Source organism: Girardinichthys multiradiatus, chromosome 14, assembly GCF_021462225.1.
Source record: "Girardinichthys multiradiatus isolate DD_20200921_A chromosome 14, DD_fGirMul_XY1, whole genome shotgun sequence".
Taxonomy (NCBI): Eukaryota; Metazoa; Chordata; class Actinopteri; order Cyprinodontiformes; family Goodeidae; genus Girardinichthys; species Girardinichthys multiradiatus.
In genome coordinates this window covers 16032104-16176282 of record NC_061807.1, presented here as the reverse complement: position 1 = coordinate 16176282, position 144179 = coordinate 16032104, and the positions used below count along the sequence as shown (strand labels likewise).

The 144179-nt window shown below is 41.2% G+C and overlaps 4 protein-coding genes and 2 long non-coding RNA genes across 10 annotated transcripts; 4 read left to right on the top strand and 2 right to left on the bottom strand.

Annotated features, from left to right (window-relative positions):
- Positions 1–25431: 25431 nt before the first annotated feature.
- On the top strand, positions 25432–35260 carry LOC124880206 (N-acylneuraminate cytidylyltransferase-like). Its single transcript, XM_047385163.1, has 8 exons — positions 25432–25753; positions 28949–29091; positions 29200–29355; positions 29546–29682; positions 31580–31674; positions 31867–32026; positions 32109–32274; positions 34858–35260. Exons 1-8 carry the CDS (start codon positions 25509–25511, stop codon positions 35070–35072), a joined length of 1317 nt encoding a protein of 438 aa, XP_047241119.1. The 5' UTR covers positions 25432–25508; the 3' UTR covers positions 35073–35260.
- Positions 35261–56166: 20906 nt separating this feature from the next.
- LOC124880383 (N-acylneuraminate cytidylyltransferase-like) lies at positions 56167–83954 on the bottom strand. 2 transcript variants are annotated; one of them, XM_047385452.1, is made up of 10 exons: positions 83813–83954; positions 83340–83509; positions 72852–73045; positions 60839–60981; positions 60576–60731; positions 60249–60385; positions 58636–58730; positions 58281–58440; positions 58032–58197; positions 56167–56671 (listed from the first exon to the last, which is right to left on the bottom strand). In XM_047385452.1, the coding sequence occupies exons 2-10, from the start codon at positions 83352–83354 to the stop codon at positions 56457–56459; spliced, it is 1281 nt and encodes a 426-aa protein (XP_047241408.1). In that variant the 5' UTR covers positions 83355–83509; positions 83813–83954; the 3' UTR covers positions 56167–56456. The 2 variants fall into 2 exon arrangements, with proteins under 2 accessions (XP_047241408.1, XP_047241409.1); XM_047385453.1 differs by lacking the exon at positions 83813–83954 and adding an exon at positions 83687–83800.
- Positions 83955–83972: 18 nt separating this feature from the next.
- On the top strand, positions 83973–86172 carry LOC124880386 (N-acylneuraminate cytidylyltransferase-like). 2 transcript variants are annotated; one of them, XM_047385458.1, is made up of 2 exons: positions 83973–84185; positions 85592–86172. In XM_047385458.1, the coding sequence occupies exons 1-2, from the start codon at positions 83973–83975 to the stop codon at positions 85619–85621; spliced, it is 243 nt and encodes an 80-aa protein (XP_047241414.1). In that variant the 3' UTR covers positions 85622–86172. The 2 variants fall into 2 exon arrangements, with proteins under 2 accessions (XP_047241414.1, XP_047241415.1); XM_047385459.1 differs by having other exon boundaries at positions 84091–84228.
- Positions 86173–93571: 7399 nt separating this feature from the next.
- On the bottom strand, positions 93572–95963 carry LOC124880387. Of its 2 annotated transcripts, none has more exons than XR_007041314.1 (3): positions 95263–95963; positions 94695–94820; positions 93572–94225 (listed from the first exon to the last, which is right to left on the bottom strand). It is a non-coding gene; the product is annotated as an uncharacterized LOC124880387 (long non-coding RNA). The 2 variants fall into 2 exon arrangements; XR_007041315.1 differs by having other exon boundaries at positions 94699–94820.
- A 289-nt stretch (positions 95964–96252) lies between these two features.
- LOC124880382 (N-acylneuraminate cytidylyltransferase-like) lies at positions 96253–124079 on the top strand. Of its 2 annotated transcripts, none has more exons than XM_047385451.1 (9): positions 96253–96440; positions 115424–115566; positions 115674–115826; positions 116017–116153; positions 118113–118207; positions 118403–118562; positions 118645–118810; positions 121388–121626; positions 123868–124079. In XM_047385451.1, the coding sequence occupies exons 1-8, from the start codon at positions 96268–96270 to the stop codon at positions 121600–121602; spliced, it is 1242 nt and encodes a 413-aa protein (XP_047241407.1). In that variant the 5' UTR covers positions 96253–96267; the 3' UTR covers positions 121603–121626; positions 123868–124079. The 2 variants fall into 2 exon arrangements, with proteins under 2 accessions (XP_047241407.1, XP_047241406.1); XM_047385450.1 differs by lacking the exon at positions 96253–96440 and adding an exon at positions 100578–100967.
- Positions 102079–103814, top strand: LOC124880388. The gene is made up of 3 exons (XR_007041316.1): positions 102079–102475; positions 102637–102770; positions 103249–103814. It is a non-coding gene; the product is annotated as an uncharacterized LOC124880388 (long non-coding RNA).
- Positions 124080–144179: the final 20100 nt, after the last annotated feature.

The following is a 144179-nucleotide window of genomic DNA, read 5'->3' as shown; positions in this document are numbered from 1 at the left end:
AATGATGAAGAAACACTATGAACAAAAGAATCAATTTGTGAAGGGGCAGAAACAGAATTATTGCCCTTCATTGTGCTTTTCAGTGATAATGAGGAAATTAAAAGTGGAACAGATTCTTTAAAGGTTGTTAGAGCATTGCCTGATAATGATCTACTATAATGAAATTTTCTTTCAGGTGTGGAGTACTCGGTTAAATTAAACTCAAAGGTTATTAAGAAATGGTCAGACAGGACAGGGTTATGAGAGAATATTGTTATGTCTCAATGCCATATGTCAGCACAAGGTCCAGAGAATGAAGACAAAGGTGGGTAGGTTTGTTAATGTTTTTGATCAAAGCCAATTGAGTCTAAGATAGCATTAAACGCTATATTTAGGCTATCACTTTCAGCGTCAACATGAATGTTAAAATCCCCCACTATAATAACCTTATCTGTATTTAACACTAAATCAGATAAAAGGTCTGAAAACTGATCTAAAAATTGAGAGTAAGGGCCTGGTGGACAGTAAAAAACAGAAATGGTTTTAGTGCTATGCAATTTGAATGAGGAAAACTAAGGATTAAATATTCAAAAGAGTTGTAGCTATTGATTGGTCTGGGGCTAATCAATAAATCCGACTGAAATATGGTTGCTACTCCTCCTCCTCACCCAGTTTTTCGAGGAATGTGAAAATTTAAATAATTAGTAGGAGTTGACTCATTTATAGTAACATAATCCTCTTGCTGCAGCCAGGTTTCTGTGAGGCAAAATAAATCAATGTGATTGTCACAGATCAGGTCACTAACTAGCAATGTCTTTGAAGAAAGAGATCTTATGTTCAGTAAGCCGAATTTAATTGCTTTATTTTTCTTTTCGGTCTGAGTTGTGTGTATTTTTATGAGATTTTCCTGATTTCCTCCTTTTAGATTATTTTTTAACCTATTCAAGTTTGGCCGTGGGCGAGACACTGTCTTAATAGGGTAATGGGTGGGTAGCAGTACAGAAGCTGCAGAGAGGAGTATTAAACTATGACCCTGCTTCCTGGTCTGAACCCTGGGTTGTCAGAGGTTTGGAGAACTAATAAATTCGGCCAGATTCCTAGAAAGAAGAGCTGCTCCATCCAAAGTGGGATGGATGCCATCTCTCCGGATCAGACCAGGTTTTCCCCAAAATGTTCGCCAGTTATCAATGTAGCCCACATCGTTTTCTGGACACCACCTAGACAGCCAGCGGTTGAATGACAGCATGCGGCTAAACATGTTGTCACTGGTTAAATCGGGGAGGGGACCAGAGAAAATTACGGAGTCCGACATTGTTTTGGCAAACTTACACACCAAAGCAACACTAACTTTGGTGACCTCCGATTGACGAAACCGGGTGTCATTACCGCCAGCGTAAATAACGATCTTACTGTATTTATGCTTATGGTCGCTGGTGTCTCTAGTGCCACGTTTCTGACTATGGAGCTGCCAATTACCAGAGTTGGCTTCTCAGCGGGTGTGTCGCTGAGCGGGGAAAATCTGTTAGAAACGCAGACGGGTTGGTGGTGACCTGTGGGCTGGGATCTAGGACTATGCTTTCTACGTACCGTCACCCAGCCGGCCTGAGGCCCCGGCTGCGCGAGCTCTGCTGGAGGACTGCTACGGGGAGCTACCCTCGGTGGCTCCGTGCTGGCTAAGGGGCCTCGGCTATCTGCTGGTTTTTCAACAGCGCGGAGCCAACACCCTTGCCTCCAAAGCTACAAAAATGCTACATTTATTACACGTACTATTATCACTGAAGGAGGCAGAGGAGTAACTGAACATCTGACACAGAGAGCAGGAGAGAGGAGAAGACTCAGAGAGAGAAATATTAACATCCCACAACTGCCGCAAAAGACTTAAGGTCATCACAAAGAATGTAGAATTGATTTTAAAAGCAGGAGGATTTGAGCTGAAGCCATGGGTCTTCTCTGGCCAAAATAAGGAAGATAAACTAGAGACATCATCACAGATGATTGTCCTGCCGAATCAACTGAGGGAGGAAATCAATAAGGCACTTGGCCTCGGTTACATTGAAAATGAAGACAAGTTGCACGTCATGGTGAGAATCAACTTCTCCAAGCGAAAGAAAAAAATTAGGCTTGGCCAAGATTTACTGCTAGAAGAGGTGCGGATAAAGACACCACACCCATTGACACGGTGTGAGCTGTTGAGTCAAGTAGCTGGTTTATATGACCCAATTGGCCTGACAACACCAGCAAAGCAAAAAGGGGCCATTTTGGTCCGAAGAGCATTCCAGGAGGCAAAACCAAAGTGTAACATTGTTAAAGACAGGGGTCCTTGCCTTATCTGATGAGCTCCACAGGGATGCGGTTGATCTATTTGAGGAGTATGTACAGCTAAGTAAAATTGCATTTCCAAGAGCCCTTACTCCTCCAGATGTCACTACTGAACCCATTGCAATTACCTTTTCAGATGGCAGTGAAAGCTCATATGGTGCTGTTCTCTACCTACGGTGGAACTGCTGCAAACAAATAACAGTTCGACTAGTGGAGTCAAAAGCAAAGTTGACACCTCCAGACCAGAAAGGAGATGCAGTCAAAGCAGAGCTTTGTGGTGCAGTCTTTGCAAGTCATCTTAAAAAACTACTTTGAGCAGCATGCCCAGATCAAGATCAACCAATGGTACCATTTATTGGACAGTCAAACAATTCTTGGAGCCATTCAGCGAGAGAGTTATGGATTTTGAACTTTCTTCGCTAATAGAATAGGAGAAATTCAAAGCAGTACATGGCTACAAGACTGGTGGTGGATCCCCGGACAGCTTAACATAGCCGACATTGTTACTCGAGGAGCTGGGCCAAAAGAACTTGATGTTAAGTCAGAGTGGCAAGAAGGACCAAAGTTCCTACACCTCCCCGAGTGTGAGTGGCCCATTATGTCTGCAAAAGAGGTGTCTACTGCAGCTCGAGAAAACATTAATAATATGCAAAAGAGGTCATTTGCAGCAGCATTCACCAGAGCCCAAACAAAGAAAGATCAAAGCTCTGGGCAAAGTTCTAAGCGGAGACCTCCTGCTGGGGCAGCTGTAAAAAACTCGGTGGATGAAAGGTGCTTCAGTAGCCTAATGTGTCTGGTCAAGACTGTTTCTTTCATATGGAGAGCTGTCAGAAAATTTATATCTGGAAACAAGTCCATAAAGACGCCAAAGTGGGAGGCGGTGCCAACAAGTGGGGTCATTACTGATTACGAACGTCAGGATGCCTTTAGAAACATCTGTCTTGCTGCTCAAGAGGGGGTGACCTTTCCAGCTACCACTACAGACCGCTTAGTGGTGTACAAAAAGGTAGAGACTGGATTACTAGTCTGTGGTGGGAGAATCCATGGTTTCAGAGAAGATGGCATGGCAGTCCCCCTTCTACCATCCTATGCGTGGGTCTCTAATTTGTTGGCTCAAGAGCCACACAATGAGGGTCATGAAGGTGTGGCTGCAACTCTGCTGAAAATGAGAAGAAAAGGCTATTACCCAGCCTTTTCTTCTCATTTTCAGCTGTTTTCCACATTGCTCTTTAATCAGCAAAGAGTGAAAACCCTCTACTTCCTTAAACACATCATGAAGTACCACAGAAAATAATAGAAAATAACAGGCTTACTATGAATCCCTGCGGTGTCCTATTATGTATAGGTGGTTGTCATGTGGTCCACGCCCTTTACCAGTTATGGCAGGCCGTTTTAACATTTATTCAAAGCGCACACCTCTCTGTTGTTCCATTTGTAGATCACTAAAATAGGATTCTTCCTAGTCAAAATTACATTCCTACTAGTCAGAACTGTAATTATAGATGTCCTCAATTACATTTTTTGCAAGCAGAAACTTAATTTCAGGATATCAAAAAATGAAATTGTACTAGTAAGAATTAAGTTTCTGATACCTATAAATCTTTACAATTTCTAAGTGGTCGTTTTGACATTTATTAGCTTGACTGAATATGTATTTTAGATATCTTAAATAAAATTCATCTTAGTCAAAATGAACATTCCAGATATTTTGAATATAATTCTTACTAGTACAAATGACTTCACTTTCCCCATTCATGTGTATTGAACTTTTACTTCCTATTATCTAAAATAAACATTCCAGATATCATAAAAATAATTCTTACTAGGATTAACTCTAATTTCAGATCTCCATAATCCACTTAATACTAATCATAATCACCATTTCAGATATCAAAAATGAAGAAAACATTCCAGATATCTACAATGTAATTTCTAACATCAAAAATATATTTTTACTAGTAAAAATGTCATTACAGATGTCTGCTCTGCAGTTTTTACTAGGAACAATTTAGTTGTGGATATCCATTAATCTTATATTATTCCTATCTATAACTCTGTTTTTCGAGGCACGTGACGTCGCCCGGTACGGCGGAGCCGGGGTCCCACCCTGGAGCCAGGCCTGGGGTCGGGACTCGTCGGAGAGCGCCTGGTGGCCGGGTTGCTCCTCGCGGGACCCGGCCGGGCCAAGCCCGAATGAGAGACGCGAGGCCATCCTCCAGTGGGCCCACCACCTGCAGGGGGAACCGTGAGGGACCGGTGCAAAGAGGATTGGGTGGCGGACGAAGGTGGAGACCTCAACGGCCCGATCCCTGGATGCTTAGGCTGGCTCTAGGGACGTGGAATGTCACCTCGCTGGGGGGGAAGGAGTCTGAGCTTGTGCGGGAGGTCGAGAGATATCGACTAGAAATAGTCGGGCTCGCCTCCACGCACAGCGTGGGCTCTGGAACCCATCTCCTTGAGAGGGGTTGGACTCTCTTCTACTCTGGAGTGGCCCACGGGGAGAGGCGGCGGGCTGGTGTGGGTTTGCTTGTTGCCCCCCAGCTCAGCCGTCTCGTGTTGGGGTTTACCCCAGTGGATGAGAGGGTTGTATCCCTGCGCCTTCGGGTTGGGGAGAGGTCTCTGACTATCATTTCAGCTTACGGGCCGAGTGGTAGTGCAGAGTACCCTGCCTTCTTGGCGTCCCTGTCGGGGGTGCTGGATAGTGCCCCTCCCGGGGACTCCATTATTCTGCTGGGGGACTTCAACGCCCACGTGGGGAACGACAGTGACACCTGGAGAGGCGTGATCGGGAGGAATGGCCTCCCCGATCTGAATCCGAGTGGTGTTTTGTTATTGGACTTCTGTGCTAGCCACGGATTGTCCATAACGAACACCATGTTCAAACATAAGGGTGTCCATCAGTGCACTTGCATCAGTGCACTTGGCACCAGGACACCCTAGGCAGGAGGTCGATGATCGACTTTGTTGTCGTATCATCAGACCTTCGGCCGCATGTTTTGGACACTCGGGTGAAGAGAGGGGCTGAGCTGTCCACTGATCATCACCTGGTGGTGAGTTGGATCCGCTGGAGGAGGAGAAAGCCGGACAGACTCGGCAGGCCCAAGCGCATAGTGAGGGTCTGCTGGGAACGCCTGGCGGAGCCCTCGGCCAGGGATGTATTCAACTCCCACCTCCGGGAGAGCTTCGACCAGATCCCGGGGGATGTTGGAGACATAGAGTCAGAGTGGACCATGTTCTCTGCATCTATTGTCGATGCTGCTGCCCATAGCTGCGGCTGTAAGGTCTGCGGTGCCTGTCGTGGCGGCAATCCCAGAACCCGGTGGTGGACACCGGCAGTAAGGGATGCTGTTAAGCTGAAGAAGGAGTCCTATCGGCTGTGGTTGGCTTGTGGGACTCCTGAGGCGGCTGACGGGTACCGTGAGGCCAAGCGTGCTGCGGCCCGGGCTGTGGCAGAGGCAAAAACTCGGGCCTGGGAAGAGTTCGGTGAGGCCATGGAGAAGGACTACCGGTTGGCCTCGAAGCGATTCTGGCAAACCGTCCGACGCCTCAGGAGGGGGAAGCAGTGCTTTGCCAACACTGTTTATAGTGGGGGCGGGAGACTGCTGACCTCGACTGAGGACATTATCGGGCGGTGGAAGGAGTACTTCGAGGATCTCCTCAATCCTGCCATCACGCATTCCGTGGTGGAAACAGAGGCTGGGGACTCGGGGTTGGACTCTTTCATCACCCAGGCTGAAGTCACCGAGGTGGTTAAAAAGCTCCGCGGTGGCAAGGCTTCGGGGGTGGATGAGATCCGCCCTGAGTACCTCAAGTCTCTGGATGTTGTAGGGCTGTCATGGTTGACACGCCTCTTCAACATTGCGTTGCGGTCGGGGACAGTGCCTCTGGACTGGCAGACTGAGGTGGTGGTCCCCCTTTATAAGAAGGGGGACCGGAGGGTGTGTTCCAACTACAGGAGGATCACACTCCTCAGCCTCCCTGGTAAGGCCTACGCCAGGGTATTGGAGAGGAGAGTCCGACCGATAGTCGAACCTCGGCTTCAGGAGGAACAGTGTGGTTTTCGTCCCAGTCGTGGAACACTGGACCAGCTCTATACCCTCTACAGGGTGCTCGAGGGTTCATGGGAGTTTGCCCAACCGGTTCACATGTGTTTTGTGGACCTGGAGAAGGCATTCGACTGTGTCCCTCGTGATGCCCTGTGGGGGGTGCTCCAGGAGTATGGAATCGGGGGCCCTTTATTAGGGGCCATCCGGTCCCTGTACGAGCAGAGCAGGAGTTTGGTCCGCATTGCCGGCACTAAGTCGGACCTGTTCCCAGTGCATGTTGGACTCCGGCAGGGCTGCCCTTTGTCGCCGGTCCTGTTCATAACTTTTATGGACAGGATTTCTAGACGCAGCCAAGGGCCGGAGGGGGTCTGGTTTGGGGACCAGTGGATTTCGTCTCTTCTTTTTGCGGATGACGTGGTCCTGCTGGCCCCCTCTAGCCAAGACCTACAGCATGCGCTGTGGCGGTTCGCAGCCGAGTGTGAAGCGGCTGGGATGAGGATCAGCTCCTCCAAGTCCAAGGCCATGGTACTCGACCGGAAAAGGGTGGCTTGTCCTCTTCAGGTTGGAGGGGAGTTCCTGCCTCAAGTGGAGGAGTTTAAGTATCTCAGGGTCTTGTTCACGAGTGAGGGAAGAATGGAGCGGGAGATCGACAGACGGATCGGTGCAGCTGCCACAGTAATGGGGGCGCTGTGCCGGTCCATTGTGGTGAAGAGAGAGCTGAGCCGAAAAGCAAAGCTCTCAAATTACTGGTCGGTCTACGTTCCTACCCTCACCTATGGCCATGAACTTTGGGTCATGACCGAAAGAACGAGATCACGGATACAAGCGGCTGAAATGAGCTTCCTCCGTAGGGTGGCCGGGCACTCCCTTAGAGATAGGGTGAGGAGCTCGGCCATCCTGGAGGGGCTCGGAGTAGAGCCGCTGCTCCTCCACATCGAGAGGAGCCAGTTGAGGTGGCTCGGGCATCTATACCGGATGCCTCCTGGACGCCTTCCTCGGGAGGTGTTCCAGGCACGTCCCACCGGGAGGAGGCCCAGGGGACGGCCCAGGACACGCTAGAGGGACTATGTCTCTCGGCTGGCATGGGAACACCTTGGGCTTCCACCGGAGGAACTGGAGGAGGTGTCTGGAGAGAGGGACGTCTGGGCGTCTCTGCTGAGTCTGCTGCCCCCGCGACCCGGTCCTGGATAAGCGGAAGACGACGAACGAACGAACGAACTCTGTTTTTACGTATATCAAATTAAATGACTATTTTTCCCTCTGGACTTGCTAAAATGGAAACAGACATGAACGGAACTTCTGCTTTTGACAGACTTTTCACACAACTGTCTATTGATCGACGCTCTATGTCGCCACAAATTGCCTGGCTGAGGGCTCGCCGTCCATTACTGCTCGCGGACAGGAAGCGAACTTTCTTCTTCTTGTGTTTTATGGCGGCTAGCAAACCAAGTATTAGGTGCATTCCCGCCACCTACTGGACTGGAGTGTGGACGGAAGTGAAATTTACGAAATGAAAAATGAGTTCCTAAAACGTAGCACAGGTTTCACAAAGCTATTAGGCTTTACACTTTCAATACAATACTGGGGCACATATTGATCAGAGCACAACACACTGTCATAATTTTGACCAGTAAAACCGTGTCATGGCAGCACCATGCTCAATGGGATGTTACTCCGCAGTAAGGTGTATTATAGCTCTGACCATTGTGTTTATTCCACGCTGGAAAACGGGATAAACGCTCTCCATTTGGGATCCGGTTTTTTTCTCCGGTCATGAGACCAATTGTAGAAGTTAACTAGAAAATTTTGGAAGAAATTTAGACGGGGCCCGCCTCTTGATGCGTGCTTCTGGCACCAGAGCCAAACTGTGGCCGAGTTAAGCTTATGTCTCCGTGCATTGCCATGGCAAGCCCTATAAATATATCCAGTTTAGATGTGGATAATAATACGTGACTCTTTGCAATATCACTGGGAGCAGTGAAGCAAGCCCATTCACTCCTATCCCTCTACTGCTATGGCAAGCCCCAACTAAGGAATGTTGAGGCTTATCTTTTGAAAGGATAAAGTAGACCAATTTCCATCACTGAGTCCCAGCAGTAGTGTTAAGACCAATGCTGCAATTATCGCTGTATGAAATACAAATACTTTTATTTTTTAAACTATGTCTAGGTGTTATTTTGAATGTCCTGCATGGTTGTCCTTTCAGGTCTGGGTTAGTTCGATTAGTTGTATAGAACCTGCTTGCTATTTTAAAATCATTGTCTATGCTATTGTCAGTTTAAAAAATTAGTAGTAACTCTGGAAGACTGAGGCTTTTATTTTGAAATTTTCAGTAAGCCTTATTTTAAGAGGCCAACACTGAGTGAGCTCCAACATTAGTGTGAAGTCCAGTCCTGAAATGATCTATTGTTTAAAATGCAAAGGCTTTTATTTTGTAGAGCATGTTTTGTCTTATTTTGAAAGTCCAGCATGGTTGTACTTTCAGGTCTGGGTTAGTTGCATTGGTTAAATAGAACCCGCTTGCTATTTAAAAATCATTTTCTATGAACTTGTCAGCTCACAAAATCCATAGTAACTATGGAAGGTGTGGGCTTTTATTTTGGAATTTTCAGTAAGCCTGTTTCAAAGGACCAGCATAGTCCCATTCCCATCACTGGGGGAGCTCCAGCAGTAGTGTGAAGCCCACTCCTGCAATCATCTATTGTTTAAAGGCTTTTATTTTGTAGAGCAGGTTTTGTCTTATTTTGAAAATCAAGCATGGTTATCCTTTCAGGTCTGGGTTATTTCTATTAGTTATATAGAACCTGCTTGCTATTCTAAAACCATTGTGTATGTTATTATAAGCTTTAAATAATCATTAGTAAGCATGGAGGGCTGATGAAAGAAATTGACCTTTAGGGTCAATCACTGTTGTCTGGGTGTTGGAACAGCAGTACATGGTGTTTAAGTTCCCCACACAACATGGCCGCCATGTACTTGCCTCCTATGAAGCTGGTCAAAGGGTTAGGGGTCAGGTCAGGTTTAAGCCATAGAAATGAATGAAAATCAATGAAAGTCAATGCAAAGTCCTCAGAAAGATAGTAATCCATGCATGTGTGTGTGTGTGTGTGTGTGTGTGTGTGTGTGTGTGTGTGTGTGTGTGTGTGTGTGTGTGTGTGTGTGTGTGTGTGTGGGTGTGTGGGTGTGTGTCCCAGTGTGAGACACAGAGAGGCAGAAAGAAAGACAGAATCACATCCAGACATATACAGTAGGAGATACACAGAGCTATAAATAGAACAGTGAGGAATGAATCAGCCAATCAGCAAAGAGCGTCAGTGTAACGTGACACCTGCTGTTTCTCACTCATGCAGCACCTCACACTCTGTCTCCCCTGGTCTAGGCTTTATAACATGGAGGCGCATGCTCCCGAACAACTGGCCATAACTCGGAAACCGTAGGGGCGATCGATGTCATTCTTGGACCGTTTTTATCAGAACGGACAGGGGAACATTAATATTCATCCTTTATTTTTGAAAATATAATAATAAAGGCACAAAACACTGAATGAAAAGAGAGGGACATGTCTCATCAGACATGAAGTTCAGTGATTTCTTTATTTCTTCCAGCTCCTCCTCTAATCCAGGGTTGTTTCTAGGTGGCATTTTGCAATCTTATAAAGAGTTTAACAGTAGCAATATCACAATGCCTCACCAGTTCCTCAGCAGTAATATTAATAATAATAGCAGCAGCAAAAGCAGCAGAGTGCCTCACCTGCTCATCAGCATCAGTAGCAGCTCCTGGGGTTGATGATTGTTGCTGCGATGCCTGTTTGCTGTAACTCTTTCTCTTAACTTCAGCTTTGCTCGTCAACGTTTTCTGCAACGTCTAGTTTACAACAATTAACAGAAGTTAACAGAAGTCCTCAGTTGATAGGTGCATAGTGCAGGAAAATATATCTGTGTCCAGTGTAAAACATAAAGGTTTGAAGCTATTTTAATACCAGCAGAAACCCCATTTAAAGAATTGCACTCTGGTAATAAAAATGGCGACTAAAGAAGATGGATCTATTTAACTTAAAATCCTTCTAAAAGACTTAAACATGCAGAGCAGTGTGGCCCCAGGACCAGGATTGTTTCAAAGCTGTTAATTAAAGAAAATGGAGGATGAGACACTTCTCCTTTTTTCTCATTATTTAGCCTCCAAGCAGCTTGTTTTTCATGTGTTCTTGAGCAACGTTTCTCCAGGCTTTCTGAAAGGGTTTAATAATTGTTCTTTGGACTGTTTTTGATGACTTTTAGTTCATTTCTTTTTCGCAAAAACATCTACCTTGGTTTGCATAGTGGGCATCATGTCTCCTTTAATTTGAGGAGGCACCTGCAAAACATTTAATATAGACTTTATTGATCTCACAATAAAGAAATTGTCCTCTATATTTTACCCATACACATTTTACCCATCCATGCCCACCCAGTGGGCTGCCATTGTGTGGCGCCCGGGGAGCAATCTGGGGCTAAGGGTCTTGCTCAGGGACCCAGAGTGGCAGGCTGTGATTTGAACCAGGGTACTTGTGGCCTCTATGGAACCACTAACCAGTAGGTCACCACTGCCCCACAGCAATGTTACTCACCGAATAATGATTAAACAATTACATACAGTATTTGGAAATCTACTCTATCTATTCATCTGTGCAGTGAATATGCATAGGCCTATACTTTATAGACTAACAGCGGAACATAAGAAATCTGAGTGTCACACCGTTTCCTAATGGTATACGTTCAGGACAAAGTTTATCAATATTTTCATTCTAGCTTATGTGTACAATCAAAAGATGTAAAGGGAAACTGTATAGCAAACATCTCCCCACATGGATCAATAGTATACAGTAGCCATGCATTTTGAGGTAATTACCATATCAGGGTCAGATAACACTTGAGGAGAGGTGGGTGGAGAAACTGGTGGCTCTACAGATGGTGTGGGTGTTGGCCAGGTGGATGCAGGAGTTGATATCTGAACGGTGATTCTTTCGATCACATCTTTCAGTTGTGTCACTACTACTGGAAGCTCTGTAAAAGAAATGAAAACAAGGGGCAAAACAGGGGAACAAAAGCTTTATGTCATCACTCTTTTGAGACCAATTAAAATTACATGAGTTATTTTTGCTTTGAAGAGTGCAGGTGAATGCTGGAGGTGGAGATGATTTAAGAGGAACAGGAAGGTGGAGTAAACTGAATCTGCTATTAGGGACAAATAAAAGATTAAAGTCAGGTGAAGGCGTCTTTCCACACTTGGCTTTAAAAAGTGGTGTTTTATAATTTGCTTTACTTGAATTAATTATTAGAAAATACCTCTCATGGCATGTAGTATCTCTTTCACATGTTCTTTCAGGGTCTTGATTTCGGTCTGAAGCTTTTTAAGTTTCTGCTGTGCCGCACACCAGTTTCTGGGCAGCTGCTCCTCATCTGATGACGCCTCATTTGACTTACGTAACTACACGGAAACACGTCAAAGAATGAGCCTTCTACATGGCAGCAAAATTTATGCCATAATTATTATCAACTCAATGTACAACAATGTACCATATAGGCTTGCCATTGCAAAGTTGTGTGGAAATCTAAGCACCTGCTTCTGGTCTTACAACCCTTTCTTGGTTGACGGAGTTCTGTATCACAGTCAAAACTATGACAGACTAAAAAAGAGATACAACAGTGCTGTATGCTTAAAAGATGGAACATTTTGTTTAATTAATGACTTGGTTATTTTAAAAAAAACATGTTCGCATCAACTTTCTGCTTTTTGTTTATGTGCCAAACTATGTTGTGTTTTAGTTGAGGTACTTGCTAAATCAGACAGGCCTGTGTGTAAAGATTCACAGATCAGTGTACAAAGTACTTTCATATATGAGGTTAAACACACTGAAACTGTTAATGCTGTCTGGCCTGACATGATTAAAACAAAATGTGTTCTTGTTGAAACGGATGATGCTATGTACATAACACCATTGCCAAACCCTTATGAGAGGGACTAGAACTTGATCAATAAAGTCAAGTCTTTGTCCCTGTTTCTGTGTATGTTTTTAAGGCACAAAATGTTAATGCAATTGAGCACGTACAGGGGTTGGACAATGAAACTGAAACACCTGGTTTTAGACCATAATAATTTATTAGTATGGTGTAGGGCCTCCTTTTGTGGCCAATACAGCATCAATTTGTCTTGGGAATGACACATACAGGTCCTTCTCAAAATATTAGCATATTGTGATAAAGTTCATTATTTTCCATAATGTCATGATGAAAATTTAACATTCATATATTTTAGATTCATTGCACACTAACTGAAATATTTCAAGTCTTTTATTGTCTTAATACGGATGATTTTGGCATACAGCTCATAAAAACCCAAAATTCCTATCTCACAAAATTAGCATATCATTAAAAGGGTCTCTAAACGAGCTATGAACCTAATCATCTGAATCAACGAGTTAACTCTAAACACCTGCAAAATATTCCTGAGGCCTTTAAAACTCCCAGCCTGGTTCATCACTCAAAACCCCAATCATGGGTAAGACTGCCGACCTGACTGCTGTCCAGAAGGCCACTATTGACACCCTCAAGCAAGAGGGTAAGACACAGAAAGAAATTTCTGAACGAATAGGCTGTTCCCAGAGTGCTGTATCAAGGCACCTCAGTGGGAAGTTTGTGGGAAGGAAAAAGTGTACGCTGCACATCAAGAAGAGGCGACCGGACCCTGAGGAAGATTGTGGAGAAGGGCCGATTCCAGACCTTGGGGGACCTGCGGAAGCAGTGGACTGAGTCTGGAGTAGAAACATCCAGAGCTACCGTGCACAGGCGTGTGCAGGAAATGGGCTACAGGTGCCGCATTCCCCAAGTCAAGCCACTTTTGAACCAGAAACAGCAGCAGAAGCGCCTGACCTGGGCTACAGAGAAGCAGCACTGGACTGTTGCTCAGTGGTCCAAAGTACTTTTTTCGGATGAAAGCAAATTCTGCATGTCATTCGGAAATCAAGGTGCCAGAGTCTGGAGGAAGACTGGGGAGAAGGAAATGCCAAAATGCCAGAAGTCCAGTGTCAAGTACCCACAGTCAGCTGCTGGTGTTGGTCCACTGTGTTTTATCAAGGGCAGGGTCAATGCAGCTAGCTATCAGGAGATTTTGGAGCACTTCATGCTTCCATCTGCTGAAAAGCTTTATGGAGATGAAGATTTCATTTTTCAGCACGACCTGGCACCTGCTCACAGTGCCAAAACCACTGGTAAATGGTTTACTGACCATGGTATCACTGTGCTCAATTGGCCTGCCAACTCTCCTGACCTGAACCCCATAGAGAATCTGTGGGATATTGTGAAGAGAACGTTGAGAGACTCAAGACCCAACACTCTGGATGAGCTAAAGGCCGCTATCGAAGCATCCTGGGCCTCCATAAGACCTCAGCAGTGCCACAGGCTGATTGCCTCCATGCCACGCCGCATTGAAGCAGTCATTTCTGCCAAAGGATTCCCGACCAAGTATTGAATGCATAACTGTACATGATTATTTGAAGGTTGACGTTTTTTGTATTAAAAACACTTTTCTTTTATTGGTCGGAAGAAATATGCTAATTTTGTGAGATAGGAATTTTGGGTTTTCATGAGCTGTATGCCAAAATCATCCGTATTAAGACAATAAAAGACCTGAAATATTTCAGTTAGTGTGCAATAAATCTAAAATATATGAATGTTAAATTTTCATCATTACATTATGGAAAATAATGAACGTTATCACAATATGCTAATATTTTGAGAAGGACCTGTATAAGTCCTGCACAGTGGTCAGAGGGATTTTAAGCCATTCTTCTTGCAGGATAGTGGCCGGGTCACTACGTGATACTGGTGGAGGAAAACGTTTCCTGACTCGCTCCTCCAAAACACCCCAAAGTGGCTCAATAAAATATAGATCTGGTGACTGTGCAGGCCATGGGAGATGTTCAACTTCACTTTCATGTTCATCAAACCAATCTTTCACCAGTCTTGCTGTGTGTATTGGTGCATTGTCATCCTGATACACGCCACCGCCTTCAGGATACAATGTTTGAACCATTGGATGCACATGGTCCTCAAGAATGGTTCGGTAGTCCTTGGCAGTGACGCGCCCATCTAGCACAAGTATTGGGCCAAGGGAATGCCATGATATGGCAGCCCAAACCATCACTGATCCACCCCCATGCTTCACTCTGTGCATGCAACAGTCTGGGTGGTACGCTTCTTTGGGGCTTCTCCACACCGTAACTCTCCTGGATGTGGGGAAAACAGTAAAGGTGGACTCATCAGAGAACAATACATGTTTCACATTGTCCACAGCCCAAGATTTGCGCTCCTTGCACCATTGAAACCGACGTTTGGCATTGGCATGAGTGACCAAAGGTTTGACTATAGCAGCCCGGCCGTGTATATTGACCCTGTGGAGCTCTCGACGGACAGTTCTGGTGGAAACAGGAGAGTTGAGGTGCACATTTAATTCTGCCGTGATTTGGGCAGCCGTGGTTTTATGTTTTTTGGATACAATCCGGGTTAGCACCCGAACATCCCTTTCAGACAGCTTCCTCTTGCGTCCACAGTTAATCCTGTTGGATGTGGTTCGTCCTTCTTGGTGGTATGCTGACATTACCCTGGATACCGTGGCTCTTGATACATCACAAAGACTTGCTGTCTTGGTCACAGATGCGCCAGCAAGACGTGCACCAACAATTTGTCCTCTTTTGAACTCTGGTATGTCACCCATAATGTTGTGTGCATTTCAATGTTTTGAGCAAAACTGTGCTCTTACCCTGCTAATTGAACCTTCACACTCTGCTGTTACTGGTGCAATGTGCAATCAATGAAGACTGGCTACCAGGCTGGTCCAATTTAGCCATGAAACCTCCCACACTAAAATGACAGGTGTTTCAGTTTCATTGGCCAACCCCTGTATATGGGTTAAATATTTTGTAATCATTGTTTGGTAGTTATGGGGCGTAGATTGTCAATTATTTTTGGATCCTTTCCAGGTTTGTGAATCAGAGATATGACTCCTTGAATGATGACCCCCTGGGTTTGGTGCTTCCTGGTCGTTTGGCTCCAAGTCATTGCACGACATCGATGGGGTCACGGGGGATACAAAATCTGTCGGGGATAACTACCTTAGCGCGACACCTGTCAGAAGCCACGGCTGCTTCCGCTGTTTTTGTGGAAACCAATGCTGATTATCGGCAAACGGGATGTCATTATAGTTAATATTGGCTGTTACTTTGATGATGTCTTTATTGGTTTTTATTTAATACATTATTTAATATTATGCATTTATTTAATACAAATTTTGTCGGGATAACTACCTTTATTGCGAAACCGAAAGTACGTCCTGGAATCGTCATGAAGTTCCAAAGGACGTAATAAGCAATAACATCATCGTTTCAAAACAAAAATTTACTAATAGGCAATAAAGCGTTTGCCGAAAACCGGCTTTTGCATCCCCCAAAACAGCGGCAGTAGACGATCTGGCACCCTAGGGTGCTGTGGCAGCTGCCACCGGAGTGCCATTATGGAATAAACCGGAAATCGGAAGTACGTCCTGGAATTGTCATGACGTTCCAAAGGACTGACACGTTTAGTCTGCATGGCTGCCCGGAAATGACGTGCCTCCCACGGCAATGAGTTCCTGGAAAGAACCAGCAGCTCCAAGAGGCTGTGTCCGGGTGGCAGCTATGGAGGACCGATCCTGACAAAATTAAAAATAAAAGCAGAAATATATGTATTTGGTTTTTCCTTTTCCTTACACATGCCTTTTTTATTTGGACATTTCCTCCTCTCTCTTTTTCCTTTACCGTATGCATTTCTGCTTCATTATGCAAATGAGGAGGGCTGCCTTCTTCTCTCCAGCTCCTCTCCTATTGGTCAATATACAGGAAGAAGGAGGATCCATGTGCAGGCCGAGGGTGTGTCCCAATTCAGGGGCTGGATTCTTCCAAGTGCGTACTTGTGGGCTGATTACATCACAGCGCGGTAAGGTCTGTCAGATGCTGCCGACAAATGTGTCCTTCTTTTGCTCGATTTGAAGGATGCGTTGTGAGTATCCTTCGCGGTCCATCTTTTCCCATAATTCATTGCGGGTCGAAGCGGTTTGGTCAAACAGGGGCAGCCATGTCCAGTTTATTAAGCTCAGGGGTGAGAATGACCACCTTTTTACTGGAGCTAAAAACTCAGCCACCGCTTGGAGGTACAATAACAACATTCTTTGCAGTCAGTTTCTGTCCAGTTTAAAAAACTCCTATCTTTCTAACTTTCATAAATATCCATCCAGTGATTAACATACTTTTGGTTTTCCCTCTTTCATTTTGTTTGTTTAGGGCAATTCTGGAGAAGATGGTCCAACAGGGGAAGGTCAACCCCATGCAGGCCAAACAAAAGTGGGACAATATGAAAAATAAATATAAAGTTTGTTCAGAAGTTCTCATGTCACACACAAATAAAACATATTTCTAAAAGTCTTATTGGTTTCTCTGTTTAGTCAACTCTTTTCTTCCTTCTAACTTTAGGATTGTAAGTATCCAGGGTCAGGAGAGGGAGTCAGTGAAAAGCCCACTGCTGCTACTTGGCCCTGGTTTGTCTTTATGGATGAGGTGTTGGGTCAGAGGCCTTCCACAACACCTCCTGTCCTGATTGCCTCCATCCCTGAGGACACTCCAGGGCCAAGCGGAGCGGTGGGCAACCAGATGGAGAAGGAAGACAGTGAGCCAGCAGGAAGGGGTCAGAAAAGAAAGAGGGACAGAGATGATGGAGTTGATCAGGGAGGACATGAGGGCACAGAGAATGGACAGACTGTTTTCCATCTTAGAAAGAATGGTACTGAAATAAGGTGCTATATAAGAAATAATATTAAGTTTTGTTCAGATTGTTTCTTAAAGTTTGAAGCTGTTCTAATAAATTTCAATATTGTTTTTGTCACCAATGTATTTTATTTCCATTTGACCTAACAATACATCAACTTCATTTAAATTTCTAAACACAGTTTATTTTGAAAATTACAAATAGCATTTTAAACAGAATGTGGAAAAAAACAGCATTCAAACAAATCAAGATTACAAGACAAAAGGCATAAAATAAAACTATGTACAAGTATTTACCATGGCAACAGCAGGATCAACCTGAGTGACCGGTTCCTGGAAAAACCTCTTCAACAGAACAAAGAGGCAGATGTCTTTCTGAACAGAAAGTCTCTGGCGGTGTGGCTAAATCTCTCGCAAGGTCAGAGACATGGATGGGATGCTGCAACTGAGACCTGTGGTTAGTCTTTCTGGATGGTGAGCGAAGCATCACACAGGTGTTCTGCAGATGTTTGTGATTCCTCTTTCCACGGTCCATGTCATCAGGTTTAAAGGGCTGGCTGGACCACATCACTAATCAGGAATGTAATATATATATGTATGTATATATACACACTGCTCAAAAAAATAAAGGGAACACTTAAACAACACAATATAAGTCCAAGTAAATCAAACTTCTGTGAAATCAAGTTGTCCACTTAGGAAGCAACACTGATTGACAATCAATTTCACATGTTTTTGTACAAATGAAAAACACAACAGGGGGAAATCTTTGGCGATTAGCAAGAAACACTCAATAAAGGAGTGGTTCTGCAGGTGGGGACCACAGACCACTTCTTAGTACCTATGCTTTCTGGCTGATGTTTTGGTCACTTTTGAATGTTGGTGTTGCTTTCACACTTGTGGTAGCATGAGACGGACTCTACAACCCACACAAGTGGCTCAGGTAGTGCAGCTCATCCAGGATGGCACATCAATGCGAGCTGTGGCAAGAAGGTGTGCTGTGTCTGTCAGCGTAGTGTCCAGAGCCTGGAGGTGCTGCTAGGAGACAGACCAGTACACCAGGAGACATGGAGGAGGCCATAGGAGGGTAACAACCCAGCACCAGTACCGCTACCTCCGCCTTTGTGCAAGGCGGAACAGGAGGAGCACTGCCAGATCCCTGCAAAATGACCTCCAGCAGGCCACAAATGTGCATCTGCACAAACAGTTAGAAACCGACTCCATGAGGATGGTATGAGGTCCCGACGTCCACAAATAGGGGTTGTGCTCACAGCCCAACACCGTGCAGGACGCTTGGCATTTGCCAGAGAACACCAGGATTGGCAAATTCGCCACTGGCGCCCTGTGGTCTTCACAGATGAAAGCAGGTTCACACTGAGCACATGTGACAGATGTGACAGAGTCTGGAGACACCGTGGAGAGCGATCTGCTGCCTGCAACATCCTTCAGCATGACTGGTTTGGAGGTGGGTCAGTAATGGTGTGGGGTGGCTTTTCTTTGGAGGGCAGCATGACCCTCCATGTGCTCGCCAGAGGTAGCCTGACTGCCATTTGGTACCGAGATGAGATCCTCAGAGCCCTTGTGAGACCGTATGCTGGTGTGGTTGGCCCTGGGTTCCTCCTAATGCAGGACAATGCTAGACCTCATGTGGCTGGAGTGTGTCAGCAGTTCCTGCAAGATGAAGACATTGAAGCTATGGACTGGCCCGCCCATTCCTCAGACCTGAATCTGATTGAGCACATCTGGGACATCTTGTCTCGCTCCATCCACCAACGTCACGTTGCACCACAGACTGTCCAGGAGTTGGTGGATGCTTTAGTCCAGATCTGGAAGGAGATCCCTCAGGAGACCATCCACCGTCTCATCAGGAGCATGACCAGGCGTTGTAGGGTGGTCATACAGACACGTGGAGGCCACACACAATACTGAGCCTCATTCTGACTTGTTTTAAGGACATTATATCAAAGTTGGATCAGCCTGTAGTGTGTTTTTCCACTTTCATTTTGTGTGTGACTCCAAATCCAGGCCTCCATTGGTTAATAAATTTGATTTCCATTGATGATTTTTGTCTGATTTTGTTGTCAGCACATTCAACTTTGTACAGAACAAAGTATTCAATGAGAATATTTCATTCATTCAGATCTAGGATGTGTTATTTGAGTGTTCCCTTTATTTTTTTGAGCAGTGTATAAATATATACATATATATATATATATATATATGTATAGAGAGAGAGAGAGAGAGAGAGAGAGAGAGGAAAATAAGTATTTGAACACCCAGCAACTTTGCAAGTTCTCCTACTTAGAAATCATGGAGGGGTCTGAAACTTTCATCTTAGGTGCACTGGAAAAATCATTGGGTTTTTTTAGATTATGTGTCTCACAGTGGACAAAAACAATGATTTTTAAAATAATTTATTTGTGTGTTACTGCTGCAAATAAGTACTTGAACACCTGCCAATCAGCAAAAATTCTGGCCCTCAAAGACCTGTTAGTCCACCTCAAAAAAGTCCACCTCCACTCCACTTATTATTCTAAATTAGAAGCACCTGTTTGAGGTCATTAGCTGCATAAAGACACCTGTCCACCCCACACAATCAGTAAGACTCTAACTACTAAAATGGCTAAGACCAAAGAGCTGTCCAAAGACACCAGAGACAAAATTGTAGACCTGCTCAAGGCTGGAAAGGGCTACGGAGCAATTACCAAGCAGCTTGGAGAAAAAAGATCAACTGTTGGAGTAATTATTAGAAAATGGAAGAAGCTGAACATGACAGTCGGTCTCCCTCGGACTGGGGCTCCATGCAAGATCTCACCTCGTGGCGTATCAATGATCCTAAGAACGGTGAGGAATCCGCCCAGAACTACATGGGAGGAGCTGGTCAACGATCTGAAGAGAGCTGGCACCACTGTTTCTAAGGTTACTGTGGGTAATACATTAAGACGTCATAGTTTAAAGTCACGCATGGCATGGAAGGTTCCCCTGCTTAAATCAGCACACGTCCAGCCCCGTCTCAAGTTTGCTGATGACCATTTGGATGATCCAGAGGAGTCATGTGAGAAAGTTCTGTGGTCAGATGAGACCAAAATAGAACTTCAAACACTCGCCGTGTTTGGAGGACGAAGAATGATGAGGACCATCCCAAAAACACCATGCCTACTGTGAAGCATGGGGGTGGAAGCATTATGCTTTGGGAGTGTTTTTCTGCACATGGGACAGGGTGACTGCACTGTATTAAATAAGTAGCATATCAAGGTTCTGGAGTGGCCTAGTCAGTCTCCAGACCTAAACCCTTTAGAAAATCTTTGGAGGGAGCTCAAACTCAGTTTCTCTCAGCGACAGCCCAGAAACCTGGTTGATCTGGAGAAGATCTGTGTGGAGGAATGGGCCAAAATCCCTGCTGCAGTTTGTGCAAACCTGGTGAAAAACTACAGGGAACGTTTGACCTCTGTAATTGCAAACAAAGGCTACTGTGCCAAATATTAACATTGATTTTCAGAGGTGTTCAAATAGTTATTAGCAGCATTAACACGCAAATAAATTATTATTAATAATAATTATTGTGATTTCCGGATTTTTTTATTTATATTATTTCTCTCACAGTGGACGTGCACCTAAGATGAAAATTTCAGACCCCTACATTTCTAAGTGGGAGAACTTGCAAAGTTGCAGGGTGTTCAAAAACTTATTTTCCTCACTGTATGTATATATATATAAATACATATATATATATATATATATATATATATATATAGTCATTTTCAGTCAGTCATTTTCTACCGCTTATTCCATAGTGGGTTGCGGGGGAGCTGGTGCCTATCTCCAGCAGTCTATGGGCGAGAGGCGGGGTACACCCTGGACAAGTCGCCAGTCCATTGCAGGGCAACACACAAACAACCATGCACACACTCATTCATACACCTAAGGGCAATTTATAGTGACCAATTAACCTAACAGGCATGTCTTTGGACTGTGGGAGGAAGCCGGAGTACCCGGTGAGAACCCACGCATGCACGGGGAGAACATGCAAACTCCATACAGAAAGACCCCAGGCTGGGAATCGAACCCAGGACCTTCTTGCTGCATGGCAACAGTGCTATATATATATATATAAATATATATATATATATATATATACACACCACCAGAACATGACTACTGTATGCAGGCAGGTATATTATAGATGTGATTAATGTTTGAGGGGTATAACCAATTGTCATATTTTGTGAGCACCATCTTCTAATTCTGCATATTCCTGATTACATTCCTGATTAGTGATGTGGTCCAGCCAGCCCTTTAAACCTGATGACATGGACCGTGGAAAGAGGAATCACAAACATCTGCAGAACACCTGTGTGATGCTTCGCTCACCATCCAGAAAGACTAACCACAGGTCTCAGTTGCAGCATCCCATCCAAGTCTCTGACCTTGCGAGAGATTTAGCCACACCGCCAGAGACTTTCTGTTCAGAAAGACATCTGCCTCTTTGTTCTGTTGAAGAGGTTTTTCCAGGAACCGGTCACTCAGGTTGATCCTGCTGTCGCCATTATAAATACTTGTACATAGTTTTATTTTATGCCTTTTGTCTTGTAATCTTGATCTGTTTGAATGTTGTTTTTTTCCACATTCTGTTTAAAATGCTATTTGTATTTTTCAAAATAAACTGTGTTTAGAAATTTAAATGAAGTTGATGTATTGTTAGGTCAAATGGAAATAAAATACATTGGTGACAAAAACAATATTGAAATTTATTAGAACAGCTTCAAACTTTAAGAAACAATCTGAACAAAACTTAATATTATTTCTTATATAGAACCTTATTTCAGTACCATTCTTTCTAAGATGGAAAACAGTCTGTCCATTCTCTGTGCCCTCATGTCCTCCCTGATCAACTCCATCATCTCTGTCCCTCTTTCTTTTCTGACCCCTTCCTGCTGGCTCACTGTCTTCCTTCTCCATCTGGTTGCCCACCGCTCCGCTTGGCCCTGGAGTGTCCTCAGGGATGGAGGCAATCAGGACAGGAGGTGTTGTGGAAGACCTCTGTCCCAACACCTCATCCATAAGGACAAACCAGGGCCAAGTAGCAGCAGTGGGCTTTTCACTGACTCCCTCTCCTGACCCTGGATACTTACAATCCTAAAGTTAGAAGGAAGAAAAGAGTTGACTAAACAGAGAAACCAATAAGACTTTTAGAAATATTTTTTATTTGTGTGTGACATGAGAACTTCTGAACAAACTTTATATTTCTTTTTCATATTGTCCCACTTTTTTTTGGCCTGCATGGGGTTGACCTTCCCCTGTTGGCCCGTCTTCTCCAGAATTGTCCTAAACAAGCAAAAGGAAAGAGGGAAAACCAAAAGTATGTTAATCACTGGATGGATATTTATGAAAGTTAGAAAGATAGGAGTTTTTGAAACTGCAAAGAATGTTGTTATTGTACCTCCAAGCGGTGGCTGAGTTTTTAGCTCCAGTAAAAAGGTGGTCATTCTCACCCCTGAGCTTAATAAACTGCCCCGTCTGCTCCTTTGTCCCTAAACAACAAAAACAAAACAAAAAACCATCTTGCTTAATATCAGTGTAAAACAAGTATTTTTTTTATTTTACATTTGTCTTAATTTGCAGAACATATTAAAATATTTCTATGCAAATGCCTAAAACAAGCTCTTTCAAACTTTTCACTTCTTTACTGAGATTTGCTTGCATTTGAAAGTGTATTTCTCTTCAGCTGTACCTGGAATCATGAATTATAATTCTAGCTGAATTATAAATATACTTTTAAAAACACATATAGCACATTTCTTCATCAAAAATGAATATTTAAAAGCGTATTTATTCTCAATCACACTCTCCAGCGATACGGTAAGATTACATAAAATCGTCCATTTATTCAGGTTAACTTTAATATCACCTGTAATGTCAAATCGACTTACATGAACAAATGACACAATACATTAAAATAATACTAACATAAACTGTTAGAAATCACTAGTGTTTAACGTTCACTGTGATGACTGGCAGCAGGAGCTCAGTGCCGATAGTCTGGTCAGATCTCTACCGGGTCTAGCTCGCCTCACCGCCGGTAGGTCTGGCGAGGCAAACTGGCAGTTAACACGGTGGGAGCGGAAATCTCCGAACACGTTGGAGCACGTTTGAAATTAAGCGATGTCTTGATAAATCAAGCAGATTTTTCACGTCTACACAGTTATATTCCCGCACTAAAAACATTGTAAAAGTTAATTTGTGTCACAGAAAGTTTAATTTTTCACAGTTTACTCACAGCTTTTGCCAGTGTGGTCCGCCATGGCTGCCCCTCTTTGACCAAACCGCTTAGACCCGCAATGAATCATGGGAAAAGATGGACCGCGAAGGATACTCACAACGCATCCTTCAAATCAGGCAAAAGAAGGACACATTTGTCGGCAGCATCTGACAGACCTTACGCATCTGACAGACCTTCCGCGCCGCGCTGTGATGTAATCAGCCCACAAGTACGCACTTGGAAGGATCCAGCCCCTGAATTGGGACACACCCTCGGCCTCCTCCTTCCTGTATATTGACCAATAGGAGAGGAGCTGGAGAGAAGAAGGCAGCCCTCCTCATTTGCATAATGAAGCAGAAATGCATACGGTAAAGGAAAAAGAGAGACAAGGAAATGTCAAAAGAAAAAAGGCATGTGTAAGGAAAATGAAAAAGAAAATATTTACATTTCTTGATGAAAACGCATGTCTAAGGAAAAGGAAAAACGAAAAACAAAACATTTACATTTCTTGATGAAAACGCATGTCTAATGAAAATGAAAACGAAAAAGAAAACATTTACATTTCTTGATGAAAACGCATGTGTAAGGAAAAGGAAAAACAAAACATTTACATTTCTTGATGAAAACGCATGTCTAATGAAAACAAAAAAGAAAACATTTACATTTCTTGATGAAAACGCATGTCTAATGAAAATGAAAACAAAAAAGAAAACATTTACATTTCTTGATGAAAACGCATGTGTAAGGAAAAGGAAAAACAAAACATTTACATTTCTTGATGAAAACGCATGTCTAATGAAAACGAAAAACAAAACATTTACATTTCTTGATGAAAACGCATGTCTAATGAAAATGAAAACGAAAAAAAAAACATTTACATTTCTTGATGAAAACGCATGTCTAATGAAAACAAAAAAGAAAACATTTACATTTCTTGATGAAAACGCATGTCTAATGAAAATGAAAACAAAAAAGAAAACATTTACATTTCTTGATGAAAACGCATGTGTAAGGAAAAGGAAAAACAAAACATTTACATTTCTTGATGAAAACGCATGTCTAATGAAAACGAAAAACAAAACATTTACATTTCTTGATGAAAACGCATGTCTAATGAAAATGAAAACAAAAAAGAAAACATTTACATTTCTTGATGAAAACGCATGTGTAAGGAAAAGGAAAAACAAAACATTTACATTTCTTGATGAAAACGCATGTCTAATGAAAATGAAAACGAAAAAAAAAACATTTACATTTCTTGATGAAAACGCATGTCTAATGAAAACAAAAAAGAAAACATTTACATTTCTTGATGAAAACGCATGTCTAATGAAAACAAAAAAGAAAACATTTACATTTCTTGATGAAAATGCATGTCTAATGAAAACAAAAAAGAAAACATTTACATTTCTTGATGAAAACGCATGTCTAATGAAAACAAAAAAGAAAACATTTACATTTCTTGATGAAAACGCATGTCTAATGAAAACAAAAAAGAAAACATTTACATTTCTTGATGAAAACGCATGTGTAAGGAAAACAAAAAAGAAAACATTTACATTTCTTGATGAAAACGCATGTCTAATGAAAACGAAAAAGAAAACATTTACATTTCTTGATGAAAACGCATGTCTAATGAAAACGAAAAACAAAACATTTACATTTCTTGATGAAAATGCATGTCTAATGAAAACAAAAAAGAAAACATTTACATTTCTTGATGAAAACGCATGTCTAATGAAAACGAAAAAGAAAACATTTACATTTCTTGATGAAAACGCATGTGTAAGGAAAATGAAAAACAAAACATTTACATTTCTTGATGAAAAACGCATGTGTAAGGAAAAAGAAAAACAAAATATATATATTTCTGCTTTTATTTTTAATTTTGTCAGGATCGGTCCTCCACAGACAGCTGCAACGAATTCCCTGCTGCAATTAAACAGGTGCTAATCCTGCGCACAGAGGCTATAATTATCATTACGTTCCAGTTATCAATAACCAGCTTTAGCTCCAACAAAAAATTATGTAAAACGGCCAAGGACTGGAGTTTGACACGTCTACTAGAGTCTAAATGGCTGTCCCAAAACGTCTTGTCTTCGACGACAGTGAGTTCCTGGATGGAGCCAGCAGCTTCAAGAAGTCGTGTCCGGGTGGCAGCAGAACCAGCAGCTCCAAGAATCCTGGACACGTAGCTGCTCTGATTCTGGCCCGAGGTGGAAGCAAAGGGATCCCGCTGAAGAACATCAAGACTCTGGCTGGGGTCCCCCTCATCGGCTGGGTGCTGAGAGCGGCTATTGACTGTAGGAAGTTCGACAGGTGGGTTCTTGTATAATTATGTCAGTAACTCTTGAATGTTGTTCCAGATCATCATTTTTTTTTGTCGTTTTCTTTGACCATGTTCTCTAGTTTACTCACTTTTTCCATTAAATTCAACAGTTTTTCTTGTTGCGTTGCTGCTTTAGTGATCTCACCAGACATGACGTTCAGTGATTTCTTTATTTCTTCCAGCTCCTCCTCTAATCCAGGGTTGTTTTTAAGTGGCATTTTGCAATCTTATAAAGAGTTTAACAGTAGCAATATCACAATGCCTCACCAGTTCCTCAGCAGCAATATTAATAATAGCAGCAGAGTGCCTCACCTGCTCATCAGCATCATTAGCAGCTCCTGGGGTTGATGATTGTTGCTGCGATGCCTGTTTGCTGTAACTTTCTCTTAACTTCAGCTTTGCTCGTCAACGTTTTATGCAACATCTAGTTTACAACAATTAACAGAAGTTAACAGAAGTCCTCAGTTGATAGGTGCATAGTGCAGGAAAATATATCTGTGTCCAGTGTAAAACAATAAAACACAAAGGTTTGAAGCTATTTTAATACCAGCAGAAATCCCATTTAAAGAATTGCACTCTGGTAATAAAAATGGCGACTAAAGAAGATGGATCTATTTAACTTAAAATCCTTCTAAAAGACTTAAACATGCAGAGCAGTGTGGCCCCAGGACCAGGATTGTCTCAAAGCTGTTAATGCCATAAATTAAAGAAAATGGAGGATGAGACACTTCTCCTTTTTTCTCATTATTTAGCCTCCAAGCAGCTTGTTTTTCATGTGTTCTTGATCAACGTCTCTCCAGGCTTTCTGAAAGGGTTTAATAGTTGTTCTTTGGACTTTTGCTGTTTTTTTTTTAATACTGACTTTTAGTTCAGTTCTTTATTGCTAAGACATCTACCTTGGTTTGCATAGTGGGCATCATGTCTCCTTTAATTTGTCACATAGGTTTTATTTTCTCCTGGAGATTCAAGAAATCTTTGACAAATGGAGGATTTTTCAGGGATATTGACTGGAACATGACATTAAAATCTGTTTTTTCTTGTTTCCTTTGTTACATTTAATAAGAAAAGATCTGATATTTCAGTCTTTGACCTGCTGATGAGCAACCAGAGCCAATCAAGTGGAAATTGTCTGATTCTGATCTTTGGCCAGTCAGTTGGTTCCTTTCTTTTTTCTAAGTATAATTTTAAGTCACAAACATTGATTCATGGCTTGAGTTTAGGAGCCTTTTATGCCCGAGTAATTCATAGTTCAGTATTAAGATGCTTATTGTTTGGTGGAAAAGGTCAGGAACTGCCAGGATTTAAAATCTATAGAAAAAAGCAGCAAAAGTATAAAGAAAAATCACCAGAACCCTGAAGACCTCTTGATCATGACCCACTTAAATGGTTGCTAGAACTTTGCCTGGTTCTGAGGGATCTAAACGGAAATGAGGGACAGTCTGACCCTTACTTATTGGCATTAATGAGGGTTGTCCTTCTTTTAATTTTATAAAACATGAATGAAACTAGCTGTAAGATCATTTCTTTCTACCCCAGCTCTCTAACCTTGCAGATGCCCCACGCTCCAAACTAGTGGATCAGTTTCTTATCTTACGTCCATCAGGAAAAGTTTTAATCTATTTTATTTATAATAATGTAAGAGGAACAAGAAGAAAATCTGCATGAGAGAAAGACTCAAAGCTTTTATTCAGTCCTTGTTTTGAAAGATTTAACTTCGGTCTCTCTTTATATCAGTTTAAGGTGGTTCACCGAGGTGACCTGTAATCCCAGTTAGCTCAGATCTACCTGGGTTTGGGTCCTCGCTTTGACTGGTGGCAGCGGTGAGACATTAATCCAAATGTTGGACATGTCCTGCTGAAGAAACATTTTAGAAGCAGAGCTTTTACTCCCTAAATAAGGCCTCTGGCCTGATATTGACCCTTAACCCTCTGGGTGAGGACGATGCATGTAAAGCCTTGGCTGCTGTCCAGGTGTCCTGCATTAGTGAGATAAAGACACGTCCACCCATATTCGCCGGCTTTGAGACCTGCTGTCTCTGTGTTGAAAGGATTTACTGTTCTATTCAGAGTCAGAGTGACAAGTTTGACAGGATCTCTGGTCTCCTCCCTCCCTCTCTCTCCCTCTTTTTTATATATTTCCAAAATCTATTAATAAACACATTTTTAATTAAACATGGAAATACAGAGATGGTAATTTTCTGACACATTTCATATCTATTAAATAAACTTTATAGTTTCATCACTAGAAAAGACGTTGTTTCTTTGCCAAGTTGTCCTTTATGTGTCAACAAAATGCTGCTTAAGTTTCCTTATGTCTGAATGACTCATAGGCCAGAGTTAAGAGGCCTAACCAAACAAAATCTGGTTACTGCACTAAAGCTGAGGGAGAAAACCTGCAGAAATCCTGGAGAACTCTTGGTCCAGACTACTTTAAAATAAAGAACAAGGTCTGGCTGCTTGATGTCAAATGATGAAGCAATAATTAGTGCCTCATGTACACTGTATGCAGCTCACAGCAGGTCAGAAGAACAAAAAAGAGCCACCATCTTCAATTACTGTTTTCTGCAACAATCCCCAGCTCAGGTGGCAGAATCTGTCGACTGTAGAGCGATAGAGGCACGGACTCCACAAGAATAGTGGCAAGAAGAAAGAAGTTCTATTTGTTGTCTGTCACAAACCATGTAGAGACACGACAAAAATGGATGAACATCAGAGCAAAACTGAACCTTCTAGCCGACACTGAAGTTTGTCTGTGAAAATATGAACCCTCCTCATCTCTCTGAATTCACTATCAGGAGATTAGATCCTCGGAAATAAGTCTGATTGCAAATCTGGCAAAACTTGAAATCAGTGTTTGCAGATCTTCTTGATCCAACCTGACTGAGTTTGTTGTATTTAGTTTAGACGTTTTGGTAAATTTCAGTCTCTGAATTTGCAAAGCTGGTAAATAAATACCACAAATCTCACATTTTTATTTATAATAATATTACAAACTATGTATCCATTTCTTTCAATTTCACAGTTATGCATGACCTAAAATCCCAAACAAGTTGCAATATGAGTAAATGTGAAAAGGTTCAAGGTGTACGAATGCTTTTGTAAGAGATTATATATTATTGAATTATTCTGGACTGAAAAGAAACGTGAATTAAATTGACTTTATGATATTTTTTGTCTTGTTTTGAGTGTCTGGGTGTCAACAGACCACGATGAGATTGAAAAAGTTGCCAAATCCTGGGGGGCTGAAGTCCACCGCAGGAGCCAGGAAGTCTCCAGGGACTGCTCCACTTCTCTGGAGACCATACAGGAGTTTCTCGAGAAACACCCAGGTATGAGAAGCTCACCTGGACACAAGATGTCTGTCACTGAATTTATCCCCGGTGTGACCCAAAGGTTCAGGTTGGAAAATCACAGATTAGTGTTTTTTCTTTTCACAGACGTGACGGTGGTCTGTAACATCCAGGCTACATCTCCGTGTCTCCACCCGTCGCACTTACAGGAGGCCCTGAAGAAGATCACTGAGGATGGATTTGACTCCGTCTTCTCTGTGGTCCGGAGACACCAGTTCCGCTGGAAGGAGGTCAAGGAGGGAAGTGAGTCAAACAAACTCCTGACCTTCAGGATGAACTTCATCCTCCCCAGTTTGACTCATTCAGGTTTCGGTTCTGCTGTAGGTTTTAAAGAACCTACAACAGAACATGTTCTCCATCTGAGGTTCTCTGTGTGAATGCTTCTGCTGTTGCCTTTTCTTCAACCTAAGACGTTTCTCCTCCTTCTTTCCAGGTGACCAATGCACTCAGCCGGAGAATCTGAACCCTAAGAATCGTCCGCGGCGTCAGGACTGGGATGGAGAGCTCTATGAGAACGGCTCGTTTTACTTCGCCACCAGAGACCTCATCATGAAGGAGGGATGCTTGCAGGTTAACTCTCAGCCCCTGACATTTTAATCTTGAAGCCTTTTTCTGGCATTGACTCAGCTTTTCATCAGTCCACACATTTCTGGTCTGGTTTTGGTAGCAATCATTCTCCAATCCTAATCGAGTCTCCTTCATTGATTCCAAGTCCTGCCCTGATGTGTGTTTGTAATCATTGCCCGTTGTTTCTAAGTTTCAACCGTCCAGTGGTTAGTGAGTTGAAGTTTGGTCTTCCTCCTTCATCATATCATCCACTTTAAGCTATACATCAGAACCATGGTACTGCCACCTCCATGCTAATCAGGTGGTGCAGCTTTTTGGGCTCTTAAGGCCTCAATGTGACTCCTCCAAACATACATCTTCTTAATGTGGCAAAATAGCTCAGTCTTCGTCTCTTCCGACCATGAAACTTTTCTCTGGAGGACATATTCACTTGTGTTTGAGCCGAGGTCTTTATTGTAGTGAGCGCCTTCTCAGTCTATGACGTAAAATTATCTTATGTTGCAGCATCTTCAGGTTCATGGAAGGCTTGATCTTTGGTGGCTCCTGATAAAGCCAACCAGTTTCCTTACACCTAAGTTGGGGTCAGTTGGTTGAAATTTGGACACATGTGGATGTTCCAGCAGGACAATGAGCCCAAACACTCGGATATTTATATGTATTTTAAATTTATAGACTATGCCTAAAAGCCACGTCTGTGCCAGAAACCAACCAATTTAAATGAACTCTGCCAAAAAGTGGACACACGTTGATCCAGAATTCAAGGTTCAATTGTGCTTATAATTAATGCTGCGTGGAGTAACAAATGTTACGCTGAAACCTTGTTTTTAATCCCCTGTAGACTATTGTTGCAAATTCGCATCAAACCACAACACAGCCAGGGTGGTGTTTATTTACCACTAATACCTCTTAATAGATATTCTACACATGCCAAGGATCTATTGTAAACACTTTGCCGCCATCTAGTGGTCAGAGTTATACCCAGTTATGTCTGATTCACCAATTCTTACACTGAAAACCTAAATTTGTGTGTTACGGTTAAATCAACAATCTCTCGTACTCGTCGTCTTCCGCTTTATCCGGGACCGGGTCGCGGGGGCAGAAGACTCAGCAGAGACGCCCAGACGTCCCTGTCCCCGACACCTCCTCCAGCTCCTTCAGGGGAAGCCCAAGGCGTTCCCAGACCAGCCAAGAGACATAGTCCCTCCAGCGTGTCCTGGGCCATCCCCTGGGCCTCCTCCTGGTAAGACGTGCCTGGAACACCTCCCGTGGAAGGCGTCCAGGAGGCATTCGGTATAGATGCCTCCTAGGACCCGGCCGGGAGACGCAAGACCATCCCACAGTGGGCCCACCACCTGCAGGGGGAACCGTGAGGGACCGGTGCAAAGAAGATTGGGCGGCAGACGAAGCCAGTAATGGGGGCACTGTGACGGTCCGTTGTGGTGAAGAGAGAGCTGAACCGAAAAGCGAAGCTCTCGATTTACCGGTCGGTCGACGTTCCTACCCTCACCTATGGCCATGAACTTTGGGTCATGACAGAAAGAACGAGATCCCGGATACAAGCGGCTGAAATGAGCTTCCTCCATAGCCGGGCACTCCCTTAGAGATAGGGTGAAGAGCTCGGCCATCCAGGAGGGGCTCAGAGTAGAGCCGCTGCTCCTCCATATCGAGAGGAGCCAGTTGAGGTGGCTCAACAATCTTTATTTAACTTAAAATCTGTTTGACAGCAAAAAAGCAAAGTTCAGGCAGTAAGGTGTTGAAATTCCCTGATAATAATGGTTCAATAAAATTATGTTCAACATGAATGGCAATCACTTCCGTGACGACTGGATGTTTCACCAGAACTGTGTTGATCAGTTATAAACGTTCAGCTGCTCTAATGTTGGTGTCGTACTCTCTTCAGGGCGGTAAGGTCGCCTACTTTGAGATGGAGCTGCAGCACAGCGTGGACATCGACGTAGACATCGACTGGCCTGTGGCAGAGCAGAGGGTCCTCAGGTGAATTGAGACCTGTATTTAATGGTTCGACTTCTTTAACCCCTAAAATAAATTATTATTTCAGATTCTTCAGCTTATACCTTCAGACCTTCTGATTTAGATTCTCCATTTTATATTTCAGTAATTTTTCTGTCAGGAGGTCCTGCTGTACTTTTTTCTACTATTTATTTTTGGGATCTGTGCTTCCAACAGGTACGGTTACTTCGGCCGGGGAGTGTCCATGATGTTCTGTAAGGTCTCTGGATGTTTGACCGATGGAAAGGTCTTTCTGTCCGTGTCTGAAGAGGACGCGGTCTCTATCCACACCACAGACACAGCAGGGTTCAGGATGCTGCAGAAAGACGATGTGAAGGTCGGCTCTGTCGTCTTCATCAACGGCGTAATGAAGCTTTAACCTGTGTCCCATAATGCATCACATCTTCTCTGTTCTCCAGGCGGTGCTGCTGATCTCAAAGGAGGACCTTCTGATGAAATCGCTGATTACAAAACTGAGGTTAATGACTGGCTGTGAGGTCATGACTGTCGGAAAGGATCCACTGAAGGATGTCCAATCAGTAGTGGAAAAAAAGAAGCTGGACTGGAAGGATGTGGCCTACATGGGTAAAAACCTGGACTTTTAAAGTATTTCTGATTTGGTCAAGTTGATGCTTAAAAAAAACAATTTTGGGATATTTTGAAGGAAATGAATGTTTGAACTGTCAAACTAAATATGTATTTATAGTCTTTTATCAAACAAGCTGCTGGGGCTAAAATTAAAGAAATGTGCTTAATAGACGGAAAACTTGCATTAATAAATATATAAAAGTATCTTTGCTGAATGTGGCCTGTGGGCCTTGTGGCTGACATGTTGGATTTTAACCAATCCCTTGTAGCTCTGGCTGTATGTCTAGGATCCTTGTTGCTGTTATTTAAACTTTATTTAAACCAGTTAAAACATTTTCTTCAGTAAAAACATGATCATTATTTTGATATTTTCTCACTCAAACACATTTTAAAGTCAGCATGATTTAAGGCAGAGCTATGCTCCCAGACGGGTACAGATCTGCCGCCCCTCGGTCTCCCAGCAACCAGCACAACTGAGCCTCAGCACACTTTGTTATTGGACCATCCTTTTCCCAGAGAGCAGAGCATATTGCTTCCAAAGGTCAAAATGTCATGTTGTTGGTTTTTCAGCATTAAGGTGGAATACTTTATTTCTTCTAATACTCTTGGATTATTTTATGTTCAGCAAAATGTAAACGCAACAAACTATAAACCGACAACAACGTAACTAAATCTGACGACAAGGCAGAGAATATACACTGCTCAAAAAAATAAAGGGAACACTCTAACACATCCTAGATCTGAATGAATGAAATATTCTCATTGAATACTTTGTTCTGTACAAAGTTGAATGTGTTGACAACAAAATCAGACAAATCATCGATGGAAATCAAATGTATTAACCAATGGAGGCCTGGATTTGTGTGTGTATTGTGTGTGGCCTCCACGTGTCTGTATGACCTCGCTACAACACCTGGGCATGATCCTGATGAGACGGTGGATGGTCTCCTGAGGGATCTCCTTCCAGACCTGGACTAAAGCATCCACCAACTCCTGGACAGTCTGTGGTGCAACGTGACGTTGGTGGATGGAGCGAGACATGATGTCCCAGATGTGCTCAATCGGATTCAGGCCCGGGGAACGGGCGGGCCAGTCCATAGCTTCAATGTCTTCATCTTGCAGGAACTGCTGACACACTCCAGCCACATGAGGTCTAGCATTGTCCTGCATTAGGAGGAACCCAGGGCCAACCGCACCAGCATATGGTCTCACAAGGGGTCTGAGGATCTTATCTCGGTACCTAATGGCAGTCAGGCTACCTCTGGCGAGCACATGGAGAGTCATGCTGCCCTCCAAAGAAATGCCACCCCACCCCACACCATTACTGACCCACTGCCAAACCAGTCATGCTGAAGGATGTTGCAGGCAGCAGATCGCTCTCCACAGTGTCTCCAGACTCTGTCACGTCTGTCACATGTGCTCAGTGTGAACCTGGTTTCATCTATGAAGAGCACAGGGTGCCAGTGGTGAATTTGCCAATCCTGGTGTTCTCTGGCAAATGCCAAGCGTCCTGCACGGTGTTGGGCTGTGAGCACAACCCCCATTTGTGGACGTCGGGCCCTCATACCATCCTCATGGAGTTGGTTTCTAACCGTTTGTGCAGACACATGCAAATTTGTGGCCTGCTGGAGGTCATTTTGCAGGGCTTTGGCAGTGCTCCTCCTGTTCTTCCTTGCACAAAGGTGGAGGTAGCGGTCCTGCTGCTGGGTTGTTGCCCTCCTACGGCCTCCTCCACGTCTCCTGGTGTACTGGTCTGTCTCCTGGTAGCGCCTCCAGGCTCTGGACACTACGCTGACAGACACAGCAAACCTTCTTGCCACAGCTCGCATTGATGTGCCATCCTGGAGGAGCTGCACTACCTGAGCCACTTGTGTGGGTTGTAGAGTCCGTCTCATGCTACCACAAGTGTGAAAGCACCACCAACATTCAAAAGTGACCAAAACATCAGCCAGAAAGCATAGGTACTGAGAAGTGGTCTGTGGTCCCCACCTGCAGAACTTCTCCTTTTATTGAGTGTGTCTTGCTAATCACCAAAGATTTCCCCCTGTTGTGTTTTTCATTTGTACAAAAACATGTGAAATTGATTGTCAATCAGTGTTGCTTCCTAAGTGGAAAGTTTAATTTCACAGAAGTTTGATTTACTTGGAGTTATATTGTGGTGTTTAAGTGTTCCCTTTACTTTTTTTTAAGCAGTGTACATTAAACTAACTGTGGAAAAAGAAAGATAGAGAATGGAAAATGATTTTGATTTAATGGCTTCATTTTCTATTCCTTTTCCTAAAGGTTGTATTTGTCCACTCATTCATCCATCCATCAGTCTGCCAGATCATCCGCCCATTTGATTTTTACAGGTTCTACATTTAAACCCTGACCATTGTAGAAACATTTGCCACAGATCCACATTGAACTTTTATATTTATTCTTCTAAAATGGGCTAAAAGGAACTTTGGAAATTAGCATTTGGAAAAGTCAGTTTGGTGAACTAAAGCTGCAGTAAACCAGTCTCTCTAATGGGTGTGTTTTGTTGGTGGAGCAGTAAAGTGTTTCAGTGTAAATATTTTCCTAAATGTCCTCACCCAGGAAACGATGCGGCAGACGCCAGCTGTCTGAAACTGGCCGGTCTGAGCGCAGTACCTGCAGACGCTCCACCAGAAGCCGCTCAAGCTGCCAAGTACACCTGCAAGAACGCCGGAGGGGGGGGAGCCGTGAGAGACTTCGTTGAACACGTGTTGCTGCAGAAGGAGCAGGCCAAAGCCCAGATGAAGCAGGACCGGATCGACCGCAACAACTTCTGATAGCAGCCTACAGGAACGACAGTCATTAGGGCACATTTATAGGAAGCTCAGGGACAATGATCACCATGAGCAGCTCTGCAGAATCACAGTGGCTTAGAAAACATACAGGGTTCAGAGTCAGACGTGTCGTTACAGAGAACATCATCTTGTCTTTGCTACTTATTCTTATCATTAAAAGCTGAACATCATCCTGTCTTTGCTGCTGATTCTTATCACTAAAAGCTGAACATCATCTTGTCTTTGCTGCTGATTCTTATCACTAAAAGCTGAACATCATCTTGTCTTTGCTGCTTATTCTTAACACTAAAAGCTGAACAATTCAAATCTCCTTAAACATGACCCTTTTGTGTCAGGATATAAAAACCAATTGATGACAAACGAAGACTGATCACTACCTAATCACAGGGATAAATGGGAATACTTAAAATAGAAAATACGTCAAATTTCCATCTCTTATAGTAAAGTCTTAAGGTAATACAGGTCCTTCTCAAAATATTAGCATATTGTGATAAAGTTAATTATTTTCCATAATGTCATGATGAAAATTTAACATTCATATATTTTAGATTCATTGCACACTAACTGAAATATTTCAGGTCTTTTATTGTCTTAATACGGATGATTTTGGCATACAGCTCATGAAAACCCAAAATTCCTATCTCACAAAATTAGCATATCATTAAAAGGGTCTCTAAACGAGCTATGAACCTAATCATCTGAATCAACAAGTTAACTCTAAACACCTGCAAAAGATTCCTGAGGCCTTTAAAACTCCCAGCCTGGTTCATCACTCAAAACCCCAATCATGGGTAAGACTGCTGACCTGACTGCTGTCCAGAAGGCCACTATTGACACCCTCAAGCAAGAGGGTAAGACACAGAAAGAAATTTCTGAACGAATAGGCTGTTCCCAGAGTGCTGTATCAAGGCACCTCAGTGGGAAGTCTGTGGGAAGGAAAAAGTGTGGCAGAAAACGCTGCACAACGAGAAGAGGTGACCGGACCCTGAGGAAGATTGTGGAGAAGGGCCGATTCCAGACCTTGGGGGACCTGCGGAAGCAGTGGACTGAGTCTGGAGTAGAAACATCCAGAGCCACCGTGCACAGGCGTGTGCAGGAAATGGGCTACAGGTGCCGCATTCCCCAGGTCAAGCCACTTTTGAACCAGAAACAGCGGCAGAAGCACCTGACCTGGGCTACAGAGAAGCAGCACTGGACTGTTGCTCAGTGGTCCAAAGTACTTTTTTCAGATGAAATCAAATTCTGCATGTCATTTGGAAATCAAGGTGCCAGAGTCTGGAGGAAGACTGGGGAGAAGGAAATGCCAAAATGCCAGAAGTCCAGTGTCAAGTACCCACAGTCAGTGATGGTCTGGGGTGCCGTGTCAGCTGCTGGTGTTGGTCCACTGTGTTTTATCAAGGGCAGGGTCAATGCAGCTAGCTATCAGGAGATTTTGGAGCACTTCATGCTTCCATCTGCTGAAAAGCTTTATAGAGATGAAGATTTCATTTTTCAGCACGACCTGGCACCTGCTCACAGTGCCAAAACCACTGGTAAATGGTTTACTGACCATGGTATCACTGTGCTCAATTGGCCTGCCAACTCTCCTGACCTGAACCCCATAGAGAATCTGTGGGATATTGTGAAGAGAACGTTGAGAGACTCAAGATCCAACACTCTGGATGAGCTAAAGGCCGCTATCGAAGCATCCTGGGCCTCCATACGACCTCAGCAGTGCCACAGGCTGATTGCCTCCATGCCACGCCGCATTGAAGCAGTCATTTCTGCCAAAGGATTCCCGACCAAGTATTGAGTGCATAACTGTACATGATTATTTGAAGGTTGACGTTTTTTGTATTAAAAACACTTTTCTTTTATTGGTCGGATGAAATATGCTAATTTTGTGAGATAGGAATTTTGGGTTTTCATGAGCTGTATGCCAAAATCATCCGTATTAAGACAATAAAAGACCTGAAATATTTCAGTTAGTGTGCAATGAATCTAAAATATATGAATGTTAAATTTTCATCATTACATTACGGAAAATAATTAACTTTATCACAATATGCTAATATTTTGAGAAGGACCTGTATAATAAACAAAAGGAAGCAGGCATTGTAAGAGAAACACACAATATTAGTAATAAAACTACTACTAAATAAAGACGACAAAAATGAATCCTTTTACTTCTCATTAGACAATATTTATATTAATAAAACCAAGGGAAACCTAGATCCAGTCTAAAGCAAAACGGAGGGAGAAAGAAGTTCAGCATATTTCTGCAGGCTAGAAAAAGGAAGACAGGAACGTCATACAATTAAGAAACTGATCATTGATAATCAGGAATGCACTGATCCAGTTAGGATCTCAAAGAAAGTTTTCAGATTTTATAGCCAACTGAACTCCTCTTCTTATTCTAATGCAGATGCAGAGAAACTCTTTGAGTCTATTAGAGAACAAATCCTTACTGTCGACGAGTGTTTTAAGATTTATGTGATGCAGAAATCTCAATGGAGGAAGTAGAAAAAGCATTGAAATGTTTAGCTTTAGACAAATCTCCAGGTTCAGATGGCCTAACGAGTAACTTTAAAGACACTTCTAGATTAATCTAAAAGATCTAATGTTCAAAATGCTTAAAGAAATCTCTACAATGTTTATTCTACCAACCACAATGAAGCAAGGAGTCACATCTCTGATTCACAAACCTGGAAAGGATCCAAAAATAATTGACGATCTTCACCCCATAACTCCACCAAACAATGATTACAAAATATTTAACCCATATATATGTAAATAAATTAAAAAGTGATATCACTGATATTATCTCAGACACACAATCGGGTTTCATTAAGGGATGTTCAATTCACAACATACGACTTGTATTTGAATTACTTGTTTACGACCTAATAGAAGATGATGGCTTCGCTCTATTTTCAGATTTCTCTAAAGCCTTTGACATGATTGAACAATAATTAATGTTTCGCACCCTAGATCTCTTTGGATTTTGTAAATCCTTTTTGAATATAATTAAATTAATTTATAAGGATACTAACAGTTCAGTTCTACTACCTCAGGGTACATCCCCAAGATTTTCAATTAATAAGGGCATTAAACAGGGATGTCCAATCTTGCAACTACTATTTATTGCAGCAGCAGAGATGCTCTCTATTCTTGTTAAAAAGATCAGTTTAAAAAACTTTCAGTTTTGGGTAAACTATTAACTATCAGCTGGTTGATGATACAGCAATATTTGTGAAAAACTGTGATCAACTCTCTAAAATCCTTGATACAGTAGGTATTTTCTCTAAAGCATCTGGACTTAAATTGGATCTTGATAAATGTGAAGTACTACCTATTCATAAATGCAGTCAATCTACTATTCACAATGTTCCTGTTGAAACCACTGTCAAATATTTAAGGATACACATAACTAAAGACACGGACTCTTTAACTAGACTTAATATCTGGAACAATCTGGAAAAAACTAAAACTCATCTGAACTCGTGGTCCCAGAGAGAGCTCTCCATTATAGGCAGAACTTTTCTTACAAAAATTGAATGCATCTCATTGATCTACCCAGCATATTCGGTCCATCCCTAAAGATGCGATTAAAGCTATAAATCAAGCTAGTTTCAACTACACCTGGAAAGGGGAAAAAGCACTATATTAAAAAAGGAACTATGATTCAAGTATATGCTAAAGGTGGTACTAATGCAATAGACTTTGCATTAATGGTACAACCCAAATAAATTGCTGACTAATTCAAGTTGATCATAACTTCAAAACAGGGATGTCTCCCTCTTGTAGGGACATCAGAGGGCGCATTGACAGCATAAATCAATAAGTCTATTAATACAAAGCGTGGATAGCAGATCTCGCGTCGGGGCGGTTGGTATAAACTGGCAGGGGAAACTGAACAAGTCAGTCATTAATAATATAAGTTATGCAGAAGCTGCAAAGAGAGTGAAGAAGCCTAAAGATGTGCCAGGAAAGGTTCAGCTGAGTCCAACACCAGGACAAAGGCAGATTAGATCAGACACAGTGTTGACAGTTGAAAAGATCATGTTGTTCACTGCTTATGTAATTAATTGTACTGATCAAGTTAAGCACAAAGCAAAAACAATCTAAATAATCGTGAAAGGATCACAGAGGTATTTTTTGATTTTTTGGATATGAAGAATATATCCTGGGAGCACATAAATAAGAGATTAGGGGATGAAGGGAGGGTAGGAGGACAAAACAAATTGATTGTCTTGCTGGACGTCTAATGGCAAATGGGCAAGAGTTTAAAAGATTTATTAAAGAATTTAAAGAAGAATTAGATATTGTATGCATTCAGGAAACTTGGCTTAAACCAAATCTTGATTTTGTTATTGAAATATATAAAAGAATTAGAAGATAGAGAGAGGGAGGATCCGGAGGAGGATGTATAATATTCATAAAAAAGCAAATTCAATTTAGAGTTTTAGCTAAAGGAGGAGAGAATATATTATTATTGAAATATGGACAATAAATGAGAAAGTTAAAATAATACATTTTTATGATCCATGTAAATGACTTTCTTTAGACTTAATGGAGGGACTTAGGAAGTATTTAGAGGGTAAAGTGATTTGGTGTGGGGATTTTAATGGACATAGCTCATTATGGAGTAATTGTAATGATCAAAATGGGGGTATAATTGAAGAAATAATGAATGTGAACAATTTGGTAGTTATGAATGATGGGAGTGGAACAAGAATTAATTTTAGAGATAAAACGGAGTCAGCAACTGATTTAACATTAGTTTCAGATTCTCTAGCAGGTGTTTGTTTATGGAAAGTAATTAATAAAACAACTATAGGAAGTCATTACCGTGGTGGACAACAGAATGTACTTGAAAAATTACAAAATAAAGCTTTCAAATGATTAAAAAGACATCACAACTCTCAGACTAAATGATTACAAGAAATTGCAAGCGTATGTAAGAAGAACCATTAAGAATGCAAAAAGAGATTATTGGAGATGTTTTTCTAGTTCAGTAAGGAGGGAGACGGACATTTCTAAGGTATGGGCAAAGATTAAAAGGATGAATGGGATTAAAAGAGTGAGTGGATATCCAATACTAAATAATGGAGGAATAACAGCAGTGAAATATAGAGAAAATGTGGAAATGTTGGTAAAGATGTTTGCTAAAATTCATAGTTCTGGAAATATTAGCAAAGAGGGTAAAAAGGACAAGAAAAGACAATTTTATAGAATGAGTTATTGGAGCAAATGGAAGACTCAAATGATTCATTGAATATGTTGTTTACAATAACGGAGCTGAATGGGACACTTAAAAAATATAAATTATCAGCTCCAGGAAAAGATCAGGTTTGTTATGCAATGGTAAGTCATTTAAGTGAAACATCTAAAAATATTTTTATTACAAATGTATAATAGAATATGGGAGGATGGAGAATTGCCAAAAAGTTAGTAAGAAGCAGTGATTATACCAATTCAAAAACCAGGGAAAGATGAGTCAAAGCCAGAAAATTATCATCCTATAGCTTTAACATCAAACATATGTAAAATAATGGAGAGAATGATACATGAAAGATCGGTTATATGGAAAATAAAGGTCTTACATCAATTTCAATCTGAAAAGACTCACAAAGAAAAGGGATGGCAATTAGAAATGTTTTAATAATGTGAAATTACATGGTTATTTCTTTGGCGCTCAGACCTGGGAGGAAGAAATGAATGCTGAGAATGACATGAGTAAAAATGAACATTTGTAAGATTTAGATTTAGAGATGTCTTCCCCCTGATCCGACACTGGTGGTGGATTGGTGGCCAAGGAGCGAGGAAGCCAGGAGGAGATGGGAAGGAAGATGGTGGAGGTGGGGTGGAGATGGGATGAACACAGCTGAAGGTCCTTTAAAAGCAAGGCGTCGGAATGTGATTGGATGGAGAATCAGGCGGACAGGATGCTGATTGGAAGGCCAGGAGGCGGTGAAGGTGAGTCTTTCATCTTGAATTTTTGTCTAAACTCCATTTATCAGAGTGGTTTCAGGAGAGGGAGAAGCACAATGGATCTAGTATTATGTTTAGAAAATGAGATTAGAAAGGCTCAAGTGAATAAAGAGTGATGTGGCAGTATTTTTATGTGGAGGGAAGAGTTAATGAAAATTCGAATAATGGGTATAAATGGTCGTATGTTTAGATGGATTAAGAATTTTTTGGAAGGAAGACAAATACAAGTGAGGATAGGGAAGGACTATTCTGAGAGTTTGAATATGGGGAGTGGTGGCCTAGTGTTTAGAACAGGTGGTTTGCGTTCCCGAGGGGACATTGTCGGACCAAGAGCATATATTAACGACATTAAGACATATATAAACTTTTTAACATTATCTGGCTTTGTACCGTAGTTTCTTGGTCCGTTTATTTGGCGCTATTGCTGCTGCTTCTTCTTCTTCTCTTCTTCTGCTGGCGGTTCGCAACACATTCAGAGGTGCATACAGCCATCTACTGTACATCATTTTATAACTCCACCCACTACATTCTGAGCCTGAGATCACGTGACACCAAGTCGCTGATGTAAATTCTTATTCTCATAGAAAATAAATCATATTCACAAACTGTTATAGCATATTGTGTTCATAAAGAATAAACCACAACTGTAAACTTGAACTTTGTGTTTGTAATTGAGTTTGATGGTACCATTCATTGGATCAAAATCTATCATATTTAAACCTTCTTCCTCTAAACATTTAACTACATCAGATTTCCTTATGTAACCGCATCTGTTTTTCCAAATGATATTAAAGTTGTCTTGATTTATCTTTTTAATCATTTTATCAGATACATACAATAAGTAAACTGGGTAAATAAGCCGAGATAAACGTTCCATTTTAGTTAGTAAAACGCGTCCAAAAATAGATAAACCAGCAGGGAGATTTCCTGTAACATAGTAGTTGACTGAGAGTAAACATTTTGCTAGAGATATAGCTGGTTACAGCATCATTTGTGGGTACTGTAACATGTTGTCCACTTGTGACATGGGAAGTGCCTTTAAGGGCCTTAGCTTTTGCACACAGGGCCTTGGTGCATGCTGGGTGGCTTCTTTCAACAGGGTCTAATCTTGAACTGAAATAACACAACACCTTTCTCCCTAGCATTCCAGGTTGCCACATACTGGTATGGAGGTGAGTGTTTCCTGCAGTGGTGATAAGTTTCTGCAGCAATGGCTGGGTAATCTGGTACATAATTCATATGATAGATTGTCATGCCTAAAAAGGACATCAATGGTTTGACTGTTGTGGGTTTCAGGCGATTTAAAATGTTTGTTTTTTGGGACTCTCATTCCCAGCCCCTGTTGTGTTATGATTCTTCCTAGAAAGCTCACCTGTGGCCTGCAAAGCTGTAGTTTGTGCTTGGAAACTTTGAAACCTTGTTCATTCAGCCAGCAAAGTAATTCTTTTGTCAATCCTGCAACCGCTTGTTCTGTTTCACCGGCGATTAATATGTCGTCGGCATACCGTTGGCAAACCACTTAAAATTGTGTCCCAGATTAGATAACATGGTATAAAGATTTAGAGTGTCGGAATTTGAAGCCCTTTTTAAGTTTAGATTTATTTTCGTGAACCACGTGAACCAGTCTGAAATTTATTTCCGGGTTTTGCGACAGGTGTGATGGGTGTGTTATATGGGGAAACGCAAGGTTGTAACACTCCACCCTATGCTAACTCAAAAATAGTTCCTCTTATTTGTTCAGTTTGTTCTGCTGAGAGGGGATACTGAGGCTGATAGATGACATCATCTGTTTTCATTTGTAGCAGGAGAGGCTGGATTTGTTTGCAAATCCCGACATCAAAAGGTCTCTGCGACCAAACAATGTCAGGGACATCATTCAACAATCTTAGTGCTAAGTGGGAGTCAGTGTTCTCTCTGCCATGTGTTCTGTGACGCATAACTCTTTCTAAGATTACATCCAAATTTCCCTCATATTCTAATCTGTAGATGTAGTTTTGGGGCTGTATTTCATCAATTTTGTGCCCTGGACATCCAACCAGTCTGTGGTTTCTGCTGCTCTTTAACCATTGGGCCCAAGGTTTTAGCCTGTCCTCCTGTGGCTACTTTTAGGGTGAGATGGGGTAGCATGTCAGTGTCCAATCTGTACTACAGTTGGAGTTCTTCAGGTAACGAAATGAGATGTGTCATTGTCCTGTAAGTAGTATAAGTGTAGGGGCTCTGATACATCTGGTCTGGGTCACACTATGCGATGGGTGGGGCTTGGGCTTGTTGTTCAGCTACAACCAGTTGCGCCGCAACCTGTGTCTCCTCTTTCTTTTTTTCATTGATTCCTGAACTCTGAGTTGTTCTTTCATGACCTGTGCTTTTAGTTTCTCTGTCTCTTCCTCTGTTTTCTGTTTTGTTTCATCTGTCAAAGTGGTGAACCAAGGTCTCTATCCACAAATCTAATCGCAAAACCCCACCTCTTACTAATTTTTCCATTTCCTCCATTACAGGTGGTGGCTGGCCTGTGATCATAGCTTGTTTGAACCGTTTCTTCATGGGATCTGATAGTGGAACCTGGCCTACTTGTTCTTCCCAAGTTTTTACCAACCTGGCCACATAATTCTTCCTTGTTTCTCCTGGCTGTCTGGTCATATTATTCATTATTGCAGAATCAGTGTTAGCAAGGTATATTGTTCTCTTAAGGTTGCCCAGAAAGTTGGAGCATAGCGTGCAAACAGCTGTTCAGGTGATAAAAGCTCTGTTCCTGCTTTAGTTTCAATGTCATGTAACTCATATACTTCAAGATGAGCAACTAGGCATGTGCGAACGTCTCCCAGAGCTAGTTCCTGACAGCATATATATCTTAAGGATTTCTTTAATCCAGGTATGTGCTCCATCTTTAGGATTTGGTAACTTGGATCTTAATAAGGAGTTGCTTGTGTAAGAAAGTGGGTGATATTTGTACCTTGGAGCTTCATCATCAGTGGAAGGAATATTAAGGGCATTTGATATTGTCTGGTTCTATGAGGTCTCTCTTCCCTTCCTACGCAACTGCATAGAGTAATCTGCTGATTTTAGCATGTCTTCTGGAAAGCTACCATAGCATGATCTATCTGTCTCCCTTTCAGGTTCAGGTTTTTGTGGCAGATATTTAGGACTGTGTTTTGGGTTTTCAATACGCCGTCGGTTGATGGAGGTGGGTTTAATCGTTTCCCTTAGGGTTTGTGTAAAGGAATACTGCTCTTCTTCCTCTTTTACCTCTTCCCTTTTCTGTTTTACATCTTGTTGCGCTGCTTTGGGGGATGTGTATGAGAGAGGGAAGTATTTTGTAGGCTGAAAATCGTTTTTCAAGTTCTTCCATTTTTATTTGCATCACGGTGCTGAGCCAAACCCAAAACTCCTCTTGTTGTTTGTTTGCTTCCTGCTCTTCATCGCATGTAGGTTTAGAGGTGCATTCTATTTCAGCTTTGTGTATGGTGAATACGGGCTGAAGTTCAGTTTCATGAGCTTCTAACATCCATCTAGGTTCTTCATATGGATTTTGTGGAGCAGAGGAGGAAGCTGCTGCTTCCACCCCTCTGCGTAATGGTGGAAGGCTTCTGTGGCCTGTTTTGCGCTTCGGACATTTGATTTACACACTCCCCTGAAACAATTTTGGAAATGCAGGCGTGTAGTTTGTACAGATCGTTAAGTCTTGTTTCCTCTTTTTGTGCTACGGGTTTTAATAGTCTTTCCTGCATTCATAGTTTTCATTTGAGCTTTTCTCAATTTATTCTTCACTATTTGTAAGTATGCTTCCTGCTGGGAAGGAGACAGAGGGTCTCTTGTACAGGTCCTTCTCAAAATATTAGCATATTGTGATAAAGTTCATTATTTTCCATAATGTCATGATGAAAATTTAACATTCATATATTTTAGATTCATTGCACACTAACTGAAATATTTCAGGTCTTTTATTGTCTTAATACGGATGATTTTGGCATACAGCTCATGAAAACCCAAAATTCCTATCTCACAAAATTAGCATATCATTAAAAGGGTCTCTAAACGAGCAATGAACCTAATCATCTGAATCAACGAGTTAACTCTAAACACCTGCAAAAGATTCCTGAGGCCTTTAAAACTCCCAGCCTGGTTCATCACTCAAAAACCCAATCATGGGTAAGACTGCCGACCTGACTGCTGTCCAGAAGGCCACTATTGACACCCTCAAGCAAGAGGGTAAGACACAGAAAGACATTTCTGAATGAATAGGCTGTTCCCAGAGTGCTGTATCAAGGCACCTCAGTGGGAAGTCTGTGGGAAGGAAAAAGTGTGGCAGAAAACGCTGCACAACGAGAAGAGGTGACCGGACCCTGAGGAAGATTGTGGAGAAGGGCCGATTCCAGACCTTGGGGGACCTGCGGAAGCAGTGGACTGAGTCTGGAGTAGAAACATCCAGAGCCACCGTGCACAGGCGTGTGCAGGAAATGGTCTACAGGTGCCGCATTCCCCAGGTCAAGCCACTTTTGAACCAGAAACAGCGGCAGAAGCGCTTGACCTGGACTACAGAGAAGCAGCACTGGACTGTTGCTCAGTGGTCCAAAGTACTTTTTTCGGATGAAAGCAAATTCTGCATGTCATTCGGAAATCAAGGAGTCTGGAGGAAGACTGGGGAGAAGGAAATGCCAAAATGCCAGAAGTCCAGTGTCAAGTACCCACAGTCAGTGATGGTCTGGTTGCCGTGTCAGCTGCTGGTGTTGGTCCACTGTGTTTTATCAAGGGCAGGGTCAATGCAGCTAGCTATCAGGAGATTTTGGAGCACTTCATGCTTCCATCTGCTGAAAAGCTTTATGGAGATGAAGATTTCATTTTTCAGCACGACCTGGCACCTGCTCACAGTGCCAAAACCACTGGTAAATAGTTTACTGACCATGGTATCACTGTGCTCAATTGGCCTGCCAACTCTCCTGACCTGAACCCCATAGAGAATCTGTGGGATATTGTGAAGAGAACGTTGAGAGACTCAAGACCCAACACTTTGGATGAGCTAAAGGCCGCTATCGAAGCATCCTGGGCCTCCATAAGACCTCAGCAGTGCCACAGGCTGATTGCCTCCATGCCACGCCGCATTGAAGCAGTCATTTCTGCCAAAGGATTCCCGACCAAGTATTGAGTGCATAACTGTACATGATTATTTGAAGGTTGACGTTTTTTGTATTAAAAGCACTTTTCTTTTATTGGTCGGATGAAATATGCTAATTTTGTGAGATAGGAATTTTGGGTTTTCATGAGCTGTATGCCAAAATCATCCGTATTAAGACAATAAAAGACCTGAAATATTTCAGTTAGTGTGCAATGAATCAAAAATATATGAATGTTAAATTTTCATCATGACATTATGGAAAATAATGAACTTTATCACAATATGCTAATATTTTGAGAAGGACCTGTAAGTTCACCAAACACCCCACAATCAAGCATTTCTCGGCACCAGCTTTTAAAAAGGTCCAATTGCAGTTCTGTAGTTTTAGCTGGATTTGAGTTTAAGGACACTGGTGGATAAGGGCTATTACTCTCATTCATACTCACTCAGTTTCTCATGGGGCCACCCCCGTGACTTGCTTTTTATTCACAAAACTCAGTTCTGGCCGACTAGGACGTATGACACGCTATGTTCTGAGTGTAATCATCATTCATAATACTACTGTAAACCGTGAAGCAAGCCTGTAAAAACAGAAGGAGACAGGTGGAGTTCAAACCGATCTCCGATCCTCCTTAGCCAAATTTTCTATCTTATTCAACCACTCTGAGAAATTTCCTGATTACTCTCAATCAACATCAATACTACTATTTACCGTGAGGCGTGCCTGTAAAAACAGGTGGAGACTTATTTTGTTGAACTTCGTATGCAAGTTTGCCAGAGTGTCAAGATCATTGAGTCATCAATCAATTAAACAACCAATCCGCAGATTAAATCTATATAGACCAATACACCATTTAAATCAATCAATCAGTCAACCCTGAGGTCAACCGATCCCCACTCCTCGAGCCGAATCCGCTATCTTATTCAAACCTTTCTTCGTTAAATCAGTAATTTGTTTTTTCTTTCTCATGAGTTCTCTATTTCTGACGTCTTTTTATCTCTTCATCTTTTTCACCATTTTCCACAACAACATAGACTAAGTGAATGTCACTCCGTACTTAAATTTGGATCAGTGGAAGTCCAGAAAAAGAGACATGAGAGCCGAGCCTTGCAGTAAAAGCGTGTGTCTAACAGCCGCCTTGCAGACAATGTTTTAAAACAGGTATTTCTGCCTACCTGAGATGACTGCGGTCTGTACTGAAGGCTCGGTCCCCCACCGCTTTCTGAGGTTCTCCTTGCAGGGTTGGTCTCGTTTGGAACCTGGACAGTCAGACGAGCCCCCACTGTAGTATAATGGGAGTATTTACCTTGTGAAATAATGAGAAATGGTTAAGTATAAAATCAAGAATTAATGCCAAAATGCCTTGCCGAATGCCTTGCAGAAACCTTTTTAAAACAGGTATTTCTGTCTACCTGATGAGATGACTATGTGTTGCATCTTATGTGAAATCAACAGTTATGTTGCGTAAGCTGTAGCAGTGAGCGGTGCAGCAGATAAGCAACAAGGGCAGAGATATTTAATTAGGGCAGCAAAGAGATTAGAAAAAGCCACAGAATCATACATCCATAACACTGTATTTTGGGTCAGTTCTGTGTTCATGTCAGCCATCTTTTCATCTTGGATGTTGAATCTTAGATGTAAAGCTTAAATGGCTTTCAGTAGATGTTCCATTGTTGTGTTTGGTTCTGGTATAACCGGGCCAGCAAAAATAAACTTTGTAAGGATGAACAAAAAATCAAAACAACATAAACTAGAGGTACATTACACACGCTTCAGGAAGCTCAGTGCGCCATCTTGTCAGAAGTCCCCAGAATTGCGAGGTCAAATTGATTTATTGAACAAATTTTGCAGCAGGCATGAAAACGAAAAAGCATTTTTCTCTTAGTTTGCTCTTTAGTTGTGTCACACAATGAGCAGTCTTGAAGAACATGAAAACGTAGTTTGAAAGATCTTTTAGCAATTTGATTTATGAAATTGTATAGTCCAGTAACTCTTGAATGTTGTTCCAGATCATCAATTTTTGTTTCTAAATTTTCAAATTTTCTTCTTTTTCTTTGACCATGTTCTCTAATTTACTAACTTTTTTCATTAAATTCAAAAGTTTTTCTTGTTGCGTTGCTGCTTTAGTGATCTCACCAGACATGAAGTTCAGTGATTTCTTTATTTCTTCCAGCTCCTCCTCTAATCCAGGGTTGTTTTTAGGTGGCATTTTGCAATCTTATAAAGAGTTTAACAGTAGCAATATCACAATGCCTCACCAGTTCCTCAGCAGCAGCGTGCTTCCCCAGTTCCACCTGCTCATCAGTAGCAGCTCCTGGGGCTGATGATTGTTGCTGCTATGCCTGTTTGCTGTAGCTCTTTCTCTTAACTTCAGCTTTGCTTGTGGATGTTTTCTGCACCGTCTATGTATAATGGATGTAGCCACTCCCCCACACAGCAACAGCAGCAAACCCTCCTCGGCCAAGAAAATATGTGTGTGTGTGTGTATATATACAGGGGTTGGACAATGAAACTGAAACACCTGGTTTTAGACCACAATAATTTATTAGTATGGTGTAGGGCCTCCTTTTGCGGCCAATACAGCATCAATTCGTCTTGGGAATGACATATACAAGTCCTGCACAGTGGTCAGAGGGATTTTAAGCCGTTCTTCTTGCAGGATAGTGGCCAGGTCACTACGTGATACTGGTGGAGGAAAACGTTTCCTGACTCGCTCCTCCAAAACACCCCAAAGTGGCTCAATAATATTTAGATCTGGTGACTGTGCAGGCCATGGGAGATGTTCAACTTCACTTTCATGTTCATCAAACCAATCTTTCACCAGTCTTGCTGTGTGTATTGGTGCGTTGTCATCCTGATACACGCCACCGCCTTCAGGATACAATGTTTGAACCACTGGATGCACATGGTCCTCAAGAATGGTTCGGTGGTCCTTGGCAGTGACGCGCCCATCTAGCACAAGTATTGGACCAAGGGAATGCCATGATATGGCAGCCCAAACTATCACTGATCCAAACCCATGCTTCACTCTGGGCATGCAACAGTCTGGGTGGTACGCTTCTTTGGGGCTTCTCCACACCGTAATTCTCCCGGATGTGGGGAAAACAGTAAAGGTGGACTGATCAGAGAACAATACATGTTTCACATTGTCCACAGCCCAAGATTTGCGCTCCTTGCACCATTGAAACCGACTTTTGGCATTGGCATGAGTGACCAAAGGTTTGGCTATAGCAGCCCGGCCGTGTATATTGACCCTGTGGAGCTCCTGACGGACAGTTCTGGTGGAAACAGGAAAGTTGAGGTGCACATTTAATTCTGCCGTGATTTGGGCAGCCGTGGTTTTATGTTTTTTGGATACAATCCAGGTTAGCACCTGAACATCCCTTTCAGACAGCTTCCTCTTGCGTCCACAGTTAATCCTGTTGGATGTGGTTCGTCCTTCTTGGTGGTATGCTGGCATTACCCTGGATACCGTGTCTCTTGATACATCACAAAGACTTGCTGTCTTGGTCACAGATGCGCCAGCAAGATGTGCACCAACAATTTGTCCTCTTTTGAACTCTGGTATGTCATCCATAATGTTGTGTGCATTTCAATATTTTGAGCAAAACTGTGCTCTTACCCTGCTAATTGAACCTTCACACTCTGCTCTTACTGGTGCAATGTGCAATCAATGAAGACTGGCTACCAGGCTGGTCCAATTTAGCCACGAAACCTCCCACACTAAAATGACAGGTGTTTCAATTTCACTGTCCAACCCCTGTATATATATATATATATATATATATATATATATATATATATATATATATATATATTTATATACATACAGTACAGACCAAAGGTTTGGACACACCTTCTCATTCAAAGAGTTTTCTTTATTTTCATGACTATGAATATTGTAGCTTCACACCGAAGGCATCAAAACTATGAATTAACACATGTGGAATTATATACTGAACAAAAAAGTGTGAAACAACTGAAAATATGTCTTATATTCTAGGTTCTTCAAAGTAGCCACTTTTTGCTTTGATAACTGCTCCACACACTCTTGGTATTCTGTTGATGAGCTTCAAGAGGTAGTCACCTGGGGAACAACCTCCTTCCCTCAGTTAGAGCATTGAAGATGGGTCGTGGCTGGATCTTCCAACATGACAATGATCCGAAGCACACAGGCCAGGATAACCAAGGAGTGGCTCCGTAAGAAGCATATCAACACTGCACAAATCTAGCCTTTATGGAAGAGTGGCAAGAAGAAAGCCATTTCTCAAAGATATCCATAAAAAGTCTCGTTTAAAGTTTGCCACAAGCCACCTGGGAGACACACCAAACATGTGGAAGAAGGTGCTCTGGTCAGATGAAACCAAAATTGAACTGTTTGGCCACAATGCAAAATGATATGTTTGGTGTAAAAGCAACACAGCTCATCACCCTGAACACACCATCCCCACTGTCAAACATGGTGGAGGCAGCATCATGGTTTGGGCCTGCTTTCCATCAGCAGGGACAGGGAAGATGGTCAAAATTGATGGGAAGATGGATGGGGCCAAATACAGGACCATTCTGGAAGAAAACCTGTTGGAGTCTGCAAGAGACCTGAGACTGGGACGGAGATTTATCTTCCAACAAGACAATGATCCAAAACATAAAGCCAAATCTACAATAGAATGGTTCACAAATAAACGTATCCAGGTGTTGGAATGGCCAAGTCAAAGTCCAGACCTATATGAGTCGACTGTGGCTCAGTAAGAAGTGTAGTTCTCTTGCAATCAGAAGGGTGTGGGTTTGATTCCAGCTTTTCACCTGCCATATGTCGATGTGCCCTTGGGCAAGGCACTTAACCTCAAGTTGCCTGCCGATCTCTGTTTCGGTGAATGAATGTGTGAGCGTTAGTGAGTGTGATTGGGTGAATGTGGCTCTAGTGTAAAGCGCTTCGAGCGGTCTGTATAACTGGAAAGGAGCCATATAAATTCAGTCCACTTACCATTTATATACAAACACCGGCCACTTTATTAGGTACACCTTGCTAGTACCGGGTTGGACCCCCTTTTGTCTTCAGAACTGCCTAAATCCTTCATGGCATAGATTCAACAAGGTACTGAAAACATTCCTCAGAGAACTTGGTCCATATTGACATGATAGCATCACACAGATGCTGCAGATTTGTCAGCTGCATCCATGATGAGAATCTCCCGTTCCACCACATCCCAAAGGTGCTCTATTGGATTGAGATCTGGTGACTGTGGAGGCCATTTGAGTCCAGTGAACTCATTGTCATGTTCAAGAAACCAGTCTGAGATGATTCGTGCTTTATGACATGGAGCGTTATCCTGCTAAAAGTAACCATCAGAAGATGGATACACTGTGGTCATAAAGGAATGGACATGGTCAGCAACAATACTCAGGTAGGCTGTGGCGTTGACATTATGCTCAATTGGTACTAAGGGGTCCAAAGTGTGTCAAGAAAATATCCCCCACACCATTACACCACCACCACCAGCCTGAATCATTGATACAAGGCAGGAAGGATCCATGTTTTCTTGTTGTTGATGCCAAATTCTGACCCTACCATCTGAATGTCGCAGCAGAAATCGAGACTCATCAGACCAGGCAACGTTTTTCCAATCTTCTATTGTCCAATTTCTATGTTCTTAACTGACATGAGTGGCACCCGGTGTGGTCTTCTGCTGCTGTAGCCCATCCACCTCAAAGTTTGACGTGTTGTGCGTTCAGAGATGGTCTTCTGCATGCCTTGGTTGTAACGAGTGGTTATTTGAGTTACTGTTTCCTTTCTATCAGCTCGAACCAGTCTGGCCATTCTCCTCTGACCTCTGGCATCAACAAGGCATGCGCCCACAGAACTGCCGCTCACTGGATATTTTCTCTTTTTCGGACCATTCTCTGTAAACCCTAGAGATAGTAGTGCGTGAAAATTCCAGTAGATCAGCAGTTTCTGAAATATTCAGACCAGCCCGTCTGGCACCAACAGCCACGTTCAAAGTCACTTAAATCACCTTTCTTCCCCATTCTGATGCTCGGATTGAACTGCAGCAGACCATCTTGACCATGTCTACATACCTAAATGTATTGAATTGCTGCCATGTGATTGGCTGTTTGTGTTAACGAGTAGTAGGATAGGTGTACCTAATAAAGTGGCCGGTGAGTGTATGCATTTATATATATATATATACACACACACACATACACACCTACATATACTAAATCCTATTATACAACTTACTCTGTTTTAAAAAAATTAAATATAACCTGCTATCCTCTGCTTCCTGAATCTTTCTGCAGTAAATCAACAATGTCTAATTTTATTTTAATATTACTAAGATTCTTAACCAACTTATTTCTCTGAACCTGATAATTCCCACAATGCAAAATAACATGTTCTATTGTCTCATCTTCCCCACTCTCACATTTCCCTGTCTGATGTTTTCCTATTATAAATAAAGTTCTATTCAGTCCAGTATGTCCAATTCTAAGACTGTTTCTTTCTGTTCTTCTCATTTCTCCAATTTTCTTCTGTATTTTATAAAACCAACGTCCTTTCCTTTCTTCCTCCCATAACTTATGACACCTCTTTTCCATTTTTTGTTTTATTATACCCTTTATTTCTTTTACACTAAACCTAACATTGATGCCATCCAATAACCGATTGGCGCTCTCCGTAGCCATACTATCTGCCATTTCATTCCCCTTAACCCCGTGATGTGCTGGAACCCATATAAAATTATCTGTAAGCCCCATCATAATGATTCTTTAAAGTGTTTGTTGTATTCCAATTAATATATGTGGTCTATTATCTGATTGACTATGTTGCAAACTGTCCATTGATGAACTAGAGTCTGAGCAAATGATTGATTTTAATGGTCTAACCTCTTCCACCCACTGAACTGCTAAAAGTAAAGCAAGCATTTCTCCTGTATAAACCGATACTCCATCACTTACCCCTTTTCCTACTTTAATATTAAATTGTGGTACAAAGAAAGCTATTCCTATTCTATGTGCTGTATTTTTTGATGCACCAGTATATAAATGTACATAATTATAATACTGGTTTATGTATTCCTGTACAATAAACATTTCATAATAATATATTTCATATTTGCTCTTCTTTTCTAATAATGAAAAATCTACTTTAGCATCAGGAAGTATCCAAGGTGATACTGTAGGTGATGGAACTGTCTGACCTAAAATAATAAGGGGCTCACTATGCTTCCCTGTGGTGTCCCATTTTCTATATTCAAACTCTCTATCCTCACTTGTATTTGTCTTCCTTCCAAAAAATTCTAGATCCATCTAAACATACGACCATTTATACCCATTCTTCTCATTTTCATTAATAACTCTTCCCTCCACATAAAAATACTGCCACATCACTCTTTACTCACTTGAGCCTTTCTAATCTCATTCTCTAAACATAATATTGGATCCATTGTGTTTCTCCCTCTCCTGAACCTACACTGATACATTGATATAAGACCTTTATTTTCCATATATCAATCTTTCATGTATCATTCTCTCCATTATTTTACATATGTTGGATGTTAAAGCTATAGGCCGTTAATTTTCTGGTTTTGACTCATCTTTCCCTGGTTTTCGAATTGGTATAATCACTGCTTCTTCCCAACGTTTTGAAAATTCTCCATCCTCCCATATTCAATTATACAATTCTAATAAAATATTTTTAGATGTTTCACTTAAATTACTGTAATTATTGTAAACAACATATTCAATAAATCATTTGAATCTTCCATTTGCTCCAATAACTCTTTATTCTCTAAAATTGTCTTTTCTCATCCTTTTTTCCCCTCTTCTCTAATATTTCCAGAACTATGAATTTTAGCAAACATCTTTACCAACATTTCCTCCTTTTCTCTATTTTTCACGGCTGTTATTTCTCCATTATTTAATATTGGATATTCACTCACTCTTTTAATCCCATTTATCCTTTTAATCTTTGCTTATACCTTAGAAATGTCCATCTCCCTCCCTACTGGATTACAAAAACTCCTCCAATTGCATTCTTAATGGTTCTTCTTACATTCGCTTGCAATTTCTTGTATTCATTCAGATTCTGAAAGTTGTGATTTATTTTTAATAATTTGAACGTTTTATTGTTTCTTAATAGTTCAAGTACATTCTGTTGTCCACCAGGGTAACAATTTTCTTTCCATTTTCCCACCTTTCATCCTTATAGCCTGACTAGCTGCTTCTAAAATAGCATTACAACAGAAATATTTAAATCATTAGAAATACCATTTATATCCACTTTTTGTATTTTTATTTCACTATTATTCCTAAAGGTTTCCCAATCTGCAGATCTAAAACATAATTTCTTTAAAGCTACATGTACAGAAATATTTATACAATATTTCTGTACATGTAGCTTTACTTCAGTCAGAATAGGGTAATGATCACTTTCTATAGTTGTTTTATTAATTACTTTCCATAAACAAACACCTGCTAGAGAATCTGAAACTAATGTTAAATCAGTTGCTGACTCCGTTTTATCTCTAAAATTAATTCTTGTTCCACTCCCATCATTCAAAACTACCAAATTGCTCACATTCATTATTTCTTCAATTACACCCCCATATTGATCATTATAATTACTCCATAATGAGCTATGTCCATTAAAATCCCCACACCACATCACTTTACCCTCTAAATGCTTCCCAAGTTCCTCCATTAAGTCTAAAGAAAGTCTTTTACATGGATTATAAAAATTTATTATTTTAACTTTCCCATTTATCGTCTAAATTTCAATAATATATTCCAACTCTCTTCCGTTAGCTAAAACTCTAAATTGAATTTGCTTTTTTCTGAATATTATACATCCTCCTCCTGATCCTCCCTCTCTCTATCTTCTAATGCTTTCATGTATTTTAGTAACAAAATCAAGATTTGGTTCAAGCCAAGTTTCCTGAATGCATATAATATCTAATTCTTCTTTAAAATCTTTAATAAATCTTTTAAGCTCTTGCAATTAGACGTCCAGCATTCCAGTCTAAGACTGAACTTTTCCTGGCACATCTTTAGGCTTCTTCACTCTCTTTGCAGCTTCTGCATAACTTATATTAATAATGACTTTGACTTGTTCAGTTTCCACTGCTTTTCTCCTTACTTCACATCCTCCATAAGTCACCCTGAGTTGCCCTCCACAGTTACAAGTATCCTTTTCATTTGTACATTCATCATATCCATGCTGCCCTCCACACTTTGAACTCTGGGAATCAGGGATATGACTCCTTGCTTCAGGGTGGTTGGTAGAATAAACATTGTAGAGATTTCTTTAAGCATTTTGAACATTAGATCTTTTAGATTAATCTAGAAGTGTCTTTAAAGTTACTCGTTAGGCCATCTGAACCTGGAGATTTGTCTAAAGCTAAACATTTCAATGCTTTTTCTACTTCCTCCATTGAGATTTCTGCATCACATAAATCTTAAAACACTCGTCGACAGTAAGGATTTGTTCTCTAATAGACTCAAAGAGTTTCTCTGCATCTGCATTAGAATAAGAAGAGGAGTTCAGTTGGCTATAAAATCTGAAAACTTTCTTTGAGATCCTAACTGGATCAGTGCATTCCTGATTATCAATGATCAGTTTCTTAATTGTATGACGTTCCTGTCTTCCTTTTTCTAGCCTGCAGAAATATGCTGAACTTCTTTCTCCCTCCGTTTTGCTTTAGACTGGATCTAGGTTTCCCTTGGTTTTATTAATATAAATATTGTCTAATGAGAAGTAAAAGGATTAATTTTTGTCGTCTTCATTTAGTAGTAGATTTATTACTAATATTGTGTATTTCTCTTACAATGCCTGCTTCCTTTTGTTTATTATCTCAACTTAAGACTTTACTATAAGAGATGGAAATTTGACGTATTTTATATTTTAAGTATTCCCATTTATCCCTGTGATTAGGTAGTGATCAGTCTTTGTTTGTCATCAATTGGTTTTTATATCCTGACACAAAAGGGTCATGTTTAAGGAGATTTGAATTGTTCACCTTTTAATGATAAGAATAAGCAGCAAAGACAAGATGATGTTCAGCTTTTAGTGTTAAGAATAAGCAGCAAAGACAGGATGATGTTCAGCTTTTAGTGTTAATTATCAGCAGCGAATGCAGGATGATGTTCTCTGTAACGACACGTCTGACTCTGAACACTGTATGTTTTCTAAGCCACTGTGATTCTGCAGAGCTGCTCATGGTGATCACTGTCCCTGAGCTTCCTATAAATGTGCCCTAATGACTGTCGTTCCTGTAGGCTGCTATCAGAAGTTGTTGCGGTCAATCCGGTCCTGCTTCATCTGGGCTTTGGCCTGCTCCTTCTGCAGCAACACGTGTTCAACGAAGTCTCTCACGGCTCCCCCCCCTCCGGCGTTCTTGCAGGTGTACTTGGCAGCTTGAGCGGCTTCTGGTGGAGCGTCTGCAGGTACTGCGCTCAGACCGGCCAGTTTCAGACAGCTGGCGTCTGCCGTATCGTTTCCTGGGTGAGGACATCAAGGAAAATATTTACACTGAAACACTTTACTGCTCCACCAACAAAACACACCCATTAGAGAGACTGGTTTACTGCAGCTTTAGTTCACCAAACTACTGACTTTTCCAAATGCTAATTTCCAAAGTTCCTTTTAGCCCGTTTTAGAAGAATAAATATAAAAGTTCAATGTGGATCTGTGGCAAATGTTTCCACACTGGTCAGGGTTTAAATGTAGAACCTGTAAAAATCAAATGGGCGGATGATCTGGCAGACTGATGGATGGACGAACGGATGGATGAATGGGTGGTGTCGGGAACCCGAAGGTCTTACTTCATGCCAACTTTGGTGTGATGTGGCGTTTCTTTGGGAAAATTATTGCATTTTTTCACTCATGTGCATTTTAGGGCATACCCCCAAGAGACTTTTTTTCTTGGTTTGAGGAGCTCGACCAGTGTGGCAAATTTAAGATCTCTACGACTTACGGTTTGGCCTATCTCAAGTTTGGGGGCGTGGCTAAAAGGTTTGGCCACGCCCATTGACGACAACATTAAAGAACAAAAATTTCATCGTGTGCATATAGGGGCTTGGCAAAGTCCCCAAATTGCCCCGCAAAGAGGCAAAGGAATAAATAATAATAAGAAACACTTTGATTACAATAGGCCCTTGCAGGCTTCCTGCTTGGGCCTAAAAATCCTTTTGCTGAACATAAAATAATCCAGGAGTATTTAAAGAAAGTATTCCACATTAATGCTGAAAAACCAACAACATGACCTCTTGACCCTTGGAAGCAATATGCTCTGCTCTCTGGGAAAAGGATGGTCCAACCGCAAAGTGTGCTGAGGCTTGGCTGTGCTGGTTGCTGGGAGACTAGGGGTGGCAGATCTGTACCCATCTGGGAGCACAGCTCTGCCTTAAATCAAGCTGACTTTAAAATGTGTTTAAAATGTAAGTAAATATCAAAATAATGATCGTGTTTATTTTTTAACTGGTTTAAATAACAGCCCAACATGTTAGAGGCTCCAGTAAACTCTAGACTGGGGTGGAGGTTCAGCTCCTAGCAGGACAAGGATCCTAGACATACAGCCAGAACTACAAGGGATCGGTTAAAATCCAACATGTCAGCCACAAGGCCCACAGGCCACATTCAGCAAAGATACTTTTATATATTTATTAATGCAAGTTTTCCGTCTATTAAGCACATTTCTTTAGTTTTAGCACCAGCCGCTTGTTTGATAAAAGACTATAAATAGATATTTAGTTTGAAAGTTCAAACATTCATTTCCTTCAAAATATCCCAACATTTTAAGTGTTTTTTTAAGCAGCAACTTGACCAAATCAGAAATACTTTAAAAGTCCAGGTTTTTACCCATGTAGGCCACATCCTTCCAGTCCAGCTTATTTTTCTCCACTACTGATTGGACATCCTTCAGTGGATCCTCTCCGACCGTCATGACCTCACAGCCAGTCATCTTCTCCAGTTTTGTAATCAGCGATTTCATCAGAAGGTCCTCCTTTGAGATCAGCAGGACCACCTGGAGAACAGAGAAGATGTGATGCATTATGGGACACAGGCTAAAGTTTCACGGACGCCGTTGATGAAGACGACAGAGCTGACCTTCACATCATCTTTCTGCAGAATCCTGAGCCCTGCTGTGTCTCTAGTGTGGATAGAGACCGAGTCCTCTCCAAACACGGACAGAAAGACCTTTCCATCGGTCAAACATCCGGAGACCTTACAGAACATCATGGACACTCCCCGGCCGAAGTAACCGTACCTGTTGGAAGCACAGAACCCAAACATAAATAGTAGAAAAAAGTACAGCAGGACCTCCTGACAGAAGAATTACTGAAATATAAAATGGAGAATCTAAATCAGAAGGTCTGAAGGTAAAAGCTGAAGAATCTGAAATAATAGTAATTTCTTTTAGGGGTTAAATCAGTCGAACCATTAAATACAGGTTTAAATTCACCTGAAAACCCTCTGCTCTGCCACGGGCCAGTCGATGTCTATGTCGATGTCCACGCTGTGCTGCGGCTCCATCTCAAAGTAGGCGACCTTACCTCCCTGAAGAGAGTCCGACACCAACATCAGAGCAGCTGAACGTTTAAAACTGATGAACACAGTTCTGGTGAAACATCCGGTCGTCATGGAAGTGATTGCCATTCATGTTGAACATAATTTTATTGAACCATTATTTTCAGGAAATTTTAAACCCTTACTGCCTGAACCTTGCTTTTTTGCTGTCAAACGGATTCTAAGTTAAATAGAGATTGTTGATTTAACTGTAACAAACATGAATTTAGGTTTTCAGTGTAAAAATTGGTGAATCAGACATAACTGGGTATAACTCTGACCACTAGATGGCGGCAAAGTGTTTACAGTAGATCCTTGGCATGTGTAGAATATCTATTAAGAGGTATTAGTGGTAAATAAACACCACCCTGGCTGTGTTGTGGTTTGATGCGAATTTGCAACAATTGTCTACAGGGGATGAAAAACAAGGTTTCAGCATAACATTTGTTACTCCATGTAGCATTAATTATAAGCACAATTGAACCTTGAATTCTGGATCAATGTGTGTCCACTTTTTGTCAGAGTTCATTTAAATTGGTTGGTTTCTGGCACAGACGTGGCTTTTAGGCATAGTCTATAAATTTAAAATAGATATAAATATCTGAGTGTTTGGGCTCATTGTCCTGCTGGAACATCCAAATGTGTCCAAGTTTCAACCAACTGACCCCAACTTAGATGTAAGGAAACCGGTTGGCTTGATCAGGAGCCACCAAGGATCAAGGCTGCCATGAACCTAAAGATGCTGCAACATGAGAAGAAAATTTTACGTCAGGACTGAGAAGGCGCTCAGTATGATAAAAGCCTCGTCTCAAGCACAAGTGAAAACGTGCAGCGGCCCACGTGGACAAGCCATATGTCCTCCAGAGAAACGTTTCATGGTCGGACGAGACGAAGACTGAGCTATTTTGCCACATTGAGAAGATGTATGTTTGGAGGAGTCACATTGAGGCCTAAAGAGCCCAAAAAGCTGCACCACCTGATTAGCATGGAGGTGGCAGTACCATGGTTCTGATGTATAGCTTAAAGTGGATGATATGATGAAGGAGGAAGACCAAACTTCAACTCACTAACCATTGGACGGTTGAAACTTAGAAACAACGGGCAATGATTACAAACACACATCAGGGCAGGACTTGGAATCAATGAAGGAGACTCGATTAGGCTTGGAGAATGATTGCAACCTAAAACCAGACCAGAAATGTGTGGACTGATGAAAAGCTGAGTCAATGCCAGAAAACCAAAATGAACTACCAACTTTCAAGAATGTCCAAGGTTTAAAGGTCCATCCAAACATCAGCTTGGAGATGATTACATCCCAGCGTGTTGTTGCTCTGCAGGTTGCTAAGGGACATTTATTTAAATAGTGTAAAATCATTCGATGCTTCAAATGTTCTTTTAAACGCCCTAATTTACAGACATTCATGCAGATGAGGATTTTATGTAAACTCATGACTGGAGCTCCATCACAGGAAGGCTTCTAGATTAAGATGTGAGGGGTTGAGAGTTAACCTGCAAGCATCCCTTCTTCATGATGAGGTCTGTGGTGACGAAGTAAAACGAGCCGTTCTCATAGAGCTCTCCATCCCAGTCCTGACGCCGCGGACGATTCTTAGGGTCCAGATTCTCCGGCTGAGTGCATTGGTCACCTGGAAAGAAGGAGGAGAAACATCTTAGGTTGAAGAAAAGGCGACAGCAGAAGCATTCACACAGAGAACCTCAGATGGAGAACATGTTCTGTTGTAGGTTCTTTAAAACCTACAGCAGAACCAAAACCTGAATGAGTCAAACTGGGGAGGATGAAGTTCATCCTGAAGGTCAGGAGTTTGTTTGACTCACTTCCCTCCTTGACCTCCTTCCAGCGGAACTGGTGTCTCCGGACCACAGAGAAGATGGAGTCAAATCCCTCCTCAGTGATCTTCTTCAGGGCCTCCTGTAAGTGAGATGGGTGGAGACACGGAGACGTAGCCTGGATGTTACAGACCACCGTCACGTCTGTGAAAAGAAAAACACTAATCTGTGATTTTCCACCCTGAACCTTTGGGTCACACCGGGGATAAATTCAGTGACAGACATCTTGTGTCCAGGTGAGCTTCTCATACCTGAGTGTATCTCGAGAAACTCCTTTATGGTCTCCAGAGAAGTGGAGCAGTCCCTGGAGACTTCCTGGCTCCTGCGGTGGACTTTGGCCCCCCAGGATTTGGCAACTTTTTCAATCTCATCGTGGTCTGTTGACACCCAGACACTGAAAACAAGACATAAAAACAACACAAAATATCATAAAGTCAATTTAATTCACGTTTCTTTTCAGTCCAGAATAATTCAATAATATATAATCTCTTACAAAAGTATCCGTACACCTTGAACCTTTTCACATTTACTAATATTACAACTTGTTTGGGATGTTAAGTCCTGCATAACTGTGAAGTTGAAACAAATGGATACATAGTTTGCAATATTATTATAAATAAAAATGTGAGATTTGTGGTATTTATTTACCAGCTTTGCAAATTCAGAGACTGAAATTTACCAAAACGTCTAAACTAAATACAACAAACTCAGTCAGGTTGGATCAAGAAGATCTGCAAACACTGATTTCAAGTTTTGCCAGATTTGCAATCAGACTTATTTCTGAGGATCTAATCTCCTGATAGTGAATTCAGAGAGATGAGGAGGGTTAATATTTTCACAGACACACTTTAGTGTCGGCCAGAAGGTTCAATTTTGCTCTGATGTTCATCCATTTTTGTCGTGTCTCTACATGGTTTGTGACAGAAAACAAATAGAACTTCTTTCTTCTTGCCACTATTCTTGTGGAGTCCGTGCCTCTTTATCGCTCTACAGTCGACAGATTCTGCCACCTGAGCTGGGGATTGTTGCAGAAAACAGTAATTGAAGACGGCTTCAAGCAGCCAGAGCTTCTCTTGTATCATTTTAAAGTTGTCTGGACCAAGAGTTCTCCAGGATTTCTGCAGGTTTCCTCACTTAGCTTTAGTGTAGTAACAGGTCACCTCAGTGAACCAACACGGAGGAAAACTGCAGCTGATCCGATATGACGAGATGAACGTGTCAACTTGGCAACACTGGCTCCAGCGTTACAGATACGTTTTTGCGCAACTTGTGTAGCGGTGTTGGAGTAACGATGGTTGGAATCGACAAACCTTTGTGTGTCGGCGGAGCGGACACCTGTTGAACAAGCAAGTCTGAGTCATTTTAGCGTTTTGCCTGGGAGAACAGGATTTTTGTCTTTTGCATCACACCCGAGCTTCAACAAGCCTGCAACGAGACCGTAAGGAGTACAAAACTGCGTGAGTGTGTGTGTGGGCCCATGTGTGTTGTGTTCATGGTTAACAGTATTTTTTGCGATAAAAGTATGGAGTTCTGATAATGACGAAAATGTGTATTCTGGTTATAAGTAAAACACTATTACAACAGTTGTTTGTTCTTGAAAAAGAGTTATTGGGGCAAGAAATAAGGGGTTGAGAAGGGAATGTGTCCAAACAGTTTTTTTTTTATTTTGGATTGAGGGATGGTTCAGTTAAGGAACTAAGAGCTTTGCTCGGGTCTTTACATTTAAAACTTAAGGTGTTGAGTATCCTGATCTTGGGGCAAAGCATTTATTTCTTTGCTCGAGTTTTCATTAAAATAAACTGTTTCTGTTAGCAGGTTGTCTGGAATTATTTGTTATTTCGCTTAAAAGTATGGTAAATGGTTATCAGAGGATTAAGTATTTACTCAACATAGGTAAACCTACCTGGTATGTACCAGAATTTAAAGAACCCAAATAGACACCACACCAGTCAGTTGAAGTTCTTGTCCCAGTTAATACTGGACAGAGCAATGGGGTGCTTGTTTATGTTTGAGAACCAAGGATTATCTTTAAGAATCTGGAAATGAAGTTAAGTTAGTCTTGGAACCAACTTAGGCAATAATTGGTATACTTTTAACAACCATTCACAATGCAAGATCAGATAAAACATTAGTTTAATAAAATAATATTTTAAAGAATGATTTGCTGAATAAAAGCAACCTTCTGGATGACCAATTCTCAACAGTGTTTAATTAGCTGCCTTTATTTATTAAAATAATATTTAAAGAAATACTATTAAGGAAATAGTAAAATAATATTTAAGGAACTATTATTTTGAATAAGAACCAAATCTTTCTGGATAAATAGGGCTTAATGGTGTTTACTCAGTTATCAAGTTTAGTAAAATAAAATTTAGGGAAATATTATTTCCTAGATTTCCTAGATTGAAATTGTGTTCTTGAAAGGTGTTCTTAGCCATTAGCGGTTGGAGCTATCAAAAGAAACTTGTAGCTTATCATCGGTGTTTTCCTATTAGACCATTTATCCCTCCTCCTCTATGATGTTATAAGTGCCAGAGATATGGACTTATCACAACAGCATGTAAGGGAAACAAAGATGTCCAAAGTGTGGAGGGCAGCATGGATATGATGAATATAAAAATGGAAAGGATACTTGTAACTGTGGAGGGCAACTCAGGGTGACTTGGAGGATGTGAAGTAAGGAGAAAAGCAGTGGAAACTGAACAAGTCAAAGTCATTACTAATATAAGTTATGCAGAAGCTGCAAAGAGAGTGAAGAAGCCTAAAGATGTGCCAGGAAAGGTTCAGCTGAGTCCAACACCAGGACAAAGGCAGATTAGATCAGACACAGTGTTGACAGTTGAAAAGATCATGTTGTTCACTGCTTATGTAATTAATTGTACTGATCAAGTTAAGCACAAAGCAAAAACAATCTAAATAATTGTGAAAGGATCACAGAGGTTTTTTTTGATTATAAAGAATATATCCAGGGATATATTGATTTAACATTAGTTTCAGATTCTCTAGCAGGTGTTTGTTTATGGAGAGTAATTTAACAAGAACACTATAGGACGTGATCATTACCCTGGTGGACAACAGAATGTACTTGAAATATTACAAAATAAAGCTTTCAAATGATTAAAAAGACATCACAACTCTCAGACTAAATGATCACAAGAAATTGCAAGCGTATGTAAGAAGAACCATTAAGAATGCAAAAAGAGATTATTGGAGATGTTTTTCTAGTTCAGTAAGGAGGGAGACGCACATTTCTAAGGTATGGGCAAAGATTAAAAGGATGAATGGGATTAAAACAGTGAATGGATATCCAATACTAAATAATGGAGGAATAACAGCAGTGAAATATAGAGAAAATGTGGAAATGTTGGTAAAGATATTTGCTAAAATTCATAGTTCTGGAAATATTAGCAAAGAGGGTAAAAAGGACAAGAAAAGACAATTTTATAGAATGAGTTATTGGAGCAAATGGAAGACTCAAATGATTCATTGAATATGTTGTTTACAATAACGGAGCTGAATGGGACACTTAAAAAATATAAATTATCAGCTCCAGGAAAAGATCAGGTTTGTTATGCAATGGTAAGTCATTTAAGTGAAACATCTAAAAATATTTTTATTACAAATGTATAATTGAATATGGCAGGATGGAGAATTGCCAAAAAGTTAGTAAGAAGCAGTGATTATACCAATTCAAAAACCAGGGAAAGATGAGTCAAAGCCAGAAAATTATCATCCTATAGCTTTAACATCAAACATATGTAAAATAATGGAGAGAATGATACATGAAAGATTGGTTATATGGAAAATAAAGGTCTTACATCAATTTCAATCTGAAAAGACTCACAAAGAAAAGGGATGGCAATTAGAAATGTTTTAATAATGTGAAATTACATGGTTATTTCTTTGGCGCTCAGACCTGGGAGGAAGACATGAATGCCGAGAATGACATGAGTAAAAATGAACATTTGCAAGATTTAGATTTAGAGATGTCTTCCCCCTGATCCGACACTGGTGGTGGATTGGTGGCCAAGGAGCGAGGAAGCCGGGAGGAGATGGGAAGGAAGATGGTGGAGGTGGGGTGGAGATGGGATGAACACAGCTGAAGGTCCTTTAAAAGCAAGGCGTCGGAATGTGATTGGATGGAGAATCAGGCGGACAGGATGCTGATTGGAAGGCCAGGAGGCGGTGAAGGTGAGTCTTTCATCTTGAATTTTTGTCTAAACTCCATTTATCAGAGTGGTTTCAGGAGAGGGAGAAGCACAATGGATCTAGTATTATGTTTAGAAAATGAGATTAGAAAGGCTCAAGTGAATAAAGAGTGATGTGGCAGTATTTTTATGTGGAGGGAAGAGTTATTAATGAAAATTCGAAGAATAGGTATAAATGGTCGTATGTTTAGATGTATTAAGAATTTTTTGGAAGGAAGACAAATACAAGTGAGGATAGGGAAGGACTATTCTGAGAGTTTGAATATAGAAAATGGGACGCCACAGGGAAGCACGGTAAGCCCGTTATTATTTTCTGTGGTAGTCAATGATGTGTTTAAGGAAGTAAATTAACTAGTGACAGTCGGGGTCCGCACGCAGGTTTTTGTAAACTTTAGGTGGCCATGTTGTTGCCTGTTCAAAACCCTGCTAACGGCAATTTTTTATCATGCAAACAAAGCCTTACCAATGTAAGGGGAGCCCCGCAATTGCGCCTTCACACTATTAAAGACATCTTGCTGCCGACGAATCACAGATATTAGACGGCTGCGTGATTTTTACATATGGTTACTGACGTTACCATCAGTTTCACTGTAAGTTTTCACTGCTTTTGTTCATAGCATGTGAATAAGGTATAACCGTCACTGGCAAACCTGTTGAATGTGTCAAATGCTGACAGCAAGTATTTTTCTATTCCATAAAATAAACTTCCAGAAAATATTACCTAGATTCGAACTGGTGCCAGACGCAGCCTTGACCACTAGACTATCATAACGCTTAATGTAGAACCATCCCTGCCTGTTATCAGTTCAATATCAACCGACAGTTTTTGAGAACAGACTTAGATCAACTGGTGACAGTTTGAAACAGTTACGAGAACATTTTGACGTAATTTGGATGGAAAAGGTTATATATGGGCTGTTTTTTTTCCCGGTGTCTCTCACGACAGAGTATTAAGGCCACTTGATGAAAATAATAAAGACGAACTTTGTTTTAAGTACCGTATTTTCCGCACTATAAGGCGCACTTAAAAACCTTTAATTTTTTCAAAAAATGACAGTGCGCCTTGTAATCCGGAGCGCCTTATATATGGATCAATTGGTTAATTGGTTGATCCATACTGGTTGTACACGGCGCTCTGTCAAAATGTTTCAGTACGACTGGTAAACTACAAAGCCGCACCGCTTGCAGCATTACGGCTACCGTAGTCAGGGGTGTTGCCGAAGTAATAGCGGTAAACACCTGTACTGTGCTTACTCCTAGTCCAACACCACTTGTGTGTGTATAACGTTTGAATGTACTGTTGCGGGAATTGCCTGAACTATATGTGATTAGAACCTCAGTGTGTGGGGTGTATGTTTCGTGTGTGTGTATGGAAGATGTTGACATTACTCCTCCGGACAGAGGTGGCGCTGTGTGCTGCCGTAGCTGAGAATCAAGAGTGAAGGAGTGACGTCGGTATTATTGTGTGTGTGGGGTGGGTAGAGACGGCGACCGGAGCAGCGGTGTATGAGTCTGTAAGCCCTGTGTTTTTACGTGCTGCAAAGTCATTAAAAAGAACTCCGAATCTCGTCAACAACTCAGTGTTTTGATGCTGTTTCTTCATGCTCAACTCAGCAACGTATGAGTGAGGGAGTTAACCCCGAGGAAACTAGTAACTTCGGCCCTGGAGAAAGCGTCTCCCCTGTGTCATCAGACTACGGTCAGGGGACAGAAACAGGAAAGGTTAACAGTACTAACGTTTGATTTAGTGCATCAAACTGTTTCTTTTACGTGTTTACTGAATCAGGGAAAAGTTCCCTTTCACGTTTTAACTAACGTTTGATTTCAACTTCAACTTCATAGACTCCAATGCATTCCTAACGTGCAGTTGGCTCTATTCAATAGAATTCTATGTAGAGGAGACCTTACCATGAGAGTGAATGGAGTTATCAGAACGCTGGTTTGTAGTTTATTAATAAAGTTTGACTGACTGACTTATCTGACTGTTTTGTTGACATTCTCTTTAGCACAGCTCCATCTAGTGGATGCATAACGCAACCCCAGTCAAACGTTTGACTGCAGTAGCTTCTATTCTATGCGCCTTATAATCCGGTGCGCCCTATATATGAAAAAAGTTCTAAAATAGACCATTCATTGAAGGTGCGCCTTATAATCCGGTGCGCTTTATAGTGCGGAAAATACGGTAAAAGGATGAGAACAAAATATCAATAGGTAAAGATAAAACTGGCTCAAAACCTGCGATAGCAATGTCTGCTGTAAATGAGTTAGGAACTTTGGTGTTAAAGAAATAATTTTTACATAATCCTGTGGAAACACTTTAATCAGCAAAGGAGCTATCCTGACATATCACTGACTGCTAACAGAGCAGCTTTAGCTTCTCATCCTTTCTTCAAACTATTTCCACTTTATGTTTCAAATGTTTACAATTTCGGGTCGAAGTTCTTTTTCCTCACTATTTTCTTGTTATGAAATTCTAAGTTTTCACTTTTCCTTGATTTTGTCAATTTGACACGACCACAAGCCTCTACAAAGGTAATTTTTGTAGTTTTCTAAGAGACCCTAAAACTCTGTCCTGTATGAACTGTAACTAGTGACTAGTGGTTTGAAAAAAAATTTTTTTTATTGCTGCTGTTTCAGTCAGTATATAATTTGAATACATCATATGAGGGAGATATGAGAAATAAAAAACCCAGTCGTTCTTTTAAAACCTTGTATTTTATTTGCCATGGTTTAACGCTTATATTGGCTTTCAGAGAATAAGTAGTACTTTGGGATCTGGTTTATGTCATCTTGAGATCTATTTCGATCTTCCTTCGATGATTTTCCAGCTAGAGGCAGATGTTTTTGTGGGTGTGGCTTTTTATGACCCCTTTACCGAACCAGGAAATAAACAATGCGAGTTCAACTTAAAGAACTACAAATCTTTGCAAAATACTATCTGATTCTGTAAGTTATCCATAAAAATCTCCAGAATAACTCATTAAAAAGACTTTTTATTGCTTTAATATTGTACAGGTCCTTCTCAAAATATTAGCATATTGTGATAAAGTTAATTATTTTCCATAATGTCATGATGAAAATTTAACATTCATATATTTTAGATTCATTGCACACTAACTGAAATATTTCAGGTCTTTCATTGTCTTAATACGGATGATTTTGGCATACAGCTCATGAAAACCCAAAATTCCTATCTCACAAAATTAGCATATTTCATCCGACCAATAAAAGAAAAGTGTTTTTAATACAAAAAACGTCAACCTTCAAATAATCATGTACAGTTATACACTCAATACTTGGTCGGGAATCCTTTTGCAGAAATGACTGCTTCAATGCGGCGTGGCATGGAGGCAATCAGCCTGTGGCACTGCTGAGGTCTTATGGAGGCCCAGGATGCTTCAATAGCGGCCTTTAGCTCATCCAGAGTGTTGGGTCTTGAGTCTCTCAACGTTTTCTTCACAATATCCCACAGATTCTCTATGGGGTTCAGGTCAGGAGAGTTGGCAGGCCAATTGAGCACAGTGATACCATGGTCAGTAAACCATTTACCAGTGGTTTTGGCACTGTGAGCAGGTGCCAGGTCATGCTGAAAAATGAAATCTTCATCTCCATAAAGCTTTTCAGCAGATGGAAGCATGAAGTGCTCCAAAATCTCCTGATAGCTAGCTGCATTGACCCTGCCCTTGATAAAACACAGTGGACCAACACCAGCAGCTGACACGGCACCCCAGACCATCACTGACTGTGGGTACTTGACACTGGACTTCTGGTTTTTTGGCATTTCCTTCTCCCCAGTCTTCCTCCAGACTCTGGCACCTTGATTTCTGAATGACATGCAGAATTTGCTTTCATCCGAAAAAAGTACTTTGGACCACTGAGCAACAGTCCAGTGCTGCTTCTCTGTAGCCCAGGTCAGGCGCTTCTGCCTCTGTTTCTGGTTCAAAAGTGGCTTGACCTGGGGAATGCGGCACCTGTAGCCCATTTCCTGCACACGCCTGTGCACGGTGGCTCTGGATGTTTCTACTCCAGACTCAGTCCACTGCTTCCGCAGGTCCCCCAAGGTCTGGAATCGGCCCTTCTCCACAATCTTCCTCAGGGTCCGGTCACCTCTTCTCGTTGTGCAGCGTTTTCTGCCACACTTTTTCCTTCCCACAGACTTCCCACTGAGGTGCCTTGATACAGCACTCTGGGAACAGCCTATTCGTTCAGCAATTTCTTTCTATGTCTTACCCTCTTGCTTGAGGGTGTCAATAGTGGCCTTCTGGACAGCAGTCAGGTCGGCAGTCTTACCCATGATTGGGGTTTTGAGTGATGAACCAGGCTGGGAGTTTTAAAGGCCTCAGGAATCTTTTGCAGGTGTTTAGAGTTAACTCGTTGATTCAGATGATTAGGTTCATAGCTCGTTTAGAGACCCTTTTAATGATATGCTAATTTTGTGAGATAGGAATTTTGGGTTTTCATGAGCTGTATGCCAAAATCATCCGTATTAAGACAATAAAGTCCTGAAATATTTCAGTTAGTGTGCAATGAATCTAAAATATATGAATGTTAAATTTTCATCATTACATTATGGAAAATAATGAACTTTATTACAATATGCTAATATTTTGAGAAAGACCTGTATGTTGCTTTTTTTTTAAATAATATCTGCAAAACCGCTGACACAGAGCTTGTAAATTACGCAAAAACCTGTACTGGTTTTATTTGTTTGAGAGCTTGCTTGAAAAGCAGAGAGGTCCGAGAACAACTATCATCGGTTTCACCAACAGAACATCCCTCGACCTGGTGTGGAGAATGGCAAAAACCTGCAGCTTCCTCAAAGAAAACAAGTTGAGATTCACAGAGGATCTTACCACAACTGACAAGAGGCTGAGGGAAAAACTTTGGCTATTAATTGAGGCAGCCAGAAAGGTATGGAAGTGTTATATATATATTAACACAACAGGAAGTTATATTTGCTATTGAACACCTCAAGTCTAATAAGTCTCCAGGCATGGATGGTCTGACCTCTGAATTCAACAAAGCATTGTCCAAACAGCTGGCACCCTTCCTCCTTGCTCTGTTCTCTGAATGTATAGGCAAGGAAACCCTCCCTCCTACTCTAACCCAAGGCCTCAAAACTCTAATACCAAAGCCAAAAAAGGATTTACTTCTGATTGACAACTGGCATCCTATTTGCTTATTAAATAATAATTACAAAATATTTGCTCTGATATTTGCCAAAAGAGTAAAAACAGTTTTGAATTATATAATTGATTCAATCTGGCTTCATGAGGAACAGGCATATTTCTAACAATATTAGATTGGTTCTTGATTTAATTGATTATTCAGATTTATGCTCTAATCAAAGTTTCATCCTTTTTTTAGACTTTTATAAAGCATTCCACACAATTGAACATAAGTTCAATTTCATAGCTTAGAAAAGTTTGGTTTTGGTTCATATTTTAGCAGCCCGTCGGCTGATGACACAACATTGTTTCTAAAAAAACCTGTCTCAGATGACTCTAGTCATCAACTTCAAATACCGTTTCTGCTGCATCTGAACATAAAGACATTTAAACTATTTGCTCTTAAATCTTGTGACATTCTGTTGGACTGGTGCAGCCAGAACAACCTTGAGCTCAACGCTCTAAAGACAGTAGAGGTGGTTGTGGACTTCAGGCAGAACCCAGCCCCACCTGCCCCCATCACCCTCTGTGACTCCACAATTGACACTGTTGAATCTTTCCGCTTCCTGGGAACCATCATCTCCCAGGATCTCAAGTGGGAGCCAAACATCAGCGCCCTCATCAAGAAAGCCCAGCAGAGGATGTTCTTCCTGCGGCAGCTGAAGAAATTCAACCTGCCAAAGACTATGATGGTGCACTTCTACACAGCCATCATTGAGTCCATCCTCACCTCCTCCATCACCATCTGGTACGCCGCTGCTACAGCCAAGGATAAGGGCAGGCTGCAGCGTGTCATTCGGTCTGCTGAGAAGGTGATTGGCTGCAGTCTACTGTCGCTCCAGGAACTGTACACCTCCAGGACCCTGAAGCGGGCCGGGAAGATTCTGGCTGATCCCTCCCACCCCGGTCCCAGACTCTTTGAAACTCTCCCCTCTGGCAGGAGGCTGCGGTCCATCCGGACCAAAACCTCACGCCACAAGAACAGTTTTTTCCCATCTGCCACCAGCCTGGTTAACAAAGCCCGGAAACCACCTTGACACTCTCCCTTTCCACCCATACCCCCCCTTTTTTTGCTGACAGGACACTTGTAATCTGTAACTCTATCCGTTACATTAACGTTCAGCTTGGACTCCTGCTTTACTTTCACTGCCATACTTGCACAATGATCACCTGCACTGTTGTATTGCTCTTGCATCTTATACTGCTCTATACTTACTCTCACTCACTTAAAACTGTGCACATATATTTATATTATATTGTAGATATGTTTATACTGTTTAATTTGTATTGTATTGCACTGACTACGCCAAAACAAATTCCTTGTATGTCCAAAAACGTACTTGGCAATAAAGCTTTTCTGATTCTGATTCTGATTCCTTCGATCTGTAATATACCTGTAAAAGAATCTATTACTTACTTAGGAATAATTATTACTAAAGACAGAGAGGCCAGATGTAATATAAACTTTAACTTGATTATTGACAAAACTAAAAACAATGAAACCAATGGCTACAAAAAGATTTGTCATTAAAAGGTAGAACTTTGTTAACCAAAGCCGAGGGAATATCTCGTCTTTCAAACGCTGACCTATCTCTCCATGTTAACAAAAAGGTCTCACAAGATATTGACAAGATGCTATTTAATGTTTTATAGAGGAATAAAAACCACTGATGATGAATTCATACGATAAGGTCAGCCTTAACTTTTTAGACTTTTACACCTTAAATAATTCTTTTAAAATAAATTGGCTAAAACAATTCATCAAGAACCAATCTCCTATTTGGAACTTCATACCTTACTTTATTTTTTCCTCTTATTTTGTAAATATACAGTTGAAAAACTCCCCCAAAAACTATTCATCAAGAACCCATCAACAACAACAGAGCGTCTTCAGCCAGAGGCTTCTTCAGATCTGCTGTAAGACAGACCTCTACAGGAGATCCTTCCTGCCTACAGCCATCAGCATCTACAGCAGCTCTTTGAAGAAACCTGCATAATGAGCTACAACAAGATGTAATTTCCCTTTGGGATTAATGAAGTATTTTTGAATTGAATTGAATCTTCAATTTGTAATTTCAAACCAAATTTTTTGTTTCTAAATTGGGAGGCTTAAATTACCTTTTATTTTGTAATTATACTGTTGAAAACCTTTCCCAAAAACTATCTAACTTTCATAAACAGGTGCTTCTCTCTAGGTCATTGATTTACAAGCATAATTTCTCCCCACATAGATACTACATATGGAACAATAAAATCATCTTATATAGAAACAAATCCTTATTCTACCCTTATTGGTTTCATAAATTGTATAAAATTCCGGTTGGTTAAATTGCTCCCCCTCATATTTAACAGTTGCAGGTAGTCTAGTGGTTAAAATGTAGCTCCTTCACCTCTGCTATCTGGGTTCAATTCCCAGATAGAAAACATATTTTTATAAATCTATCTTGTAAAAAAAAATTTACCTTAAGGAGGCTTCATCTGGTTAATTAAAGACTGTTCTTTTAAGCATTATAAGTATAAGTAACATAAACAAATTCACATCACAAGCAGTTTTCCTTTAGATCCAGCCATGGTATGAAAAAGACAGATTAAGATCATATCGACACCAATTTCAGAATTTACTGACATCACAAACACCGCTCATTTATTTAGTCAATTTAAAGCTTTACACAAGACATTCAGTCATTATAATCATTCTGCCTATTTTACATTTATTGTCCACTTGATGGCGCGGTAGAGCAAATGAAGCATGTTGATGCCTCAGCTCATGAGTCGAGCAGTTGGATGGAAAGCCATCACTATTGATAAGTCAACGGTAAAACAACAGCTAGTTAGCGTCAGCTTAGGAGCCGTAACGTCCAGAAGTCGGTACGTTACGTAGAACCCACCTGTCAAACTTCCCACAGTCGATGGCCGCTCTCAGCACCCAGCCGATGAGGGGGACCCCAGCCAGAGGCTTGATGTTCTTCTGCGGGATCCCTTTGCTTCCACCGCGGGCCAGAATCAGAGCAGCTACGTGTCCAGGCTTCTTGGAGCTGCTGGTTCCATCCAGGAACTCATTGTTGTCGGAGGCATGTCGTTTCTGGGCAGTGTGGAAATATAAATACGTTATTATTATAGCTAAGACTAAAATAAATTTGGGACTATGTTGCTTATAGATTACCGTAAATTCCGGACTACAGAGCGCACCTGATTAAAAGCCACATGCTCTAATTCTAGAAAGAAAACCAATTATGTACTTGTACAGGCCGCACCAGATTTTAAGCCGTGGGTGTCCCACGTTGTAATATGATTTACACAGAAAGATATTACACGTGAGGATTTTCTTTACCTTTAACTTAATCCGTATGGTAATATAAACAAATGCATATTGCAAATGCTTTTTTACGAACAGTGCCTGTAACACGGCTACCTTTAAATAAACGCACGTTATCAGTAACACACAAATTTCGTTGCTAACGCTTTACTGAACAGTACACGAACAACATTCCAATATCTCCTAACTGATATACACTGCAGCCTATCAGGACAAAAGTCATTGATCGCCTACTTCATCTTCTTCCTGCGCACTGAAACCATCAAAGTCCTGTTCTTCAGTGTCCGAATTGAACAGCCTCAGGATTTTGTCACTCCCTTCAGCCTCTTCGTTGACGCTCTCACTTGAGCGCATCCGGTCCCGTTAATCACGCAGCAGTCCAGCCTTTCGAAACTCGTTGGTGATTTTCCATGTTGATGAGGGTGAATATAAAAGTCTGATTTACAATACCGGTAATTGATTTGTGAAAGTACTCTTGATTTATCGCACAAGTTCACTGGACCTCTTTGAACTACTCATCAATTTGATTGGTCTACTGTTACCAGGCAAAATGTTTTTGGCGGCATAAAAAAAAAAACATGCATTAGCCGCACCGTTGTATAGGCCGCAGTGTTCAAAGTGTGGGAAAAAAGTAGCGGCTTATAATCCGGAACTTAGGGTAAGTTTAATTAGGAGTGTTAGTTATGCTTATGACATTAGCCTCTAGTATCATAACATAATGAGTGTGCATTATTCAAGGTCAAGGCTTGCATGTGTTTTCTGTCAGTATTATGAGGAGCCAGGAGTATGAGAGGCCCCATGAAACAAAACTTACAATTGCTCTTACATTTGCCGATGATGGCCGCCTCGGAGCTTCGCTCTCTCTTGTTTTATGCGTTTTGCGCGTTTATATGTTTTTCGACTCACAGTACTGTGGTCTCGGGCCACAATTCTGTGGTCTCATTCAGTAGAGAGGAACTTCTCAACATCAGAGAGGAATAACGAGGAATAAATAAGAAGGTCAGGAAAGGAAAAGTTGAAATGTTGATTGCAACACTTTCTTTTAGTTGAGGACAGCATTGAAGAGTTAATTTTTTGAGATGTCAGAGGAAGTGAGTCTCACACCACTCTTAACATCTGTATGAATCTTGATTCCTTTTTGGATAAATGTCACCGGTAAAAAAGTGTTGCAAACAACAACCAACTTTTTCTTTCCTTACCTTCTTATTTATTTCTTGTTTACTTCAACACTTTGAATCCACATCATGTTCTCTGCTCTTCTTCTTCTCCTATAAAGCAATGTCCTGTGCTGGCTGCGACCGGATATGAGGTGAAAATCCGGCCAATCGGATCAATCAGAAGAGTTTCTGCCCCCAACAGACAAATACGCCCACTAAACAGAGCGAGAGAGTGTAATTTTTCTGCGAGAGCCAACAAATGAGTGCAGAAGACGTGTTTTACTGCTCACCGTGCTACTTTCAAAGGCTCTCGAATAAAGGTGCACGCCCGCGATCAGAGCTATGCGCTCTCTCGATTTAAAAGATGAACTGTTGTGATTGCTTAATACGCTCCTCGGATTTTTGGCAGGAGTGTGACGTCATACCAATCATCGTCCTCTACCTGAGTTGCCATTCCAGTCCAGTCACAAACCAGTTTATGCTAAACCGCTTTTTCTTTTTCGTCCAACACACTTTCCACCTGTTATGGATGTATGCTTCTGTGGCCTTTTCTAATCATCTCTTTGCTGCCCTAATTAAATATCTCTGCCGTAGTTGCTTATCTGCCGCACCGCTCACTGCTACAGCTTACACAACGTAACTGTTGATATCACATAGGATGCAACACATAGTCAAAGATAAACTGATACAAGACGATGACACCCTTTAGGAGGGTTAAGAACAGGCATAGATAAAAGCTGGACTCACTCCATTCTTGGCTCCTCTCGGTTCATCTCTAAGATGGGCTGAGGGGGGCCCGATACCGAAGGTGAATGTCACTCTGTATCTGTTCAACTGTATGCTCTGTACACTGATCATTTTGGCATTAATTCTTCACAAGGTAAATACTTTGCTGGTTTTACCGGTTGGGTCCCGGAACTGGAGAGAAACAGACCCGGTGGTGCACAGGGAGGAAAGAGAGTAACTCCCATTTTACAACAGTGGGGTCTCGTCTGACTGTCCAGGTTCCAAACGAGACCAACCCTGCAAGGAGGACCCCAGAGAGCGGCGGGGGTGGGGGTGGGTGGGGGGACCGAGCCTTCAGTACAGACCGCGGTCATCTCAGGTAGGCAGAAATACCTGGTAGACAGACGCTTTTGCTGCAGGGCTCGGCTCTCACGTCTCTTTTTCTGGACTTCCACTGATCATGGATTGCAACATTAAAATCCGGTACACTTTCAAAATAAATTGCATTAACCTACTTCCGGCACAACTTAGGAATTGGGGGTAACAGCGAACTTCCCATGATGCCTCTGTCCATATAAAACCCCCACTTCTCCAACAAGTCTTTCTCTTCCACACAGCCTCCAGAGGGACTGGACAGGGGGGACACAGCGCACTAATTAGTGACACCTATCCAGCTCTCTGCCAGGCTCTTAGAGAGGAGTGCTATGTTTACAGAGATGAAGCCGCTGCAATAATTAATGCATTGACAGTTTTGCAAAAACAAGACGAACCTCCCAGAGAATATTTCCACCGTTTGAAGACTGCTTATTTTCAGGAATGTTATGATCCAGTTCTTGAAGAAGACCACACTTTTAAGTCTTTGTTTCTTCACAACCTCCACGTTAGCGTGCTGTATGACGTGACCATGCATTGCATAACAGAGAATCTCTCCATGCAGGAGATTCGTAGATATGCTCGGCTTGTGTGGGAAACACGTGTACGTTCAGACAGAGCAGGAAAGGCAAAGTTAGAGTGTTAAACATTCAAACTGAGAACAGGCCTAATAAGAAGTGCAAAGTTAGCCTGAAAGACTGTGGACTTCATCTCATTCTTCGGAACTAAAAGGGGGGATGTTGGGACCCACAGCCATGGATTGCAACATTAAAATCCGGTACAGACTTCTCTGGAACTTTCAAAATAAATTGCATTAACCTACTTCCGGCACAACTTAGGAATTGGGGGTAACAGCGAACTTCCCTTGATGCCACTATCCATATAAAACCCCCACTTCTCCCACAAGTCTCTCTTCCACACAGCCTCCAGAGGGACCGGACAGGGGGGACACAGCACGCTAATGTCTCTTTGCTGGCAAAAAGACATAACTCTTCAACTGGATCCAAGGGTGTCATACGATCATCGATTATATGCACTGAGTTAAGTTAAGTACGAATGAATTACAGTCTGTGTATCCGGTAGATTCATTCATGAACGGAGTGATTAAGTACAAATGTTGCTTGACTCGCTCTCAGCTCTAAAGACAGCAAACTGTTTCCAGAGAATTCCCTGCAGAGACGCTGTTTCTACGATGCCGAGTGGAGCGGTTTTCCAGTCTGAATGGAGGACAACGGCACCGCATCACCGTGGTTACGGCAGTTAACGTGCAGTGTGGTCAGCGGACAGAACGGGCCGCCCAGCCACTGCTCCGGAGGTTAGCTGGAAGCTGACCCTTTGTTCACAGAGCTTTCTTCAAACCTCGTCGCCCGGACAACTCCTCAGCATGGTTCATACGAGTTTAGGTGTTTGGGCAGAGTAATAGAGAGATATTTAGGATGAAATGATCTAAATGTTTTTCATTTTATGAAGTTTGGTTTTGTTTGTGTGAAACTCAGCTATCTTGGTGCTAGCAGGCTATCTGCAGCACACGTGCTCAGCTTTGTGTTCTGTGTTTGTGTGTTTTTAAAGTTAAGACAAACTTTACTTGAAAGGGGATTTTAAACACAAAAGATTGATCATAACGCACCATGTGTTTTGCTGTTCAATAATGTCAGAGCTTGGCTCACCCTTTTGATTTTGTCCTATTACCACTGCCTTACTGGGCTGGTATTCACAGGACAACCCTTAACAGACCGAAATATTATTTGATAAAATATTAAATTATTAATATTAAATATTAAATAATATTTTCAGATTCATAGTCACAACATAGGTATTGAGTGACATTCACTTACTCTATATTGCTGTGGGAAATGGTGAAAAAGATAAAAAGGTAAAAAGACGTCAGAAATCGAGAACTCATGCATGAGATAGAAAAAAACTAATCAGTGATTTAACGAAGAAAGGTTTGAATAAGATAGCAGATTTGGATCGAGGAGCGGGGATCGGTTGACCTCAGGGTGATTGATTGGTTGAATTAATTGGTGAATTAATCCATATGGATTTAATCTGTGGATTGGTTGTTTAATTGATTGATGACTCAATAATCTTGACACTCTAAGAAACTTGCGTACGAAGTTAAACAAAATAAGTCCCCGCCTGTTTTTATAGGCACGCCTCACGTGAAACAGTAGTATTGATGTTGATTGAGAGTAATCAGGAAATTTCTCAGAGTGGTTGATTAAGATAGAAAATAGGCTTTGGAGGATCGGAGATCGGTTGAAACTCCGGCGTAGCAAAAGATAGTCTCCAACTGTTTTTACAGGCTCGCCTCGGTAAACAGTAGTATTGTAAATGATGATTAATGTTTTTACATAACTTGTTGTACTGTGTATAAGAGATTGGTGGATTGAGGAAGTGTTTAGTCTGGAAACTCGGAACATAGCGTGTCATACGTCCCAGTTGGCCAGAACTGAGTGTTGTCAATAAAAAGCAAGTCATGGGGGCGGCACCATGAGAAACTGAGTGAGTATGAATGAGAGTAATAGCTTTTATCTACCAGCGTCCTTGTGGGGACTGCTGGAAAACAGCAAACAGCGAATCATAAATCCAGCTAAAACCATAAAACAACATTTGGACTCTTAACAGCTGGTGCAAATACATGCAGGTTGTAGGAATGTTTGGGAAATTCATAGAGATTTTATAGGTAAATCATTTTCTTCCACTCTGTCATACAGCAGCACTGCGATTCATAAACAGCAGGCAAAGAAAATAGTTTTATAAGTCAGTGTGCGCCTCCCCTGCTTTCTGTTAACACTCACAAAACAAACCTAGTCTACTCAAGCATGGTGTCAGACTAGATTAAACATTAAAGAACAGAGAGAACAGCAAGAGCAGCCTTTAACTAACATAGCCATAATGCTGAGGCCAGTTGAAAAGCACATGGAAGAAATTTTCAGCTTAACTGAAAACTTCAAACAGAAAGGGAGCAGACCGCCACCCATCCCAGTTCAGAACACCAAGGTAGCTCCAAATTACTCAGAGGAGGAACCTAAAACTCAGGCCAGTGGCTAAAACCAATCAAAACTCCCACAAGGTGAAACAGGTGCTTTAAAATCATTCTATGGTGTTACTCTACCAGCGACATTATAATAACATGCAGAAGATTCATTTTACAGGGAAATAATTCCATATTTGACCCAGATTATGTGCATTTTTGATTTTTCCTCTTTTGAGAGAAGTTAAATTCTCTCCTCAGCTAATGTGAAACGACTGCTGCATTAAACTTAACTTGACACAGACATGCAGCTGCCTGAAAACAAAGATAAAACTTCTGCACAAAGCAGAAGCCTGTCTCTGCTGAGAGCTCTGATGAAGATTGTAACTCTACCCTGCATGTGTCAAATTCAAGGCCTCAGATTTTGTGCAACCATGTGAAATCTGCAATCAGTTTAATCAAAAGGTTTCAGTAAAAGCAGGACTGGGCAGCGTTCCTGTCCACAGTGCTCCATGGAAGCAAATAATGATTGATTTTACTAACATGGGAGCAGAAAACAAAACTGAAGGAAAAGGTTCCTTCTAAAAAGGGAAAGAGGAGAAAATCACATCATGGGAGTGCCTGAAATCATGGCACTCATTTTCTCCAATAAAGATCCAGGGGAAGTTGAAAGATAAATGGGAGTAAAACGTTAATTGGTGCAGGTTTTCAAACCAGCATCTCATGGGTTAGTATGGAGAGCTAACAGAACTATGTACACAAAAATTGGCTAAAGTCTGCAGACACAAAATTAACCTGGATTGAAGCTCTAACTAGGTTTATTTAATCTGAGATCCTCTCCAAATGCAACAGCGTTATGATGATCATTGCCAAACTTCTATCTCAATAAGGTTTTCAGAATCCAAAATCATATAAACATAGCAACGGTTCTACCTGTATTGAAAATACAGATAAACATAAAGCTCATAGACCTGTCTTCAATTTTTCACAATTCTTTTACAAACAGGGTAATCAAACTTTTATTTGGCCAATGTCTGTCCATTTTGTCTGTTTTTGTTAAATTAACATCTGTTTCATGTTACGTAAAAATTAAGGGTATATGTGGCAGGATACATTTGATTGAAATTGTTTTCTGGAAAGAAAATTATTGGGATTTTGAGTTTTTAGGTCTGGGGAAACAGTTCAAACAAGAGGTAAACTGGGGAAGCAGTCCTGACCAGGCCATGGACCGCCTGTTTGAAAGGTAAAAACATTTTTAACTGTCTGATGCTCAGTGTTATTTATTAAAAAAGGTATTATCTATATGCCATCTAGGGTTGCCAGAAAGGGACAATCTCTCCTCTCAAAACATGATTTTAACAGATGTTTGGGTTTTTTCTAGTCAGGTTCAGAATGATCAAATTAGACTCAAATTTAATACAAGATGAAATGTACCTTAACAGAATTACTGGACTGGACTCGAGAAAACTTGAGTTAATTGAAACAAGCTTTAGTTACTTGAAATAAATGCAGAGTGTAATTAAAAGGGAAGAACTATAGCTGACTCAAACTGTACGGTGTGTTTATAAGAGTGGGTAAGACAAACTAAGATTATAAGATATAATATGCTCCTCATTTTTGTGTTCATCAAATTCATTAAGCCTTCTAAACGGAGTAGAAGTGAGTTTTTTCCACAGTTTTCAGTTACAATTAAATGTAATTGAACCAGATTTAAAAAATGGTATCTATGGTTCAGATTTAATACATATATTCACAATTTAATGAACACAATACTCTGACCCTTCTTGAATCCTACACATATAAAAGAGACCAATTGAGGTATGAGAAGACATTAAAACAAGCACTAGAACTTATGAAGCCTAAACTAAACCAAGCGTTATTAAAATAATAGTAACTAATAAAAACTAGTGATTCCATTCTTAAATATAATAAGGACTTACTGCATTAGAAAATATAGATAGATCTATTTAAATCTAGATTTGAATAGAATATTCAGAGCCGTTATAATCTTGCTGATGAATAGCACAAAAATTGTAATGAAACCAGATGATTACAAGAGAGCAGCTTTATTATGGCCAAACAAAAACATTTGAAGGGAAGATCCAATGGCCTTCGACCTGATTTTAACTTTATTTAAGCCTATCATGGCACATACTATGTATGGAAAGAAATAAAAGGTATAATTGGCAGCACTGACAACTGATTATTTCAAGGGTAACCCCTTGAGAAGTACCCTCTCATTTTTTAAAGAACAGGAAGATAAACAACAATAATACGAATCAAACAAATATGAAAAATCACACAGAAACACCTACAACATTCTCAAGGACCCACAAACACACACTCTCACAACAACCAGCATAGCAACTGCTTGGCACATAGACTTAACGTCAAGACACAAAATAAGACAACATACAGATGCAGAGTTCATGTTCATATCTCTGTGAGGATTAAGTCCAGAATAAATGAACCTTTATTCTTACTGAAAGCAAGAAAAATATGTTTTACAATAAAATAAGTAAAGACAGCTTAGATCTATGAGTAACAGTAATACAGCAAGTAAGTGAGACAAAGTATTCAAGCTGATGAAGCTTTAAACTGAAATGCAAAATGTCAATTTTTTCCTAATTCTTGGTGTAAAACACAAAAAAGATAACTAGTCAGTATTTCTCAGGCCATATGGTGAATTAAATTGGATTAAGTATTTCTAAATACGCAGTATTTCAGAGTTTGAGGGGATGAAGATTAGTTTCTATGGCATGGCCATAAATAACATCAGCGTGTTCTAGGATTGGCAGCACCAGTTGTGGAAAACTCTTTTACGAGCTGGAAGGAAAAAATATTCTCAGAAGTGACAATTTTAAGGCAACTGGCTTTCAAACAATATTAAATTTAGGATTTTAAATTCAACCAGTTAGACTCAGATTTGATCTGACTCCAAAGGATGATTTGTCGAAAACTTTACAACAATTAATTGCAGTGATAAACTTGGAAACACTTTCACTCATTTAAGACTTACAGTAGAAAAAAAAATGCTGTTAACTCTCTATAATTGGAAAAGAATAAATCTACCATTGCCTTCTGACAAAATTAAAATTAATGTCCTATGTTTAAAATTTGGTTTTCACCTAAAGTGGTAGTTGCATTAAATGAAACAGTTGATTTAATTGATGCAATTAAAAACAATAAAACACCAGATGCTACAAAGGTAGGCTATTCTTTCCTTTTTCTGAATGAAATGATTCTGTTTATTACTAATCTATTTGCCATATTATCTTCTTTTACTCCTTAATAAGCTGGTACACAGCAAGACTGCAATGTTGTTTATTTTGTCTTCTTTGTATATAATAATAATAATGGAAATAAAAATGTACAAATATGATTATGTGTTGTGAAATGAAGATGGTGAAAGAAAGAAAAATGCTGATTTCACAACCCAAGTTTGTGACTTCTTGTTTGTGTTAATTTGTTGTACTGGGATGACTGTATGATCAAACTGTTTATTTTCAGGCATCGATGGTCACAATACTCATGATTTCTCTGGAAAGGTTGATGAAGAGTCGTCCCACTATATTGCCTGATGATGTGAGCGATAACCCTAAACATTATTTTTCTCCTAGGTGAAGAAGGCCTGAAAAGGTGGCCGGGACCAGCCTGACAAATGGGTCCATTGACACATTATTACTTAGAACATGAGATCTATGGGGTTCAGGAACAATAAGAATCTAAAGATTGTGTTTGAGGGTTGAAGACGTGTGATTGAGAAGAGTGTGACAGGAATGAATGAAGGTCAAGGTATGAATGATGAATGATGTGGGCCACATGAGTGAAAGGTTCATGAATCAAATGGTATGTTTTAGTTTCTGTGAGCTCATTTTTTGCTTTGGGTTTTGATTCATAGTTTTGTTCAGACAACTAATGAATGTTTTAGAGAGCACCAAGTTTTGTTTTTCATTAGTTTTTCTCTAATGTCGGTGTTCCCTATATGTGTTCAGATGCTCGCAAGTTGAAACAATTTTCTGGGTTTTAGTTTCAGAGGATGAAAACTTAAATTTCTTATGAATTTTCTTGAGGTGAAATTGGATCTAAATTCTCTTTGGGATGGGAACAGAACCAAATAGAACCTGTCATTCTGCCGTAGGGTTCTGGTTGAATAATTTGATGGTAAAAGATTTGGCAGCAAATCTCCCTTAAGAGGGGAGGCTGCAGCCGGCAGGTGTTGTGTGTCTTAAGTGTTTGTCTAAATTTCTGTTTCAATGTTTGTCTCAAATGTTTGTCTGACTAACCTTTAGACTTCAGAGAAAACTAATCTGAAAAGGTGGCCGCAGATAACCTACTCAAGCATATTTAGTTACGTCATTAACGCGGTTGCTTCAGATGGCAAAGCGATGAGTAATAAATCCATAGTAATAAAGTTGGTCGCGTTTTGTTAAAAGAAGTGGGACACAATCTTCTCTACCTTAAAGCATACATAGAGCCCAGCCAAAGCCTTAAAGCACCTTATCACCGAGCTTGGGTTTTAGTTTCAACATCAGGTGAAATTCAGACAGCTGGATGTTCATGTGTTGCAGGACAAGGCAGATCTTGCAGCCACGCTGCTGCAATACTGTGTTGTTGTTGTTGTTTTTTTTTTTTTGTTTGTTTTAATAATCATGTTAATAGCATTTTGTATTGACAGTGTAAACCGTATCTGATGGGGAAACGCGACTCGAAAGACTTCGCTTCTGTGGCTGCCCCCCTCCGCAACCTCACAATATATATAACTCTCATTTTACAACACGCCTTAGTTTTCTAAATCCAAAAATATTTGGCTTATCGGTTTTCTTACCGCGACAGCAGCCATCCTTCTAGCAGTCGTATCAAACTTCAATCCTTAACAGGTGATAGTCTGCCGAAAACTGATCGTGCGCGTCCCAGCGAAGGAGGGAGCAATGAGAGGAACCAGACTCACCTGACAGGTGAGTCTGGTTGTGCGAGTTCTTTCTCGGTGGTTTAGCTCTTGAAGTCAACAAAAGAAAGACAAATAACAGTTATACAGGTCCTTCTCAAAATATTAGAATATTGTGATAAAGTTCATTATTTTCCATCTTCTTTCCATCAAGTAAATGTCACTTTATTACAGGTTTTACACGTTTTAATAAGCAATAACATCATCGTTTCAAAACAAAAATTTACCAATAGGCAATATAACTAAAGCGTTTGCCGAAAACCGGCTTTTGCATCCCCCAAAACAGCGGCAGTAGACTTGGGAGCCGATGTGGCACCCTAGGGCGCTGTGGCAGTACTACCTGCACAAATTACCTGCTTGAATTACACCGGAAATAGGAAGTACACCAATAATCCTGCGCACAGAGGCTGTAATTATCATGACATTCCAGTTATCAATAACCAGTTTTATCTCCAACAATAAACAATGTAAAACGGCCAAGGACTGGAGTTTGACACGTCTGCTAGAGTCTAAATGGCTGCACCAAAACGTTGTGCCTCCGACGACAATGAGTTCCTGGACGGAACCAGCAGCTCCAAGAAGTCGTGTCCGGGTGGCAGCAGAACCAGCAGCTCCAAGAAGCCTGGACACGTAGCTGCTCTGATTCTGGCCCGAGGTGGAAGCAAAAGGATCCCGTTGAAGAACATCAAGACTCGTTATGTACCGACTTCTGGACACGAAGCTGAAGTTTGTTTCCAATTCTAACTTCCGAATCAGGAAATGGCTAAAGGTCGATTCCACTTAATGTTTCACTACATTCAGCATCTTTAATCTACTCTAGTTAAAAACACCTAGACACTTCAAACCTGGACTAGATTATTTTCTATCTCATGCATTATTTCTGTATTTCTGACGTCTTTTTACCTCTTCATCTTTTTCACCATTTTCCACAACAACATAGACTAAGTGAATGTCACTCCGTACTTAAATTTGGATCAGTGGAAGTCCAGAAAAAGAGACGTGAGAGCCGAGCCTTGCAGTAAAAGCGTCTGTCTAACAGCTGCCTTGCAGACAAATATTTAAAACAAGTATTTCTGCCTACCTGATTTTTCTCTTAGTTTGCTCTTTAGTTGTGTCACACAATGAGCAGTCTTGAAGAAGAAAATTAAAACACAGTTTGAAAGATCTATTAGCAAATTGATTTATGAAATTGTAAACTCTTGAATATTGTTCCAGATCATCAGTTTTTTTTTCTAAATTTTCAATTTTTCTTGTCTTTTTCTTTGACCATGTTCTCTAGTTTACTCACTTTTTCCATTAAATTCAAATGTTTTTCTTGTTCCGTTGCTACTTTAGTGATCTAGCCAGACATCAAGTTCAGTGATTTCTTTATTTCTTCAAACATTTTCTTCAGTAAAAACATGATCATTATTTTGATATTTTCTCACTAAAACACATTTTAAAGTCAGCATGATTTAAGGCAGAGCTATGCTCCCAGACGGGTACAGATTTGCCGCCCGTCGGTCTCCCAGCAACCAGCACAACTGAGCCTCAGCACACTTTGTTATTGGACCATCCTTTTCCCAGAGAGCAGAGCGTATTGCTTCCAAGGGTCAAAATGTCATGTTGTTGGTTTTTCAGCATTAAGGTGGAATACTTTATTTCTTCCAATACTCTTGGATTATTTTATGTTCAGCAAAATGTAAACGCAACAAACTATAAACTGACAACAAAGTAACTAAATCTGACAACAAGGCAGCAAAAATACTTTAAACTAACTGTGGATAAAGAAAGATAGAGAATGGAAAATTATTTGGATTTAATGGCTTCATTTTCTATTCCTTTGCCTAAAGGTTGTATTTGTCCACTCATTCATCCATCCATCAGTCTGCCAGATCATCCGCCCCTTTTATTTTTACAGGTTCTACATTTAAACCCTGACCATTGTAGAAACATTTGCCACAGATCCACATTGAACTTTTATATTTATTTGTCTAAAATGGGCTAAAAGGAACTTTGGAAATTAGCATTTGGAAAAGTCTGTAGTTTGGTGAACTAAAGCTGCAGTAAACCAGTCTCTCTAATGGGTGTGTTTTGTTGGTGGAGCAGTAAAGTGTTTCAGTGTAAATATTTTCCTAAATGTCCTCACCCAGGAAATGATACGGCAGATGCCAGCTGTCTGAAACTGGCCGGTCTGAGCGCAGTACCTGCAGACGCTCCACCAGAAGCCGCTCAAGCTGCCAAGTACACCTGCAAGAACGCCGGAGGGGGGGGAGCCGTGAGAGACTTCGTTGAACACGTGTTGCTGCAGAAGGAGCAGGTCAAAGCCCAGATGAAGCAGGACCGGATTGACCGCAACAACTTCTGATAGCAGCCTACAGGAACGACAGTCATTAGGGCACATTTATAGGAAGCTCAGGGACAGTGATCACCATGAGCAGCTCTGCAGAATCACAGTGGCTTAGAAAACATAGTGTTCAGAGTCAGACGTGTCGTTACAGAGAACATCATCCTGCATTTGCTGCTGATTCTTAACACTAAAAGCTGAACATCATCTTGTCTTTGCTGCTTATTCTTATCACTAAAAGCTGAACATCATCTTGTCTTTGCTGCTTATTCTTAACACTAAAAGCTGAACATCATCTTGTCTTTGCTGCTTATTCTTAACACTAAAAGCTGAACATCATCTTGTCTTTGCTGCTTATTCTTATCACTAAAAGGTGAACAATTCAAATTTCCTTAAACATGACCCTTTTGTGGCAGGATATAAAAACCAATTGATGACAAACAAAGACTGATCACTACCTAATCACAGGGATAAATGGGAATACTTAAAATATAAAATACGTCAAATTTCCATCTCTTATAGTAAAGTCTTAAGTTGAGATAATAAACAAAAGGAAGCAGGCATTGTAAGAGAAACACACAATATTAGTAATAAAACTACTACTAAATAAAGACGACAAAAATTTATCCTTTTACTTCTCATTAGACAATATTTATATTAATAAAACCAAGGGAAACCTAGATCCAGTCTAAAGCAAAACGGAGGGAGAAAGAAGTTCAGCATATTTCTGCAGGCTAGAAAAAGGAAGACAGGAACGTCATACAATTAAGAAACTGATCATTGATAATCAGGAATGCACTGATCCAGTTAGGATCTCAAAGAAAGTTTTCAGATTTTATAGCCAACTGAACTCCTGATGCAGAGAAACTCTTTGAGTCTATTAGAGAACAAATCCTTACTGTCGACGAGTGTTTTAAGATTTATGTGATGCAGAAATCTCAATGGAGGAAGTAGAAAAAGCATTGAAATGTTTAGCTTTAGACAAATCTCCAGGTTCAGATGGCCTAACGAGTAACTTTAAAGACACTTCTAGATTAATCTAAAAGATCTAATGTTCAAAATGCTTAAAGAAATCTCTACAATGTTTATTCTACCAACCACAATGAAGCAAGGAGTCACATCTCTGATTCACAAACCTGGAAAGGATCCAAAAATAATTGACAATCTTCACCCCATAACTCCACCAAACAATGATTACAAAATATTTAACCCATATATATGTAAATAAATTAAAAAGTGGTATCACTGATATTATCTCAGACACACAATTGGTTTTCATTAAGGGATGTTCAATTCACAACATACGACTTGTATTTGAATAACTTGTTTACGACCTAATAGAAGATGATGGCTTCGTTCTATTTTCAGATTTCTTGAAAGCCTTCGACATGATTGAACACTAATTAATGTTTCGCACCCTAGATCTCTTTGGATTTTGTAAACGCTTTACGCAGTTAAAAGCAAAACAGGCAAAACATTGGAAAAACTTTCAGTGATGTTGGAGTTTCAAGCAGCTGTTCTTCCTGAAAGGATAAAAGTAGGATGTATGTGTTTTCCTGTTAGGCCACATATCCCTCCTCCTCTAAGATGTTATAAGTGCCAGAGATATGGACTTATCACAGCAGCATGTAAGGGAAACAAAGATGTAGGAGCCATTTATGTTCTTGGTGTCGGGTTATAGTTGGATTTATTTTACTTGGTTTGTTTTGGGTGGTGTTTTCACGCTGGTTTACACACTGGCCTATATTTTGTTCTACCACTGGTGGCGGTGTGGGGTGAAAGTTATATAGGTGCAGAGGTGAGAAGGCAGAAGGTTTGGGTGAGGGATGGTCCTACGGTTTTTACCGCTCTGTTGGCCAAGCCTAGCTTTTATTGGTGGTCTTGTGTTGTGTAAGAGCTCAGTAGATTAAGTAATCAAACATCACAAGCTGTTCAATAAATGGGAGCATTCCCCAACATATTTGGCAGTCTGGATATTGTTTGTAAGCGCGTTGGAACCTGGATCCGCCCAAACCCACAAGCGACCAAAAGAATGGAACCTGATGGTCGTTACAAGAGATGTCCAAAGTGTGGAGGGCAGCATGGATATGATGAATGTAAAAATGAAAAGGATACTTGTAACTGTGGAGGGCAACTCAGGGTGACTTATGGAGGATGTGAAGTAAGGAGAAAAGCAGTGGAAACTGAACAAGTCAAAGTCATTATTAATATAAGTTATGCAGAAGCTGCAAAGAGAGTGAAGAAGCCTAAAGATGTGCCAGGAAAAGTTCAGTCTTAGACTGGAATGCTGGACGTCTAATTGCAAGAGCTTAAAAGATTTATTAAAGATTTTAAAGAAGAATTAGATATTATATGCATTCAGGAAACTTGGCTTGAACCAAATCTTGATTTTGTTACTAAAATACATGAAAGCATTAGAAGATAGAGAGAGGGAGGATCAGGAGGAGGATGTATAATATTCAGAAAAAATTGAATTCAATTTAGAGTTTTAGCTAAAGGAAGAGAGTTAGAATATATTATTATTGAAATTTGGACAATAAATGGGAAAGTTAAAATAATACATTTTTATAATCCATGTAAAATACTTTTTTTTTAATGGAGGAACTTGGGAAGTATTTAGAGGGTAAAGTGATTTGGTGTGGGGATTTTAATGGACATAGCTCATTATGGAGTAATTATAATGATCAATATGGGGGTGTAATTGAAGAAATAATGAATGTGAACAATTTGGTAGTTTTGAATGATGGGAGTGGAACAAGAATTCATTTTAGAGATAAAACCACGTCAGCAACTGATTTAACATTAGTTTCAGATTCTCTAGCAGGTGTTTGTTTATGGAAAGTAATTAATAAAACAACTACAGGAAGTCATCATTACCCTATTCTGACCCAAGTAAAGCTACAAAAATGGGATGAAGAAATTGTGTTTTAGATCTGCAGATTGGGAAACCTTTAGGAATAATAGTGAAATAAAAATACAAAAAGTGGATATAAATGGTATTTCTAATGATTAAAATGTTTCTGTTGTAATGCTATTTTAGATGCAGCTGGTCAGGCTATAAGGATGAAAGGTGGGAAAATGGAAAGAAAATTGTTATCCTGGTGGACAACAGAATATACTTGAACTATTATCAATTTCTAACATCAAAAATATATTTTTACTAGTAAAAATGTCATTACAGATATCTGCTCTGCAGTTTTTACTAGGAACAATTTAGTTGTGGATATCATTAATCTTATATTATTCCTATCTATAACTCTGTTTTGACGTATATCAAATTAAATGACTATATGTACGTAACTGATTACTGATGCGACGTTTATACACGTCATAGTGGGTGGGACTTTTTTGACCACCTCATGCAGGAAGTCGTTTTACCCGCTTTCTAGCACTGTGGGCGTATTTTTCCATCTGGACTTGCTAAAATGGAAACAGACATAAACGGAACTTCTGGATCTCGGTGCATGCATCACTTCCTCATTTAGCGTGAGGATGGTACGATGTTTCCGGTCGGTATGCGGAAAGTGCCGGTGTTATGGCTGAGTCTACGAAGTTCACAAGGTGCCTCTTGGAGTTACCGAAGTTTACCGTTAACGATGTGCATCTCATTGTGAGAGCATCAAGTACAACGTCACAGAGTAAACTTGAAAAGGGTTTCAAGTTCTATGTTTCATCCTACCTCTGCAATTTTGAAGGTAAGTCGCTAGCTAGCTAGCCTGAAATAGCTGCCTAGTGATGTGCCTGTTGTTTTTTGTCATGAACCAAACCATCCTGGTAGTAGAAATGCCTGTTTTTTTTTAACATGTTTGTGTTTCTGATGGAAGTATCAGGCAAAAGTACGGCTAAAGAGATAACAGTGAGGGCTCACTGCTTCAGATCTATGAGGAAGACACCAGCTGAGAGTAGGACTGGTTAAAATGAGATGTTCGAGGTTCTGTTGAACATGTTCAATATGAGTTCTACTCTTTTTGTCCTTGCTCTAACTTCAATGCATGTTCTAAATGTATTCTTTCCTTTCATGTTCTTGATCATCTGATGTTATTCCATCATTGCTGTTGCCCTCTTCTCTTCAAAATCTTTCATTTTACCTCCTAGTGCTTCAGATGACATGTGATCTGCGCTTCAGTCAGTTGTGCTGGTAAACAGACTACAATGTGTAAAAAATAAATGTCATCAACTGTTCTGTTATTTCAGATCTACACTTTACAAGGCAGTGGGCCCACCACCTGCAGGGGGAACCGTGAGAGACCGGTGCAAAGAGGATTGGGTGGCGGACGAAGGTGGAGACCTCAACGGCCCGATCCCCGGATGCTTAGGCTGGCTCTAGGGACATGGAATGTCACCTCGCTGGGGGGGAAGGAGCCTGAGCTTGTGCGGGAGGTCGAGAGATATCGACTAGAAATAGTCGGGCTCGCCTCCACGCACAGCGTGGGCTCTGGAACCTCTCCTTGAGAGGGGTTGGACTCTCTTCTACTCTGGAGTGGCCCACGGGGAGAGGCGGCGGGCTGGTGTGGGTTTGCTTGTTGCCCCCCAGCTCAGCCGTCTCGTGTTGGGGTTTACCCCAGTGGATGAGAGGGTTGTATCCTTGCGCCTTCGGGTTGGGGAGAGGTCTCTGACTATCATTTCAGCCTACGGGCCGAGTGGTAGTGCAGAGTACCCTGCCTTCTTGGCGTCCCTGTCGGGGGTGCTGGATAGTGCCCCTCCCGGGGACTCCATTATTCTGCTGGGGGACTTCAACGCCCACGTGGGGAACGACAGTGACACCTGGAGAGGCGGGATCGGGAGGAATGGCCTCCCCGATCTGAATCCGAGTGGTGTTTTGTTATTGGACTTCTGTGCTAGTCACGGATTGTCCATAACGAACACCATGTTCAAACATAAGGGTGTCCATCAGTGCACTTGGCACCAGGACACCCTAGGCAGGAGGTCGATGATCGACTTTGTTGTCGTACCATCAGACCTTCGGCCGCATGTTTTGGATGCTCGGGTGAAGAGAGGGGCTGAGCTGTCCACTGATCATCACCTGGTGGTGAGTTGGATCCGCTGGAGGAGAAAGCCGGACAGACTCGGCAGGCCCAAGCGCATAGTGAGGGTCTGCTGGGAACGCCTGGCGGAGCCCTCGGCCAGGGATGTATTCAACTCCCACCTCCGGGAGAGCTTCGACCAGATCCCGGGGGATGTTGGAGACATAGAGTCCGAGTGGACCATGTTCTCTGCATCTATTGTCGATGCTGCTGCCCATAGCTGCGGCCGTAAGGTCTGCGGTGCCTGTCGTGGCGGCAATCCCAGAACCCGGTGGTGGACACCGGCAGTAAGGGATGCAGTTAAGCTGAAGAAGGAGTCCTATCGGCTGTGGTTGGCTTGTGGGACTCCTGAGGCGGCTGACGGGTACCGTGAGGCCAAGCGTGCTGCGGCCCGGGCTGTGGCAGAGGCAAAAACTCGGGCCTGGGAAGAGTTCGGTGAGGCCATGGAGAAGGACTACCGGTTGTCCTCGAAGCGATTCTGGCAAACCGTCCGGCGCCTCAGGAGGGGGAAGCAGTGCTTTGCCAACACTGTTTATAGTGGGGGCGGGAGACTGCTGACCTCGACTGAGGACATTATCGGGCGGTGGAAGGAGTACTTCGAGGATCTCCTCAATCCTGCCATCACGCATTCCGTGGTGGAAATAGAGGCTGGGGACTCGGGGTTGGACTCTTTCATCACCCAGGCTGAAGTCACCGAGGTGGTTAAAAAGCTCCGCGGTGTCCCTCGTGATGCCCTGTGGGGGGTGCTCCAGGAGTATGGAATCGGGGGCCCTTTATTAGGGGCCATCCGGTCCCTGTACGAGCGGAGCAGGAGTTTGGTCCGCATTGCCGGCACTAAGTCGGACCTGTTCCCAGTGCATGTTGGACTCCGGCAGGGCTGCCCTTTGTCGCCGGTCCTGTTCATAACTTTTATGGACAGGATTTCTAGACGCAGCCAAGGGCCGGAGGGGGTCTGGTTTGGGGACCAGTGGATTTCGTCTCTTCTTTTTGCGGATGACGTGGTCCTGCTGGCCACCTCTAGCCAAGACCTACAGCATGCGCTGTGGCGGTTCGCAGCCGAGTGTGAAGCGGCTGGGATGAGGATCAGCTCCTCCAAGTCCGAGGCCATGGTACTCGACCGGAAAATGGTGGCTTGTCCTCTTCAGGTTGGAGGGGAGTTCCTGCCTCAAGTGGAGGAGTTTAAGTATCTCGGGGTCTTGTTCACGAGTGAGGGAAGAATGGAGCGGGAGATCGACAGACGGATCGGTGCAGCTGCCACAGTAATGGGGGCGCTGTGCCGGTCCGTTGTGGTGAAGAGAGAGCTGAGCCGAAAAGCAAAGCTCTCAATTTACTGGTCGGTCTACGTTCCTACCCTCACCTATGGCCATGAACTTTGGGTCATGACCGAAAGAACGAGATCACGGATACAAGCGGCTGAAATGAGCTTCCTCCGTAGGGTGGCCGGGCACTCCCTTAGAGATAGGGTGAGGAGCTCGGCCATCCGGGAGGAGCTCGGAGTAGAGCCGCTGCTCCTCCACATTGAGAGGAGCCAGTTGAGGTGGCTCGGGCATCTATACCGGATGCCTCCTGGACGCCTTCCTCGGGAGGTGTTCCAGGCATGTCCCACCGGGAGGAGGCCCAGGGGATGGCCCAGGACACGCTGGAGGGACTATGTCTCTCGGCTGGCCTGGGAACGCCTTGGGCTCCCCCTGGAGGAGCTGGAGTAGGTGTCTGGAGAGAGGGACGTCTGGGCGTCTCTGCTGAGTCTGTTGCCCCCGCGACCCGGTCCTGGATAAGCGGAAGACGACGAACGAACTTTACAAGGCCTACAGCGGTGAGCTCCCACACCCGGCCATCCTCAATCCTGGACCAGCCTATGCTGGAATGAAATCTGAATCTCTTCCCCTCATCTGCACTATGAACATCTCCGCTGACAATCCACTTGTGGACTCCATCTTTGGGAAGGTGCAAGCTGGTAGTGTACTGTCCTATCAACAACCACCACCTCCATCTGATTGTGTTGTCATACATGAGGATGCACCCCCATTCCCGAGTGTGCCACTAGAAGGTTACCATTTAAACCCATCCGAATATTCATTTGTGCCAACACATCAAGAACAGCTACACCTGACCTCACTTTCTGTGACCTGGTCACAGTCACACCTTATTGAGGAGGCAACAAGATGCCAAAGTGAGACACTTGAGTGGCTTTCACGTAGGAGAGAGAGTGACTGCCTCACATTTCAGAGAGGTGAGCCATGTTAGAGGTCCAGAAACTGCAGAAAGCCTGGCAGAAAGGATAATCCGAGGGACACGACAAACGGCACACATGAAGAGGGGACTTGAAATGGAAATTGGGGCCTTAAAGAAATATGCAGTTTTGAAAAACCTGAACCTGACCAAGTGTGGGCTAGTGATCCATCCAGATGCATCTTGGCTGGGTGCGTCGCCTGATGGGCTCGTATATGACCCACTGGAGCGTCCATCATTTGGGCTCGTAGAAATGAAATGCCCAAATGCACAAAGCTATGTAGACTGCAAATTCCTCAAAGTGACACAAGGGCTACACAGATTGAAGGAGAGCCATGGTTATTATTGGCAAGTCCAGGGCCAGTCCAAAATCTGCGCCCATAATGACATCTTTGTGCAGCGGATATACAGAGATAACACGGTATTAGAGGAGTTGAAAAAGAGGTGTGACATGTTTTTCTCTAACACTTACCTGCCAAAATACCTCTCCATGCCCAAGTAATTGAAAATTATAATAAAGATATGAACTCATGAACAATTAAAAAACATTTATCATTTTATTCTGACAATAATATTACTACTGTATTCATTTCATTTTTACATATTCAGTAAAAGTACAAAAAATACAGTGTTGTATTATGTAATCTCAATTTTAACATTAAAGTAAAAGCATTTCATACAAGTTATGAAATTCCAATGTATCTTAACACAAACTATATTTACAGTACAGTGCATGACCTAAAAGGATCTTTTTGATGTTAGAGATGCAAGTCTCTACACAGATAAGAACTATACACATTATTTTATTATTTTAAGACACAGGTCACTGCACCATGAGGGGCTATCCCAATCAACCCTTTGAATGTGCAGTGTGATTTATAGGTGGAAAACGCCTCACTCTGGAGGAGAAGGGAGTTTGGGGTTTGACATCGCAGTTCTGTGCAATCTAAAATGACTTGAGTGTCAGCATAGTCCTGAAACACATCTGGGAGGTGAGCTTTTACAGTGTCTTCATCTAGCCAAATATTCACAGCTCCCAATACAGTATAAAGGAAGTTGGCCCAGGTGTTAACGATGCGACTCACAGTTGACCGATGTATTCTAAATCTATGGGTCAAATCCTTTTGCATCAGTCCCAATGACAAGTAGTTCATGAACAGGAAGAACTCGTCAATTGGTTGAAGAACCTGGAAAAAAACAAAAGTTACCCTTTGGCAGGAAATGCATTATGACCAGTCAAATAAAATGTTCAAAAAGTTTCACCAACAAATTATTATTTAGCTCATGTTGAGTGTGAAATCCTAGGAAAACAAATTCCACTAACATTTTCTTGTTATTTAGGTCATTGTTAGCTAAATAATGCAAATGTGTTAGCGACATTTATTTTACACTTGGCAACCCATATATGATTATCAAAAATCTTTTTGATGTGAGACAAGGCAAGTTTATTTATATAGTAACAAGACAATGTGCTTTACATGAACAAAACATAATAATGCAATGCAGTGTCATAGTAAGAAAACAATAGGTATTAAAGGTCGTAAAATGATTAATAAAAATGAATAATAAAGTGATCAAATGATTAAAAAAAATAAAATGATTCATAAACCAAGGGGAAAAAACATTGCTTTGTAAGGACAACAGGAAAACATTTACCTACTGGCAGAGTGAAGGACTTGATCAGTCTTTGTGAAGCTCTGTGCCCTTGTAACCCATATAATGTTGAGGGTGGCAGGCTCTATTTGCTTCCAAAAACCCATCAGGTGGGCATGACTTGCAAATCTGTGAAACATATAAGTTATATTGATCAGGCTAATTCATTCACATCTTATTTCAGACCCCCAGAGAAGGCCCATCCAGTACTTATACTATCTCCTCACATTGTCCTGTGCTTCTCATCTAATATATTGCACATCTGGATTACTATCACTGAGCTGTAGACAGATGATGAGCTGCCTCCAATTTTTATAACTTGCCTGGTTGAAATTAGTCAGTAATCACCAGTCATAACTCAGATCATCTCTGACATAATTCCCAGCAATACTCACTGATTTGTAAATATGTAGTCATTTGATCTTAATTGTCATCTCTATTATCCAACTCTAGGACATTTAAGAACTATAGTCAGTATAGTCCACCGAGATAATGTTATTTTTACTGCTCTTCATGTAATAGCTCTGCTGATCTATGGTTCTAACTCACATACTGTGGATATTTTAATTACCTGGTAAAGAATCGTATGTCCTCATCAGACGCAGAAAACCTCTCCAAACAGAACTTGCTGCTGACGGTCAAGTCCTCTATCTGTTTTCAGAGCTTTGAGATCTCCTCGTCTTCGTTGAGGGAGAGATGAAGGTCAGCAGGCTCAGTACTGGTGCAGTAGTCATGTTCATGACAGGACCCTGGGTCATCTTCATCAGGGTCAGTCTGCATCTCTGTTACTTCGGTGGACGCTCTGTTCTTTCCCATAATCCAAGTCGTGGTGTTGGAATATTATAGTTATTCCAATGAAAAAGCCCAGGAACAGCTCCAGGTTGCAGTCGTCGACGTCCAGCAGGAGTGGGAGACTCGATCACATCAGCAGTAACAAAATGTCGTGAGCACACTCGGGAAGTATTGGTGACGATAAAATGATCTCTCCTGATCTTAACAGCCCATTGCTTCTGCAATACGGAGTCCTTTGGAAAGGTGTGGAAGCTCAGGTAAGAATTGGTCTTCGTCGATGCAGTGCAGAATGGCAACACAGCAGTGGTGGTTGGACCTGCTGTCCGTACGTTGTTGAAACGACAATTTTGCCCGTTTGCGTGTCATGTTTAGGACAGGTAAATGGACAGTTGATGAGTAGAAGAGACTCACATATAAATAACAAAAAGATTTACAAGAGTGGAGAGGTGACTAGCTAGCACAGCGGGCGCTTTCAGCGACTACCGGATGTTAATAACCATCCTGATTTTCTAGCGGAAATTACGTCACGTTCCTACGTGCACATAGCCCAGTGTATGTGTGTGAGTCATAACAGTGAGCAGACGGAAGTGACGGGGGACACATTAGACTGACGGACTTTGACTGCTACATGCTAAGCTAACAGACCCTAGCTCACTGAATAAACTCTACTGAGAATAAGCTTTGGTGTCTGAGAGATAACAAAATAAGCTCTCATTTGGACCAGGAAACGGTGCTGTACCGCCTGGTTGGCCAGTGTGTGTGAACGTCTGTGTGAAGTGAGAGAATGACTGAGACGTCACTAGAAAATGAGCTCCCTGCTTGTTCTGTAGGAGCAATGCTTGGAGACAGGGAGGAGAAATATAAGTTTCAACCACAAAGATGCTTTAACAAGTTAAAACAACAGTTTGATGGAGCTTGTTTGGGTCCCGGAAATAATTGTCGAGTCACCAGAAAAGGGTAAGAAATAAATTTTAACCATTAAGTGACACAAAGTGGTTCAACTCTAAAAATGCTGTATTTAAAGGGTAATCAAACTTTATGTGGCCAATGTTTGTCCATTTTTTCTGTCTGTTTTTGTGAAATGAATGTCTGTTTCATGTTATGTAAAAAATTAGGGGAAATGTGGCAGGATACATTTAATTTAAATTGTTTTCTGATATGAAACTAATTGGAATTTTGAGTTTTTAGGTCTGAGGAAGCAGTCCTGGCCATGGACCACCTGCTTGAAAGATAAAAACATTTTAAACTATTTATTTATTAAATAAGGTATCACAATAATAATTAGAGACTAAAAGAGCAGGTCTGACCCAACAGTACCATAATAATATTAGGTCATTTCTTTATGATAACACGAAAGGAACTGCCAGAAAGGGACAATCTTTCCCCTCAAAACATGATTTTAACAGATGGTTTGACTTCTTCCAGTCAGAATGATCAAATTAGACTCAAATTTAACACAAGATGAAATGCACCTTAACAGAATTACTCGACTGGACTAAATGAAACAAACTTTAGTTACTTGAAATAAATACAAAGTGTGATTAAAAAGGAAACTGTACAGTGTGTTCATTTCAAGGGTAACCCCTTGAAATGTACCATCTAATTTTTGACAGGGTCCTTGCAGAACAGAAGATGTTCTGTAAAACAAATCAAACAAATATGAAAAAGAATCACACAGGAATACCCACAACATTCTCAAGAATACACACGCACACAAACACACACTGTCACAACCACATAGTCACACACAACCAAAATCACAACCACCAGCATAGCAACTGCATGACACACATCACAAGACACAAAATAAGACAACATACACATACAGAGTTCATGTTCACATCTCTGTGAGGATTAAGTCCAGAATAAATTAACCTTTATTCTTACTGAAAGCAAAAGAAAGACGTTTTACAATAAAGTAAATATGAATGACACTGATTCAGTAAGTAAGTGAGACAAAGTATTCCAAGCTGATGAAGCTTTAAACTGAAATGCAAAACGTCTCATTTTCCTAATTCTTGGTGTAAAACATAAAAATAACTGATCAGTATTTCTCAGGCCATATTGTGAATTAAATTGGATTAAGTATTTCTAAATACGCAGTATTTCAAAGTTTGAGGGGATGAAGATTAGTTTCTGTGGCATGGCCATAAATAACATCAGCGTGTTCTAGGACTGGCAGCACCAGTTGTGTGAAAACTCTTTTACGAGCTGGAAGGAAAAAACATTCTCAGAAAGATAATGTGACAATTTTAAGGCAACAGGCTTTCAAACAATATTAAATTTGGGATTTTAACTCGACCAGTTAGACTCAGATTTTATGCGACTCCAAAGGATTTGTCTAAAACTTTACAACAATTAATTGCAGTGATTAAACTTGGAAAAACTTTCACTCATTTAAGACTTACAGCAGGAGGAAAAAGGCTGTTAACTTTATATAACTTGAACAGAATAAATCTAGCAATGCCTTCTGACAAGATAAAAACGTATGTCCTATGTTTTCACCAAAAGTAGTAAAGCAATAAAATGCCAGGCGAATTATACATACCGATTTATGTCAAGTCAAATTTATTTATATAGCACTTTCCAGCAACAAGGCACTCAGGACGCTGTGCATAACGAGGGGCATTGCAGTGATGCAAAATCAAATAACAAAGGTAAGAATAGAATGATGGATAAGAAAATGAAAGGAAAGTTGGACTGAAAACATAACTGATAATGTTTAGATGTCAGAGTCATTATTTATGCATGAATAGGTTTATTGAGGTAGGCAGAAGTACAAATTAATTTTTCAACTTTCACTACTTGATTCTGCAAAAAGGGTAACAAGAGGCCAAGTATCCATAGTTTTTGTGTCAGACCACCAGGTGCTACAAAGGTAGGCTATACTTTCCTTTTTCTGTACACAATGATTCTGTTTATAACTAATCTATTTGCCTTTTTATCTTCTTTTACTCCTTAATAAGCTGGTACACAGCAAGACTGCAATGTTGTTTATTTTGTCTTCTTTGTATATAATAATAATAATGGAAATAAAAATGTACAAATATGATTATGTGTTGTGAAATGAAGATGGTGAAAGAAAGAAAAATGCTGATTTCACAACCCAAGTTTGTGACTTCTTGTTTGTGTTAATTTGTTGTACTGGGATGACTGTATGATCAAACTGTTTATTTTCAGGCATCGATGGTCACAATACTCATGATTTCTCTGGAAAGGTTGATGAAGAGTCGTCCCACTATATTGCCTGATGATGTGAGCGATAACCCTAAACATTATTTTTCTCCTAGGTGAAGAAGGCCTGAAAAGGTGGCCGGGACCAGCCTGACAAATGGGTCCATTGACACATTATTACTTAGAACATGAGATCTATGGGGTTCAGGAACAATAAGAATCTAAAGATTGTGTTTGAGGGTTGAAGACGTGTGATTGAGAAGAGTGTGACAGGAATGAATGAAGGTCAAGGTATGAATGATGAATGATGTGGCCCACATGAGTGAAAGGTTCATGAATCAAATGGTATGTTTTAGTTTCTGTGAGCTCATTTTTTGCTTTGGGTTTTGATTCATAGTTTTGTTCAGACAACTAATGAATGTTTTAGAGAGCACCAAGTTTTGTTTTTCATTAGTTTTTCTCTAATGTCGGTGTTCCCTATATGTGTTCAGATGCTCGCAAGTTGGAACAATTTTCTGGGTTTTAGTTTCTGAGGATGAAAACTTAAATTTCTTATGAATTTTCTTGAGGTGAAATTGGATCTAAATTCTCTTTGGGATGGGAACAGAACCAAATAGAACCTGTCATTCTGCCGTAGGGTTCTGGTTGAATAACTTGATAAAAGATTTGGCAGCAAACTTCCTTAAGAGGGGAGGCTGCAGCCGGCAGGTGTTGAGTGTCTTAAGTGTTTGTCTAAATTTCTGTTTCAATGTTTGTCTCAAATGTTTGTCTGACTAACCTTTAAACTTCAGAGAAAACAAAAAGAAATAATAATAATAATCATAGGATGGATAAATGGAAATGGATATATTAGGAAAAAAAATGACTGGTTATAGAGATAAAATGTTTAACAGGAATGAATAACTAAATACTGATATGATTAAGGTTGTACAGAATATGCAAATTACTTTTATCTAGTATTGGGGGTAGAGGTTACAGGGATGGACCCTAAAGGTCTAATTTATCAACGCGCAATGGTAAATACTTTGTTCTGGGGATGATTTTAAATTTTTTTTATGGAAAGTAACGGTAGAATCTCCTGAAAAATTACAACTTTACTAAGACTGCCCGTCTCAGTATCACCTAAGACAACATACAAACGACCCAGAAAGTCGCCACCCATCAGTTCTCTTTAAAGATTTTAGACTTGGCGCAAGTGGTATTTCTTTTTGAAATAAAACGGAGGAAATTGGATGTGGGACAGCGGGGAGAGGGCTGCTAGGAGATAGCAAGAAGTAACATGCCAGCAATACACGATGTAAGATTAACAACGGCCCAAACCCGTGTTTTAGATCAAGCTTTAGGATAATGTATCAAACTTCATGCGCAAAATAAAATATACTACAGAAATATGAAAGCATTAAACTCAGCGTAGGGTTTGCGTTCGCCTCGGTGATGCTGGTATTTCTTCAATTTGACGGTTGCGTCATGTGATTGGCTGGGTGTTGGAATCTGACATCCATTGCTAATGTCTGTGACCTGAAGTAGCCTTGCCATTTTTACTGCCAATTTTTTAGACGCTGAATTTGAGACAGCGAATTTGAGCAAGTTGAATTTGAGGACAATGAAACTATTGTATTTGAATTTTGAAAAGTTGAATTTTTTAACACTGAAAAATTAAACTGAAAAAATAGGTATATTGAAATATTGATCACTTTGAAATAGTAATGTGAATTTTTTTAACAAATGAAAATTACAGCCATGTACAAATAATGATGCTGAATTTTTTTTTCATGTACAAATAATGACACTGAATTTTTTTTCATGTACAAATAATGATGCTGAATTTTTTTTTCATGTACAAATAATGACACTGAATTTTTTATCATGTACAAATAATGACACTGAATTTTGTTTAAGTTAAAAATATATTCTGAATTTATTTTAACACTGAAAACGTAAGCACTAATATACAACATTCAAATTTCAGAGGCATTTTTTATTCAAATCCTGCACATATTTACTTCCATACACTACAACAAAAAGAAAAATGGAAAAAGACCAAGGACTGGAATGTGATACATCTGCTAGAGTCGGCTTGGCTGCCCCAAAACGTCGTGCCTCCGACGACAATGAGTTCTTGGACAAAGCCAGCAGCTCCAAGAAGTCGTGTCCAAGCAGCAGCTCCAAGAATCCTGGACACGTAGCTGCTCTGATTCTGGCCCGAGGTGGAAGCAAAGGGATCCCGCTGAAGAACATCAAGACTCTGGCTGGGGTCCCCCTCATCGGCTGGGTGCTGAGAGCGGCCATCGACTGTAGGAATTTCGACAGGTGGGTTCTACGTTATGTACCGACTTCTGGACACGAAGCTGAAGTTTGTTTCCAATTCTAGCTTCCGAATAAGGAAATGGCTAAAGGTCGATTCCACTTAATGTTTCACTACATTCAGCATCTTTAATCTACTCTAGTTAAAAAAAACTACAACACCTAGACACTTCAAACCTGGACTGGATTATTTTAAACTGTTGGCAGAATAATTAAAACCTAGTTTGTGATTTGAGAAACTTCAATAAAGGGAGATTTCCGGGTTTCAGTCACGTGATTTTGATGACGCGAGAAGAGGGCGCGATTTCAGATGGGGGGCAGGAAGTAAAACGTCAATGGAGGCAACCGTTGCGGAGTCTGTATTGTAGGGATTTAGATCCAGTTTCCAGGCGAAGATACAAACAGTTAATTCACAGATATGTTGGATGTGACCCTTATCTCATCAAGATGAGTGAGTTTTCGAGAGAACCTCAAGATTTTCCTTTAGCTATGGAGGTAAATTTGTCTCAATATTATTCAATCAAAAAAAAAAACTAATCTCAATCAAAAAATATTAAATTGTGATCATTTTTTTTTTATTTTTATGGAATATTTTATTTTGGGGAGAAAAAACATTTTTTGAAAAAACTTTTTTTGATTAAAATGACTCATTTTGTCTCACAAAGAGAAAAAAGTTATTTGCAAAACAAACTTTTATTTGCGCATGTCAGAAATCTTTGGTTACGACTCTCGCTTTTTTGGTTTTGACGCTCTCTGTTTTTGGTTGAACTCAACGAATTTTGAGTTCTGGAAATATGAACATCTTGGGCGGGGCCTAAAGACAAACGATGTAAGACGTTTCCCTATTGGTTAGCGCTGACTAAAGCCACAGACTGATCCTCCCCCACCTCTGAACTTCCGCTCGAATTGCAGGGCTTGCCGCTTCAGTGAGGAGACATCAACTCTACAGAAGAAAGGAGGTAACACAGAACGTGAATGGTAAGTACCGGTAATCTTCACAGATTTACAGTTCAACTGCTGCTAAAGTGTCCATCCTTTTTTCAAAGAAGAAAGTTTTAGACAATTTAGGAAGACAGTCGATTATCTTGTGTGCCGCGTCCCGGTTAGCATAGCACGCTAGCTAATGTTAGCATCAGGTAAAGTGCATAAACTGGGCTTGTGTAATGTTTGCCTGTCTTTATGTTAAATCCGTTAACTAGTGCACCTTTGTCGAGTTGCATTAAGCGTGGCAAAATACCAAATGTATATGATAGAAATAAATGTTAAGAAACTGTTACCTTCGTGTGTGTACTAACTAGCAGCGATGCTAAGGTGGGGAAACACACCGGACCGCTGCGCTACAGTGATTACGTCCATGTTGATCTACACCACACATGTCACGTGACTGTACAATCATATTATTTATTTCCCGAGCACATAATCAGTGCTGTAGATGAGGGGAGGCAATGTAACATCGAAATATATATTTTCTTCTAGATGCAAAATGGAAAACCAAACTGGTAGATCACAGGCAGGTAGGATGTTCACATAATTTCTATCTCTTTTTTTATTAGTGTTAATAACTTGCTATCTGTCTGGTATTTAGATCATATTTTGAATTATATGTAATGTACCTTTTGCTGTGTTATGTTATATTATGAAATTAAATTAGTGTTCTCCTAATTCCCTACTCTAGTATGACCAGCAGAGGGTAATTGAAGCAGGGCAGCACTTATTGGCATTACTCAACAGAGCAATTCCTCAAGCTCCTAGAGAGGGTCAGAACTTGAGAGTGGAGAGACCACCAAGTGTTGGGTCAGAGATGGTCAGGTAGAAAAGTGTTTTTCATTCTTTCTTTTTTTTTTTTAAGGGTCAGGTGTATTTACTTAGCTATATTTCTGTAAGTCAGTTTCTTTAATGGTTTTTAATTATTCTATTTGATGTATTTATATTTTTTATTTACAATAAAGTCATTGCAGATTTTAGGCATTCATATGGTTGGCAAATAGAATTATATTAATGTAAACATGTTATGTATTCAGTGGCGCAGGTCAGATACAAAAAAATACCACCAACTAAACCACCCTGACCAACGCCCTTGTACCTGTAGCTGTTCTCTGTTTCTGTTCCACAGCAGGATTTTTTTTGTGCTTCAATAGTTTAGTACATTTCTTCTCCAATCTTTTTAATATTTAGCTTCATTTTTAAGAGGCATTTTTCTTATGGGAAAAATGTATTCTCGGTTCTAATTATTACAGTGTTTTACATTGCAGAAGTTTTAACTTTGTTATTTTACTTAAATCTACAGATCATTCCTTGGCTTTTTTAAAAAGGTGGCAAAAGGAGAAATGATCTGATGAGGCCCAACAGTACATCCAAATTTGCAAAAATTTGGAAGCCACCGGAAGTAACTTTTTTTTTGTTAGCTTCAAAAAATGACACCGTCCCTATCTCTTCTGTTGAGCTGGAACATTTGCAAGCAGGACTTGGGAAACGGACTTTGTCCATCACCTCTGATCTGACGCATGCAGAGGTGATCAGAATTTAAGCAGCTGTGTTTTGCTTTCAATTGGTTCTTTTAGGGGGGAAAAGTCCTGTATATGCTGTTGTCTTAACATTTTCCATATCTATACATAAAATTGTTACTGTTGACATGAGTTATTTAACACCAAGTTTTTATATATAGTTATCCTGTTTATTGAGAACTACCTACCCTAAGATGCTGGATCTAGAGGACAGATGGTTGATAGTGTTGGAGTTATCCCTAAACTCCTGCGTGTTCATTTCTTTGGTAAAGCTAAGACCTCCTATACTGTTACTAATAAAACAAAGTAATAAAAGAAACACGGAGACTGCAGTCTTTAGATGCCTGTACAGGGAGAAGATCGTCCGAATCCTTCTGAAACTTCCAAAACTTCTGATTACTTCCCCAAGAAGAGCAGTCTTTATTCAAAAGCCAGGCGTATACTTGTACATGAAAAAACATACAGGTCCTTCTCAAAATATTAGCATATTGTGATAAAGTTCATTATTTTCCATAATGTCATGATGAAAATTTAACATTCATATATTTTAGATTCATTGCACACTAACTGAAATATTTCAGGTCTTTTATTGTCTTAATACGGATGATTTTGGCATACAGCTCATGAAAACCCAAAATTCCTATCTCACAAAATTAGCATATTTCATCCGACCAATAAAAGAAAATTGTTTTTAATACAAAAAACATCAACCTTCAAATAATCATGTACAGTTATGCACTCAATACTTGGTTGGGAATCCTTTTGCAGAAATGACTGCTTCAATGCGGCGTGGCATGGAGGCAATCAGCCTGTGGCACTGCTGAGGTCTTATGGAGGCCCAGGATGCTTCGATAGCGGCCTTTAGCTCATCCAGAGTGTTGGGTCTTGAGTCTCTCAACGTTCTCTTCACAATATCCCACAGATTCTCTATGGGGTTCAGGTCAGGAGAGTTGGCAGGCCAATTGAGCACAGTGATACCATGGTCAGTAAACCATTTACCAGTGGTTTTGGCACTGTGAGCAGGTGCCAGGTCGTGCTGAAAAAGGAAATCTTCATCTCCATAAAGCTTTTCAGCAGATGGAAGCATGAAGTGCTCCAAAATCTCCTGATAGCTAGCTGCATTGACCCTGCCCTTGATAAAACACAGTGGACCAACACCAGCAGCTGACACGACACCCCAGACCATCACTGACTGTGGGTACTTGACACTGGACTTCTGGCATTTTGGCATTTCCTTCTCCCCAGTCTTCCTCCAGACTCTGGCACCTTGATTTCTGAATGACATGCAGAATTTGCTTTCATCCGAAAAAAGTACTTTGGACCACTGAGCAACAGTCCAGTGCTGCTTCTCTGTAGCCCAGGTCAGGCGCTTCTGCCGCTGTTTCTGGTTCAAAAGTGGCTTGACCTGGGGAATGCGGCACCTGTAGCCCATTTCCTGCACACGCCTGTGCACGGTGGCTCTGGATGTTTCTACTCCAGACTCAGTCCACTGCTTCCACAGGTCCCCCAAGGTCTGGAATCGGCCCTTCTCCACAATCTTCCTCAGGGTCCGGTCACCTCTTCTCGTTGTGCAGCGTTTTCTGCCACACTTTTTCCTTCCCACAGACTTCCCACTGAGGTGCCTTGATACAGCACTCTGGGAACAGCCTATTCGTTCAGAAATTTCTTTCTGTGTCTTACCCTCTTGCTTGAGGGTGTCAATAGTGGCCTTCTGGACAGCAGTCAGGTCGGCAGTCTTACCCATGATTGGGGTTTTGAGTGATGAACCAGGCTGGGAGTTTTAAAGGCCTCAGGAATCTTTTGCAGGTGTTTAGAGTTAACTCGTTGATTCAGATGATTAGGTTCATAGCTCGTTTAGAGACCCTTTTAATGATATGCTAATTTTGTGAGATAGGAATTTTGGGTTTTCATGAGCTGTATGACAAAATCATCCGTATTAAGACAATAACAGACCTGAAATATTTCAGTTAGTGTGCAATGAATCTAAAATATATGAATGTTAAATTTTCATCATTACATTATGGAAAATAATGAACTTTATCACAATATGCTAATATTTTGAGAAGGACCTGTAAGTTGCTCCGGCTCTGAGAAACAGTAACTCCTGACAAAAAACAAAGTACAAATAGTCAAAGTCAATGGGCTGCCTGTTGAGAATAGAAATCACTCTATGCCTAACTCTTTGTAAAAGCTGATGCAGCATAGATTCCTAAGAAAAAAACAAAAAAAATATGAGAACATATTGATTAATCTTTACACATTTAAGAAATTCCACAAGGTTATTATTTTACATGCAACTAACACAGCATAATACTTTAGGTGTTGACCAAAGTAAATAAATCAAAATGCAATTAGGCAGCAGCATTCCTGGGTCTGCGAACTGTCCAGTTACTTTTCCATTCTGTGTACAAGAGGGTAATATCATGCCATTGCAATTAGTCTATAGTCACTTCTGAATTAACAGAAAATTCAACCGTGACTGGAAAAAAAAGGAACAAAGGTTATCTGACACAATGTCTGTGGGTCTGGTTGGATATCTTTTAGGCTATAGTATGAACAGAGAGTTCACGGTGATAAAGCATTCCCACAGCCCCCCACCTCAAAGATGAATCCAGTGCTGCTGAGAGATGGTATTGGAGCATGAAAGAAAAGACAAAACTTTTAACTCAACTTGAACTAAGGTCGGTGTTAGAGTAGTGATGATCTAAATACCAGACAGATAGCAAGTTATTAACACTAATAAAAAAAAGATAGAAATTATGTGAACATCCTACCTCTGCCTGTGATCTACCAGTTTGGTTTTCCATTTTGCATTTAGAAGAAAATATATATTTACATTATCTCCCCTTATCTACAGCACTGATTATGTGCTCGGGAAATAAATAATATGATTGTACAGTCACGTGACATGTGTGGTGTAGATCAACATGGACGTAATGACGCTGTAGCGCAGCGGTCCGGTGTGTTTCCCCACCTTAGCATCGCTGCTAGTTAGTACACACACGAAGGTAACAGTTTCTTAACATTTATTTCCATCATATACATTTGGTATTTTGCCACGCTTAATGCAACTCGACAAAGGTGCACTAGTTAACGGATTTAACATAAAGACAGGCAAACATTACACAAGCCCAGTTTATGCACTTTACCTGATGCTAACATTAGCTAGCGTGCTATGCTAACCGGGACGCGGCACACAAGATAATCGACTGTCTTCGTAAATTGTGTAAAACTTTCTTCTTTGAAAAAAGGATGGACACTTTAGCAGCAGTTGAACTGTAAATCTGTGAAGATTACCGGTACTTACCATTCACGTTCTGTGTTACCTCCTTTCTTCTGTAGAGTTGATGTCTCCTCACTGAAGCGACGTGGCAAGCCCTGAGGTTCGTGCGGAAGTTCAGAGGTGGGGGAGGATCAGTCTGTGGCTTTAGTCAGCGCTAACCAATAGGGAAACGTCTTACATCATTTGTCTTTAGGCCCCGCCCAAGATGTTCATGTTTACAGAACTCAAAATTCGTTGAGTTCAACCAAAAACAGAGCGTCAAAACCAAAAGAGCGAGAGTCGTAACCAAAGATTTCTGACATGCGCAAATAAAAGTTTATGTTTTGCAAATAACTTTTTTCTCTTCGTGAGGAAAAAATTTGTCATTTTAATAAAAAAAAGTTTTTTCAAACTATTTTTTTTTCTCACAAAAATAAAATATTCCATTAAAAAAATGATCACAACTTAATATTTTTTGATTGAGATTAGTTTTTTTTTTTTATTGAATAATATTGAGACAAATTTACCTCCATAAAATCGCGCCTTATTGGAGTTTTTACAAATCAGAGTACTCGTTGTCTTCCGCTATATACGGGACAGGGTAGCGAGGGCAGCAGAGTCACCCAGACGTCATTAATCAACCAATCCACAGATTAAATCCATATATTTAAATCAATTAATCAACCCTGAGGTCAACCGATCCCAGCTCCTTGAGCCAAATCCACAATCCGATTCAAACCTTCGTTAAATCACTGATTCGTTTTCTATCTCATGCATGAGTTCTCTATTTCTGACCTCTTTTTACCTCTTTACCTTTTTCACCATTTTCCACAACAACATAGACTAAGTGAATGTCACTCCGTACTTAAATTTGGATCAGTGGAAGTCCAGAAAAAGAGACGTGAGAGCCGAGCCTTGCAGTAAAAGCGTCTTTCTAACAGCTGCCTTGCAGACAAATATTTAAAACAAGTATTTCTGCCTACCTGAGATGACTGCGGTCTGTACCGAAGGCTCGGTCCCCCACCGCTATATGGGGTTCTCCTTGCAGGGCTGGTCTCGTTTGGAACCTGGACAGTCGGACGAGTCCCCACTATAGTATAATGGGAGTTTTTGGCCCTCTTTCCTCCCTGTAGACCACCGGGTCCGTTTCTCTGCAGTTCCGAGACCTAACCAGGAAAACCAAGTATTTACCTTGTGAAATAATGACAAATGGTTAAGTATAAAATGAAGAATTAATGCCAAAATGATCAGTGTACAGAGTATATAATTGAACAGATACAGAGTGACATTCACCTTCGGTACCGGGCCCCCCTCAGACCATCTTAGGGATGAACCGAGAGGAGCAAAGAATGAAGTCCTGCTTTTATCTATGCCTGTTCTTAACCCTCCTAAAGGTTGTCATCCTCTTGTATCAATTTATCTTTGACTATGTGTTGCATCTTATATGATAAGCCTTTCTATTCCCCCCGTGAGTTCGCTTCGTTCATCCTGGTCGGTGTTTACATCCCGCCGCAAGCTAACGTGCAGGTCGCACAGCGCATGCTCGCCGACCAGATACTGAGTGTGGAGCGGAACAACCCGGACTCCTTAGTTATTGTTGTTGGCGACTTTAACAAAGGTAATCTCACCCACGAACTCCCCAAATATAGACAGTTTATAAAATGTCCGACCAGAGAGGACAACATTCTGGATCACTGTTACACCACCATCAGAGACGCTTATCACTCCGTCCCACGTGCTGCACTTGGCCAATCCGACCACATCATGGTCCACCTGATTCCTGCATACAGGCAGAAACTAAAGCTCTGCAAACCTGTTGTGAGGACGACAAGGAAGTGGAGCAGTGAGGCTGTGGAGAATCTCCAGGCGTGTTTAGGCTGTACAGACTGGGATGTGTTCAGGACTACTACCAACAGTCTGGACGAGTACACAGAGGCTGTGACTTCCTACATCAGCTTCTGTGAGGACAGCTGTGTACCATCATGCACCAGGGTGAGTTACAACAACGACAAACCCTGGTCCACAGCCAAACTCAGAAGGTTAAGACTGGATAAGGAAGAGGCCTTCAGGAGTGGGGACAAAGACATATACAGAGAGGCTAAGTACAAGTTTGGCAAGGCAGTGAAAGAGGCCAAACGACTGTACTCTGAGAAGCTCCAAAACCAGTTCTCAGCCAACGACTCTGCGTCTGTCTGGAAAGGGCTCAAGCAGATCACCAACTACAAGCCGAAAGCCCCCCACTCCATCAACGACCGACGCCTCGCCAACGACCTGAACGAGTTCTACTGCCGCTTTGAAAGACAAAGGGACAGTCCTGCAACCATCCCCCACGACGCCCCCCAACAGCTGCAGCCACAATCCACCACCCCCATCTCTCCAACCTCAAGAGGGGCCTTGGCACCTCCAACCCCCGCCCTGAAGTTCCCCCCCACCAGCCCCCTACCCACGCCGGAGACGGCTCTTTCCATCCAGGAGAGGGACGTCAACAAACTCTTCAGGAGACAGAACCCCCGTAAAGCTGCTGGTCCGGATTCTGTCTCACCAGCCAGCCTGAAGCACTGCGCTGATCAGCTGTCTCCAGTCTTCACAGACATTTTTAACACCTCACTGGAGACATGTCATGTGCCAGCCTGCTTCAAGTCCTCCACCATCGTCTCGGTTCCCAAGAAGCCAAGGACCACAGGGCTTAATGACTTCAGACCCGTCGCCCTGACCTCTGTGGGGATGAAGTCCTTTGAGCGCCTTGTGCTCTCACACCTAAAATCACCGACCCCCTCCTGGACCCCCTGCAGTTTGCCTACAGAGCCAACAGGTCTGTAGATGATGCAGTCAACTTAGCCCTTCACTTCATCCTCCGGCACCTGGACTCCACAGGAACCTACGCCAGGATCCTGTTTGTGGATTTCAGCTCTGCCTTCAACACCATCGTCCCAGTTCTGCTACAGGAGAAGCTCTCCCAGCTGAGTGTGCCCGACTCCACCTGCAGGTGGATCACTGACTTCCTGTCTGACAGGAAGCAGCGTGTGAGGCTGGGGAAGCACGTCTCTGACTCCCTGACCATCAGCACCGGTTCCCCCCAAGGCTGTGTTCTCTCTCCTCTGCTCTTCTCCCTGTACACCAACAGCTGCACCTCCAGTCACCAGTCTGTCAAGCTTCTGAAGTTTGCGGACGACACCACCCTGATCGGACTCATCTCTGATGGTGACGAGTCTGCGTATAGATGGGAGGTGGACCATCTGTTGGACTGGTGCAGCCAGAACAACCTTGAGCTCAACGCTCTAAAGACAGTGGAGATGGTTGTGGACATCAGGCAGAACCCAGCCCCACCTGCCCCCATCACCCTCTGTGACTCCACAATTGACACCGTGGAATCTTTCCGCTTCCTGGGAACCATCATCTCCCAGGATCTCAAGTGGGAGCCAAACATCAGCTCCCTCATCAAGAAAGCCCAGCAGAGGATGTTCTTCCTGCGGCAGCTGAAGAAATTCAACCTGCCAAAGACTATGATGGTGCACTTCTACACAGCCATCATTGAGTCCATCCTCACCTCCTCCATCACCATCTGGTACGCCGCTGCTACAGCCAAGGATAAGGGCAGGCTGCAGCGTGTCATTCGGTCTGCTGAGAAGGTGATTGGCTGCAATCTACTGTCGCTCCAGGAACTGTACACCTCCAGGACCCTGAAGCGGGCAGGGAAGATTCTGGCTGATCCCTCCCACCCCGGTCACAGACTCTTTGAGACTCTCCCCTCTGGCAGGAGGCTGCGGTCCATCTGGACCAAAACCTCACGCCACAAGAACAGTTTTTTCCCATCTGCCACCAGCCTTGTTAACAAAGCCTGGAAACCACACTGACACTCTCCCCCCCCCCCCCCCCCCCCCCCCCCCCCCCCCCCCCCCCACCCTTTTTTTTTGCTGACAGGACACTTGTAACCTGTAACTCTATAACTCTATCCGTTACATTAACGCTCAGCTTGGACTCCTGCTTTACTTGCACTGCCATACTTGCACACTGATCACCTGCACTGTTGTACTGCTCTCGCATCTTATACTGCTCTATACTTACTCTCACTCACTTAAAACTGTGCACATATATTATATTGTAGATATGTTTATACTGTTTAATTTGTACTGTATTACACTGACTACGCCAAAACAAATTCCTTGTATGTCCAAAAACGTACTTGGCAATAAAGCTTTTCTGATTCTGATTCTGATATCAACAGTTATGTTGCGTAAGCTGTAGCAGTGAGCGGTGCAGCAGATAAGCAACAAGGGCAGAGATATTTAATTAGGGCAGCAAAGAGATTAGAAAAAGCCACAGAATCATACATCCATAACACTGTATTTTGGGTCAGTTCTGTGTTCATGTCAGCCATCTTTTCATCTTGGATGTTGAATCTTAGATGTAAAGCTTAAATGGCTTTCAGTAGATGTTCCATTGTTGTGTTTGGTTCTGGTATAACCGGGCCAGCAAAAATAAACTTTGTAAGGGTGAACAAAAAATCAAAACAACATAAACTAGAGGTACATTACACACGCTACAGGAAGCTCAGTGCGCCTTCTTGTCAGAAGTCCCCAGAATTGAAAAATCAAATTGATTTATTGAACATATTTTGCAGCAGTCATGAAAACGAAAAAGCATTTTTCTCTTAGTTTGCTCTTTAGTTGTGTCACACAATGAGCAGTCTTGAAGAACATGAAAACGCAGTTTGAAAGATCTTTTAGCAAATTGATTTATGAAATTGTATAGTCCAGTAACTCTTGAATGTTGTTCCAGATCATCAATTTTTTTGTCTTTTTCTTTGACCATGTTCTCTAATTTACTCACTTTTTCCATTAAATTCAAAAGTTTTTCTTGTTGCGTTGCTGCTTTAGTGATCTCACCAGACATGAAGTTCAGTGATTTCTTTATTTCTTCCAGCTCCTCTAATCCAGGGTTGTTTTTAGGTGGCATTTTGCAATCTTATAAAGAGTTTAACAGTAGCAATATCACAATGCCTCACCAGTTCCTCAGCAGCAATATTAATAATAGCAGCAGAATGCCTCACCTGCTCATCAGCATCATTAGCAGCTCCTGGGGTTGATGCTTGTTGCTGCGATGCCTGTTTGCTGTAACTCTTTCTCTTAACTTCAGCTTTGCTTTTCAACGTTTTCTGCAACGTCTAGTTTACAACACAGGAAACACCTCAGGATGTAGTCACTCTCTCACACAGCAACAGCAGCAAACCCTCCTCAACCGAGGATATATATGTATACGTGTGTGTGTATGTATATATATATATATATATATATATATATATATATATATATATATACAGGTCCTTCTCAAAATATTAGCATATTGTGATAAAGTTCATTATTTTCCATAATGTCATGATGAAAATTTAACATTCATATATTTTAGATTCATTGCACACTAACTGAAATATTTCAGGTCTTTTATTGTCTTAATACGGATGATTGTGGCATACAGCTCATGAAAACCCAAAATTCCTATCTCACAACATTAGTATATTTCATCCGACCAATGAAAGAAAAGTGTTTTTAATACAAAAAACGTCAACCTTCAAATAATCATGTACAGTTATGCACTCAATACTTGGTCGGGAATCCTTTTGCAGAAATGACTGCTTCAATGCGGCGTGGCATGGAGGCAATCAGCCTGTGGCACTGCTGAGGTCTTATGGAGGCCCAGGATGCTTCGATAGCGGCCTTTAGCTCATCCAGAGTGTTGGGTCTTGAGTCTCTCAACGTTCTCTTCACAATATCCCACATATTCTCTATGGGGTTCAGGTCAGGAGAGTTGGCAGGCCAATTGAGCACAGTGATACCATGGTCAGTAAACCATTTACCAGTGGTTTTGGCACTGTGAGCAGGTGCCAGGTCGTGCTGAAAAATGAAATCTTCATCTCCATAAAGCTTTTCAGCAGATGGAAGCATGAAGTGCTCCAAAATCTCCTGATAGCTAGCTGCATTGACCCTGCCCTTGATAAAACACAGTGGACCAACACCAGCAGCTGACACGGCACCCCAGACCATCACTGACTGTGGGTACTTGACACTGGACTTCTGGCATTTTGGCATTTCCTTCTCCCCAGTCTTCCTCCAGACTCTGGTACCTTGATTTCCGAATGACATGCAGAATTTGCTTTCATCCGAAAAAGGTACTTTGGACCACTGAGCAACAGTCCAGTGCTGCTTCTCTGTAGCCCAGGTCTGGCGCTTCTGCCGCTGTTTCTGGTTCAAAAGTGGCTTGACCTGGGGAATGTGGCACCTGTAGCCCATTTCCTGCACACGCCTGTTCACGGTGGCTCTGGATGTTTCTACTCCAGACTCAGTCCACTGCTTCCGCAGGTCCCCCAAGGTCTGGAATCGGCCCTTCTCCACAATCTTCCTCAGGGTCCGGTCACCTCTTCTTGTTGTGCAGCGTTTTCTGCCACACTTTTTCCTTCCCACAGACTTCCCACTGAGGTGCCTTGATACAGCACTCTGGGAACAGCCTATTCGTTCAGAAATGTCTTTCTGTGTCTTACCCTCTTGCTTGAGGGTGTCAATAGTGGCCTTCTGGACAGCAGTCAGGTCGGCAGTTTTACCCATGATTGGGGTTTTGAGTGATGAACCAGGCTGGGAGTTTTAAAGGCCTCAGGAATCTTTTGCAGGTGTTTAGAGTTAACTCGTTGATTCAGATGATTAGGTTCATAGCTCGTTTAGAGACTCTTTTAATGATATGCTAATTTTGTGAGATAGGAATTTTGGGTTTTCTTGAGCTGTATGCCAAAATCATCCGTATTAAGACAATAAAAGACCTGAAATATTTCAGTTAGTGTGCAATGAATCTAAAATATATGAATGTTAAATTTTCATCATTACATTATGGAAAATAATGAACTTTATCACAATATGCTAATATTTTAAGAAGGACCTGTAAGCTGCTCCGGCTCTGAGAAACTGTAACTCCTGACAAAAAACAAAGTACAAATAGTCAAAGTCAATGGGCTGCCTGTTGAGAATAGAAATCACTCTATGCCTAACTCTTTGTAAAAGCTGATGCAGCATAGATTCCTAAGAAAAAAACAAAAAAAATATGAGAACATATTGATTAATCTTTACACATTTAAGAAATTCCACAAGGTTATTATTTTACATGCAACTAACACAGCATAATACTTTAGGTGTTGACCAAAGTAGTCAGTCAGTCAGTCATTTTCTACCGCTTATTCCATAGTGGGTCACGGGGAGCTGGTGCCTATCTCCAGCAGTCTAAGGGCGAGAGGCGGGGTACACCCTGGACAGGTCACCAGTCCATCGCAGGGCAACTTTGACCAAAGTAAATAAATCAAAATGCAATTAGGCAGCAGCATTCCTGGGTCTGCAAACTGTCCAGTTACTTTTCCATTCTGTGTACAAGAGGGTAATATCATGCCATTGCAATTAGTCTATAGTCACTTCTGAATTAACAGAAAATTCAACCGTGACTGGAAAAAAAAGGAACAAAGGTTATCTGACACAATGTCTGTGGGTCTGGTTGGATATCTTTTAGGCTATAGTATGAACAGAGAGTTCACGGTGATAAAGCATTCCCACAGCCCCCCACCTCAAAGATGAATCCAGTGCTGCTGAGAGATGGTATTGGTTGAGGGTGTCAATAGTGGCCTTCTGGACAGCAGTCAGGTCGGCAGTCTTACCCATGATTGGGGTTTTGAGTGATGAACCAGGCTGGGAGTTTTAAAGGCCTCAGGAATCTTTTGCAGGTGTTTAGAGTTAACTTGTTGATTCAGATGATTAGGTTCATAGCTCGTTTAGAGACCCTTTTAATGATATGCTAATTTTGTGAGAGAGGAATTTTGGGTTTTCATGAGCTGTATGACAAAATCATCCGTATTAAGACAATAAAAGACCTGAAATATTTCAGTTAGTGTGCAATGAATCTAAAATATATGAATGTTAAATTTTCATCACGACATTATGGAAAATAATGAACTTTATCACAATATGCTAATATTTTGAGAAGGACCTGTAATATTAACAGAAGTCCTCAGTTGATAGGTGCATAGTGCAGGAAAATATATCTGTGTCCAATGTAAAACAACAAAACGTTATTTTAATACCAGCAGAAATCCCATTTAAAGAATTACACTGTAGTAATAAAAATGGCGACTAAAAAAGATTGATCTATTTAACTTAAAATCCTTCTAAAAGACTTAAACATGCAGAGCAGTGTGGCCCCAGGACCAGGATTGACTCAAAGCTGTTAATGCCATAAATTAAAGAAAACGGAGGATGAGACACTTCTCCTTTTTTCTCATTATTTAGCCTCCAAGCAGCTTGTTTTTCATGTGTTCTTGAGCAACGTTTCTCCAGGCTTTCTGAAAGGGTTTAATAGTTGTTCTTTGGACTTTTGCTGTTTTTTTTAATACTGACGTTTAGTTCAGTTTCTAGTTCAGATAAATACCACAAATCTCACATTTTTATTTATAATAATATTGCAAACTATGTATCCATTTTTTTCAATTTCACAGTTATACATGACCTAAAATCCCAAACAAGTTGCAATATGAGTAAATGTGAAAAGGTTCAAGGTGTACGAATGCTTTTGTAAGAGATTATATATTATTGAATTATTCTGGACTGAGAAGAAACGTGAATTAAATTGAGTTTATGATATTTTTTGTTGTTTTTATGTCTTGTTTTCAGTGTCTGGGTGTCAACAGACCACGATGAGATTGAAAAAGTTGCCAAATCCTGGGGGGCCAAAGTCCACCGCAGGAGCAAGAAAGTCTCCAGGGACTGCTCCACTTCTCTGGAGACCATACAGGAGTTTCTCAAGAACCACCCAGGTATGAGAAGCTCACCTGGACACAAGATGTCTGTCACTGAATTTATCCCCGGTGTGACCCAAAGGTTCGGGTTGGAAAATTACTGATTATGGTTTTTCTTTTCACAGACGTGACGGTGGTCTGTAACATCCAGGCTACGTCTCCGTGTCTCCACCCGTCTCACTTACAGGAGGCCCTGAAGAAGATCACTGAGGACGGATTTGACTCCGTCTTCTCTGTGGTTCGGAGACACCAGTTCCGCTGGAAGGAGGTCAAGGGAAGTGAGTCAAACAAACTCCTGACCTTCAGGATGAACTTCATCCTCCCCAGTTTGACTCATTCAGGGTTCGGTTCTGCTGTAGGTTTTAAAGAACCTACAGCAGAACATGTTCTCCATCTGAGGTTCTCTGTGTGAATGCTTCTGCTGTCGCCTTTTCTTCAACCTAAGACGTTTCTCCTCCTTCTTTCCAGGCAACATAAAAACTAAGCCGGAGAATCTGGACCCTAAGAATCGTCCGCGGCGTCAGGACTGGGATGGAGAGCTCTATGAGAACGGCTCGTTTTACTTCGCCACCAGAGACCTCATCATGAAGGAGGGATGCTTGCAGGTTAATTCTCAGCCCCTGACATTTTAATGTTGAAGCCTTTTTTTGGCATTGACTCAGCTTTTCATCAGTCCACACATTTCTGGTCTGGTTTAGGTTGCAATCATTCTCCAATCCTAATCGAGTCTCCTTCATTGATTCCAAGTCCTGCCCTGATGTGTGTTTGTAATCATTGTCCCGTTGTTTCTAAGTTTCCAGCATCCAGTGGTTAGTGAGTTGAAGTTTGGTCTTCCTCCTTCATCATATCATCCACTTTGTGCTATACATCAGAACCATGGTACTGCCACCTCCATGCTAATCAGGTGGTGCAGCTTTTTGGGCTCTTTAGGACTCAATGTGACTCCTCCAAACATACATCTTCTTAATGTGGCTAAATAGCTCAGTCTTCGTCTCGTCCGACCATGAAACTTTTCTCTGGAGGACATATGGCTTGTCCACGTGGGCCGCTGCACGTTTTCACTTGTGCTTGAGCCGAGGCTTTTATCGTAGTGAGCGCCTTCTCAGTCTATGACATAAAATTATCTTCTCATGTTGCAGCATCTTTAGGTTCATGGCAGGCTTGATCTTTGGTTGCTCCTGATCAAGCCAACCGGTTTCCTTACACCTAAGTTGGGGTCAGTTGGTTGAAACTTGGACACTCAGATATTTATATCTATTTTAAATTTATAGACTATGCCTAAAAGCCACGTCTGTGCCAGAAACCAACCAATTTAAATGAACTCTGCCAAAATGTGGACACACATTGATCCAGAATTCAAGGTTCAACTGTGCTTATAATTAATGCTACATGGAGTTACAAATGTTACTGTAATGAATAGCTTCATTACGTATGCTGGAACACTTAAAATGCTGTTTTGAATATTGTTGAAAGAACAAATTACACTGTGACAGAGATTGGAGTATTTTATTCTTAGTTTGTGGCTGTTTTAGGCAGCTTCTTCTCAGCTGGTACTGATGATGACCTGTCCTGGTAAACAAACATAACAAATGGATAAAATACCAGTATTGTGACCAGTCTTTGGAATTAATTGTTTTCCAGTGTATTGTTAAATAAATGACTTACCTCTGTCTCTTCCTCTGTAGGGTGTTTGGGCTAAAAGATTCCCCGGGGGCCTGAGCACCTTTTAAAGGTTCTGGAAGAGACCATTATATATTGAAGGGGAGGAGTAAACTGTGTGCATGTTAGTCTTTAGTGTTAATGACTTAAGCCTAGGTAGAGACTTGTTTTGGAGATGTTTAGTAATAATGTTTGTTAAATAAAGTGATGTTTTAGCTATGTTGTATGTATGTTAGTGTATATGTTTGTTTCGCCTGTCATGGTAGGTCTGTTAATGGGAGGAGCTATAAAAGGCTGCCGGTTAACAAACTGACGGTGGCTGTAGCTGTGACCATGTGTGACTTGTGTAACAGGGTCTTGTATTTGTATGTCTTCAGTGTTGGTGAATAAACACCCAGTGGGCCTGCACCTTTTCTCTGCCTCAAGCCTCCTGCCTTAATCAGCTGCCAAGGGCCATTCTAACAGTTACGCTGAAACCTTGTTTTTCATCCCCTGTAGACTATTGTTGCAAATTCGCATCAAACCACAACACAGCCAGGGTGGTGTTTATTTACCACTAATGCCTCTTAATAGATATTCTACACATGCCAAGGATCTATTGTAAACACTTTGTCACCATTTAGTGGTCAGAGTTATGCCCGATTCACCAGGTTTTACACTGAAAACCTAAATTCATGTTTGTTACAGTTAAATCAACAATCTCTATTTAACTTAAAATCCGTTTGACAGCAAAAAAGCAAAGTTCAGGCAGTAAGGTGTTGAAATTCCCTGATAATAATGGTTCAATAAAATTATGTTCAACATGAATGGCAATCACTTCCATGACGACCGGATGTTTCACCAGAACTGTGTTCATCAGTTTTAAACGTTCAGCTGCTCTGATGTTGGTGTCGGACTCTCTTCAGGGAGGTAAGGTCGCCTACTTTGAGATGGAGCCGCAGCACAGCGTGGACATCGACATAGACATCGACTGGCCCGTGGCAGAGCAGAGGGTTCTCAGGTGAATTTAGACCTGTATTTAATGGTTTGACTGATTTAACCCCTAAAATAAATTATTATTATTTCAGATTCTTCAGCTTATGCCTTCAGACCTTCTGATTTAGATTCTCCATTTTATATTTCAGTAATTTTTCTGTCAGGAGGTCCTGCTGTACTTTTTTCTACTATTTATTTTTGGGATCTGTGCTTCCAACAGGTACGGTTACTTCGGCCGGGGAGTGTCCATGATGTTCTGTAAGGTCTCCGGATGTTTGACCGATGGAAAGGTCTTTCTGTCCGTGTCTGGAGAGGACTCGGTCTCTATCCACACTAGAGACACAGCAGGGTTCAGGATGCTGCAGAAAGACGATATGAAGGTCAGCTCTGTCGTCTTCATCAACGGCGTAATGAAGCTTTAACCTGTGTCCCATAATGCATCACATCTTCTCTGTTCTCCAGGTGGTCCTGCTGATCTCAAAGGAGGACCTTCTGATGAAATCTCTGATTCCAAAACTGGAGACAATGACTGGCTGTGAGGTCATGACGGTCGGAGAGGATCCACTGAAGGATGTCCAATCGGTAGTGGAGAAAAATAAGCTGGACTGGAAGGATGTGGCCTACATGGGTAAAAACCTGGACTTTTAAAGTATTTCTGATTTGGTCAAGTTGATGCTTAAAAAAAACAATTTTGGGATATTTTGAAGGAAATGAATGTTTGAACTGTCAAACTAAATATGTATTTATAGTCTTTTATCAAACAAGCTGCTGGTGCTAAAACTAAAGAAATGTGCTTAATAGACGGAAAATTTGCATTAATAAATATATAAAAGTATCTTTGCTGAATGTGGCCTGTGGGCCTTGTGGCTGACATGTTGGATTTTAACCAATCCCTTGTAGCTCTGGCTGTATGTCTAGGATCCTTGTTGCTGTTATTTAAACTTTATTTAAACCAGTTAAAACATTTTCTTCAGTAAAAACATGATCATTATTTTGATATTTTCTCACTCAAACACATTTTAAAGTCAGCATGATTTAAGGCAGAGCTACGCTCCCAGACGGGTACAGATCTGCCGCCCCTCGGTCTCCCAGCAACCAGCACAACTGAGCCTCAGCACACTTTGTTATTGGACCATCCTTTTCCCAGAGAGCAGAGCATATTGCTTCCAAAGATCAAAATGTCATGTTGTTGGTTTTTCAGCATTAAGGTGGAATACTTTATTTCTTCTAATACTCTTGGATTATTTTATGTTCAGCAAAATGTAAACGCAACAAACTATAAACCGACAACAACGTAACTAAATCTGACGACAAGGCAGAGAATATACACTGCTCAAAAAAATAAAGGGAACACTCAAATAACACATCCTAGATCTGAATGAATGAAATATTCTCATTGAATACTTTGTTCTGTACAAAGTTGAATGTGTTGACAACAAAATCAGACAAAAATCATCGATGGAAATCAAATGTATTAACCAATGGAGGCCTGGATTTGTGTGTGTATTGTGTGTGACCTCCACGTGCCTGTATGACCTCCCTACAACGCCTGGTCATGCTCCTGATGAGACGGTGGATGGTCTCCTGAGGGATCTCCTCCCAGACCTGGACTAAAGCATCCACCAACTCCTGGACAGTCTGTGGTGCAACGTGACGTTGGTGGATGGAGCGAGACATGATGTCCCAGATGTGGTCAATCAGATTCAGGTCTGGGGAACGGGCGGGCCAGTCCATAGCTTCAATGTCTTCATCTTGCAGGAACTGCTGACACACTCCAGCCACATGAGGTCTAGCATTGTCCTGCATTAGGAGGAACCCAGGGCGAACCTCACCAGCATATGGTCTCACAAGGAGTCTGAGGATCTCATCTCGGTACCTAATGGCAGTCAGGCTACCTCTGGCGAGCACATGGAGGGTCATGCTGCCCTCCAAAGAAATGCCACCCCACCCCACACCATTATTGACCCACTGCCAAACCAGTCATGCTGAAGGATGTTGCAGGCAGCAGATTGCTCTCCACGGTGTCTCCAGACTCTGTCACGTCTGTCACATGTGCTCAGTGTGAACCTGGTTTCATCTATGAAGAGCACAGGGCGCCAGTGGCGAATTTGTCAATCCTGTTGTTCTCTGGCAAATGCCAAGCGTCCTGCACGGTGTTGGGCTGTGAGCACAACCCCCATTTGTGGACGTCGGGCCCTCATACCATCCTCATTGAGTTGGCTTCTAACCGTTTGTGCAGACACATGCACATTTGTGGCCTGCTGGAGGTCATTTTGCAGGGCTTTGGCAGTGCTCCTCCTGTTCCTCCTTGCACAAAGGTGGAGGTAGCGGTCCTGCTGCTGGGTTGATGCCCTCCTACGACCTCCTCCACGTCTCCTGGTGTACTGGTCTGTCTCCTAGCAGTTCTGGACACTACGCTGACAGACACAGCAAACCTTCTTGCCACAGCTCGCATTGATGGGCCATCCTGGATGAGCTGCACTACCTGAGCCACTTGTGTGGGTTGTAGAGTCCGTCTCATGCTACCACGAGTGTGAAAGCACCACCAACATTCAAAAGTGACCAAAACATCAGCCAGAAAGCATAGGTACTGAGAAGTGGTCTGTGGTCCCCACCTGCAGATCTTCTCCTTTATTGAGTGTGTCTTGCTAATCACCAAAGATTTCCCCCTGTTGTCTTTTTCATTTGAACAACAACATGTGAAATTGATTGTCAATCAGTGTTGCTTCCTAAGTAGAAAGTTTAATTTCACAGAAGTTTGATTTACTTGGAGTTATATTGTGTTTAAGTGTTCCCTTTACTTTTTTTTAAGCAGTGTACATTAAACTCACTGTGGAAAAAGAAAGATAGAGAATGGAAAATGATTTTGATTTAATGGCTTCATTTTCTATTCCTTTTCCTAAAGGTTGTATTTGTCCACTCATTCATCCATCCATCAGTCTGCCAGATCATCCGCCCATTTGATTTTTACAGGTTCTACATTTAAACCCTGACCATTGTAGAAACATTTGCCACAGATCCACATTGAACTTTTATATTTATTCTTCTAAAATGGGCTAAAAGGAACTTTGGAAATTAGCATTTGGAAAAGTCTGTAGTTTGGTGAACTAAAGCTGCAGTAAACCAGTCTCTCTAATGGGTGTGTTTTGTTGGTGGAGCAGTAAAGTGTTTCAGTGTAAATATTTTCCTAAATGTCCTCACCCAGGAAACGATGCGGCAGACGCCAGCTGTCTGAAACTGGCCGGTCTGAGCGCAGTACCTGCAGACGCTCCACCAGAAGCCGCTCAAGCTGCCAAGTACACCTGCAAGAACGCCGGAGGGGGGGGAGCCGTGAGAGACTTCGTTGAACACGTGTTGCTGCAGAAGGAGCAGGCCAAAGCCCAGATGAAGCAGGACCGGATCGACCGCAACAACTTCTGATAGCAGCCTACAGGAACGACAGTCATTAGTACGGTGGCCGTGGGGTGCAAAACACTTTTACAAGTACCGAAACAAATTTACATTTCAGAAAACAAATTTACATTTCAGAAAACAAATTTACATTTCAGAAAACAAATTTACATTTCAGAAAACAAATTTACATTTCAGAAAATCAACCGGAAAGGGAATGTACCAACGCCGAGGCTGACCCGGAAGTCAGCCTCAGGGCTGCATCCTTCGAAGGCCGTATTCGTTGGCCAATTACGTTACAGCGCGGCGACGAAGGCTGTCCCAATTCATGAATCATTCCGAGCAAATGCTGCCGACAAATGTGTCCTTATTTTGCCCAATTTGAAGGATGCGTTGTGAGTATCCTTCGCAGCCCATCATTTCCCAACATTCATTGCGGGTCGAAGCGGATTGGTCAAGCAGGGGAAGCCATGGCGGACCATAGCAACAAAAGCTGTGAGTAAATTGTGGAAAATTACACTTTCTGTGACACAAATTAACTTCTACAATGTTTTTAGTGTGGGAATATAACTATGTAGACGTGAAATATCTGCTTGATTTATCTAGACATCGCTTAATTTCAAATGTGCTCTGACGTTTTTCGGAGTTTTCCGTTCCCGGTGTAGTAACCGGCTCGCCTCGCCAGCCCTACCGGCGGTGAGGTGAGCTAGCCCGGTAGAGATCTGACCGGACTATCGGCACTAAGCTCCCGCTGGCAGTCATCACAGTGAACGTTTAACACAAGTGATTTCTAACAGTTTATGTTATTATTTTAATTGTTACTGAAAATCGATTTAATATTTCAGGTGATATTAAGGTTAACCAGAATAAATGGACAGTTTTATGTAATCCAACTGTATCGCTGGAGAGTGTGATTGAGAATAAATAAGCTTTACAATATGAATTTTTAATGAAGAAATGTGCTATATGTTTTAAAAGTTTATTTATAATTCAGTTAGCATTATAATTTCTGATTCCAGGTACAATCCAGAGACAATCATGTTCAGGTAAAAAATATGTTTGATTTAACTAGCCAATAAACAAAGAGATAGCAACTTTATGACTAATGTATGTCGACATATTTTATATATATATATATATATAAAATATGTCTCACATTTGTCTTAATTTGAAGAAAATATTTCTAAGCAAATGTCTAAAACAAGCTCTTTCAAACTTTTCACTTCTTTACTGAGATTCACTTACATTTGGAGGTGTATTCCTCGTCGGGTTTACCTGGAATCAGAAATTATAATGCTAACTGAATTATAAATAAACTTTTAAAACATATAGCACATTTCTTCATTAAAAATTCATATTGTAAAGCTTATTTATTCTCAATCACACTCTCCAGCGATACAGTTGGATTACATAAAACTGTCCATTTATTCTGGTTAACCTTAATATCACCTAAAATGTTAAATCGATTTTCAGTAACAATTAAAATAATAACATAAACTGTTAGAAATCACTTGTGTTAAACGTTCACTGTGATGACTGCCAGCGGGAGCTTGGTGCCGATAGTCCGGTCAGATCTCTACCGGGCTAGCTCACCTCACCGCCGGTAGGGCTGGCGAGGCGAGCCGGTTACTACGCCGGGAACGGAAAACTCTGAACACGTCGGAGCACGTTTGAAATTAAGCGATGTCTAGATAAATCAAGCAGATATTTCACGTCTACATAGTTATATTCCCGCACTAAAAACATTGTAGAAGTTAATTTGTGTCACAGAAAGTGTAATTTTCCACAATTTACTCACAGCTTTTGTTGCTATGGTCCACCATGGCTTCCCCTGCTTGACCAATCCGCTTCGACCCGCAATGAATGATGGGAAATGATGGGCTGCGAAGGATACTCACAACGCATCATTCAAATCGGGCAAAATAAGGACACATTTGTCGGCAGCATTTGCTCGGAATGATTCATGAATTGGGACAGCCTTCGTTGCCGCGCTGTAACGTAATCGGCCTACAAATACGGCCTTCGAAGGATGCAGCCCTGAGGCTGACTTCCGGGTCAGCCTCGGCGTTGGTACATTCCCTTTCCGGTTGATTTTCTGAAATGTAAAAGTGTTTTCTGAAATGTAAATTTGTTTTCTGAAATGTAAATTTGTTTTCTGAAATGTAAAAGTGTTTTCTGAAATGTAAATTTGTTTTCTGAAATGTAAAAGTGTTTTCTGAAATGTAAATTTGTTTTCTGAAGTGTAAATTTGTTTCGGTACTTGTAAAAGTGTTTTGCACCCCACGGCCACCGTACATTAGGGCACATTTATAGGAAGCTCAGGGACAGTGATCAACATGAGCAGCTCTGCAGAATCACAGTGGCTTAGAAAACATACAGGGTTCAGAGTCAGACGTGTCGTTACGGAGAACATCATCCTGCATTCGCTGCTGATAATTAACACTAAAAGCTGAACATCATCCTGTCTTTGCTGCTTATTCTTATCATTAAAAGGTGAACAATTCAAATCTCCTTAAACATGACCCTTTTGTGTCAGGATATAAAAACCAATTGATGACAAACGAAGACTGATCACTACCTAATCACAGGGATAAATGGGAATACTTAAAATATAAAATACGTCAAATTTCCATCTCTTATAGTAAAGTCTTAAGGTAATATAATAAACAAAAGGAAGCAGGCATTGTAAGAGAAATACACAATATTAGTAATAAAACTACTACTAAATAAAGACGACAAAAATTAATCCTTTTATTTCTCATTAGACAATATTTATATTAATAAAGCCAAGGGAAACCTAGATCCAGTCTAAAGCAAAACGGAGGGAGAAAGAAGTTCAGCATATTTCTGCAGGCTAGAAAAAGGAAGACGGGAACGTCATACAATTAAGAAACTGATCATTGATAATCAGGAATGCACTGATCCAGTTAGGATCTCAAAGGAAGTTTTCATATTTTATAGCCAACTGAACTCCTGATGCAGAGAAACTCTTTGAGTCTATTAGAGAACAAATCCTTACTGTCGACGAGTGTTTTAAGATTTATGTGATGCAGAAATCTCAATGAGTACCCTCAAGTCTCTGGATGTTGTAGGGCTGTCATGGTTGACACGCCTCTTCAACATTGCGTGGCGGTCGGGGACAGTGCCTCTGGACTGGCAGACTGGGGTGGTGGTCCCCCTTTATAAGAAGGGGGACCGGAGGGTGTGTTCCAACTACAGGGGGATCACACTCCTCAGCCTCCCTGGTAAGGCCTACGCCAGGGTATTGGAGAGGAGAGTCCGACCGATAGTCGAACCTCGGCTTCAGGAGGAACAGTGTGGTTTTCGTCCCAGCCGTGGAACACTGGACCAGCTCTATACCCTCTACAGGGTGCTCGAGGGTTCATGGGAGTTTGCCCAACCGGTTCACATGTGTTTTGTGGACCTGGAGAAAACATTCGACTGTGTCCCTCGTGATGCCCTGTGGGGGGTGCTCCAGGAGTATGGAATCGGGGGCCCTTTATTAGGGGCCATCCGGTCCCTGTACGAGCGGAGCAGGAGTTCGGTCCGCATTGCCGGCACTAAGTCGGACCTGTTCCCAGTGCATGTTGGACTCCAGCAGGGCTGCCCTTTGTCGCCGGTCCTGTTCATAACTTTTATGGACAGGATTTCTAGGCGCAGCCAAGGGCCGGAGGGGGTCTGGTTTGGGGACCAGTGGATTTCGTCTCTTCTTTTTGCGGATGACGTGGTCCTGCTGGCCCCCTCTAGCCAAGACCTACAGCATGCGCTGTGGCGGTTCGCAGCCGAGTGTGAAGCGGCTGGGATGAGGATCAGCTCCTCCAAGTCCGAGGCCATGGTACTCGACCGGAAAAGGGTGGCTTGTCCTCTTCAGGTTGGAGGGGAGTTCCTGCCTCAAGTGGAGGAGTTTAAGTATCTCGGGGTCTTGTTCACGAGTGAGGGAAGAATGGAGCGGGAGATCGACAGACGGATCGGTGCAGCTGCCACAGTAATGGGGGCGCTGTGCCGGTCCGTTGTGGTGAAGAGAGAGCTGAGTCGAGAAGCAAAGCTCTCAATTTACTGGTCGGTCTACGTTCCTACCCTCACCTATGGCCATGAACTTTGGGTCATGACCGAAAGAACGAGATCACGGATACAAGCGGCTGAAATGAGCTTCCTCCGTAGGGTGGCCGGGCACTCCCTTAGAGATAGGGTGAGGAGCTCGGCCATCCGGGAGGAGCTCAGAGTAGAGCCGCTGCTCCTCCACATCGAGAGGAGCCAGTTGAGGTGGCTCGGGCATCTATACCGGATGCCTCCTGGACGCCTTCCTCGGGAGGTGTTCCAGGCACGTCCCACCGGGAGGAGGCCCAGGGGACGGCCCAGGACACGCTGGAGGGACTATGTCTCTCGGCTGGCCTGGGAACGCCTTGGGCTCCCCCTGGAGGAACTGGAGGAGGTGTCTGGAGAGAGGGATGTCTGGGCGTCTCTGCTGAGTCTGCTGCCCCCGCGACCCGGTCCTGGATAAGCGGAAGACCACGACGACGAAATCTCAATGGAGGAAGTAGAAAAAGCATTGAATGTTTAGCTTTAGACAAATCTCCAGGTTCAGAGTAACTTTAAAGAGACTTCTAGATTATTCTAAAAGATCTAATGTTCAAAATGCTTAAAGAAATCTCTACAATGTTTATTCTACCAACCACAATGAAGCAAGGAGTCACATCTCTGATTCACAAACCTGGAAAGGATCCAAAAATAATTGACAATCTTCGCCCCATAACTCCACCAAACAATGATTACAAAATATTTAACCCATATATATGTAAATAAATTAAAAAGTGGTATCACTGATATTATCTCAGACACACAATCGGGTTTCATTAAGGGATGTTCAATTCACAACATACGACTTGTATTTGAATAACTTGTTTACGACCTAATAGAAGATGATGGCTTCGTTCTATTTTCAGATTTCTTGAAAGCCTTCGACATGATTGAACACTAATTAATGTTTCGCACCCTAGATCTCTTTGGATTTTGTAAACGCTTTACGCAGTTAAAAGCAAAACATTGGAAAATCTTTCAGTGATGTTGGAGTTTCAAGCAGCTGTTCTTCCTGAAAGGATAAAAGTAGGATGTATGTGTTTTCCTGTTAGGCCACTTATCCCTCCTCCTCTAAGATGTTATAAGTGCCAGAGATATGGACTTATCACAGCAGCATGTAAGGGAAACAAAGATGTAGGAGCCATTTATGTTCTTGGTGTTGGGTTATAGTTGGATTTATTTTACTTGGTTTGTTTTGGGTGGTGTTTTCACGCTGGTTTACACACTGATCTATATTTCAGTCTACCACTGGTGGCGGTGTGGGGTGAAAGTTGTATAGGTGCAGAGGTGAGAAGGCAGAAGGTTTGGGTGAGGGATGGTCCTACGGTTTTTACCGCTCTGTTGGCCAAGCCTAGCTTTTATTGGTGGTCTTGTGTTGTGTTAGAGCTCAGTAGATTAAGTAATCAAACATCACAAGCTGTTCAATAAATGGGAGCATTCCCCAACATATTTGGCAGTCTGGATATTGTTTGTAAGCGCGTTGGAACCTGGATCCGCCCAAACCCAGAAGCGACCAAAAGAATGGAACCTGATGGTCGCTACAAGAGATGTCCAAAGTGTGGAGGGCAGCATGGATATGATGAATGTAAAAATGAAAAGGATACTTGTAACTGTGGAGGGCAACTCAGGGTGACTTATGGAGGATGTGAAGTAAGGAGAAAAGCAGTGGAAACTGAACAAGTCAAAGTCATTATTAATATAAGTTATGCAGAAGCTGCAAAGAGAGTGAAGAAGCCTAAAGATGTGCCAGGAAAAGTTCAGTCTTAGACTGGAATGCTGGACGTCTAATTGCAAGAGCTTAAAAGATTTATTAAAGATTTTAAAGAAGAATTAGATATTATATGCATTCAGGAAACTTGGCTTGAACCAAATCTTGATTTTGTTACTAAAATACATGAAAGCATTAGAAGATAGAGAGAGGGAGGATCAGGAGGAGGATGTATAATATTCAGAAATAATTTAATTCAATTTAGAGTTTTAGCTAAAGGAGGAGAGTTAGAATATATTATTGAAATTTGGACAATAAATGGGAAAGTTAAAATAATACATTTTTATAATCCATGTAAAATACTTTTTTTTTAAATGGAGGAACTTGGGAAGCATTTAGAGGGTAAAGTGATTTGGTGTGGGGATTTTAATGGACATAGCTCATTATGGAGTAATTATAATGATCAATATGGGGGTGTAATTGAAGAAATAATGAATGTGAACAATTTGGTAGTTTTGAATGATGGGAGTGGAACAAGAATTAATTTTAGAGATAAAACGGCGTCAGTAATTGATTTAATATTAGTTTCAGATTCTCTAGCAGGTGTTTGTTTATGGAAAGTAATTAATAAAACAACTACAGGAAGTCATCATTACCCTATTCTGACCCAAGTAAAGCTACAAAAATGGGATGAAGAAATTGTGTTTTAGATCTGCAGATTGGGAAACCTTTAGGAATAATAGTGAAATAAAAATACAAAAAGTGGATATAAATGGTAGTTATAATGATTAAAATGTTTCTGTTGTAATGCTATTTTAGAAGCAGCTAGTCAGGCTATAAGGATGAAAGCTGGGAAAATGGAAAGAAAATTGGTACCCTGGTGGACAACAGAATGTACTTCATCTATTAAGATATATAAATATATATATTACACCTTCCTACATTTATCTATTATTGTCTTAATGTGTAAACCCCGTGTCATTGTTCAATTCTTTCCAACTCTTGACCAAATCATTTCAACATGATTTTTTCATCAACTCTTTTCCGTGTGAAATCATTATTTTAGTTTTATCCACAGAAAACTGAAAACCCCATTTATATGACCACTTTCTACAACTGAAATTGCCCCCTGCAGTTTCCTTGCAATAAATTCAAAATTCCTTCCTGTTTTCCACATTGCTCTTTAATCAGCAAAGAGTGAAAACCCTCTACTTCCTTAAACACATCATGAAGTACCACAGAAAATAATAGAAAATAACAGGCTTACTATAAATCCCTGCGGTGTCCTATTATGTATAGGTGGTTGTCATGTGGTCCACGCTCTTTACCAGTTATGGCAGGCCGTTTTAACATTTATTCAAAGCGCACACCTCTGATGTTCCATCTGTAGATCACTAAAATAGGATTCTTCCTAGTCAAAATTACATTCCTACTAGTCAGAACTGTAATTATAGATGTCCTCAATTACATTTTTGCAAGCAGAAACTTAATTTCAGGATATCAAAAAATGAAATTGTACTAGTAAGAATTAAGTTTCAGATACCTATAAATCTTTACAATTTCTAAGTGGTCGTTTTGACATTTATTAGCTTGACTGAATATGTATTTTAGATATCTTAAATAAAATTAATCTTAGTCAAAATGAACATTCCAGATATTTTGAATATAATTCTTACTAGTACAAATGACGTCACTTTCCCCATTCATGTGTATTGAACTTTTACTTCCTATTATCTAAAATAAACATTCCAGATATCTTAAAAATGATTCTTACTAGGATTAACTCCAATTTCAGATCTCCATAATCCACTTAATACTAATCATAATCACCATTTCAGATATCAAAAATGAAGAAAACATTCCAGATATCTACAATGTAATTTCTAACATCAAAAATATATTTTTACTAGTCTGCTCTGCAGTTTTTTACTAGGGACAATTTAGTTGTGGATATCCATTAATCTTATATTATTCCTATCTATAACTGTTTTTACGTATATCAAATTAAACTAGAAAAAGTTGCATTTCCTGCGAAAATGCAGTGTGAATGCTGAAAGCTGAATTTTTTAGCTGAAAGCTGGCAGAAACAAGCTGAAATTGACTGCAGACAATCTGCTAAAATTTAATGAATTAGAAGAAAACAGAAATGCTAAACTCATGTTGAAAGCTGGCAGAAAGTGGCTAAAGCTGAAAGAATGTCAGGTGAAATCTGATAAATTAGCAGAAATAGCAGAAACAGCAAAGAAAAACTGTTATCTGATCTGTTTAAGCAGGAAAACTATCAGGTATAAAACACCATAACAAGGTGAAGTTACCTCAAAACTACTTGAAATAGTTGTTGAAATACAAGAACTGACAAAAACATCAAAAAAGCAGAAAAGAGCTGCCCATAGATGAGCTGAAAAAGCATAGACTGAAGCAATAAAATAGCCTAAGAAGTTGAAGTCAGTGCTAAAATATATTAAAAGAATGGCAGAAAATTTAGAAAAAGAATGAACTAACAACAAATATGTTGAAGAAACACAAAAACAAACAGGAAATTGCCTAAAAAGGCAAATGTGTTCTTCAGCTAAGAGAGAAGAGATGAGAAAGAGAAGCTAAAATGCTAACATTAGCATATTGGCTATCACTAGCATGAAGGCTGATGTTAATTTACCCCATCTACTATGCATAAAGCAATGTATAAGCTAAAATTAGCTAAAATGGTAATGCTTACTACAGCCTATATTCAAAAGTCTATGAAATTGCCCTTTAAAATGATTAATTCTTGTTCAGGTGTTGGAACCTCAGTAGAAGCTGTTTAAGTAGCTGACATCAAATGGTCGCTGCTTTGATGCTCCACTGGGACCTATGGAGATGGTCTTATCATCAGAAGTCACAGAGTAGTGGTTTCATTCTGGTTCTGATAGAGACTGGAACTGGTTCTGATGGGAGCTGGTTCCTGATTCTGACAGAGGGTTCCTCCTGGATCTGGTGAAGATTTGTACCTGATTCTGATAGTTTGGACTTGTTTCTGATGGATGCTTGTACATGGTTCTGGTGTAGATTTGTTCAAGGTTCTTATGGAGATTTTTGCCAGGTTCTGGTGGAGTTGGGACCTGGTTTTGATTAAGATTTCTTCCTGGTTCTGATGAAGATTTGTACAAGGTTCTGATGGATGTTTCTTCCTGGCTCTGATAGGTTTAACCTGGTTCTGATAGAATTTGGACCTGGCTCTGATACAGCTTTGTACCTAATTCTGATACTGGTTTGTACCTGGTTCTGATGGAGGTTTTTCCTGGTTCTGATGGAGAGTCCCTAACTGGCTCTGATGGAGATTTCCTCTTGGTTCTGATGGAGTTTGGGTCCGGTTCTTCTCAAGTTTCTACAAAAGTCTGTCTGGGAGGTGTGTCCCTGTGAAAAAGTGGATAATTTTGACCATTTTTAACCCAAGTGAAGGTGACTTTTTCACTCTCAAACAAACCTACTTCACGAGAAAACGATAAAAGGTATCCAACAAATTTTTGGACCGTAGGTATCATCAGGGATCGGTGAACAATCCTGGAGATTTCCATGTGTCTACATAAATCCGTGAAGGAGATGTGACAGTGTAGTTTTTGTAGAAACTTGAGAAGCTCCATGATTGTTCAACAAGGCCTGGTGATTCATACGGTGCATGAATCAAATCGATAGCCCTTATAGTTTCCGAGTTATTAGACGTTGTTCGAGATCATGTTCAGGCATTTTTATGTTTTTCTCCATTTTTCCCTTTCTTTTCACCAAGTGTTGTGCCTTTAATATAATATTTTCAAGAAAAATGTGTTAACATTCTCATTCCCCTGTCCGTTCTGAGAAAAACGGTCCAAGAATGACATCGATCGCCCCTACGGTTTCCGAGTTATGGGCGGTAGTTCAGGAGCATGCACCTCCATGTTATAAAGCCAGGCCAGGGGGAGACGACGATAGTGAGGTGCTGCGTGAGTGAGAAACAGCAGGTGTCAAATGTTGGAAAATATTTAAAATACTTAATAGGGTCTGCATTGCTATGCTCAAATTAGGTTTAATAATGTGTGAAATAAAATGTATTGTGTAACTTAGTGGATTGCTCAAAACAGGTGTGTGTGTGTGTGTCTGACTTGGCTGTGGTCAGCCGGCACCAGTGAAGATATTTCTGTACATGTCTGAAAATAACAGCCAAAAGTAGAATAACAGGAATGTTGTGAAGGTCTGAACAGACAGCTGAATGCCAGGTGTAAGAGTTCAACTGACACTCAGCTAAAAATATGTGTTTTTTCTTTGTAATTGTACACGCCTTGCTTTTGAATAAAAACCCTGTTCTGGGGACGAAAAAGTCAGAAGTGTTCTGGTGACTCAGCTGGAACACCTCTCCTCCGGCCGGGGTAAAAGAAACTGTGCAGACTCTGTGTTATTTAGCTTTACCAAAACAAACGAGCACGCAGGAGTTTCTGGGAACAACTCCAACAACTTGGTGATTCCCGACGTGATTTTGGGAAAAGCAGAGAGATTCGGATGAAACAGAGATCCACTAACAGACTTCTGACATCGGGTACCCATCATAAAACTACAGAAAGGTGAGCGGAACCTGTTTAATCAAACTCTGCTTTTGGCATTTTTCGATAGGCCTAAATTAAATGGTGTCAGATGTCTGAGTAAGTGAAATGTTCTGCTAAATTTAACACGTGTAAAGTAATGCATTAAGGTACTGTAAAAGAGGTCACGAAAAGCAAAATGAGAAGTGTTTTTTTTTTAACTAAAGGGTTAGAGTCCCTCTGAATAAGGGTTCGAGGCCCGTGTGTTTCCTGAGTTTGGCAACTCCACATGTTTTCTGACGAGAATTCATGATTTTGCTGGGTTGAAGTCCCAGAGGGTGGGGACCTCCAAAGTGTAAACAGTTTTCTTAAGGTTTGAGTCCTTTAAAAAATAGGGTTAGAGTCCCTAGAAAGGTTGTTCATTGTATAAAGGAGTCAGAAGCTGAGACCAGGCAAAAACACAAGGGTGTGAATGCTGTGTTTTATGCGAGTTCTGCCTCGATAAAACCAGATTACCGATGTAATAATACATAAAGCACATACTATAAGTCCTGTGAAGCAAATGAGTTACTGTGAACAGGTTGTATGAATCTGTAAGACCAGTAACAGTGAGAGCATGACTGTGAGTTATAAATGACATTTGTAGCAAGACCAGCATGAGAAACTATGAGCTGAAAATAGGATGATTCAGCAAGACTAGTCATAACTGGACGGCATTTAGTGCATTCCAGAAAAAATAGAAGTTGCACAAAACACAAACACATAAAAATACATGAGCTGTTCACAGAAGAAATAATCTATGAAAACAGACGTTTTCAGGCGGAGTGGGTGAGAGTGTGTAAGGGGAGACGCCCTGCAGACAGTTGGTGCCGTGACCCGGATTTGGCTCTAACTAAAGGATAATTAATTGACTACGAGGCGGACGTCGTTCTACAACACCACGGGTCGACCCAAAACAAAAGTTAAGGAGATCTATATTTATTCTCCTTTTGCCTGCTAATAGTGTAGGTGGTGTTGTGGAATAGATATCTGTTTTCTCTTAATTTTACAGTCTTGATCAATTTTGGGTAAAATATTTGTTGGTTGAAATAATGGATTATGGTAAAGAAATTGTATACTGCGTAAAAATATTTGTTGATTGAGACAAGATAAATTTTAGCCGAGATACTTGAATGTTGAGGCTGTAACATACTTTTCACCGAAGATACTTAAATGGTGACGGTGTTGAAGTAAATTAGTTCTGGATTTGGCAATCCAAACTCAGTCCTGACGAGGACTGGGGTGTTTAGGCTGGGGTTAGTAAGAGCCTCCCCGAGGGATTGGGACACCTCAAAGTGGCCAGGGATAGGACTCCGAGACCCTGATTGGGAATTGGGAGGAGTGGTAAAGCACTCTCTGGCAGCTGGGGACTGGCAGGACACCTCAGTCACCAACTTAAGGTATTCTAGAAGCACAGACACATACTGTATAAATGTACAGCTACTGATGAAGTTCTGTTGCAGCATGAGATGCACATACATCATCCTGGGAGAGAAAAATCAGATCATCCCAAAGCTGCAGCTCTTTTGCAGAGCCTACCTTATCAGTTATGGGCTGAAGGGCCCACAGATGTAGGATTAACCCCATGAGCCCCAGTTTCTATTCAGGTTGCATCTCCCTCGCTTATTTGGGTTCCACAGTATCCGCCCAAAAAATAAGCTCAGGAAGGCATCAGAGACACCATTGAAGACCTGAAGGCAGCAGGTGTGTTAGAAACCTCAGCCTCAGCATGGAACACACCCATCCTTCCTGTAGAGAAAAAAGGTACTGGAAAATACCGCATGGCACATGATTTCAGAGCAATAAATTCAGTTCTGGTGACTCCTACTGTTCCTGTCCCAAATCCCTATGTTGCTCTCTCCAACCTTGAACCTTCACATCAGTGGTACACATGTATTGATCTAGCTAATGCTTTTTCTGTTTGCCATTAGCAGAAGAGTGCAGACATTTTTTATTTCACCTATTGTGGGGAGCAGCTGCGCCACACCCGTCTGCCACAAGGGTTCGCCCTTTCCCCAGGTATATTTAACCAGGTTTTGAAAGATGTGTTACAGACTTGCCCCCTACCACAGAACGTGACTCTAATTCAGTACGTGGATGACGTACTACTGGCAGCATCCACAGCGGAGCTCTGTTTGCAATCTACAGAACTCATGCTGAGACATCTGCATAAACATGGATTCAAGGTCAGTAAAAATAAACTACAAATAGCAAGGAAGCAAGTTTCCTTCCTGGGCGGAGTTATTACCGCAGGAAACACGAGCATGTCAGGTTCACATAAGCAACGTATTTTAACACACCCTAAACCTCTTAGGTTGAAAGACATGCTGTCATTTTTGGGCCTTACAGGCTACAGCAGGAACTACATCCCAGATAACACAGATCTCACACAGCCCCTCAGAGACCTAGTCAGAGAACAGGGCATGTAAAATCTCAACAATGTCCTTAATTGGACACAGGAAGTGGAGGATGCCTTTATTGTGTTAAAGCAGCTTCTTTCCAACGTGGCAGAACTTACGCTCCCAGACTACACCACACCAATTTATTTGGATGTTTCTGTAACAAAACTGGCAGTAAATGGAGTTTTGTTTCAGAAAAAAGGGGGAGAGAGGAGAGTGCTGATGTACATTTCAGTAATGATGGATAACATGGAAAAACGCCACCCACAATACACACAACATGCAGCAGGGTTGGCAAAATTAATTCAAAAAACAGTTCACCTAGTGATGGGACACCCTCTGAATGTTTTAACAACTCACTGTGTGGTGGCATATGTGAACTCTCAAAGTTTCACCATGACAGCTCTGAGATAACACAGGATAAGCAAAATCTTGGAGGCACCAACATAACTTACACTCACGAGGGAATCAACATGGCGGATGGAATAACACAGGAGGAACCACATCAATGTGAAGAGCTGGTTAGCAGGACAGAAAAGATAAGATCAGATTTAGAAGCCAGCCCCCTTGAGGGACCTCAGGTGAGACAGCGGTTCACAGATGGTTGTTGTTTCAGGCATGATGCTGAAGGACTTAAGACAGCAAATCTGTGGTGAAGTGTTTGATAAATCATTACATCCCTAGACATGGTTTTCCAGCCAAAATAAGATCAGACAATGGCACCCACTTCAAAAACGAGGAGCTCAGAGAAGTGGAGAAATATTTGGGACTTAAACATTCCTTTGGGACAGTGTACCATCCACAGTCCCAGGGAAAGGTGGAAAGAATGAATCAGACCCTCAAAACCACATTGGCTAAAATCTGTGCACAGATCAAAATGACTTGGGTTACTGCTTTACCATTAGCTCTGATGTCTATATGGAGTCTATAAATCAGAAACATGGTTTGACCCCACATGAGCTGCAAACAGGGAGGCCATTTCCAGGCCCACAAACAAGGTTACCGTTTCTCACTGAGTGTGAACAATCTATGTCTCATCGTGATTATTACAGATCTCCACAGTCTTGTTGCAGTGTTCTCCAAACAGGTCCCAGCAGAACCAGAGACCAGAAACGGCACCATCACCTTGGAAGCTCAGTGGGTCCTGCTGAAGGTGATCAAAAGGAATGGTCAGAACCCAGGTGGACCGGTCCATTCCAGGTCACAGAAAGAACCTCACATGTGGTGAGACTCAAGGGTAAAGGCGACACCTGGTACCACTGGAGTCAGTGTACAGCGACAGACACTCCGCAGAGATTCCTCGCGGAGGTCCAGGAAAACCTAAGAGAAAACACCGGGAAGGAAGATCAAATTTCTCACACCAATGAAGGGCAGAATCATCCCGAGGGGTGAGAACGCAAGGCTCCAGGTCAGTCTACACCTGGGAGCGGAAGAGGAGAAAGAACATCAGGAGAAGAGGCGGCAGTGATTGAGTTTCCCTGTCACTGAAAGTGGTAGAGTTTTTCCTCCCACTTGTAAAATACTGAAAAAAACTGAACTAAAACTTTTGTATCTCTGTTAATTTCTTTTTTTACAGGTATCAAAGATTATATTACTCACATGTATTACCAGGAATAATCATGGGGAGCCAAAGGGTAGGACCAAAACCCTTTAAGGGTTGGGTCATGGGATGTTTGTGTGTCATATCTTTTTGCATAATTACAGTGATTTTAGGTTTGTTTTGTGAACTTCCATTCCAGACATGCTCTGACAGCCGCCAAACTGAGCAAATGTTTAAACGAGCAACCAATCAGGGAAAGCTTCTCAGCATCCCACCATGATGCCACTGTTAGAGGTGGACGGTGATGATGAGGAGCAGGAAGGCATGCTGAAGATTTAAAGTTGCTTCCAATATAATCTGCGGGCATTTTAGGGTGAAGTCTTAATTGAGACTTCAAAAGGGGGAAATGTTGGAGAATATTTAAAATACTTAATAGGGTCTGCATTGCTATGCTCAAGTTAGGTTTAATAATGTGTGAAATAAAATGTATTGTGTAACTTAGTGGATTGCTCAAAACAGGTGTGTGTGTGTGTGTGTCTGACTTGGCTGTGGTCAGCCGGCACCAGTGAAGATATTTCTGTACATGTCTGAAAATAACAGCCAAAAGTAGAATAACAGGAATGTTGTGAAGGTCTGAACAGACAGCTGAATGCCAGGTGTAAGAGTTCAACTGACACTCAGCTAAAAATATGTGTTTTTTCTTTGTAATTGTACACGCCTTGCTTTTGAATAAAAACCCTGTCTTTGGGGACGAAAAAGTCAGAAGTGTTCTGGTGACTCAGCTGGAACACCTCTCCTCCGGCCGGGGTAAAAGAAACTGTGCAGACTCTGTGTTATTTAGCTTTACCAAAACAAATGAGCACGCAGGAGTTTCTGGGAACAACTCCAACACAAGTTACACTGACGCTCTTTGCTGATTGGCTGATTCATTCCTCACTGTTCTATTTATAGCTTTGTGTATCCCCTACTGTATATGTCTGGATGTGATTCTGTCTTTCTTCTCTCCCTGTCTCCTACTCAGACACACACAAGAGCCCAGACACACACACACACACAGACACACACACTCTTGTTTTGCTATATGTAGTGAGGACCATGTGTTGACTCCCATTGATTTTCAGTCATTTTCAACCCTTTCTATGCCCTAACCCTGACAATAACCCTAAACCTAACCATTACCAGTGCTTACCTAACCCTAACCTTAACCTAAAGTCAATTCACATCTTAGTCCTAAACCTAACCGTTAGCAAAATAGGTCGTGAGGACCAGCAAAATGTCCTCACTTTGGTACAAACGGTCCTCAATTTGATGGTGAAATCGGGAAAATGGTTCTCACTGTGATGCCAAGACAGGAACACACACACACACACACACACACACACATCCATTGATTAATATCTTATTGAGGACTTTTCATTGACTTTCATTGATTTTCATTCATTTCTATGGCCTAAACCTGACCCGACCCCTAACCCTTTGACCAGCTTCATAGGAGGCAACTACATGGCGGCCATGTTGTGTTGAGTACTTAAACAGTGATTAAATTTAAAAGGCAATTTCATAGACTTTTGAATATAGGCTGTTAACACATCAGAACCTGGAACAAGTCTCTATCAGAACCAGACACAAACTCCGTCAGAACCAAGAGGAAATCTCCATCAGAACCAGTTAGGAACCTTCCATCAGAACCAGGTCCAAAATTTGTCAGGACCAGGAAGAACCTCTATCTGAATCTCGTCCAATATCCATCAGAACCTGGAACAAATTTCCATCAGAACCAGACCCAAACTCTATCAGAACCTTATTTAAAATCCATCAGAATCAGACGGAAACTCTATCAGAACCAGGTCAAACCTATCAGAACTGGGAATAAAACTCCACCAGAGCCAGGTCCAAATCTCCTTCAGAATCTGGAGGTCCCTTCTATCAGAACCAGGTCCAACATTCATCAGAACCAGACCCAAGTTCCATCAAAACCAGGAGGAATTATTCATCAGAACCATTTAGGAACCCTCCATCAGAACCAGACCCAAACTCCATCAGAACCAGGAACAAATCTCCATCAGAACCAGACCCAAGCTCCATCAGAACCAGTTAGGGACCCTCCATCAGAACCAGGTCCAAATCACATTCAGAACCAGGAGGAACCTTCTATCAGAACCAGGTCCAAACCTCTTCAGAACCTGGCAAAAGCTCCATCAGTACCAGGAAAAAACCTACATCCGAACCAGGTAAAAACCTGTATCAGAACCAGGTCCAAACTCTTTTACAGCCAAGGAGAAACATCCATCATAACCAGGTACAGACTTCCATCAGAACCAGATCCAAACTCTATCAGAACCAGGAAGAAACTTCTATAAGAACCGGGTCAAAACTCCATCGGAACCTGGCAAAACGCTCCTTCAGAACCAGAAAAAAAATCTTTTTAAGAACCTTGTACAAATTTTCATCAGAATAAAGTATAAACCTCTATGAGAACCAGGCAGAAACCTTAATCAAAATCAGGTCCCAACTCCACCAGAACCTGGCAAAAATCTCCATAAGAACCTTGAACAAATATACACTAGACTTATGATGCTAAGACCATCTTCATAGGTCCCAGTGGAGCATCAAAACAGCGACCATTTGATGTCAGCTACTTAAACAGCTTCTACTGCTGTTCCAACACCTGAACAAGAGTGAATAATTTAAAGGACAATTTCATAGACTTTTGAATATAGGCTGTAGTAAGCATTAGCATTTTAGCTCATTTTTCCTTATACATTGCTTTATGCATAGTAGATGGGGTAAATTAACATCAGCCTTCATGCTAGTGGTAGCCAATATGCTAATGTTAGCATTTTAGCTTCTCTGTCTCATCTCTTCTCTCTTAGCTGAAGAACACTTTTGCCTTTTTTAGGCAATTTCTTGTTTGTTTTTGTGTTTTTTCAGCGTATTTATTGTTGGTTCATAGTTTTTCTGAATTTTGTTCTGCCATTTTCATATATTTTAGCACTGACTTCAACTTAGGCTATATATTTGTGTCAGTCTATGCTTTTTCAGCTCATTTATGGGCAGCTCTTTTCTGCTTTTTTAATGTTTTTGTCAGTTCTTGTATTTCAACAACTATTTCAAGTAGTTTTGAGGTAACTCAACCTTGTTACTGTGTTTTATACCTGATAGTCTTCCTGCTTAAACAGATCAGATAACAGTTTTTCTTTGCTGTTTCTGCTATTTCTGCTAATTTATCAGATTTCAGCTGATATTCTGCTGTCAAACTTAGCCACTTTCTGTCGCCTTTCAACAGGAATTGGGCATTTCTTTTTTCTTCTAATTCATTAAATTTCAGCAGATTTTCTGCAGTCAATTTCAGCTTGTTTCTGCCAGCTTTCAGCTGAAAAATTGAGCTTACAGCATTCACACTGCATTTTGGCAGGAAATGCAAATTTTTCTCGTTAAAAAACGATTTGGTATTGAAACCAGAAATTGTGCTTTCTGTAATACTGTTGAAACAACTGAGCATCTATTTTTTCAGTGTGTTTATGTTGAGGCTTTGTGGGCTGATGTTTTTGACTGGTTATTTCCTAAAATACCCTCTCTCAATATCTTCTCTGACAGAGACATAATATATGGCCTTATTTTGGACAATCCAAACAATGACTTTCTTATCAACACTATTGTCATCCTTGGGAAATGTTTCATTCATAAGGCTAAATGAACACTTTGTTCATTTACAAACAAAAAGGCAAAATACAAGAATAACAGAGTTCAAGTACAAACAGGATGCATTAAAACAAAAATAGTCTAACATAGGACAATAACAATAAATCTGAAATAAAAGGGGCTAGGGTTTAGCTTTTAAATCATATTCTTCAGTTAAAGAGTAATTTGAGGGCATTTTTATTATGCATTCTACTAAGAGCTTTGAGACATAACAGAAAGTCATTATGAAATGCATAAAACTTTGGCTGGATTTTAAGGTATTTAGCCTTATGACTGAAACATTTCCCAAGGATGACAATAGTGTTGATAAGAAAGTCATTGTTTGGATTTTCACAACGCTGTGTCGTTGTGAAAATCAAAAATCTCTTTTCGGCGTTCCGGAGACATTCTTGTATTATTTTAAAGTAGTCTGGACCAAGAGTTCTCCAGGATTTCTGCAGGTTTTCTCCCTCAGCTTTAGTGCAGTAACCAGATTTTGTTTGGTTAGGCCTCTTAACTCTGGCCTGAGTCATTCAGACATAAGGAAACTTAAGCAGCATTTTGTTGACACATAAAGGACAACTTGGCAAAGAAACAACGTATTTTCTAGTGATGAAACTATAAAGTTTATTTAATGGATATGAAATGTGTCAGAAAATTACCATCTCTGTATTTCCATGTTTAATTAAAAATATTTTTATTAATAGATTTTGGAAATATATAAAAAAGAGGGAGAGAGAGGGAGGGAGGAGACCAGAGATCCTGTCAAACTTGTCACTCTGACTCTGAATAGAACAGTAAATCCTTTCAACACAGAGACAGCAGGTCTCAAAGCCGGCGAATATGGGTGGACGTGTCTTTATCTCACTAATGCAGGACACCTGGACAGCAGCTAAGGCTTTACATGCATCGTCCTCACCCAGAGGGTTAAGGGTCAATATCAGGTCAGAGGCCTTATTTAGGGAGTAAAAGCTCTGCTTCTAAAATGTTTCTTCAGCAGGACATGTCCAACATTTGGATTAATGTCTCACCGCTGCCACCCGTCAAAGCGAGGACCCAAACCCAGGTAGATCTGAGCTAACTGGGATTACAGGTCACCTCGGTGAACCACCTTAAACTGATATAAAGAGAGACCGAAGTTAAATCTTTCAAAACAAGGACTGAATAAAAGCTTTGAGTCTTTCTCTCATGCAGATTTTCTTCTTGTTCCTCTTACATTATTATAAATAAAATAGATTAAAACTTTCCCTGATGGACGTAAGATAAGAAACTGATCCACTAGTTTGGAGCGTGGGGCATCTGCAAGGTTAGAGAGCTGGGGTAGAAAGAAATGATCTTACAGCTAGTTTCATTCATGTTTTATAAAATTAAAAGAAGGACAACCCTCATTAATGCCAATAAGTAAGGGTCAGACTGTCCCTCATTTCCGTTTAGATCCCTCAGAACCAGGCAAAGTTCTAGCAACCATTTAAGTGGGTCTTGATCAAGAGGTCTTCAGGGTTCTGGTGATTTTTCTTTATACTTTTGCTGCTATTTTCTATAGATTTTAAATCCTGGCAGTTCCTGACCTTTTCCACCAAACAATAAGCATCTTAATACTGAACTATGAATTACTCGGGCATAAAAGGCTCCTAAACTCAAGCCATGAATCAATGTTTGTGACTTAAAATTATACTTAGAAAAAAGAAAGGAACCAACTGACTGGCCAAAGATCAGAATCAGACAATTTCCACTTGATTGGCTCTGGTTGCTCATCAGCAGGTCAAAGACTGAAATATCAGATTTTTTCTTATTAAATGTAACAAAGGAAACAAGAAAAAACAGATTTTAATGTCATGTTCCAGTCAATATCCCTGAAAAATCCTCCATTTGTCAAAGATTTCCTGAATCTCCAGGAGAAAATAAAACCTATGTGACAAATTAAAGGAGACATGATGCCCACTATGCAAACCAAGGTAGATGTCTTAGCAATAAAGAACTGAATTAAAAGTCAGTATTAAAAAAAAAACAGCAAAAGTCCAAAGAACAACTATTAAACCCTTTCAGAAAGCCTGGAGAAACGTTGATCAAGAACACATGAAAAACAAGCTGCTTGGAGGCTAAATAATGAGAAAAAAGGAGAAATGTCTCATCCTCCATTTTCTTTAATTTATGGCATTAACAGCTTTGAGTCAATCCTGGTCCTGGGGCCACACTGCTCTGCATGTTTAAGTCTTTTAGAAGGATTTTAAGTTAAATAGATCAATCTTCTTTAGTCGCCATTTTTATTACTACAGTGCAATTCTTTAAATGGGATTTCTGCTGGTATTAAAATAGCTTCAAACCTTTATGTTTTACACTGGACACGGATATAGTTTCCTGCACTATGCACCTATCAACTGAGGACTTCTGTTAACTTCTGTTAATTGTTGTAAACTAGATGTTGCAGAAAACGTTGACGAGCAAAGCTGAAGTTAAGAGAAAGAGTTACAGCAAACAGGCATCGCAGCAACAATCATCAACCCCAGGAGCTGCTACTGATGCTGATGAGCAGGTGAGGCACTCTGCTGCTTTTGCTGCTGCTATTATTATTAATATTACTGCTGAGGAACTGGTGAGGCATTGTGATATTGCTACTGTTAAACTCTTTATAAGATTGCAAAATGCCACCTAAAAACAACCCTGGATTAGAGGAGGAGCTGGAAGAAATAAAGAAATCACTGAACTTCATGTCTGGTGAGATCACTAAAGCAGCAACGCAACAAGAAAAACTTTTGAATTTAATGGAAAAAGTGAGTAAATTAGAGAACATGGTCAAAGAAAAAGACAAAAAAATTGATGATCTGGAACAACATTCAAGAGTTACTGACATAATTATACAAGGACTATAAAATTTCATAAATCAATTTGCTAAAAGATCTTTCAAACTGCGTTTTCAAGTTCTTCTTCAAGACTGCTCATTGTGTGACACAACTAAAGAGCAAACTAAGAGAAAAATGCTTTTTTGTTTTCATGCCTGCTGCAAAATTTGTTCAATAAAACAATTTGACTTCGCAATTCTGGGGACTTCTGACAAGATGGCGGACTGAACTTCCCGTAGCGTGTGTAATGTACCTCTAGTTTATGTTGTTTTGATTTTTTGTTCACCCTTACAAAGTTTATTTTTGCTGGCCCGGTTATACCAGAACCAAACACAACAATGGAACATCTACTGAAAGCCATTTAAGCTTTACATCTAAGATTCAACACCCAAGATGAAAAGATGGCTGACATGAACACAGAACTGACCCAAAATACAGTGTTATGGATGTATGATTCTGTGGCTTTTTCTAATCTCTTTGCTGCCCTAATTAAATATCTCTGCCCTTGTTGCTTATCTGCTGCACCGCTCACTGCTACAGCTTACACAACATAACTGTCGATATCACATAAGATGCAACACATAGTCAAAGATAAACTGATACAAGAGGATGACAACCTTTAGGAGGGTTAAGAACAGGCATAGATAAAAGCAGGACTTCATTCTTTGCTCCTCTCGGTTCATCCCTAAGATGGTCTGAGGGGGGCCCGGTACCGAAGGTGAATGTCACTCTGTATCTGTTCAATTGTATACTCTGTACACTGATCATTTTGGCAATAATTCTTGATTTTATACTTAACCATTTGTCATTATTTCACAAGGTAAATACTTGGTTTTCCTGGTTAGGTCTCGGAACTGGAGAGAAACGGACCCGGTGGTCTACAGGGAGGAAAGAGGGCCAAAAACTCCCATTATACTACAGTGGGGACTCGTCCGACTGTCCAGGTTCCAAACGAGACCAACCCTGCAAGGAGAACCCCAGATAGCGGCGGGGAACCGAGCCTTCAGTACAGACCGCAGTCATCTCATCAGGTAGGCAGAAATACTTGTTTTAAATATTTGTCTGCAAGGCAGCTGTTAGACAGACGCTTTTACTGCAAGGCTCGGCTCTCACGTTTCTTTTTCTGGACTTCCACTGATCCAAATTTAAGTACGGAGTGACATTCACTTAGTCTATGTTGTTGTGGAAAATGGTGAAAAAGGTAAAGAGGTAAAAAGACGTCAGAAATAGAGAACTAATGCATGAGATAGAAAACTAATCAGTGATTTAACGAAGAAAGGTTTGAATAAGAGCGGATTCGGCTCGAGGAGCGGGGATCGGTTGACATTTAGGGTTGATTGATTCATTGATTTAATTGGTGAATTGATCTATATGGTTTTAATCTGTGGATTGGTGGATTAATGACGTCTGGGTGACTCTGCTGCCCTCGCGACCCTGTCCCGGATATAGAAGAAGATGACGAGTACGAGTTCTCTGATTTGTAACAACTCCAATAAAGGGCGATTTCAGCACTTTTTTAGTACCTAGACCACACTAGATCTGGTCCAGCTAAAAAACTACAACACCTAGACGAGACTATTCTAAACTGATGGCAGAATAATTAAAACCAAGTTGGTAATTTGTGAAACCTTTCTCTGATTTGTGAAACCCCAATAAGGTGCGATTTCAGCACTTTTTTAGTACCTAGATCACAATTGCTGAAATCTCCCTTTATCGAAGTTTCACAAACTTCCCACAGTCGATGGCCGCTCTCAGCACCCAGCCGATGAGGGGGACCCCGGCTAGAGGCTTGAT

What these genes read in the sequence shown, in the direction of transcription:
- LOC124880206 (XM_047385163.1), top strand. Translation starts at nt 25,509, where the DNA reads ATGGCTGTCCCAAAACGTCTTGTCTTCGACGACAGTGAGTTCCTGGAT. An exon ending in TGAAGGAGGGATGCTTGCAG is followed by an intron (nt 29,683 to 31,579) that starts GTTAACTCTCAG and finishes TACTCTCTTCAG; the next exon opens with GGCGGTAAGGTCGCCTACTT. An exon ending in GCAGAGCAGAGGGTCCTCAG is followed by an intron (nt 31,675 to 31,866) that starts GTGAATTGAGAC and finishes TGCTTCCAACAG; the next exon opens with GTACGGTTACTTCGGCCGGG.
- LOC124880383 (XM_047385452.1), bottom strand. An exon ending in GACTGTGGGAAGTTTGACAG is followed by an intron (nt 60,982 to 72,851) that starts GTGGGTTCTACG and finishes TCTTGTTTTCAG; the next exon opens with TGTCTGGGTGTCAACAGACC. An exon ending in GTTTCTCGAGATACACTCAG is followed by an intron (nt 60,732 to 60,838) that starts GTATGAGAAGCT and finishes TTCTTTTCACAG; the next exon opens with ACGTGACGGTGGTCTGTAAC.
- LOC124880386 (XM_047385458.1), top strand. Translation starts at nt 83,973, where the DNA reads ATGGCTGCACCAAAACGTTGTGCCTCCGACGACAATGAGTTCCTGGAC. An exon ending in CTTCTGGACACGAAGCTGAA is followed by an intron (nt 84,186 to 85,591) that starts GTTTGTTTCCAA and finishes GTCCTCACCCAG; the next exon opens with GAAATGATACGGCAGATGCC.
- LOC124880382 (XM_047385450.1), top strand. Translation starts at nt 100,687, where the DNA reads ATGGAAAAAGACCAAGGACTGGAATGTGATACATCTGCTAGAGTCGGC. An exon ending in CTGGAAGGAGGTCAAGGGAA is followed by an intron (nt 115,827 to 116,016) that starts GTGAGTCAAACA and finishes CCTTCTTTCCAG; the next exon opens with GCAACATAAAAACTAAGCCG. An exon ending in GCAGAGCAGAGGGTTCTCAG is followed by an intron (nt 118,208 to 118,402) that starts GTGAATTTAGAC and finishes TGCTTCCAACAG; the next exon opens with GTACGGTTACTTCGGCCGGG.